General features: G+C 38.9%; 2 protein-coding genes and 1 long non-coding RNA gene across 3 annotated transcripts; all 3 read right to left on the reverse strand.

The window, feature by feature from the left end:
• Positions 1-22,320: 22,320 nt before the first annotated feature.
• Positions 22,321-24,549, reverse strand: LOC140598710 (rho GTPase-activating protein 20-like). The gene is made up of 3 exons (XM_072757236.1): positions 24,445-24,549; positions 23,734-23,923; positions 22,321-22,506 (listed from the first exon to the last, which is right to left on the reverse strand). Exons 1-3 carry the CDS (start codon positions 24,477-24,479, stop codon positions 22,321-22,323), a joined length of 411 nt encoding a protein of 136 aa, XP_072613337.1. The 5' UTR covers positions 24,480-24,549.
• Positions 24,550-41,187: 16,638 nt separating this feature from the next.
• LOC140598711 (rho GTPase-activating protein 20-like) lies at positions 41,188-78,235 on the reverse strand. Its single transcript, XM_072757237.1, has 14 exons — positions 77,721-78,235; positions 77,526-77,640; positions 66,596-66,905; positions 65,491-65,658; positions 58,356-58,505; positions 56,552-56,593; positions 55,833-55,917; positions 52,102-52,179; positions 49,894-49,954; positions 47,069-47,257; positions 45,290-45,462; positions 43,813-43,974; positions 41,931-42,040; positions 41,188-41,416 (listed from the first exon to the last, which is right to left on the reverse strand). The coding sequence occupies exons 3-14, from the start codon at positions 66,658-66,660 to the stop codon at positions 41,188-41,190; spliced, it is 1,512 nt and encodes a 503-aa protein (XP_072613338.1). The 5' UTR covers positions 66,661-66,905; positions 77,526-77,640; positions 77,721-78,235.
• A 4,974-nt stretch (positions 78,236-83,209) lies between these two features.
• On the reverse strand, positions 83,210-94,364 carry LOC140598515 (uncharacterized). Its single transcript, XR_012000952.1, has 3 exons — positions 93,577-94,364; positions 90,439-90,559; positions 83,210-83,238 (listed from the first exon to the last, which is right to left on the reverse strand). It is a non-coding gene; the product is annotated as an uncharacterized lncRNA (long non-coding RNA).
• Positions 94,365-106,227: the final 11,863 nt, after the last annotated feature.

The raw sequence follows: 106,227 nt of genomic DNA on the forward strand, positions 1-106,227 counted from the left end.
TCTGATTAAATAAGAAACCAATCAATATACATTAGAAAAAAAAATAGCTGACAGAGGGTGATTTTAATATGGCAATTAGTCCCTGACCAAATGGACAATAAAAAAATTGTGTTCTGTGAATTTCCCTGTATGTAAATTTCACATGATTTTTCGAGGAAAAGTTTTTTTTAAGATTTATTTATTTATTCATGAGAGACAGAGAGAGAGAGAGAGAGAGAGAGAGAGAGAGAGAGAGAAGCAGAGACACAGGCAGAGGGAGAAGCAGGCTCCATGCAGGGAGCCCGACATGGGACTCCATCCCAGGTCTCCAGGATCATGCCCTGGGCAGAAGGCAGGCGCTAAGTGCCTAAGTTTACAGTGTTTGAATGAAACACTCACATCATCTACAAAGGAAGTAAGAAAGGCTGCTCTGGAAAAAACAGAAGAAATAAATGAGCAGATTAGAAAAGAGAAAGAGGAAGGTGAGGCTCGAATGCGACAAGCATCCAAGAATGCAGAGAAATGAACTGGTGGAAGTGGAAATGGCAGTAAAAACTGGTCAGAAGATGATTTGCAATTACTAATTAAAGCTGTGAACCTCTTCCTTGCTGGAACAAATTCAAGATGGGAAGTTATCGCTAATGATAAGACTATACACTCTTCTTCTGGAGTCAAGAGAACTGCCAAAGATGTTATTGGCAAAGCAAAGAGTCTTCAAAAACTTGACCCTCTTCAAAAAGATGACATAAACAAAAGGGCTTTTGATAAATTTAAAAAAGAGCATGGAGTGGTGCCTCAAGCCAACAATGCGACACCTTCAGAACGATTTGAAGGCCCGTGCACAGATTTCACCCCTTGGACAACAGAAGAACAGAAGCTTTTGGAACAGGATTTAAAAACGTACCCAGTAAATACACCTGAAAGGTGGGAAAAAATAGCAGAAGCAGTGCCTGGCAGGACAAAGAAGGACTGCATGAAGCGATATAAGGAACTTGTCGAGATGGGAAAAGCAAAGAAAGCTGCTCAAGAGCAAGTGCTGAATGCAAGTAGAGCCAAGAAATGACTTATGACAATCTTTGTTGTGTGGGCATTTTTATAATAAAACTGAAAATTTTGTACAAAAAAAAACCACCCAGGGATCCCCCAGGAAAATGTTTTTAAAAGATTTTATTTACTTATTTGACACAGAGACAGCGCACAAATTGGTGGAGTGGTAAGCAGGGAGACTGAGAAATAGGTTCCCCACTGAGCAGAGAGCCTGATGGGCTCCATCCCACGGTCTTGGGATCATGACCTGAGCCAAAGGCAGATGCTTAACCAACTGAGCCACCCAAGGAAAAGTTTTTGATCTATACCACAAATCAAGCATTGGACAGCAGACACATCAGTTGTGGACCTCACATTTCTGAACAATTTAGAAAGCCCACAAATCCATAGTTATTAATATTGTTATTTTTTGCCATTATCGTTGTTATTGCTTAGTTGAAATTCCATTATAACTGCACCTTCTGTAGTCAAGTAATTTATTTGTCTGGAACAATGCCAGTCTAGTGAAGCATATGATGCACATTAAGATCTACTTCTCTGATTATCCCTAGTCCTCATACAGTGAGAGCAGGTGTTGGGAAGAGTAGCAGTTTTACTCGCTCTAGAGTCTCTATCTTCACCAAGATTCAAGAGAGCTGTTAAGAGAAATGCATTTGTCTAGACAGAGAGGGAAAACTATTCTCTATCATTTCCATTTCTAACTTCTTTTGAATAAAAAAAACAAAAACAAAAACAAAACCTCCACCATTGTAGGAAAATTTTACTGATAGGTAAAAGAAGCCCCAGAAGATCCTCACAAATCTGAAATGGGGCCTTTTCATTTAAGTATAATGGACTTGGATGAAGATATGAATGCGAAGGGTGAAGCTTGAATATTCTTCTGTCTCACAACATTTATATCTGCTATCCACAGCATCTTCTTGTCTAGGTATATGATACAGGTTAAGAGCAAGGACTTTGGGAAAAGGTCTGCATTTGAATCAAAACCCAGGGCCAGATGGCTTCACAGGCAAATTCTATCAAACATTTAAAGAGTTAATACCTGTTCTTCTCAAACTGTTCCAAAAAAGAGAGGAAGAAAAGCTTCCAAGTTCATTTTATGAGGCCAGTATTACCCTACTACCAAAACCAGATGAAGACACTACCAAAAAGAAAAAAAGAAAGAAAGAAAGAAAGAAGAAAGAAAGAAAGAAAGAAAGAAAGAAAGAAAGAAAGAAAGAAAAGAAAGAGAAAGAAAAAGAAAGAGAACTACAGGCAATTCATTGTTTCTGATGAATATAGATGCAAAAATCCTTAACAAAATATTAGCAAACAGAATCCAACAGTACATTAAAAAATCATTCACCATAATCAAGTAAGATATTATTCCAGGGAGGCTGGTGGTTTAATATTCACATATCAATCAATATCATACATCACATCAATAAAAGAAAGGATGAAACCCATGTAAAAATTTCAGTAGAGGGCAGCCTGGGTGGCTCAGCAGTTTAGCGCTGCCTTCAGCCCAGGGCATGATCCTGGAGACCTGGGGTCGAGTCCCATGTCAGGCTCCTTGCATAGAGCCCGCTTCTTCCTCTGCCTGTGCCTCTGCCTCTATCTGTGTGCGTGTGTCTCTCATGAATAAATAAATAAATAATCTTTAAAAAATAATAATAGGGCAGCCCAGGTGCTCAGCGGTTCAGCGCCGCCTTCAGTCTAGGGTGTGGTCCTGAAGACCCGGGATCAAGTCCCATGTTGGGCTCCCTACATGGAGCCCGCTTCTCCCGCTGCCTATCTCTCTGCCTCTCTCTTTCTCTCTGTGTCTCTCATGAATAAATAAATAAAAATCTTTAAAAAATAATAATAACACTAATTTCAGTAGATGTAATGTGTTCGACAGAGTACAACATACACTCATGATAAAAACCTTCAACAAAGTAGGGACATTAGAGAACATACCTCTTATCTCTCACAGTTTGCTGATTTCTTTAGTGGATTACTTGGATTCATTTCTCTTTCTTTTTTGCATATGTGTTGCCAGTTTTTGATTTGTGGTTACCATCAGGTTTACGTATAACATCTTATGCATAAAGCAGCCTATTTTAAGTTGATGGTCCCCTTAAGTTTGAATCCATTCTAAAAGCACTTAATTTTTACTCTCTCCAAAACATTTTATGTGTATGGTGACATACTTTACATCTTTTTAATTCATGAATCCCTTGACTAGTTTTTGTAGACTCACTGCTTTTTGCTTCTTATTCTTCTTACTCCTGCTTATGGTCTTTCTTTTTCACTCAAAGCCTCCCCTCTAACATTCCTTGTAAAGTTAGTTTAGGTGTGATGAATTCCCTTAACTTTGGTTTGGGAAACTAATTCTCTCCTTTTATTCTGAATGATAGCCTTGTTGGTTAGAATATTCGTGGTTGCAGATGTTTTTTTCAGCACTTTATATATATCATGTCACTCCCTTCTGGCCCACAAAATTTTTGCTAAAATCAGCTTATAATGAAACGCCAGGACACCTTCACACTGATGTTTATAGCAGCAATGTCCACAATAGCCAAACTGTGGAAGGAGCCTAGGTGTCCATCGAAAGATGAATGGATAAAGATGTGGTTTATGTATACAATGGCATATTAGTCAGCCATTAGAAATGACAAATACCCACCATTTGCTTCAACGTGGATGGAACTGGAGGGTATTATGCTGAGTGCAGTAAGTCAATTGGAGAAGGACAAACATTATATGGTCTCATTCATTTGGGGAATATAAATAATAGTGAAAGGGAATATAAGGGAAGGGAGAAGAAATGTGGGGGATATATCAGAAAGGGAGACAGAGCATAAAGACTCCTAACTCTGGGAAACGAAGTAGGGGTGGTGGAAGGGGAGGAGGGCGGGGGGTGGGGGTGAATGGGTGACGGGCACTGAGGGGGGCACTTGACGGGATGAGCACTGGGTGTTTTTCTGTATGTTGGCAAATTGAACACCAATAAAAAATAAATTTATTATAAAAAAAGAATTTTAACTATAGGAGAATTTCATTTTGGATAGGCCTTTTACTACATTTTTGTTTGAATACATGGTTTATCTTTATTGCAATAAAGAATAAGAACATATTACAAAAAATAAATAAAATCAGCTTATAGTGTTATGGGGTTTCCCTTGTTTGTGACTATTTTCTTTTCTCTTGCTGCTTTTAAAATTCTTTTTCCCACTACTTTTTGCTGTTTTTAATTGCTGTGTGTCTGGTGTGGACCTCCATGGGTTGATTTTGTTGGGGGCTCTCTGTACCTCTTAAATCTGGATTTCTGTTTCCTTCTTCAGATTTGGGAAGCGTTCAGCTACTATATCTTCAAATACATTTTCAACCCCCTCTTCTCTTTCTTCTGGGATTCCTAGTATGCAAATGTTACTATGCTTGATGTTGTTGTTGAGTTCCCTAAATCTATTTTCATTTATTATTATTATTTTTTTCTCCTACTTATTCAGCTCGATTGCTTACTGTAGCTCTGCCTTCCAGGTCACTGACCTCATTCTTCTGCCTCCTTGAGTTCTGCTTCCTCTCTTCTATCCAGTGTGTTTTTAATTTCAGTTACTGAGTTCTTCATCTCTGACTGGTTCTTTTTTATGTTCTCTATCTCCTTGTTGAGTGTCCCATTGAGGTTTTCCACTCTTTACTCAAATTTAGTGAGTATCTCTATGACTATTTCTTTAAATTCTCTATCAGGCATATTATCTGCATTTCATTTAGCTCTCTTGTTTTGATACTGTACTGTTCTTTTATTTGGGACATATTCCTCTATCTCCTTATTTTGTCTAATTCTCTGTGTCTGATTCTGTGTGCTTGGAATGTCAGCTACATATCCTGCCCTTAACGATAGTGACCTTTTGAAAAAGAGGTCCTGTTGTGCCTTGCAATGCAATGTCCCCTGTTCCCCAGAACTTGATGCTTCTCAAGTGTCTCCTATGTGGGTTGTCTGTGCCCTACTATTGAGGCTCACTCGTGTTTGTCTTTAGTCCAGTAGTCTGCAATGGTTCTCTTTGCCTGTTGTGGCTAGGGCTTGGTCTCTGTGTTGTTAAGAGGTCAGTCTGGGGCCCACCTTGGGCTTGAGTTTACTCAGACCAGCAGTTTTCCAGAGCTTCAGTCTCACTGAACTACAGGGCAGGCTCCCTACATTGTGCCCTGTGAAGCTTTGGTTGGTTGGTGGAGCCTATAGTCAGAACAGATGTCTGGCCCTAGCCCACTGCTGCGGCTGCAGTCAAACTGGTATGTGTGGTTGCTTTCCCTCTCCCCAGGGCAGGAGTCATTATGAAGTGGTGCTGGTCCCTGTTAGGGCTGCCTGCACACTGCCACTCTTGTGACACAGCTTTGGATTGACTCCTGCTGAGGGTTTGTTGAAGTGGACAGGTCCACAGGAGAATACTGGGGTAAGGCATGGAGTGTTAGCAAGCTAAATGGAGAGTACTCATGCTGAATCCTGCAGTTGTCCAGATATACAGGCTGAGGGGTAGGGGAGTGCCGTTGCATCCATCATTTCTTTTGTTCTTGGAGAAGGCTCCTGAAGATCCCTACACCCCCAGCACAAGTTGCGATATCAGGAAATCAATCTCCTCTGTGTGTTTCATTTTTTTCTTTTTTTTTATAATAATAAATATATTTTTTATTGGTGTTCAATTTGCCAACATACATAATAACACCCAGTGCTCATCCCGTCAATGCCCCCCTCAGTGCCTGCCACCCATTTACCCCCACCCTCCACCCTCCTGCCGTTCCACCACCGCTAGTTCGTTTCCCAGAGTTAGGAGTCTTCCATTTTCTGTCTCCCTTTTTGATATTTCCTACTCATTTCTTCTCCCTTCCCTTCTATTCCCTTTCACTATTATTTATATTCCTCAAATGAATGAGAACATATAATGTTTGTCCTCGGTGTGTTTCAAACTGCTGCTCCATGGGATGCCTGGGTGGTTCAGTGGTTGAGCATCTGCATTTGACTCAGGGAGTGATCCCAGAGTCCTGGACCGGGCCCCACATGGGGTTCCCCACAGGGAGCCTGCTTCTTCTTCTGCCTATGTCTCTGCCTCTCTATGTGTGTCTCTCATGAATAAATAAATTAAATCTTAAAAAATAAAAGCTGCTGCTTTTGTGCTATATTTTGAGTCCATTTCTTGAGGCATTATTAGAGTTCCTGGTACAGTCCTTTTCATGGGGCTGTGAAACTGCCCTGCCTTATTATAAAAAACAGTGTTTGGCCTCTGCCTCATGTCCGAGCTTTTGGGCAATCAGGAAAGGAAATCAGTATTACCAGTTGAGGATGAACTACTATGGTTAATTATATCAGTAACCGACAACATCAGAATGGAAGAAAGTAAAACCCTAATTTGGATATGATATACAAATGTTATATAAGGATTATATCAGTTTTCCTTTAGGGTAGTAACATGTTGTGTGTGATATATGAGTACTTTTCTATAAAGTATATGGTCTCAGAAATATATTTAGATTAATAACATTTTTTACCAGAATGTAACAACCAATAACGTTGAAACTTGTCTGATTTCTTAATTCTTCTCTCGTAGCTTTTGTGATAGTACTGAGCTAATAATGAAATAGAATACACACATGAAAAAGATTATTTCTAGTAGTATTTCCTACTGTTACTGTTTGTAAGATAAGAAAAAAAAGAAAACAAAATAGTTTAAAAAGCAATGTGTGTGTGTGTATATAAATATATAAATATAATCTGAAAACCCTCAGTGTTGGTAAGATATGGAACAACTGGAACTCTCATACACTGTTGCTTGGAATAGAAATTGATAAAACTACTTTGAAACACTTTTAAAACTTTAATAGAATCATAAATGAAAAAAAAAATACATCTAAACCACAAAAAGCCTTAATATTGTACTTAAGAACCTTTTAATAATTCTCAAAACCATTACTCTAGGATCACCTGAAATTTTCATCACATTTTTCTGAGCTGAAATTTCTTTGTTTACAACAACAAACGTGTACTAAACAATCAGAAATTGTCTAGTGTGCTAGAAAGACACAATTATGAAGAAGACCTGTTTTTTGCCATAAAGGGACTTCTAGATAACTTTGGATGACAGACCTGAAATTACTAATAGAGCAGATCATAAAAATACTAGATGGTTTTACAGAGTGATATGATGAAAGATAAACGGAAAGTAAAAAATTGCTTCTACTCCAAGAGGTAGAGATAGAAAGTAAATAGGGAATGCTTGTCAGAGGTGGTGGTATTTAAATCAGGTTCTGCAAGATAAATAGAAGTTTTCCTTGCAAACTTACTTGAGGGGAGAGATAGCATCAAAAAAACATGAAGCCATAGGAAAGTGTGTGGTATGTTGGAAGGATAATTGTAATAGAGAAGAATTTCAGGAAGTATAGAGGTACTAAATTTCTCAAGATATACATTACAAAAAGAAGTAAAACAGCTATTGTGACTTCCCAGTACAAATTCCTGAAAATCTGGCTAATATGTTACTGCCGAAAATCCTAGAGTTAACATTATATATATATATATATATATATATATATATATATATATATATATTAATATATATTTTATGTTATCTATTACTAATAGTAATATATTACTAATATATATTACTAATTATTATATATATTATATATATATATATTACTAATATCAGAAGAATATTGAATATTTTAAGAAACTCCTGTTCTTTTAATTCAAAAGATTTAGGTCATTTTAATGAGAACATAATTTTGGTGAAGGTAAAATGAAATCTGAAATGCTATGTATGTGCATGTTTTATATGCCCCATTACATTGATAAATTCACTGAATAAGAGTGTTTTTCTTTACTGATACTTTTTAGAGGCAGTTAACCCTACCTGTTAGCTCTTGAAATGAGTAGATGAGTTTTTTATAGTGAAAAAAAAATGTACTAAGACATACAGATGCCTAATATATTAGTGACCAGTTTAATGTCCTTAAAAGTTTTAAAATTTCAGTTTTAAAGTTGGATTCTTTCGTATATATGTAACAGACACCCACTTATGATTGCTTAAGCCCCAAGAGGGAATTTACAATAAGGGGACTCTGGAATGTTGAGAATCTAAGGAGATTTGAACAATCCAGCCTCAGGCTTTTACCACTAAAAACCAAGTTAAAGGGGAACCCTGGGTGGCGCAGCGGTTTGGCGCCTGTCTTTGGCTCAGGGCGCGATTCTGGAGACCCGGGATCGAATCCCACGTCGGGCTCCAGGTGCATGGAGCCTGCTTCTCCCTCTGCCTGTCTCTGCCTCTCTCTCTCTCTCTCTCTCTCTCTCTCTCTGTGACGATCGTAAATAAATAATAATAAAAAAATTAAAAAAAAAAAAAACAAGTTAAAGAAAAGAGTTCTGTGGTTTCTCAGGTCCAGTTGATTCTCCAAAAGCCAGATGGCTACAGCCACTAGGGGCCTGCTTCACACTCAGCACACAACTGAAACTATAACATTTCAGGAATGATTCTTCCTCCAGATAGATATTCTGAAGGATTAAACATTTTGTTCTGTACACAGGCCAATAAGTCTGGGGGTCTTACATGCTCTATCTCCCTAAACTTACACGTTGTCTTTATTGTAGCACTTGTCTATAAAGTAAAAGTATGCAAAAATAGCACAGGCTGAGTTCAAACACTTTCTTTATGTTTTGTTTGGGCAAATGTCTAACATGTGGTTTATCAGAAACAAAATGTGGAAGCTTCCAGGGAGCCGCAGTTAGTGGCTATAAAAAGATTAGGGCAAGCATTGTATTAAATGTTAACTCCTAGCCAGCTAAAGAAGAGAGTGGCAAATGAGAAGAACATTCCAGACCGATTCAACAGAGGGTATGTGAAAGTTGCCTCTCTGGAGAAATTACAAAATCCCTGTTTGAATTTTAAAGATTTATTTATTTATTTATTTATGAGAGAGAGAGAGGCAGAGACACAGGCAGAGGGAGAAGCAGGCTCCATGCAGGGAGCCCAATGTGGGACTTGATCCTGTGTCTTCAGGACCACAACCTGGGCCAAAGCCGGCGCTAAACCGCTGAGCCACCAGGGCTGCCCACCTGTACTCTTATCTAATTAATACTTTCCTTAAGTAAATTTAAGGCTTTTATCTAAAATTTTATTGATGATGGAACTCTGTTACTAGTGCAAATCAGAAACCAGAACTAATTGCCTTAAGTAAGTTGTAGAAGATTTCTACACTGCAAACAAAATCTGGGTTTATATTCTTCCCTGCCCTTAAGTGAAATAAGGAGACAGAGAGAGAGAAGAAGAGAGTAGCAATTACTGCGGGAGCAATACATACAAACTGGCACCAGTTTGAGACTTTGTCCTTGATGTAATAAAGTTAATTACAAAGAAGTTTTAAAGGGAATAATTTTTTTATGGTCTGATGCTGTTGTTACTTAAGGCCACTTTGTTTAGTCCCCATATCATCTTGTTTATAGCCATGGCCTACTTTGGGAACATTTCTTGTAACATGGTCCCCAAACAGAACACACAGCACACCTAAATTCCTAATTGTTTGATTTTTCAGAAGTTACTTAATTCCTTTAAGCCTTGGTTCCTCATTGTGAAAAAGGGCTAATATATTTACATTTCAAGATCACTTTGAGAATTAAATGAGGTAATGTCCACAATGTGTCTAGTCCTGTGCCTGGAGTTTATTAAAATACATGAATACCTTGGGGCAGCCAGGTGGGCTAAGTGTCAATTGGTTAAGTGTCCTACTCTTGATTTTGGCTCAGGTCATAATCTCAGGGTCATGAGATGGAGCCCCATATTGGCTCCATGCTGAGCGTGGATTTTCTTTCTCCCTCTCTCTGCCCCCCCCCGCCCCACCCCCATGCATAAGCTTTCTCTCTCTCTCTAAAACAACAAAAACAAAACAAAACTATGTGCCAAGCACACCTCTTTGGGGCTCAGGCTCTAGAAGAACACGTGACAGAAAATGGCTCTGCTTTCATGGAACTTACAGTCTGTTGAGATACAAATCAACCATAAACTCAACAAAAGAGCAAGTCACTCCAGGCAATATCGATAAAATCTCTATAGTAAATAAAGTGAAGCACCATGAAAGAAAGTGACTGGTGTTTACAGAATGCTAATTTTCCTCCTGATTTTCAACTGTATGTGATTAGTGTTCCATATATGGAGAAAGAGATACCGGCTATTGAGAATATGCTTGTCCAATGAGATAAGCAAATGGCAAAAGTTAGAGAATGAGTAAGAACTGCAGTTTAAAACATAAATACGTGGCCCAAATTTTAAATGTCTGTACTGCTCTAAGATGTGCCTTCTTAAATGATGTTCTTTTTTTATTAAATTACTTTCTATAGAACATATGATCCTCTCAGAAACAGAGAACATTTCATTGTTCATTGTCATTGGAAAGAAAATACAGTTGGGGCTTTATCACTTTTGTTGTGGTTGTGCTTAAAGAAAAAAAAAAAAACAATATAACCAACTTCAGAACTTACTGTAATATGTGTGATGAGTTTGATTTTAGTAAAACTAAGAACATTTTGTCACATTATTCGGGCCCCTAACTACACTGAAGTCCACAAATTCTGAGTTGGGCTGGGCTTGGAAGTCAGCATGCTGATGAGGACAGAATGGGAAAAATTAGGATTTGTTTCTAAAACAAAGGATGGATTTATATAGAGAGAACCAGTTCTGAGATTTCTGAGACCTATTATCTGGCCCATGAATGATAAATGAACTCATTTGAGGCACTGCAGATTAACTTTAGAGGGCCAGGAAAAAAGTTTCCTGTTTTCCAATCCATTTATCTCTTTGCCACTCTAGTCATTTGCAGTGACTTTGAATCCTGTTGCTCTTACTGGACTCTGTTTAACATCCTTCCAATGTCTAAATGGCTTAATTACTGGAATTAAGATTTTGAAGAATCCATTAAGAGTATCTTCTGGAGATAGGATACCCAATTAGGAAGCACTGAGAAGGCAGCTACTCTGCTCCCAGCATCCTTCATCTCAGTCCTAATGGAATTCTGCTTTTCCCTCCCAAATAAGAGTAAGTCTTTTGATCTCTGTGAAAGAAGCAAAGATCAAGCTGATCCTCTGAATGAATATCCTCCTTCCTCTACTTCTTCAAAGATGTAGTTAAGTGTGAGTTGTACTTATTTTTTAAAAATGTTTTCCAATGCAATTACCAGACACAAAAGAAAATTACTTCATTATCATAACACAAAACACCATTTCTTTTTTCTTCTAGTTTTTTTATGTTACATTTTAAATCAATGAGAGTCTTGTAAATTTAATTTTTTTCTCTGACAGTTCACAGTAAGAGACTTTCATGGTAATGCCACAAATAGTTGCTTTTTTTTTTTCTTGTGTAAGAACTGTTACCTCTAACACAAGTCGTTCGGAGCTGTTGGTTCATAATTTACTTTGGAAACATAATGATTTTTATTTCCCAGAACAGCAATTGAGAATGTTTAACAGACGAGATGATATAGTGGATAAAGCTGTGATCTACTTCTGACCCAGTATTTGCTATTTGTTTTCCGCAAGTGAAATCTGAATTCTGAGCCCCCAGTTTCATATCTGTCGAACAATATTTGTCCATGGTGCTATTTGGAGGAAGAATCAAATGTGGAAATACATATGTGCTGTTTTTAAACTGCCAAGGCTGCTACGATTAAGTTTTATTATTACCACGGTGCTAGAAGAAAAACGTGAAAGGGCTCATGAAGCATAGCAATAGTTAATCTCACGTTTTAGTGCTTACTTTATGCAGCTACTTGCATTCATTTGAATGCTTTCAAATGTCATTTTGAGAGTTTGAAATGCCCCTGATGCTGTATCAGTTCTGCTCTAAAAAAAATCCAGGAGATGACTGCTGAGATTCCAAATACAGAATGAAAGAGCAGCTCAGATCCACCCTTACCTAGCGACTCTCCATCAGTCTTGACATATGTATCAGGGTACAGGTTTAAAGACTTCAAGAAAATTTACTTCGAGCAATAATGACACAAATGATACACCATCCATGATGTGAATTCAGTGGCAAATGTGTATTAACATTTTGAGATCAGCCTGCCTCATAGACATTTGCTTTTTTCACTCATTGTCTCTTCCACCAAACCTACCATGCAGGAAAACCTCTGATACACAAAGCTGTTGGGAATTTGGTCTTTGTGGCTGTGTCATCTAGAGAGCTCTTTGAACTCCTGATTAGTTCAGAGGTTTTAGGTCTGTAGCAGATTGGAGACCCTTACAAAGCTGAAATCATATTGCATTTTATTTGGTGGAGTAAGGTGAAATGAAGTAGAGCTGAGTGAGGAAAAGAGGTAGAAAACAGAGCCTAATAGATAATGACACACCGTGATGGTTAATTTTATGTGTTATTGTGGTTATGCTATGGTGCCCAATAGTTTGGTCAAGAACTAGTGTAGACATTACTGTGAATATATTAGATGTGAATAAGATTTAAATTAGTAGGCTTTGAGTAAAGCAGATTACATTCCGTAGTGTGTGTGTGTGGGGGGGGGCATCATCCAAACAGTTGAAGGCCTTAAGAGCAAAGACCAGTTTCCAATAGAAGAAGGAATTCAGCCTCAAGACTGTGCCATAGAAACCTTGCCTGAATGTCTCATTTGCCTGTGCAATTTGGGCTCAAGACTATAACATCAATTCTTACCTGAATTTCTAGCCTGCAAGCTTGCCCTATAGATTTGAGACTTGCCAGACTCCACAATTGTGTGAGCCCATTTCCTCTTTTGAAATAAAGATTTTATTGAATGATTGATTGATTGATTGATTGAGAGCATGCAGGAGAAGGGGCAGAGGGAGAAGATAAAAAGTTTCTAGATAAAAATTGTGGTTGTTTTTCCCTCCAAATTCTAATCTTCTCTTAAGGATAATACTTTCTTCTTAAATTATAGCCATTTACAGATTTTCTTAACACCCATTAATGTGCTTTGGAAAGAAATCTAAAATTTGCTGTCTGCAAAGAACCATTAATGCTATAAAATTTGTGTTCATTCTGGGAGGCCTGAGGCACCATTTTTTAAAGAAAATGTTAGAAGGGAACTAACATTTAGGAGATTGGCACAGAGATGTTTGAAAGATTAAGAGGAGTGATGACTATGGATGTAGTCTGCATGTTTGCACACAAACCAATCAAGAATAAGCTGACCCAATTATCTAGACATAACTGTGCCAGTCTCTTTGGGAGCAGAAGCCTGTGTTCTCCTAAGAGAGACAAAGCTAAAACATACTACACATTTATACCAATATTTTTGGGTTCACAAAACTTTTTGCTCAGATCCAAAAATGAAGTAATAAAGCAAAAAGTATAAAAAAAGAGTTGAGCTGCTTGTTCAAGGCTGTGGAGTGACCAGAGCAAGGCTCCACTGGTTTGCTTAAATTTCCCACTGCTCTAGCCCTGCTCTTGTACGTGCCATGTAGAACCACCTGAGAACCATTCAGCAGTCACATTTTCTATTTCCTCATATTCTAGAACCCGTGGATTACATATGTGTTATCCATAAAAAGCATTTGATGGGTAAACAGAGAATTGCTGAAAAAGATATAGATATACACACAGACAAGAGAGTAAAATTGAAATTTCAATTTCAGAAAATGTAAAATTACAAAATGAAACGTGCCTTAAAGACTACATGTCAGAAAAATCACAGGAAAATGATTATAAGGTTACAGAAATTCACAAGAGAAAATGCCAACATGACTGAACAAATCAAGACAGACTTTGTTGGGAAGCTGACTCTATAGGTCGGACATGGATGGGAAGAGGACAAGAAGGGAACTGTCTAGGGATAGCAAGAGCATGAGCACAAGTGCTAGAGCAGAAATGACAAACTGAGAAATTAGGAAACTTGAGAATTTTCCACATCTTTGAGTCCTGACTTCTTTTTGCTTAATACCTTCTTCAACTCATTTCTCTCTTCTTGCATTTTAGTATAAGCAGTCAGGAAGAAACAAGCTCCTTTAAAACTTTCCTGAGCAATCTACTCAGATAAATATCTGATTTTATTGCTTCCAAGTTCAAACTTCCACAAAATACTAGAACACTCGTTAAGCCAAGTTTCTGCCATTTCATGACAAGGTTCTCCTTGTTTATGGTTTCCAATAACACGTTCCTTATTTCCATCTGAGATCTCACAGAAAGATCTTCAACATCCATGTTTCGAACAATCTGTTTCTGATTAGTTATGTATTCTCTAAAAGATACAATCTATCTCTGAAGCTCTTGCTTTTATTTCTGAACTCTTACCAGAATCGCCTTCAACATCTATTATTTCTACCAATAGTTCCTTCACAGCAATGGAGCTTTTCCCAGTGTGGCCCTCCAAACTTCTACAGCCTTCCCCCTTACCCAGTTCTAAAGCTACCTTGGCATTTTTAGGTATTTGTCACAGTAAGACCTACTTCTTGGTACCAAAATCAGAGGGGAAAATGAATGAAATGAACTTTTTAAAGATTTTCATTTAATTAAGAGAGAGCACATGAGCAAGAGAGAGCAGGGAAGGAGAGAAGAAGAGAAGGTATCTCAAGCAGACTCCCCGCCCAGTGAGGAGCCCCATGTGGGGGCTCCATCTCATGACCTGAGCCAAAATCAAGAATTGTATACTCAACCGACTGAGCTACTCACATGCCCCTGAAATGATCTTTACTGAAAAAATATAAAATTGTATGAATAGGAAAAAGATCTGATTAGTAATCCCAGAAAACATATAGGTGTGGAGAAAAGAAAAAATAGGAAAGTAAAAGAATAAACTCTAGAATGACCAAGGTTAAGGAATTAATAAACTGGAAAAAAGAACTGAGAATTTTACCCAGGATGCAGTACAAAGAGAAAAAGTGAAAAGGTTGTTCGTATCGAGTGTTCTTTGAGAATCATTGTTTCAGAAAATTTTAATGGATTCTTGTAAAAGATAATAGAGGAATATTGGAACAAAGTGGTCAAAGACATAATAGCTGAGAAATTCTAATATAAATAAAAATTGACACAGAGGATACAAAAATATGATTTATGAATCTAACAAAACTTAGGAAAGAAGAAAAAAAGAACCAGGAGGAATCTTCAATGAAAAAGAAACACAAAATACGGTTTGTCAGTATAACTCGAAATACACTATAATGACAATAAATGTAATAGATTAAATCGCTTTAATAAACATCAGAAATTATCAGTGTGGGGATCCCTGGGTGGCGAAGTGGCTTGGCGCCTGCCTTTGGCCCAGGGCGCGGTCCTGGAGACCTGGGATCGAATCCCACATCGGGTTCCCGGTGCATGGAGGCTGCTTCTCTCTCTGCCTGTGTCTCTGCCTCTCTCTCTCTCTGTGACTATCATAAAAAAAAAAAATTAATTATCAGTGTGGATATAAAAAAATCAGTTATATGCTGCTTACAGGGGACACTGCTACACACACAACCTAAAACAGAAAATATAAAAAGGGAAAAAAAGAAATAGACTAAGCATATATGAACCAAAAAAAAAAAAAAAACGCTAGTGCAACAATATCTGTCAAAGTCGAATATGAAGTTGAAGCATTAATGTGAATAAACCAAATAAGCTATAATATATAATTCATGAAAAGGCTATAGAAATTATAAATTTGTATGTGCCTAATAATATAGACTTAAACCATAAAACACCAAAAGCCAGCAACTACGAAAACTCAGAATTACAAAATAAAAGTGAAAAGCTCAGAGAAGCATAGTGGCAAAATTTAACACCTCTCTCAGAAACTGCACATTCGGAGAATATATAGAGAATTTGAGTAACACGTATGACATAATTGTGAGTTTACATATCCCTGCACTCAAAAGAGGATACAACAGAGAATAGACATTCTCCTAAAGCATGCATGCAACATTGTAAATATTTATAAAATCAACTGTACACTCTCAGTCACAAAGAGTCATAGTTATTCAAACCATATTATCTGATTACAGTGCAGTTTAATTAGAAATGAACTATTACAACTAGTAATTAAAATCCTACAGGTTAGAAAATCTGAAAAAAAAAAAAACCCAAATGCTTAAATAATGACTAGGTTAAAAAAGACTTCACAAGGAAAATCATAAACTGTAATGGCTTTATCAACAAACTAAAATATGAAAAATAAATTTGTGAGGTATAGCTAAAGCAATACTTAGAAGTTATGAATAGTCTTAAATATATTTACTACAATCAGCTAGCATTTAATCCAAGAAGCTAGATGAAGAAATCAAAAGAGTAAGAAAGTTGAAGCAACAGAATTATAAAAACAAAACACAAAGAGCCTAGGAAAAACATTTATGGAGATGATTTAAAAAATCAATTTCTTTGAAAGCTAATAAACTAGGTAAGCCTCTAGAAAGTTTGACTAGATGTGCCCACACATAAATGTATCATCATATAATGGAATACTACTGTTCAGCCACTTGGACTGAGTGAACCAGATCATCAATACAGAGGAATCACAGACAAAATTGCTGAATGATCAGAAATTCTGTTTTTTAGGGACCTCTGGGTGACTCAGCGATTGAGCATCTGCCTGCCTTTGGCTCAGGGTGTGATCCTGGTCTGGGGATCGAGTCCCGCATCTGGCTGCCTGTGAGGAGCCTGCTTCTCCCTCTGTCTGTGTCTCTGCCTCTCTATCGGTCTCTTATGAATAAATACAAAATCTTAAAATTTCTGTCGTTTATTTACTTATTCATTAAACAGTATTTTGTATGTTTACATATACAATTCAATGTGTGCGTTTGTGTGTGCATGGGTATGTGGTAGATATTTATATGATCAAGTTACCTACAACATGTTCTTCATTAGTATGAAGCACATGGTGAAGTGTAAGCATTTTGAATTCTTCCAAGAATTTAAATTGATGTATGTGTGCTTGGAGTTTCTTTCTTTCTCCTTTCTCCTAATCCTGGTCTTTCCTTGCCCAGAGATAATTATTATCCTGAGGATGATGTTGCTTTGTTATGTTTTTTTTTTCCCCAACTAGTTTTACACTTTTACATTTTGGAAAACCTCCCATTCTTATAAAGCAGTTTCTCTTTATCCACTTTAAGAAATTACAATTTTCCTTTGGCAATTTGGTTTTTCTACTTGTTTCTTTTATTTGACAAAGGAATGACTTCATTCTTTAAAAGAGCAAGCCAACTAAATTAATACTGACATTGAGGCCCAAGACTACGAAGAAACCAATTTGTTCGTAGCACCCGTTATGCTATGGGTAAGTAAAACAAAACAAAACTGGAAAAGACTCACCATCCACTATAAATCTTCAGAGTATTTATTGGCCCATTTGACTAGCATAGAAAGAATTACAGAAAAATATAAAAGGCTCTCTGAAAAGTTCAGTGCTCTCTGAAAAAAAAGCTGGTTTCTTGTACTGATATATATTCCATTCACCAAATTCTTACATGTTCCTCGTATGAATAAAAACTGAGTCTTATTAGAGAGAGAGAGAGAGAGAGAGAGAGAGAGAGAGAGAGATTCATCATGGTAATTGATCCACCAATTATGAGAATTAGCTTTCTTATACTGGTAGCCTGTGAGTAACTTTCTTTCTGGAATAAAGTCAGATAGTCATTCTAAGTACCTTTGTTTTACTTTTAGACATGTTAAACCTTAACTGTATCACTAAGTGCATATTAACTAATGATTACACACACCTTACTCCCAGGTATGGTAAAGGCCAATGGGGAACACCTAATTGCCTGTCATTCATTCTAGATTATGCAATTATCCTTTTACAGTTTATCAGTATTCTCAGGATCTTCTCTTCAAAATTAAGAAATGAATTGCTCAGTCCAAGTTAACTCTGTCCCCAGAATTTAGTTTCTGCTTTAGGATTCTGCATGATTTTATATTGGCTGATTTTTTGAAGATGCCTCTGTGACTGTCATTTAACAAATTCTGTTAGGATTCATGGATTCATATTTGGCACAGGATGTGTCTTTAGTCTTAGGTAAGATGTTTTCAGTTGTTAGATTAGGTAGACTCAGTTGAAAGAGACTGGAGACTACTGTGAGTTCAGAAGGCAATGGGAAAATGTGAAGATGATTCATGCACAGAGTCCATTTTGACTGATCTGAACAGGCCTACGTGGGTCTCTGGAAAAAAGTGGAATGGACAAAAAGTTGTCCTGCTGTATTGGCCTCATGACTCTGCAATAGATAAATCAAATGACACTACCAAAGCTTCTCAGCCACAGCCAGGGGCTGTCTATAGATTTCCCCATTTGGGGTAAGTTTGCATGAGAACACTTGGCCTCTCCGAGGTCCCCCTCCTCAGGAAGGCAATAAAAGACCAAACTGAGACCTACCAGAATTGGGAAGGGCAAGTTGTCATTACTACAGATATCCACGAGAGGGAACTCCAAAGCGCTGTCTGGGATCTGCAGAAGGCTCAGGTGTGCACTTGTTGTTGCAGCAAGTAGCACCGCAGCACCAAGAGGCTAACCTTCTGAAAAGACTTCTTTTAATGGTCTTCTGGCCTGAATCTAAGGAAGAAGGGAGGTTAGTGTATTTTCATTCACTTAGCCTTATTTTCACCATTGCCATTCTAGAGCGTGTTCATTGTAGTGGCTAGAGGAGGGAAACGGAGTCATTTGTTGGGTACAACTCTCCACGTTGTGCTGTTGGCTAATACCATCGTTATGGTGTTGAAGAGTTCTTCCTCATATCCTTCAGACTGATGGTTAAACCTAGAGACTCGATCAGATTGAAGGTCAGTATTTCCTGTGCCATCAGTTACTGTCTTTGCAATGCAACAGGAGACACTGAACCTGGAGATGTTTGTTTTCTACTGGAGTGATCAGTGGGTTCAGGTGTCAGATCTGATTTTAAAGGCTAGAAGGATTTGGTACGAAGTCAAACTGAGTGTGGTGATCCTCTGCTTTCACAGCCAGTCTCCCCTCAGCCTCAGATTTCCTCTTTGGCTTTCTGAGTGCTCAAGTTCTACCATCCAAAGGATCTGCCTCTCTGGAAACAAACAAACTTGCTGACCCTACTTCTCTGTTCCTCTGCTCTAGACCATCTTCAAGGATGACTTTCTGCAGTCAGGGTCCTTGGGAAGTAGTCATTACATGCTGGCTATGTGGTGGCTGTGTTCCCTTGTGATACCACTCCAACCCACCCAGAGATGATGTTTTCAGTTAAATAGGTTTAACATTTACTGAAAAGAGCCTAAACCACAATGAAGTGTGGAAACCCTTCCTCACACACACACTCAAACATACATGTATATATACACCTACACACAAGCACAAGGCTTGAAAGAGAACATAGAATAAGGAAAATAAGGTATCCTGAGTTTATGAATGCATTTATTGACCAACAGCTTCCAGAGATGATTTTTAATTACTCAACATTCCCTATTGAAGGAAGAACTTTCCAAAGAAAAGGTGATCAGCTGTGAGAAGCTGAGTTCAAAGTTTCTACTGCTCAGCTGTGAATGTTTCACTTTGAAGATACCTTAACATTGCTTAAATAACTGAATTCTTTAAGAGTCAGCAGATGAGCCAAGGTGTCGAAGGATAAACAGATGAGGAACATTTCACCAAATAACCATAAACACCTGGCCACTACTATGCACAAGGTAATAAATGTTCCCAGGATGATTAATTAAAGGGGTCACTTCAAAAGGGTGGAATAATGTCAAATATATGTGGAAGAAAACTGGGGAATTTGACTTCCAAAAGGAAAGTAAGAATTTCCTAGACCTGTTTAACAAGGGAACCGTTCCTGGGAAAGGGAAAACAACGCATGGATCATATATTCTATATGCACTGATGGCAATATCCGTCTATACACTGGCATGACTCAGAAATGTACAGTTCTGTAGCTCTAAATAGCTCACTTGATGTCTAGTTTGATTCTCTGTTCCAAGACTGGTAGTGATTTAGGTTTTCTTAATTGCCCCCATGAGTGTGTCTATGTTCCGGAGTCTTCTGGTGCAGGACAGGTTGTAAAATGGTGAGGTGCCACTTATCTGGTTGCTCTGTGTCATTGATGTACACTAATAGCCGCTGAGGTGTCCAAACAGCTCTCTGGTCCTGGGAAATTGGTGTGTACTCCTGTTGCTGAGGCATGTCTCTCACACCCAGTGGCTTTCGATTTCTTCCAAGTATTCTGGGACTGATGGAGATACTTTTACTAACTGATCTGTTCCATGTTGAGGTATAAGAAACTGCATGGACATAGAGTGCCCCATCTTTCTTAGACATGTCAGCTTGCTATTCTGTGAGGAATTTCTGCTTCCTTTTGGTATCTATCCAGGGAAAGATGCAGATATCCCATATACCAACCTTGTGGTTTTGGCTTCTCCCATGAGATTGCCACCTAAATCTTCTACTCTATGCCACAAATCATTTTTGTTTCCTAGAAAGCTAAATCTGTAAATCTCATAAGCAACATGGGGATCCCTTTTCCCCATATTCTCCTCTTGCCTGTATGCCCTGAGGAGGTGATTCAGTTGCCTCTTAAGTCAGCTTAAGACAAGAAGAAGGATGAGGGAAGGAATACCTGAGGTAAAAAAATTAGTTAGTATTTCAAAGGTTCTTCTGACCCTATTTGGAATACCCCTTAGGAAATGCTGGTGCACAGAACTGAGAATGAGAAGCCAGTGAAGAAAAGGATATGTGTGGTAGTGGTGATGCCATGAGTTTTATGATGTGTGGTCTCAAGAAATAATGACCTCTCGACTTGTAAACCAACACCTTTGGCGTGGTCCTTTGCACAGTCCTCTCGCACATTAACTCTTGAAAAGTCCCTCTTGCTTCTGGGAACACTTCCTCCACCATATGAAAGGAGGAGAAGCTACCTTATGGAAGACATGGGGACCAATTGAGAGCCAGCGCCAATACACAGACACCTAGGTTAGGTCGACAGGAGCTGCAGGCTACCTGCAAGTGCACAGGTGACCACACCTGAAACCAGAACTGTTCAAAAGAGCTTCCACTGAAGTGTTATGTGAATCATAAACAAAGAAATGGTTGTCTAACCTACTGAGCTATGGAATGATTTTTATTATCCATATAAAAGTATACAACACAACACAGTACACTACAATTCAAAAAGTAGGTCATAGGATATGGTCGGCATTGAAGATAGAGGAGATAAATTGTGGGAAGATTTCTCCAATATGAATATATGGGACCAAGGAAAAAACTTTAAATGGAAATAGCTGGGTCTTGGAAGGGGTTCATTCTCATTCATTGGAAAAACAGATAAAGAGGAAGTGTCAAGGGTCATTATGGAGTCCAGTCTTCAGTGCCTTACTAAACTGTAGACATGTAGGTGGATGGACCACATGGGGACTTGGTAGCATTCTGCAGTTTTGCTCTTCTGGAAATCACTATCACTCTCACTGGCTTGGATTCAACAGTTTGATTTTCTGTCACTGACGACATGAAAAACAAACACTTGTCTTGCACCAGCATATTCTCAGACATGGTACTAGACTCATCTTAATTCCTGATGACACGGATTATCCAAAAGCTTCCCTCAACACAATGAGGTATATGTCGTAAAACGAAGACATGTCAAAAGTATGGAGGGATTGATGATATGTGTTTCCAGGTTCTGAATCTAAACTTCATTTTATAAAAAATGGGGTGTTACCAGTGAGCTGTGATTTGCTAGGCGCCAATAATACTCGCACTAGTCTCAGGGGAACTTCTCCTAGTTCTATTAATTACGTTTTAGAAATGTGTTTTACACCCTTTATCTTATTGAAACTTGACAACATTTCTAAGATTTAGACATTATTTTTATCCACATTTTAGGCATGAATAAAGTGATACGGAGCTAGAGTAATTGGCCAAAGGTCCTATAGCTGATAAATGGGGGCACTGGAATTTGTACCGTGGGGAGGTTGTTTGACATCAAGTCAAGTCCTTTTCTCTCAATGATGCTGGTTCTTTTCAACTTATTTTAAAGAGCACTGGAATCCTGTGGTGCCTCAAGAGCCACTGATCATAAAGAGGATGGAGCAGGAATAAAAGTCCCGTGCTATGGTTTCAACTAGAGCACATTTATATATTATTACTAGAAATAAAGAATGATGCATTATATGCTTACCTACATATATAATACAATATAGATGTGGGATCCATTTAAAATTGTGTTTTAAAAAATCCCCAAACACTGTATCATACCATGCTATCTCCTAATACTGCCAAAAACGTCTTGGAGTTTCTATGCTTTCGTGGGTCTCCAGTGTGTGAAACCTCCCTTGACCTGCTAGCCAGCCTTCAGAAGAAGGAGCAGCTGGGAATCATTGCCCTGGGGATGCTCTGGGCTCCAGAACAGGGTTAAGTATCTGCCATGACCCCTGGCAACCTTGCTGTCTGTGTCTCCCTAAAGCTTATTAAATTATCCACAGTACCTGCAGCCTTCTCATTGTAATGACAACTCTTTGAATTATCTCCCATGAGAGAAGTGATGTCTTCACCCAATATCTTCAGACAATTTTCATACAAAAATTGTATCAGAGAAGCCTGTAATGCAAAAAGAACACAATGGGGTGCTCTTTTTCATATGGAAGAGTTATAAGTCACATTTTGTTTATAAACCTTGGATCTAACCAAAACTGTGAAAGACTTCTATGAAAAATTCAGAGTTGATAAAAATATATAGAAAACCAATTTCTCTAATAAAATAACATAGAGTGATACTTTCCATTGTACTTTGAGTACAGATTTTAAAATACTACTAGTCAGTGGGCTAAAGTCCTAATTTGTGGCATAATTTAATAGCTAATATTGTGATACCAATGGTTACACCTTAAAACTAGGATAGCTTTCAAAGTAATCTACCTTCTGAAAGTTTACTTATTTTGTAAATATTTGCTTCCAGAAAATATTGGGATGTAACTTAGTATAATATATGATTAAAATGTATAGGGCAGAGACAAATTCCTATGAAATCAATTTCTTAAATAGGGCAGAATATTTTTTGGAAAGTGCATAGTCCTGTGGATTTTTTTTCTATGTTTTCTTTTGTTTTGTTTTTGAGTAAAACCTCACAGGGCTGGGGAGAAAACATGTCTGTCTCTCTAACCGAAGTCCCTTCTCATGTCTCGCTTTGCCTAAAGCTGGCTCTTGGCATGAGCTTGGGGAAAAGCTGTCATCTTATTAGGCATGTGTGGCTTCATTAGGATGTTCTGGAATATCTCTCTAGTTTCTGTCTGATGTAGCGGAGGCAAAACAGTAGCCAAGTATTTTTCTAAATGAGCCAAGACTTGCAGAGCAAAGCCAATGTGTTTGGAGCCATAGGTGCTCATAGTGCCCGAGGCACCTAGGATGTGCCAGTAAGGACCACGGAAGCCGGGGGTTGTTATCATTGTGTCATGAAGAAACCATGGCTTTGCCCAAGGTTCCAAGCTCCCGCCTCAAGGATAAGGCTGAGATCTGACCTTGGCTTGTCAAACTCTGGAGCCCAGGTCTTTTCTACCATATTACATCATTCTTCTCTCTCTTTTGTTTAGTCAGTCTAGTATTGAATCTCCTGGATGGGAAAGAAGCAACTCAACTGCCCTGCGTTTCCCACTTTAACAACACCCCTTCCCAGATTCCACCAGAGAAGGATAACAAACTCTGCAATTCCAAGGAAGCCTATGAAGATGTGCACTTTTCAGAACTGATCCATCCAATTGACTACTACACATTTCAGGTTCAAAGCATGGATTCTAAACGTCAGGGGACACATATGAGAGCTCTCCCTACCTTTTTTATGAAGTTCTCTTCCAATTCCAAGCTGCCACAATTAGGTGGACAAAGAATGCTTGGGGCTATACACACTGATAAATCATAAGCTGATATCTGGTTGGGTGAGGATTCTTGCTCAATGTTGCGTAGCACTCCGAAAAGGTATCGCAAGACAACAACATTCACATTTGGCAGCTGAGCTAGAAGCCTAAAGTCAGAAAGATGTACTTTTGAATAAGGCAAGTCATTGCACTTAGCAGCTGGAAGTATAGAGATGGAGAGCACAGAACATCTTTCTAGATCTAGTACACAGCCTGCTGTAGCAGAGTTCCAGGCATGAACGTATACAAAAATGTTTTACCGAATTCAATTTCTGAGATAACCCACTCTGTTTAAATCATTGACAAACTGAAGGTTATACCACAGACTGTTGATGCTCTGGCATCTCTTTTAGGCCACTGACTTTTGTTTACCAGTTTCATATATACAGAAGTTGTATAATGGCTAAGGAGTCCACCACGTTAATAAGGTCTGGAAAAGAGCAATAATAGCCATAAGGCATGCCTGTATTCTGAAACTGGCCTCCATGGGTGTGAAGAATTGAAACTATTTGGCATTGAATATTGTTTTAGTGGTCAAAGAGGCAAGAAGGAAGCCAGTATTTTCCTAATAGTATATTGGCTGTATTTCTGAGCCATGACCAGAGTAGAGTACTTATTGCATCATTACCTCTGGGCTGCATTTATTTTCTCCTCCTCGGTCATTTCGTCAAGAACACCAAGCCATTTTTCGTAGAGTTCCGATGAAAGTAAACTTCCTTCGATATTTTCAAGAAAATCCTTATGTGGATAGAAAAATAAATCAATACATGCAAACAGACACACTCACACAGACGCAGACACACACACACACACACAAATATATAGGTATATATGATACAAAATATATATTGGAAATATCACAGAGAAAACACTTAGTTCAAAACTTCAGTTCAGTCCCTAATTTCTTCCTAGATACCCGAACTGTGACCCACACGGAGTTCACCTCATACTCTCCATTGACTTGCACATGCAAAAGCAGGTTGTGGATTTTCTCCAACAAAAACGAAAGCATCAAAGCAGAGCCTACGCTTCAGTGGAAAGGAAGACAAAGCTCCCTTCTATCATATGGCACTTACTCTCTTGTGTGCTTTTTTGCAAACTACTACAAAAGCTACTCTCATAATTGCTTCATTCTTCCTTTCCTTAACTATACAAAAGTAGATGGTCTAATGGCAAACTCATGATGTTCCTGTGGATGTATTCATTTCTAGTGTAGACCAATTCTCCAGATAGTTTGACATCATACTATTCAGGCCAAGGTTGCAGAGTCTGTTCCTCCACAAAGATTAGTCAACTTTAAGTAGGGAAAGCTTCAGAAATGTCTAAGAACTCTATGCACACATGGTCACCATCCTCCTAGGCTGTGCCTATAACACGGAAATAGAAAAGACCCTACTAAACCTTGCTAGAAACATCAATTGCAGGTGTGCACCTTCAAGAGGGCAGCACTTATCATGCTATTCGAGTACCTAATGTATCATCATTCTTTCTCCTGTGTCTTGATGCCTATATATATATATATATATATATATATATATATATATATATATTTACTGGTGTGTTTTACTGTAGCCCGGTGTGTAGTGGTCAGGGACTTTTGCTATTTATCATATAGTTGGACAGTAATGGGGGACAAGGAAAGACCACTTGTGACAAGGAAGGACCACATATGACCTTGGTTCTAAGAGTGCCATCATTACTGCCTTCACGTAGTTTTGTTCAGAGCTGTTAGCAAGTGCCAAGCTAGATGGATTAAATTCTTTGTTCTAGTTCTCACTTCTTTTTCCATTACCATTTTAGCAATAGAATGGGATATCTGTGATGTAGCTGTATAATTTCCAAATTAATCTAGTTCTTGAGGCATTCTACTGAATTTTCAGAATACCAAAGTACTTTTGTCTCCTGCACCTACTTCAAAAGTTAGATTTATCAAAAGAGGCATGTAGCTAGAGCTGGTTACCATGTCATTATAACCTTGGATGGTGGGCTAGACATCACAAATATTAACAAAAGGATACCTAAGATCTGGTGAAAGGAGACACAAATGGCGAAATCCTTCCTCCATGACTTATAAAGTAAAAGGCACTAAGAAACAGGAGACAATGATGGCTAAGAATGATTTGGTCGCCTCACTGAGGCTTTTTGTATTCCTCATAAAGTAAACTTTTGCTTACTATTGTGAACTTCTAGATCTATTCTCAAATTTTTCATGTGATTTTTCTTTTGGAAACTGCCTTCATTAGGAGTGTGGTGAGGTAATCATCAGGAACAGGATGTTTTCTTTGGTAAACGTTATGTGTCAATGTATATTTTGAAATTTCTTATTATTATAGTAGTCACATTAGTACTAGTATTTTGCATGGAGTCACCCGGTGGGAGGTGTGTGGTGAAAACAGAAAGTATCTCTAATGAAAGGGGCTTTTTCCTTCTACAGTATCTTCCTTAAATTTTTATTTCATGAAGTGTTTTCCATCTGACCAGTTCTTAATCAGTTATGCCTATGTTGGTTCTTGGGCAATCATAATGAAAGACACCATCACAGCTTGAGTAACTCATATGTGGATAAAGCTAGAACTTTCCCCACCTTTAAAACACATGCTACCAGAAGATCAGATTCACTGTTCAAGTTCACTCTGTGCCTAGAATTTAGTTTCTCTTTTAGGATTCTGCATGATTTTATACTGGCTGATTGTCTGAAGATGCCTTCCATGAGTGGTCCTTTTTGATTGATAAAGGAAAGCATATAATGTAGGAAAAAAAGAAGAGTATATGGCATTTCATATCTCAAGCCCAGAGCAAAAGCTTGCTTCCTTTTTGAAAGAGCTAGGCTATTGGATGGTATACAGTTTTAGAGCTGCAGAAGTAAAGTCAATTTAGATTCTTTAGTCAATGTGTCTCTATAGTTTCTACCCAAAATCCACGTTGCAGTCATACACTGAAACTTTTTAATCACTTATTTAAATCAGATTTTTTCATTGAATTTACTTTTAAATCAAGCTTCCGTGATTCAAGGTCTTGTGGAATCCTCACCGGTCTCCTACTTTATCAGTCTTTTTTCATTATTCCCTTCCATAGACGCACTTCCCCATATATGGAAATCTTTTCTATACTCATTTCCCATTAGTTGATTCATCTTTAAGTGATTGTATCCTCCAATCCTACTATCTCTATTTCCCTTCCTCTTTAAAAGAAAAGCTCAAATGCTCTCTTATTCTCTGATTACATTCCCTTCATGAGTCTTTCAACCGTCCTTTGCTCTATCTTCATGCCCTCTCCCTGCAGTGTAGAAAGATAATAAGGGCTGGAGTCAGATGGACCAAGGGTTCAGAAACCTACTCTGCTTCTGATCTATTGTGTGACCTGGGGCACATGCGAACTGTACTGAAAACTTTCTAATCCATTTATAATGTGTGGAGGATGACAGTTATAGCTACCCCCTAAAATTGCTGTGATGCAAGGACTGGGGTAGTAGCAAGCATGGAACTAACGTGGTTAATTTCTTCACACCTAGGATAACATTCCCAAATCTAGTGCAGGGTTGCAGAGGTCCTGGATACTCCGCAGTTTCCATACCGACAATTCAGTATACCGATTTCAGATAACACAGGCCAAACTCTGTGGCTGTCATTTAACATGCTCTTTTAGAATTAGCAGATTAATATATGCCTCAGGGTGAGTCTTTATGCTTAGGTAAGATGTTTTCAGTTGTTAGATTAAATAGACTCCATTGAAGGAGACCTGAGACTAAGGTGAGTTCAGGAAGACAAGAGCAGAATGTGAAGATGATTCATGCACACAGAGTCCATTTTGACTGATCTGAACAGGCCTACATGGGTCTCTGTGGAAAGAAGTGGAATGGACAAAACGTCGTTCTGTGTATTGGCCTCATGACTCTGTAGGAGGTAAATCAAATGACACTAGCAAAGGTTCTCAGCCAAAGCCAGGTGCTGTCTAATGATTTCTCCATTTGTGGGTAGGTTTGCATGAGGACACTTGGCCTCTCCGAGGTCTCTCTCCTCAGGAAGGCAATAAAAGACCATACTGAGACCTACCAGTATTGGGAAGGGGAAGTTGTCCTTATGAAAGATATCCGTGAGGGAAACTCCAAAGAGCTGTCCTGGTTTTTCAGACAGTGCAGCTCTGCACTGGTTGTTCTGGCAAGTGCCAGCACAGTGGCAAAATGCCGAGTTCGTGAAAGCACTGCTTTCCTTGGTGTTCTGGTCTGAATCTAAGGAAGAAGGGAGATTAGTGTTTTTTTAATTCACTTAGACATATTTTCACCATTGCCATTATACAGCATGTTCATTGTATAGGCTAGAAGAGGGAAACTGAGTCATTTCTTGTGCAGAGCTCTCCACGTTCTGATATTGGCTAACAGCATCCTCATGGCATTGGTGAGTTCTTGCCAATAACATTCAGACTGATGGGTAAACCTGGGACTTGATCAGACTCAGGGTGATTATTTCCTTGGCCATCAGTTACTGCCATTACACTGATCTGGAGGCACTGAAACTGTAGATGTTTGCTTTCTACTGGTGTGATCAGTGGGTTCAGGTATCAGACCTGATTTTATTTTTTTATTTTTTATTTTTTTCTGATTTTAAAAGCTATAAGTTTTTGGTATGCAAATCAAGCTGAGTTTGGTAATCCTGTGCTTTCACAGCCAGGCTCCCCTCAGCCTCAGATTCTCTCCTTGGCTTTCTGAGTGCTCAAGTTTCTACCAACCAAAGGAATTGCCTCTCAGGACACAATCTGCCTGACCCCTACTTCTCTGGTTCCTCTGCTCTGGGCCATCTTCAAGGACGACTTTCTGCAGTCAGGGTCCTTGGGAAGTAGTCATCACATGCTGGCTATGTGGTGGCTGTGTTCTCTTGTCATACCCCACCAACCCACCCATAGATGATGTTTTTGGTTAAATAGGTTTAACATTTACTGAAAAGAGCCTAAGCCACAATGAAGTGTGGAAACACACTTCCTCACACACACACTCAAACATACATGTATATATACACCTACACACAAGTACAAGGCTTGAAAGAAAACATAGAAAATGCAAAACAATAAGAGGTTAGGAATGCATTTATAGACCACCAGTTTCCAGAGATGATTTTCAACTACTCAACATTCCCTATTGAAGGAAGAACTTTCCAAAGAAAAGGAGATCAGCAGTGAAAAGCTGAGTTCAAATTTCTACTGCTCAGCAGTGAATGTTTCCCTTTGAAGATACCTTAACATTGCTTAAATAACTGATTGCTTTAAGAGTCAAGAGGTGAGCCAAGCTGTCGAAGGATAAAAAGATGAGGAACATTTCAACAAATAACCTTAAACACCGGGCAACTTGGCTTTTCTGGGATGTAGTACGTGCATCAGCACCTCCACCCATGTGGGGCCAGCACTGCACCAGAAGCATCCTGGTTCTGCCACTTAGCAAGCTCAGCATTTTAAAGCTTTGGTTTGCTCAACTTTAACGTAAATGATGCTGTCTACACCAAGTTAAACTAAATATATAAGATACTATTCGGCACAAGGCAATAAATGTTCCCAGGATCATTAATGAATGGGGTCGCTTCAAAAGGGTCGAATAATGTGAAATATATGTGGAAGAAAACTGGGGCATTTGACTTCCAAAAGGAAAGTAAGAATTTCCTAGACCTATTTCACAAGGGAACCCTTCCTGGGAAAGGGAAAACAATGCATGGATCCTATATTCTATATGCACTGATAGCAATCTCCATCTACACGCTGGCATGATTCAGAAATGTACAGTTCTGTAGTTCTAAATAGCTCACTTGATGCCTAGTTTGATTCTCTGTTCTGAGACTGGTAGTGATTTAGGTTTTCTTAATTGCCCCCATGAGTGTGTCTATGTTCCGGAGTCTTCTGGTGCAGGACAAGTTGTAAAATGATGAAGTGCCACTTATCTAATTGCTCTGTGTCATTGATGTATATAAATAGGTGCTGAGGTGTCCAAACTGCTCTCTGGTCCTGGGAAATTGGCCTGTACTCCTATTGCTGAGGCATGTCTTTCACACCCAGTGGCTTTTTATTTCTTCCATACTATTCTGGGACTGATGGAGATACATGTTCCATGTTGAGGTATTAGAAACTCTGCATGGACATAGAGGGCCCCATAGTTCTTAGACATGTCAGCTCACTATTCTGTGAGGATTTTCTGCTTCCATTTGGTTTCCATGCAGGAAATGGTGCAGATATCCTATGTACCTACCAAAGGTTTTGGGCTTTTTTCCCGTGAGATTGCCACCCAAATCTTCTACTCTATGCTATGAATCATTTCTGTTTCCTTGAAAGGCAACACTGTAAAACTCATAAGCAACATGGAGATCCCTTTTCCTCATATTCTCCTCTTGCTTCTATGCCTGGAGGAGGTGATTTAATTGTCTCTAAAGGCAGCTTAAGGTAGGAAGAAGGTTGAGGGAAGGAATATCTCAGGCAAAAAAAAAATTAGTATTTCAAAGATTCTTCCTACCCTACTTGGAATACCCCTTAGGAAATGCTGGTGTACAGAACTGAGGATGAAAAGCCAGTGAAGGAAAGGATATGTGTGGTAGTGGTGCTGCTGTGAGTTTTATGATGTGTGGTCTCAAGAAATAATGCCTCCTCGTCTTGAAAACCACCACCTTTGGCGTGGTGCTTTGCACAGTCCTCTCCCACATTAACTCTTGAAAAGTCCCTCTTGCCTCTGGGTACTCTTCCTCCACCATATGAAAGGAGGAGAAGCTACCTTATGGAAGACATGGGGACCAATTGAGAGCCAGCGCCAATACACAGAAACCTAGGTTAGCTCGACAGGAGCTGCAGGCTAACTGTAAGTGCACAGGTGACCTCAGCTGAAAACAGAACTGATCAAATGAGCTTCCACTGAAGGGTTATGTGAATCATAAACAAAGAAATGGTTGTCTAACCTACTGAGCTATGGAATGATTTTTATTATCCATATAAAATTATACAACACAACACAGTACAATAGAATTCAAAAAGTAGGTCATAGGATATGGTCGGCATTGAAGATAGAGGAGATAATATGTGGGAAGATATCCTCAATATGAATATATGGGACCATGGAAAATCTTTTGAATGCAAATAGCTGGGTCATGGAAGGGGTTCATTTCTCATTCATTGGAAAAATAAAGAGGAGGTGTCAAGTGTCATTATGGAGATTCCAGTCTTCAGTGCCTTACTAAACTGTAGACATGTAGGTGGATGGACCACATGGGGACTTGGTAGCATTCTGCAGTTGTGCTCTTTTGGAAATCACTATCACTCTCAGTGGCTTGGATTCAACAGTTTTTTTTTTCTCTCACTGAGGACATGAAAAACAAACACTTGTCTTGCACCAGCATATTCTCTGACATGGCACTAGACTCATCTTAATTCCTGATGACATGGATTACCCTAAAGATTTCCTCAACACAATGAAGTATATGTTGTAAAACGAAGACATCAAAATTATGGAGGGATTGATGATATGTGTCTCCAGGTTCTGAATCTAAACTTTATTTACAAAATGGGGTGTTGCCAGTGAGCTGTGATTAGCTAGGCTCCAATAATACTCACACTAGTCTCAGGGGAAATTCTCCTAGTTTTATTATTTGCATTTTAGAAATGTTTTTACATCCTTTATGTTATTGAATCTTGACAATACTTCTAAGATTTAGGCATTATTTTCATCCACATTTTAGGCATGAATAAAGTGATACGGAGCTAGAGTAATTGGCCAAAGGTCCTATAGCTAATAAATGGGGGCACTGGAGTTTGTATTCGGGAGAGGTTGTTTGACATCAAGTCAAGTCCTTTTCTCTCAATGATGCTGGTTCTTTTCAACTCATTTTAAAGAGCACTGGAATCCTATGGTGCCTCAAGAGCCACTGATCAAAAAGAGGATGGAGGAGGAATAAAAGTCCCGTGCTCTGGTTTCAACCAGAGTAGAAATAAATAATTATGCATTATATGCTTATCTACATATATAATACAATATAGATGTGGGATCCATTTATAATTGTGTTTAAAAAATTCCCCAAACACTGTATCATACCATGCTATCTCCTAATCCTGCCAAAACGTCTTGAAATTTCTAAGCTTTCCTGGGTCTCCAACAGTGTGAAACCTCCCTTGACCTGCTAGCCAGCCTTCAGAAGAAGGAGCAGCTGGGAATCATTGCCCTGGGCATGCTCTGGGCTCCAGAACAGGGCTAAGTATCTGCCATGACCCCTGGCAACCTTGCTGCCTGTGTCTCCCTAAAGCCTATTAAATTATCCACAGTACCTGCAGCCTTCTCATTGTAATGACAATTCTTTGAATTCTCTCCCAAGAGAGAAGTGATGTCTTCGCCAAATATCTTCAGACAATTTTCAATCAAAAACTGTATGAGAGAAGCCTGTAATGCAAAAAGAACACAGTGGGGTGCTCTTTTTCATATGGAAGAGTTATAGGTCACATTTTGATTATAAACCTTGGATCTAACCAAAACTGTGAAAGACTTCTATGAAAAATTCAGAGTTGATAAAAATATATAGAAACCCAAGTTCTCTAGTAAGATAACTTAGAGTGATACTTTCCATTGTACTTTGGGTACAGATTTTAAAATACTAGTAGTCAGTGGACTAAACTCCTACTTTGTGGCCTAGTTTAATACCTAACATTGTGATACCAATGGTTTCATCGTTAAAACTAGGACAGCTTTCAAAGTAACCTGCCTTCTTAAACTTTACTTATTGTGTAAAATTTTGCTTCTAGAAAATATTGGGTTGTAACTTAGGATAATATCTCATTAAAATGTGTAAAACATACATGAAATCCTATGAAATCCATTTCTAAAATAGGGAAGAATGTTTTTTGGAAAGTGGATATTCCTGTGGATTTTTCTTTTTTGATGTTTTCTTTTGCTTGGTTTTTGAGTAAAAATCACAGGTCTGGAGAGAAACATGTCTGTCTGTCTAACCACAGTCCCTACTCATGTCTTGCTTTGCCGAATGCTAGCTCTCAGCATGAGCTTGGGGAAAAGCTGTCATCTTATTAGGTATGTGTGGCTTCATTAGGATGTTTTGGAATATCTCACTAGTTTCTGTCGGATGTAGCAGAGGCAAAACTGTAGCCAAGTATTTTTCTAAAAGAGCCACAACTTGCAGAGCAAGGCCAATGTGTTTGGAGCCATGGGCACTCATAGTGCCCAAGTCACCTAGGATGTGCCAGTAAGAACCACAGGAGCTGGGGTTTGTTACCATGGTGTCATGAGGAAGCCATGGCTTTGCCCAAAGTTCCAATCTCTCTCCTCAAGGATCAGGCTGAGAGTTGAACCTTGGCTTGTCAAACTCCGGAGCCCAGGTCTTTTCTATCATATTATGCCACTCTTCTCTCTCTTTTGTTTAGTCAGTCTAGTATTGAATCTCTTGGATGGGAAAGAAGCAACTCAACTGCTCTGCATTTCGCAATTTAACAACACCCCTTCCCATATTCCACCAGAGTAGGATAAAGAAGTCTGCCATTCCAAGGAAGGCAATGAAGATGTGCACTTTTCAGAACTGTTCCTTCGAATTTACTACTACATATTTCAGACTCAAAGCATGGATTCTAAACCACAGGGGACACATATGAGAGATCTCTCTACCTTCTTAATCAAGTTGTCTTCCAATTCCAAGCTGCAGGAAACGGGTGGACAAAGCAGACTTGGAGCTATACACATTGATAAATCATAAGGTGTCATCTGATTGGATGAGGATTGTTGCTCAATGTTGTAGAGCACGCCGAAAAGGTATCGCAAGAGGACAACATTCGCTTTTGGCAGGTGTGTTAGAAGCCTAAATCAGAAAGATGCACTTTTGAATAAGGCAAGTCATTGCACTTAGCAGCTTGAAGTATAGAGACGGAGAGCAGAGAACATCTCTCTAGATCCAGTATACAACCTGCTGTAGCAGAGTTCCAGGCATTAACGTATAGAAATATGTTTTACCGAATTCAATTTCTGAGCTAACTCTCTCTGGTTAAATGTTTGACAAACTGAAGGTTATACCACAGGCTGTTGATGCTCTGGCATCTCTCTTAGGCCACTGACTTTTGTCTACCAGTTTCATATATAAGAGAAGTTGTACAATGGCTAAGGAGTCTACTTAATAAGGTCAGGAGAAGTACAATAATAGCCATAAGGCATGCCTGTATTCTGAAACTGGCCTCCATGGGTGAGAAGAATTGAAACCATTTGGCATTGTATGTTCTCATTGATTTGGGGAATATAAATAATAGTGAAAGGGAATATAAGGGAAGGTAGAAGAAATATGTGGGAAATATCAGAAAGGGAGATAGAACATAAAGACTCTTAACTCTGGGAAATGAACTAGGGGTGATGGAAGGGGAGGAGGGTGGGGGGTAGGGGTGAATGGGTGACGGGCACTGAGGGGGGCACTTGATGGGATGAGCACTGGGTGTTATTCTGTATGTTGGCAAATTGAACACAAATAAATAACAATTAAATATATTATTAAAAAAAGAAACCATTTGGCATTGAATGTTATTTTAGTGGTCAAAGTGGCAAGAAGGAAGCCAATATTTTCCTAATAGTATATTGGCTGTATTTCTGAGCCATGACCAGAGTAGAGTAATTATTGCATCATTACCTCCGGGCTGCATTTAGTTTTTCCTTCTCAGTGACTTCGTCAAGAACACAAAGCCATTTTTCGTAGAGGTCCGATGAAAGTAAACTTCCTTCGATATTTTCAAGAAAATCCTTATGTGGATAAAAAAAAACACACACACACACACAAATATACACAGAAACACACACACACACATATGTATATTTAATACAAAATATATATTGGAAATATCACAGAGAAAACACTTAGCTGAAAACTTCAGTTGATTCCTACTTCCTTCATAGATACCCAAACTGTGACCCACATGGGGCTCAGCTCTGACTCTCCATTGACTTGCACGTGCAAAAGCAGGTGTGTGGCTTTTCTCTGACAAAAATGAAAGCATCAAAGCAGAGCTTAGCCTTCAGTGGAAAGGAAGACAAAGCTCCCTTCTATCATAGGGCACTTGCTCTTTTGTGTGCTTTTCTGCAAACTACTACAAAAGCTACTCTCATAATTGCATCATTCTTCCTTTCCTGAACTATACAAAAGTAGAGAATCTAATGGCAAACTCATGATGTATTCATTTCTAGTGTAGGATGTATCCATTTCTAGTGTAGGTCAATTCTCCAGATAGTTTGACATGATACTATTCAGGCCAAGGTTGCAGATTCTGTTCCTCCACAAAGATTAGTCAACTTTAGGTAGGGAAAGCTTCAGAAATGTCTAAGAACTCTATGCACACGTGGTCACCATCTTCCTAGCCTGTGCCTATAACACGGGAATAGAAAAGACCCTACTAAGTTTTGCTAGAAACATCAATTCCATGTGTGCACCTTCAAGAGGGCAACACTTACCATGGTATTCAAGTACCTAATGGATTATCATTCTTTTCCTTGTGTCTTGAAGCCTATATATATATTTGCTGTGTGTTTTACTCTAGCCCAGTGTAGTAGTGGTCAGAGACTATTGGTATCTTTTGTGTAGTTAAACAGTAATGGGGGACAAGGAAAGACCAAATGTGGCAAGGAAGGACCACATATGACCTTGATTCTAAGAGTGTCATCATTACTGCCTTCACATAGTTTTGTTCAGAGCTGTTAGCAAGTGCCAAGCTAGATGGATTAAATTCTTTGTTCTAGTTCTCACTTCTTTCTCCATTCCCATTTTAGCAATAGAATGGGATATCTGTGATGTAGCTGTATAATTTCCAACTTAATCTAGTTCTTGAGTCCTTCTACTGAATTTTCAGAATACAAAAGTACTTTTGTCTCTTGCACCTACTCCAAAAGTTAGATTTATCAAAACAGGCATGTATCTAGAGCTGGTTACCATGTCGTTATAACCTTGGATGGTGGGATAGACATCTCAAACATTAACTAAAGGATGCCTAGGATGTGGTGAAAGGAGACACAAATGGCGAAATCCTTCCTCCATGACTTATAAAGTAAAAGGCACTAAGAAACAGGAGACAATGCGACAATGATAGTTAAGAATGATTGGTTGCCTCACTGAGCCTTTTTTAGATTCCTCATAAAATAAACATTTGCTTACTATTGTGAACTTCCATACCTATCTTCAAATGTTTAATATGATTTTTCTTTTGGAAACTGCCTTCATTAGGAGTGTGGTGAAGAAGCCATCAAAAGCAGGATGTTTGCTTTGGTAAACATTATGTATGTATCAGTGTATATTTTGAAATTTCTTATTATTACTAGTAATCATATTAGTATTAGTATTTTGCATGGAGTCTTCAGGGGCGTGGTGTGTGGTGAAAACAGAAAGTATTTCTAATGTATTGGGCTTTTAACTCCTACAGTAGATTCCTTAAATTTTGAATTCATGAAGTGTTTTCCGAATTGAGAAGTTCTCAATCAGTTCTGCCCATGTCGCTCCTTGGGCAATCATAATGAAAGACACCAATCACAGCTTGACTTACTCATGTGCGGATAAAGTTAGAACTTTCCCCACCTTTAAAACAAATGCTACCACATGAACAGATTTGCTGTAATGCCTCACTCTGTCTCCAGAATTTAGTTTCTTCCTTAGGATTCTGCATGCCTTTATACTACCTGGTTTTCTGAATATGCCTTCCGTGAGTGGTCCTTTCTCATTGATAAAGGACAGCATATCCTGAGAGAAAAAAAGAAGAGTATATGGCATTTCATATCCCAAGCCCAGAGTAAAAGCTTGCTACCTTTTTGAAAGAGCTAGGCGATGTGATGGTATACGGTGTTAGAGCTGGAAGGACTAAAGTCAATTTAGATTCTTTAATCAATGTCTCCCTATAGTTTCTACCCAAAATCCACCTGACAGTCATACGCTGAAACATTGTAATCACTTATTTTAATCAGATTTTTTTCCCATTGAATTTACCCTTTTAAATCGAACTCCCGTGTTTCAAGGCCTTGTGGAATCCTCGCCTGATTCCTTGTGGATTCAGTCTTGATTCCTTATTCCCTTACATAGATGCACTTCCCCAAGTATGGAAATCTTTTTGCCATACTCATTTCCCATTTGTTGATTCTTCTTTAAGTGATTGTATCCTCCATTGCAACTATCTCTATTTCCCTTCTTCCTTAAAAAAAAAAAGCTCAAATGCTCTCTTCTTATTAACTGATTACATTTCCTTCATGAGTCTTTCACTGTCCTTTGCTCTATCTTCATGTCCTCTCCCTGCAGTGTAGAAAGATAATAAGGGCTAGAGTCTGATAGACCAAGGGATTGGAAACCTATTATGCTTCTGATCATTTGTGTGACCTGGGGCAAATGTGAACTGTACTGAAAGCTTTCAAATTCATTTGTAAAGTGTGGAGGATGATAGTTCTAGCTACCCCCTAAAATTGATGTGATGCAAGGACTGGGGTAGTAGCAAGCATGGAACTAACGTGGTCAATTTCTTCACACCTTGGATAACATTCCCAAATCTAGTGCAGGGTTGCAGAGGTCCTGGGTACTCAGGAAATTTCCACACTGACAATTCAGTACACCGATTTGAGATAACAAGGGCAAACTCTGTGGCTGTCATTTAACATCCTCTTTTAGAATTAGCAGATTCTTATATGCCTCAGGATGAGTCTTTATGCTTAGGTAAGATGTTTTCAGTTGTTAGATTAAGTAGACTCCGTTGAAGGAGACCTGAGACTACTGTGAGTTCAGGAAGACAACAGCAGAATGTGAAGATGATTCATGCACACAGAGTCCATTTTGACTGATCTGAACAGGCCTACATGGGTCTCAGTGGAAACAAGTGGAAGGGACAAAACGTTGTTCTGCTGTATTGGCCAAATGACTCTGCAGTAGGTAAATCAAATGACACTAGCAAAGCTTCTCAGCCAAAGCGAAGGACTGTCTAATGATTTATCCATTTGAGGGTTGGTTTGCATGAGAACACTTGGCCCCTCCGAGGTCCTTCTCCTCAGGAAGGTAAAAAAAAAAAAAAAAGACCAAACTGAGACCTACCAGTATGGGTAAGGGCAAGATGTCCTTATCAAAGATATCCGTAAGGGAAACTCCAAAGAGCTCTCCTGGTTCTTCAGACAGCACAGCTGTGCACTGGTTGTTCTGGGACGGGCCAATGCGCTGGCAAGCGGCCGAGTCTCTGAAAGCAGTGCTTTTCATCGTCTTCCGGTCTGAATCTAAGGAAGAAGGGAGATTAGTGTGTTTTAATTCACTTAGCCTTATTTTCACCATTGCCATTATACAGCATGTTCATTGTAGGGGCTAGAAGAGGGAAACTGAGTCATTTATTGTGTAAAACTCTCCATGTTCTAATGTGGCTAAGAGGGTCCTCATGGCATTGATGAGTTCTTGCTCCTATCGTTCAGACTGATGGTTAAACCTTGGGACTTGATCAGATTGAAGGTCAGAATTTCCTGCCATCAGTTACTGTCTTTGCAATGCAACAGGAGACACTGAACCTGTAGACGTTTGTTTTCTACTGGAGTGATCAGTGGGTTCAGCTGTCAGATATGATTTTAAAAGCCAGAAGGATTTGTATGCAAATCAGGCTGAGATTAGTAATCCTCTGGTTTCAAATCCAGTCTGAGACCAGAACTGCTCAGATGAGTCTCCACTGAAGTGTTATGTGAATCGTAACCAAAGAAATGGTTGTCTAACGTACTGAGCTATGGAATGATTTTTATTATCCATATAAAAGTATACAACACAACACAGTACAATACAATTCAAAAAGTAGTTCATAGGATATGGTAGGCAGTGAAAAGGGGAGATAATTTGTGGAAGATTCCTCAATATGAATATATGGGACCAAAGAAAAAACTTTAAATGGAAATAGCTGGGTCTTGGAAGGGGTTCATTCCTCATTCATTGGAAAAACAGAAAAAGAAGTGTCAAGGGTCATTATGGAGATTCCAGTCTTCAGTGCCTTACTAAACTGTAGACATGTAGGTGGATGGACCACATGGGGACTTGGTAGCATTCTGCAGTTGTGCTCTTCTGGAAATCACTATCACTCTCACTGGCTTGGATTCAACAGTTTGATTTTCTGTCACTGACGACATGAAAAACAAACACTTGTCTTGCACCAGCATATTCTCAGACATGGTACTAGACTCATCTTAATTCCTGATGACACGGATTATCCAAAAGCTTCCCTCAACACAATGAGGTATATGTCGTAAAACGAAGATATGTCAAAAGTATGGAGGGATTGATGATATGTGTCTCCAGGTTCTGGATCTAAACTCCAATTTACAAAAAATGGGGTGTTGCCAGGGAGCTGTGATTTGCTAGGCTCCAATAATACTTGCACTAGGCTCAGAGGAACTTCTCCTAGTTCTATTAATTGTGTTTTAGAAACGTTTTTACATCCTTTATGTTATTGAATCTTGACAACACTTCTAAGATTTAGGCATTATTTTTATCCACATTTTAGGCATGAATAAAGTGATACCGAGCTAGAGTAATTGGTCAAAGGTCATGTAGATGATAAACGGGGGCACTGGAGTTTGTACTCTGGAGAGGTTGTTTGACATCAAGTCAAGTCCTTTTCTCTCAATGATGCTGGTTATTTTCAACTCATTTTAAAGAGCACTGGAATCCTGTGGTGCCTCAAGAGCCATTGATCAAAAAGAGAATGGAGCAGGAATTAAAGCCCCGTGCTATGGTTTCAACCAGAGCACATTTATATATTATAAGTAGAAATAAATAATTATGCATTATATGCTTACCCACATATAAAATATAATATAGATGCGGGATCCATTTAAAATTGTGTTTAAAAATATCCCCAAACACTGTATCATACCATGCTATCTCCTAATACTGCCAAAACGTCTTGAAGTTTCTATGCTTTCCTGGGTCTCCAACAGTGTGAAACCTCCCTTGACCTGCTAGCCAGCCTTCAGAAGAAGGAGCAGCTGGGAATCATTGCCCTGGGCATGCTCTGGGCTCCAGAACAGGGCTAAGTATCTGCCATGACCCCTGGCAACCTTGCTGCCTGTGTCTCCCTAAAGCCTATTAAATTATCCACAGTACCTGCAGCCTTCCCATTGTTATGACAACTCTTTGAATTCTCTCCCAAGAGAGAAGTGATGTCTTCGCCAAATATCTTCAGGCAATTTTCGATCAAAAACTGTATGAGAGAAGCCTGTAATGCAAAAAGAACACAGTGGGGTGCTCTTTTTCATATGGAAGAGTTATAGGTCACATTTTGTTTATAAACCTTGGATCTAACCAAAACTGTGAAAGACTTCTATGAAAAATTCAGAGTTGATAAAAATAAATAGAAACCCAAGTTCTCTAATAAATAACATAGAGTGATGCTTTCCATTGTACTTTGAGTACAGATTTTAAAATACTACTAGACAGAGGGCTAAACTCCTACTTTGTGGCCTAATTTAATACCTAACATTGTGATACCAAAGGTTACATCTTTAAAACTAGGATAGTTTTCAAAGTAACCCACTTTCTAAAAGTTTACTTATTTTCTAAAATTTTGCTTCCAGAAAATATTGGGTTGTAACTTAGGAAAATATCTGATTTAGATGTATAAAGCAGTGACAAAATCCTATGATATCCATTTCTTAAATATGGACAAATATTTTTTGGAAAGTGGATATTCCTGTGGATTTTTTTTGAAGTTTTCTTTTGTTTTGTTTTTGAGTAAAAACTCACAGGGCTGGGGAGAAAACATGTTTGTCTAGCCGCAGTCCCTTCTCATGTCTTACTTTGAATAATGCTGGCTCTTGGCATGAGCTTGGGGAAGCTGTCATCTTATTAGGTATGTGTGGCTTCATCAGGATGTTTTGGAATATCTCACTAGTTTCTGTCTGATGTAGCGGAGGCAAAAGAGTAGTCAAGTGTTTTTCTAAATGAGCCACAACTTGCAGAGCAAAGCTATGTGTTTGGAGCCATGGGTGCTCTTAGTGCCCAAGCCACCTAGGATGTGCCAGTAACGACCACAGGAACTGGGGGTTGTTACCATTGTGTCATGAGGAAACCATGTCTTTGCGCAAGGTTACAAGCTCTCCCTCAAGGATCAGGCTGAGATTTGAACCTTGGCTTGTCAAACTCTGGAGCCCAGGTCTTTTCTACCATATTACATCACTCCTCTCTCTTTTGTTTAGTCAGTCTAGTATTGAATCTCCTGGATGGGAAAGAAGTGACTCAACTGCTCTGCGTTTCCCACGTTAAGACCCCTTCCCATATTCCACCAGAGAAGCATAACAAACCTGCCATTCCAAGAAAGCCTAGGAAGATGTGCACTTTTCAGAACTGATCCATCCAATTTACTACTACACATTTCAGATTCAAAGCCTGGATTATAAACCCGAGGGGACACATATGAGAGCTCTCCCTACCTTTTTTTTGAAGTTCTCTTCCAATTCCAACCTGCAGGAATTAGGTGGACAAAGAAGGCTTGGGGCTATACACACTGATAATTCATAAGCTGTCATCTGATTGGATGAGGATTGTTGCTCAATGTTGTAGAGCACTCCAAAAAGGTATCGCAAGAGAACAACGTTCACTTTTGGCAGCTGGGCTAGAAGCCTGAAGTCAGAAAGATGCACTTTTAAATAAGGCAAGTCACTGCACTTAGCAGCTGGAAGTATAGAGATGGAGAGCAGAGAACATCTTTCTAGATCTAGTATACAGCCTGCTGTAGCAGAGTTCCAGGCATGAACATATACAAAAATGTTTTACCGAATTCAATTTCTGAGCTAACCCACTCCGTTTAAATGTTTGACAAACTTTAGGTTATGCCACTGGCTGTTGATGCACTGGCATCTCTTTGGCCACTGACTTTTGTCTACCAGTTTCATATATTCAGAAGTTATACAATGACTAATGAGTCAATGTTAATAAGGTCAGGAGAAGTACAATAATAGCCATAAGGCATGTCTGTATTCTGAAACTGCCCTCCATGGGTGACAAGAATTGAAACTATGTGGCATTGAATGTTATTTTAGTGGTCAAAGTGGCAAGAAGTAAACCAATATATTCCTAATAGTATATTGGCTGTATCTGAGCCATGACCAGAGTAGAGTAATTATTGCATCATTACCTCTGGGCTGCATTTATTTTTTTCTTCTCTGTCACTTCGTCAAGAACACGAAGCCATTTTTCATAGAGGTCCGATGAAAGTAAACTGCCTTCAATATTTTCAAGAAAATCCTTATGTGGATAAAAGAAAAATACACACAGACACACTCACATATACAAAATATATATTGGAAATATTACAGAGAAAACACTTAGTTGCAAACTTCAGTTCAGTCTTACTTCCGTCATAGATACCCAAACTGTGACCCACATGGAACTCTGCTCTGATTCTCCATTGACTTGTACGTGCAAAAGCAGGTGTGTGGATTTTCTCCAACAAACATGAAAGCATCAAAGCAGAGCCTAGGCTTCAGTGTAAATGAGGACAAAGCTCCCTTGTATCATATAGCACTTACTCTTTTGTGTGCTTTTCTGCAAACTACTACATAAGCTACTCTCATAATTGTATCATTCTTCCTTTCCTGAACTATACAAAAGTAGAGAGTCTAATGGCAAACTCGTGATGGTCCTGAGGATGTATTCATTTCTAGTGTAGGCCAATTCTCCAGATAGTTTGGCATGATACTATTCAGGCCAAGGTTGCAGAGTCTGATTCTCCACAAAGATTAGTCAACTTTAAGTAGGGAAAGCTTCAGGAATGTCTAAGAACTCTATGCACACGTGGTCACCATCTTCCTAGTCTGTGCCTATAACACGGGAATAGAAAAGACCCTATTAAACCTTGCTAGAAACATCAATTCCATGTGTGCACCTTCAAGAGGACAACACTTATCATGCTATTCGAGTACCTAATGTATCATCATTCTTTCCCCTGTCTCTTGATGCCTATATATATATTTAGTGGTGTGTTTTACTGGACCTCAGTGTAGTAGTGGTCAGGGACTATTGGTATCTTTCATATAGTTGAACAGAAATGAGGGACAAGAAAAGACCAAATGTGACAAGGAAGGACCACATATGACCTTGATTGTAAGAGTGTCATCATTACTGCCTTAACTTAGTTTTGTTGAGAGCTGATAGCAAGTGCCAAGGTAGATGGATTAAATTCTCTATTCTAGTTCTCACTTCTTTCTCCATTCCCATTTTAGCAATAGAATGGGATATCTGTGATGTAGCTGTATAATTTCCAAATTAATATAGTTCTTGAGTTGATCTATTGAATTTTCAGAATTCCAATCTACTTTTGTCTGTTGCACCTACTCCAAAAGTTAGGTTTATCAAAACTGGCATGTAGCAAGAGCTGGCTAACATGTCGTTATAACCTTGGATGGTGGGCTAGACATCACAAATATTAACTAAAGGATGCCTAGGATGTGGTGAAAGGAGACACAAATGGCAAAATCATTCCTCCATGACTTATAAAGTAAAAGGCATCAAGAAACAGGAGACAATGCGACAATGATGGTTAAGAATGATTTGGTCACCTCACTGAGCCTTTTTGGATTCCTCATAAAGTAAACATTTGCTTACTATTGTGAAATTCCCTACCTATTCTCAAATTTTTCGTATGATTTTTCTTTTGGAAACTGCCTTCATTAGGATCGTGGTGAGGATGTCATCCAAAGCAGGATGTTTGCTTTGGTAAATATTATGTATGTGTGAGTGTATATTTTGAAATTTCTTAGTATTAATAGTATCATATTAGTATTAGTATTTTGCATGGAGTCCTCAGGTAGGCTGTTTGTGGTGAAAACAGAAAGTATTTCTAATGTATGGGGCTTTTAACTCCTACAGTAGCTTCCTTAAATTTGATTTCATGAAGTGTTTTCCAGTTTGACAAGTTCTTAATCAGTTATGCCTATGTTGGTTCCTGGGCAATCATAATGAAAGACACCATCACAGCTTCAGTTACCCATGTGTGGTAAAGCTAGAACTTTCCCCACCTTTAAAACACATGCTACCACATGAACAGATTTGCTGTAACAGTTAACTCTGTCCCCAGAATTTAGTTTCTCTTTTAGGATTCTGCAGGATTTTATACAGGCTGATTTTCTGAAGATGCCTTCCAGGAGTGGTCCTTTCCGATTGATCACGGAAAGCATATCCTGTAGGAAAAAAAGAAGAGCATATACATTTTGTATCCCAAGCCCAGAGCAGAAGCTTGTTTCCTTTTAGAAAGAGCTAGGCTATTGGATGGTGTATGGTTTTAGAGCTGGAAGAACTAAAGTCAATTTAGATTCTTTAGTCAATGTCTCTCTATAGTTTCTACCCAAAAATCCACCGTACAGTCATACACTGAAACATTGTAATCACTTATTTTAATCAGCTTTTTCATTGAATTTGCCCTTTTAAATCAAACTTCTGTGTTTCAAGGCCTTTGTGGAATCCTCGCCTGTCTCCTACTTTACCAGTCTTGGCTCCTTATTCTCTTACATAGATGCTCTTCCCCCAGTATGGAAATCTTTTTGCCATACTCATTTCCCATTTGTTGATTCCTCTTTAAGTGATTGTATCCTCCATTCCAACTGTCTCTATTTCCCTTCTTCCTTAAAAAAAAAAAAAAGCTCAAAAGCTCTCTTCTTATTATCTGATTACATTTCCTTCATGAGTCTTTCACTGTCCTTTGCTCTATCTTCATGTCCCCTCCCTGCAGTCTAGAAAGATAATAAGGGCTGGAGTCTGATAGACCAAGGGATCGGAAACCTATTATGCTTCTGATCATTTGTGTGACCTGGGGCAAATGTGAACTATACTGAAAGCTAATTCATTTGTAAAGTATGGAGGATAATAGTTCTAGCTACCCCCTAAAATTGATGTGATGCAAGGACGGGGTAGTAGCAAGCATGGAACTAACGTGGTTAATTTCTTCACACCTAGGATAACATTCCCAAATGTAGTGTAGGGTTGCAGAGGTCCTGGGTACTCAGGAAATTTCCACACTGACAATTCAGTACACCGATTTGAGATAACAAGGGCAAACTCTGTGGCTGTCATTTAACATCCTCTTTTAGAATTAGCAGATTCATATATGCCTCAGGATGAGTCTTTATGCTTAGGTAAGATGTTTTCAGTTGTTAGATTAAGTAGACTCCGTTGAAGGAGACCTGAGACTACTGTGAGTTCAGGAAGACAACAGCAGAATGTGAAGATGATTCATGCACACAGAGTCCATTTTGACTGATCTGAACAGGCCTACATGGGTCTCGGTGGAAACAAGTGGAATAGGCAAAACGTTGTTCTGCTGTATTGGCCAAATGACTCTTCAGTAGGTAAATCAAATGACACTAGCAAAGCTTCTCAGCCAAAGCCAGGGACTGTCTAATGATTTCTCCATTTGAGGGTAGGTTTGCATGAGAACACTTTGCCTCTCCAAGGTCCCTCTCCTCAGGAAGGTAAAAAAAAGACCAAACTGAGACCTACCAGTATTGGGAAGGGCAAGTTGTCCTTATCACATATATTTGTGAGTGAAACCCCAAAGAGCTGTTGTGGTATTGCCGATGGTGCAACTCTGCACTGGTTTTTCTGGCAAGTGCCAGAGCGCCGCCAAAAGGCCCAGTCTCTGAAAGCAGTGCTTTTCATGGTCTGGCCTGAATCTAAGGAAGAAGGGAGATTAGTGTATTTTAATTCACTTAGCATTATTTTCACCATTGCCATTTTGCAGCGTGTTCGTTGTAGTGGCTAGAAGAGTGAAACTGAGTCATTTGTTGTGTAGAACTCTCCACGTCCTGATGTTGGCTAACAGCATCCTCATGGCATTGATAAGTTCTTGGTCATATCCTTCAGACTGATGGTTAAACCTAGAGACTCGATCAGACTCAAGGTGAGTACTCCCTGTGTCATCAGTTACTGCCAGTTACAAGGCATCAGGAGGCACTGAACCTGTAGATGTGTTTTCTACTGGAGTGATCAGTGGGTTCAGGTGTCAGATCTGATTTTAAAAGCTAGAAGGATTTGGTATGCAAATCAGGCTGAGTTTGGTAATCCTCTGCTTTCACAGCCAGTCTCCCCTCAGCCCCAGATTTCCTCTTTGGTTTCTGAGTGCTCAAGTTTCTACCATCCAAAGGATCTGCTTCTCAGGACACAATCTGCCTGAGCCCTACTTCTATGTTCCTCTGCTCTGGGCCATCTTCAAGGATGACTTGCTGCAGTCAGGGTCCTTGGGATGTTGTCATTACATGCTGGCTATGTGGTGGCTGTGTTTTCTTGTCATATCCACTAACCCACCCAGAGATGATGTTTTTGGTTAAATAGGTTTAACATTTACTGAAAGGAGCCTAAACCACAATGAAGTGTGGAAACCTACTTCCTCACACACACACTCAAACATATATGTAAATATACATCTACACACAAGTCCCAGGCTTGAAAGAAATCATAGAAGCGAAAAAAACAGTGAGAGGTTATGAATGCACTTATAGAGGTTATGAATGCATATATATATTATATATATATACGAAGGCACCAGTTTCCAGAGATGATTTTTAATTACTCAACATTCCCTATGAAGGAAGAGCTTTCCAAAGAAAAGGTGACCAGCAGTGAAAAGCTGAGTTCAAAGTTTCTAGTGCTCAGCTGTGAATGTTTTCCTTTGAAGATTCCTTAACATTGCTTAAATAACTGATTTTTGAAGAGTCCAGAGATGAGCCAAGGTTTCGAAGGATAAGCACATGAGGAACATTTCACCAAATAACCTTGAACACCCGGCCACTTGGCTTTTCTGGGATGTAGTGAGTGCATCACCACCTCCACTCATGTGGGTGCCAGCACTGCACCAGAAGCATCCTGGTCCTGCCACTTATGAAGCTCAGCATTTTAAAGCTTCGGTTTGCTCAACTTTAACATAAATGATGCTACCTACAACTCGTTAAACTAAATATATGATATACTACTCAGCACAAGGCATGGCTCAGGGCAGGCTTGAAAGTGCTCTGAGGGTATAGAGAAAGACAGGAGTTAAAGGTCTTCCCAAAAGATTTAAAACAAGGAAACAACCTTCATAGAAATGAGTTGGGTCTTGATGTCAGACTTTTGAATTTTTCTAAGCTTGATTTTGGGTAGTTTTTGCATTCTTTCCTATACTGTTCCTCCTCATTGATGACAATAAGCTCACCCAGAAAGAATAAACTGTGTGTCTGAATTGTGTTTAAGCATGGAGACATGAGCCAAGGGAAGGCACTTGAAGAAAAGCAAGCGGCTCACCTCTCCCTTGCTTGTTCTGGGCTGGGTGCCTGGGCTTCAGTATGAAATGGATTTGCATCTCTGTGATCTTCTGCTCCAGAAGGAGGGACTCCTGAGTTGGGGAAGGAGAGATGGAGTCCTCTGCTTCCTTTGGCAGTGCTTTAGTAGATGGAAGATGGCTCATTTTAATTCCATAGGGATGTTCATGTCCTGTATGGAAAGAAACCTGAATATTTAGGATGATGGTGATGGCTGTCATCAAACTACCTGAGTGTAAGCATCACCCTATTTGTATATGTTGGTATTCTTGTCATCAAGAAAAAATTTGTATATGTTGGTATTTTTGTCATCAAACCAAACCTGAGTGTAAGCATCACCCTATTTGTATATGTTGGTATTTTTCTGGGACTTCTAGATAAAGAAGGCTGTGCCTCCTCAGTGAGCATCATATGCACCCTTGTGGGAACACCTTACAGAAAGCGTGTGCCCAAGGGAAAGATTTTAAGAAGAGAAAACAATTTAAAGCATGTTACTTTGCTTGAAATACATATATTCATGAGTGCAATAAACAATGCTGACTTTTGCTGGGTAACTATCTGAGAATGTTGAAGGTTTTCTAGTTTGTGCCTTGACACTAACTACATCTATACATCTTAGGCAAATTACTTGACCCCGTCGAGCCTTACACTAATTCTTTGAAATGCTTGTCCACACACAAACTTATCAGAGTGAATATATTAATAAGCATTGGTGGTTAATATTCTTATTTTTTATTTTTATTTTTTGGTTAATAAATTTTTAAATATTTGGAGTATATATATATATAGAATTGCTATCTTCACTATTCTCTCCAACAGAATGTCAGTCGAACAGATTTTTTGTTCATTTCCTTTTGTCAATTCTCCAGCCAGAGCTACTCTAGAGTAGTGGGATGGGTTGCCCTTATGCTTTATGGTTCCCTTCCACTGCTGCCCTCCCTCTATGGGGTGTCCTGCCAGGCAATGATCAGAAGGAAGGGTGTGCAGAGTGGGAAACCCAGAAGCAAACTGTAAAACGATGGTTAGAGAATAGAAAACCACACCCAGAGCTATCCAGAATTGCCTGCCAAGTGATTTGTTTTGCTCTTTTATGCTTTAAATTGTTTTTCCTCTCTAGAGAATTCTCAAAGACCCTATGAAATGATATGGATTTCATTTTTTAAGAATAGAATGAAAATTCTCATTCTGTCATTCCAGATTTATTACTGAATGTACCTAAAGGAGCTTTTGCTGTTCTTTTCATCCGTCATGAATGCAATGTTCACAAGAATCACAGGGACTTCGCTCCATTAAGGAAAAAGAAGCTTCTATGACAGCAATACAACCAAACCAAGATAACCAGGAGTTAATCCACAATTGAGAATTGAGAGTATGTTTTAAAAAATGCATTTTTGAATGCTCTAATGGATCATCATGAACGACAGGCTCTTCAGATTCCTTAGAGCTGCGTTCGTGTGTGAAGCTATTCAAAGTCTCAAAAGTTACCATCTACATCATTTTATCTAAATTAATGCACTTTATTAAAACATATATAAGTATTTAACTTTTTTCCTTTTTACTGCTAAGCAACTATTTTTTTAGATTTTATTTATTTATTCATGAGAAACAGAGAGAGAGAAAGAGGCAGAGACACAGGCAGAGGAAGAAGCAGGCTCCATGCAGGGAGCCCAACGTGGGAGTCGATCCCAGCTCTCCAGGATCACACCCTGGGCTGAAGGCAGCGCTGAACCACTGAGCCGCCAGGGCTGCCCCTGTCCAACTTTTACAAAGATGTCAACATTAATTCAAAACAGGAAGTGGTACTGAGGGGTTTTGTTCTCAGTGATGAGCTTTGTGACTCTATAGTCTAAGACTGGGAATATATATTTTGCAGAAAGAAATTGGTTGTTTTTTAAAAAAAGGAAATTGGTTGTTTAGATTTCCAGATTATTTGAAAAAGAGTTATAGCTTCACAGGTTTATTAAAAGGATAAAAAATTTCATGTAAGAAGGAATGCTTTAAGATTTCTAGAAGAGATTATTGTCACCATTACCATCCATTACTATACTTCAAGGCCTGCTACCAATCCTGTCTTCTTTTTCTTTTTCTTTAAACCCTTCCATTACTGGAAACACTAAACAATTTTGCTAATCCAAAGATTTTTTTTTTCAGAGAACTTGTGCTAATAACTATTTTAGAAGAGGTGCAATCTGTTTATCAATAACCTTAAGAACAGTGATGGAAAAAACCTGAGAAACAGCAAAGTGCAGGCGATTTCATCAGTGAAGATGAGAGGAGTTTAAATGTGATTATCTCATTTTCCTTATGATGCAGAGAAAACTGGGCACAGGGCAGGGGTGTTAAATACATATCTGTACCTGGATTCAGAGACATAACTGGATTTTAGAGAATTCTCACAAATAGAGGCTTCTTAGCAGTTAGGAACTAGAATTCAAAATTGACATATGAAAAATAAATGTATGGGAAAAATTCCAATCCATTTTGCTTTCATACCTAATGAGTAAATAAGTAAGTAAATAGTAAATAATCACACTTTTTCAAGACAGGTCTGTTTGTCAGGTAAAAAGAAGTAGAAACAAAAATTTACATTTCTCTCCCTCACTAAATCATAGCTGCTGAATGAAGAGATGTTATCAATGCCTGGGCAACAGTACCTGGTAATTCTTTATTAAACATGTGAGTGAATATTGCATGTGATTTTCACTTTTAAGGATTTTGAAGCTTAAGAAAGAACAACCATTACTTTGAAACTTAGAGTTACAATTTTGAACCTAATCAATCCCATCTTAGATTTTCCCTGACACTTACCAATTAGTGGAAGTTTTTCCTTGCCAGAACTCGCCCACAGCTGGAAGTCGTTCTCAGAGCCCTTGGAAACAAAAAGAACTAGGTGTCAAAACATATCTTTCACAGTACTTGAAGAACACATTTCCTTAGCATATCTGTGTTTCCAAAAAGAAAGAATTGGGGCCAGGATAAATGGTATTTGGTCCATGGAGGTAGCTATAGTACTTGTTAACTAGTTCCCCTCACAGCTTCCAATAGACTGTCCCAGATTCTTGCAATTTTTGATAAAGACCGGGAAACCACAGTACAGCCAGCCCCTCACTTTGTGGGTGGCCCATGGTGTAAGAAATGAGATTTGTGTCCCTTTACTATGGAGTAAAAGTCTCATCTCAGAGTCCTCTCTTCTGCTGTCTCTAGACTCCTTGGATAGCGTTGGCCTTTGTCTCCAAATGTCCCTGCCCAGAGATGCATGTTGTCCAGAGAGCCATATACTCTTCTATGACTAATCCTGAGCAAAGTAACTTGAGAGGCATCAATAGCTCAGCAGCCCTGAGCGAAAGGAGACAAATGCCCAAGAGACATTGAGGAGATAGTGGACGGAAGTCTGCCACTGGCTTTGGGGCAGGCAAACTCCACTTTAGGGAGAGAAAGGATGAGGACTCTAGGCAGCATGTCAGATGCAGAAAATGATTACTCCCAGCACAATTATTGCCCAGTAATACTGAAAATCCCAATTGTTTGAAACAAACAATTCTAAATTATAAAGATTGCTGAACTATTTTAAAGAGTCTTCCTGGAGACTAAAGCAAAAAAATGTTTGAAATGGAATTATTGGTAATAGTTATCATGTGCCCTTGACTCCTGATTAAAAATCATGGCCTTCACCTTATGAAGGAATGTCATAGGTATGGGCACAGACACAGATACACACACACACACACACACAGCTAAATCTGCTCAAGATTGTGTTGCAAATAAGAAGTAAGAGCTAATAAGGTAGGGTAGGGTTTGGAAATGCCATGCTGGAATCCTTTAAATCAGGTATACATAAAGCCAAATAAGCCCAGTTCTTCATTAAAATAGAAATTCTTTGCCTAGTGACATTGATCGCTTTAAGTAAAGAAAATCACAAACATGAAATAAAATGAGTTAAATCATTAGTCAATCTCCCCACCTTCATCCCTCAAACCACTCACTCTCTTTTCCAGGATTTAATTCTTACTTAGGGTTTCTATATCATACAGGTTAGAAACGTATGTAAAGATGTGCTTTAGTCAGTACATATAAATTCAATTTTATTTTGGATGTATTATTAAATGTTGTTTGTACAGAAATCATTGATTTCTTCTGCCAAATTCTCGTTGCTCTGAAATTTTAAAGGCCTTTATTATACCATTGGCTCAGATAGAATTTACAAACAATCTTATGATTATGTCACATCACATTTACAGAGGATTTTGGATAAGAAGCTGTGCTTTCCAAGTGCTCCCTTTGGTTCTCTCCATCTATCACTGTCCCTCTTTTTTCCCTTATAAAACCTCATCCTCAAATATCTTTCTCTTTCATAAAAAGAGATCAGCCCCAGATCCATGGTCTTATTCAGAACTTGTCTTTGTCTTGACCAGTTGCTAAAGGGTATGAGCTGCTTCATCCTCAGGATCTGCATCAAAAGGAGGTAGCTTGTAGCCATGTAGTCTTTATGTCAAAATGTACAACAGAACATGTAATTTAGGATTCATTAAACGGATTGAGTCCTTCCTTGTGTGATAACTAGGGTCAATAGGGATGGAGACGTATCAGAATTGAAAACACAGAAAGAAGAGTCCAATAGAGGAGGAAATATTTAGAAATTTAGAAACAACAATAAAAAAGAAACTTAGAAACATCTTTATTGTCTGTATTTAAAATATATACAGTAAACTGCATATTGTTATTAGCACTCTAAAATTATAGTCCAATTTTAGGCTATAACTTTGAATTTGCAGAAAATTTCAAATGGGAATATAAGAATAGCACTCATGTATAAGCTAATACTATAGCTTCGCTGCCTTCAATTTCTAAAGTTGGAAGGAAAAATATGAGTATGTTATCCACAATAATCAGCTGTCTTATGATGGGAGGTGCACAACACCTACACACACACACACACACACACACACACACACACACTCACAAAACTCAAAAGTCAAAGTTGGTTCGTAAACTAAAAATAGATAGTAGGCAACTTACGGTTATTCCCAGCATTGTTAGTAACATGTTGATAGTGTCATTTGCTGTGTCGGAATTTGTCACTGTTACAGTTACGGACTGTAAAAAATAAATAAGAAAAATTGCTACAATTTTTTAAAAATTTAAAGCATGTGACCAAATAATTGTCAAATTATTATCCATACTCCAAAAGTAAAGCTTGTTTCCAGGTAATGACAAAGTAAAGCACGTGTAGAACACGAACCCTTAATTATATTTTCATTTTTTTATATAACATGAAGCTAGTAGGAAACATGTCAGTAAAACATATATTTCCCTCCAAGAATTTGTGGCATACAAAATACAGCAGCTGAAGCAAGGAAGAGAAAAATTGAGAATTCTAAGAGGGCACATGGGGTGACCCTCAGCTCCATAAGGCTATTTCCAAAATGGTGGGAGGGGGACAGTATTAAAGGAAGGCACTAGATACTTTCCTCTCTTACTGAGTTGTGTTTGTATAGTATGGCTTAGTTCCTTTGTTTGTTTGTTTCTGGGTTTTTTTTTTTTTTTGGCTTAGTTCCTTTGTAATTACATAGTCGGTTTCAGTAAAATCAGATAAGAACTGGCTATGAAAGACACTTTTTAAAAACTACTATTTAGTCCATATTTTCTTTGTCAGGCATCATGGTTAACTAAGACTTCCATTGTTGCAATCTCTTAAGACTGATGAATCTAGGAAATGAGACTGGAAATGTTAGAAGTTGATGTTCCATTCACAACTCTGCCAGCAAGTAGGTACTTCTAATACCTCTCTATCAGACCATACATTGAGAAACTGCTCCATACAACTAGGAAAAGTTTAAAGAAAATTTTCTGAAAGGGGTTAATAGCAATCTGAGATGGATCTATAAGACTATCTGAATTACAAACTATCTGAATTACAAAAATTACGAAAGTCATATAAGAGAATATGTAACCAGAACATTTACTATGCATACAGTTTTTATAACATGTTTAGGCAATGGGGCCTGTGTCCTTCGGGAAACAGTGCATAAAGAAGAAACAGCACAAGTGGACACCCACAGGCCTTGAAAATATTAAAAGCAAAGTTAAAAGAAACTCTTTCATAAATCACTCCTTGTCCTTTCATTGTATTTTTCTTCTTATGAATTGAATGCAATTGCTTGATATCACAGATGGTCCCAAAGTAATTCAATAATCATTCAAATAGCAATTCAAATAGTAATTTAAGGGATGTATGTATATTTTCCTGCATGTTGTAGGTTCTCCCAACAGACAAATTCCATTAGATAGAACTCTCTCTAAACAAATAACTTCAGAAAAATAAACTATTTTTTGAAATAATTCAAAAGAAAAAGAAAACTTAGGTTATGTTCATGAGTCAAAACTGTTACTTAATATATGAAGAACCAGGAAAATGAGATCAATTTTCAAGAGCTGAAGCCACACCTGAGATGATCTCGATGCTTAGACTATTAGCCAAACACAGCTATTACAATAATGCTCAATGATACAAATGAAAATATGTTCACATTAAACAAAAATAGAGGCATCATAGTATAGAAAAAAGAAGTATTAATGACTTTTCCTTATTTGAGAGGAAAAATATTTAACATAGAAATTTTTATCGGAAAAATATTTTTATTTATTTATTTTTTTGAAAAATATTTTTAAAAAATTTATTGACTAGGCTACATTGCATAATGGAGATGATGAAAAGAAGTCAGTGATTTGAAAATAGATACTAGAAATTATCCAGTGTGAAGAAGAAAAGGGGGGAAAAGATTGAAAAAAAATTACAGAGCCTGAGGGATCTCTGAACAATGTGAAAGTGTCTGATATGGAAAGAATGGAACTGTCAGGAGGAGAGAAAGAGAAATAATGAGGAAGGAAATATTTGATGAAATAATGATTAAAATTTCCCAAATTTGGTGAAGACATAAATTTACAAATTCAAGAAATTCAGAATATGTCAAATAGGACAGATTCAAAGACAACCATGCTTAGGAACTTCATAGCCACTCTGCTAAAAACCAAAAATAAAGAGAAAACTTGAAAGCAGCTAGAGAAAAAATGACAAATCACCTACTGAGGATTAATGTTTAATCACAGACTACTCATCAGAAAGCATCAAGACCAAAAGACTGGAACATCTCTAAAGGACTAAAAGGAAAAAAATTTGCAAACAAAATTCTACACCCCCAAAAATATCCTTCAAGAGTCAGTGTGAAATAAAGCCATATTCAGATAAAAGAAATTAAGTAAATCTGTTTGCAGCAGTTCTGCACAAGGAATGCTAAGAATCATCTTTCTAGGATGAAGTGAAACAGTGCAGTGGGAAACTTGGATCTTTAAGAATGGGTGAAGAACATCAGAAATGTTTATTTCACCAAAACTATACCTCAATAAAGTTGATTTTTAAAAATCTCAAGGTAATTTTCCAAGGAAAGTTCTGAATGTAAACCACTGCCACAATTGATATCAAAGGCAGAGACAAGAATGTGCTCTGCTGCTAGAGAATTCTCTCTCCTTCATGCAGTGCATCTAGCTGGCACTTAACAACAGATCAAACTATTTGCATGGCTTTTGCTTTAGCCAGGAATACCTTTTTTGTTCCACCTTCAAATGCTGTTTTGTGTGATCTAGAGCTACTTCGAACTATAACAACAACCACAAAAAATACCATTTAAAGATACCCAAAGTATCTTGTTCATCACTGTAAATGTCTTGGTTACTGTACTACAATTTCAGAAATCAAATTTTACACACAAAACTGGGCCAATTGGTTTGATTTTTTCCTCCCCACAGTATAAAGAAATTGAAATAGAAATATGCTGATCCCTTAAAAGTGTCATCCCTCTTAGTTCAATTCAATCCTGATATTCCTTGGAACAAAAGACTTTTTGAAACTCCTCTGCATTTGACATAACTACTCAATAAAACACCTGATCCTTAAGTGGATCCTGTACTAGAAAGGAGACATTATTGAGGTCAACTGACAAAATGAGAATGGGAATGGCAGAGTAAAGTATTACGCCAAGGTTAAATTCACTAAAGGTGATAACTGTAGAATATCTTTATTCTTAAGAAATGCTTAGGCTTAAGGAAAAAGGGCTATAGTATATGTATGACCCTCAAACGTATGTATACACATACATGTAATAGACACAGAGAAAGAAAATAAATGATAAAGCAAATGGAATAAAGTGTTACCAATAGATGAATCTGGATAAAGAGTATACGGGGTGTTTTTTGTATTACTTTTATATTTACAACTTTTCTCTGAGTTTATAGTTATACTAAATAAAATATCTGGAGGGGAAAAAGGACTGTGGAGACAATCCAGACCATTCTGTATGTAAGTGGTGGCCCTTGGAAAAAATGATGGTTCCTTCTAAATCACTGTATTACAAGCCACTATAAGCAATTAGAAGGATCCAGAGAAATGTCATAGACACATAACATCCAATACTCTTTCCTTGCTTAAGCACTGTAGTATGTATTCCTCTTGCTTCATGTTACCTAGGACACAGTTTTTAGGTCTATAAAGAAGTACATGGAGAGGGGGAAAATACATTTTTCCTCATGGCACTTTTCTAAATATTCTCTCTCTCTTCCTACCTTTTGCTCTCTCCTTCCTCTCTCCCCAACTCACTGCTTCCTCCCTCTCTGTGTCTCCACCTCTATCCCATTTTTTCATTCAGTCAGAATTAGGAACTCAGAATTTAATTGTTGGTCTTAAAAATACTTACACAGGCACAGTTCTTGATGTTCTCAGTGAAGATTTTGAGGGGAATGCTTTTTGGCTGCTCCTTCTCTTTGGCTAGCATGATGTACCTAATCCAATTCGATAGTAACCCAAAAGAGACTAGGATAAATTACCTTACTTTCAAATCAATTTATGTTGATCATATTTTCAACATACTTCGTTATTTTTAAATGCATATAAATAAGCTCAGCAAAAAAAAATTGGGGGTTGGAAGGAAACATGCAAAAATATTTCAGGAAAATAAGCTGTGACTAGGAAAACAATAGATCACTCTCGTCATGTGAGATTTGACCAGCAGATCCAGGCACCAAAGCTTTCCTGCCTAGACCGGAGGTCATACTAGCACCTTCAAATGTAGGAATGAGAAGTTGCTTTGAGCATTACTTGGTAGGGTAAACTGCACTTATGGAAATTTAATATATGTTTTGAGAATAATGTTAGCTATAATCATGAGGTTGGAAAGTGGGGGAAGATGAGAGTAATAACCAGAATTTCATAAAAAAAAATAAGCAATATATGGATGTAAAGGAGAGCAGGTTATTTGTAGTAATGGGCAGGGTACAATTAAATAAGAAATCATTGGAGGATAGTGTAACAATTCGTACTAAGGGGAGGGAACATAGTTTGGGGGCACTGCTTTGAAGAGATCTACATTTTTTTCATCATGGGTTAAAGACTTATAATATTACACTGACAAAATACCTTTGAAGGTAAGAACGCCATTTTTCCTTTTGTTCTGAAGAGCTGCAATTTAAAAAATGAGAAGAAAAAAATTGAGGAACGTACGATACTCCTACTAACATATTAAGATCACCACTCCAGACTAAAAATATGAGCAGCCCGTTGTTAAGGGATGTGGATGTGTAAATTGTACTCCCCTTAGAGTGGTTTTGATGGACTCCACTCTTCTGTGAGTGGTATTAAAGCAATGGGAAGTAGATCCTAAAGAGGGAGAAAAGTTGATTTCAAATCTGAAAACTTAATTGTGACTATGTGATGCAAGCTATGAGATCACGGGCACGTTGTTAACCACTCTGATATTTAGTTTCCAGAACTGGAAAGGGGTTAAATTATAGCTCAGAGTGTTCCTGCAGCTGCAAGGGCTATTCAGATATAAAGAATATTACCATTCAAATTAAATCACATTTAAGAAATTTAGCAATTTGATGGAACTGTCTTGGCTCAGAAACAAGAATATCTTTTTTGGAAAAAAACACCTGTAATAGTTTTATTTCCTTATGCATATGGCAGATTGTAATATGTTAAATTAGTTCCTAAAAACCTTATTCTTCATCACTGTGATCTTCTGAGAAAGATCAATCCCCTGATGCAAAATTACTAAAGATTAATATTTTCTCTGCTAAAATTTTCACAGCATTTAATATCCAAAGTTGCAAATGTCTTAAGGCTCATTCACACGTGGACTTATCACTTACCAGCATTCTTTTTTATTGTGGTAAATTACACATAAAAGAAAATTGACCATTAGTGACCTTTACTATATTCATCGTTCTGTGCAACGATCGTGACTGAACATGTTTATCACCCCAAAGCAAACATGTGTCTATTAAGCAGTCACTCTCCCTTCCCTCCTGTCCCTAGCTCCTGTACCACATTTTGTATATTGTTGATAAAAACTTGGTTTCTTCTTTCTTTCTTTCTTTCTTTCTTTCTTTCTTTCTTTCTTTCTTTCTTTCTTTCTTTCGGGACAACTACAACAGAGTGAGGTTCAAGGTCTCCTCTCCAAGATCCTGCCCTCTGATTCCCAGGAGGTATCTGCATGTTTAAATCACCGGAATAGATTTCTTGAGCAAGTACTATTAAAGGGTCCCATTAAATTTGAGAAATTGCTTTTACACTCCCAAGTTAATTCCCTTAACAACAGTATGTAATTATACAAATAAATTGATCATGCCATTGAATACTAGGTTGCCTGAATTGCTGTGTACAGATTATCTTAGTTGGTAACGATCTGAAACAAAATATGATTCCATTGAGGCACTAAACTCAGATTATTCATTTGATTCCATTGAGTAGAGTTTAGTTGTGTAAGACACATTCTTAGGCTGACATGAGGATGGGAATGTGGCTCTCGACCCTGGATATCCTGAGCAGACACCTCTGAGTTTACAGGGATCATGCCACACTTGCATCTCTGTTTGAAACATCCACACCCCAAGCCTCATTCCTGTTTTACGCAGTTGCACTTAACACACTGCTTTCTTCTCCTCACCCCACTCCACCAAAATCTCGCAGGTCATCATAAAGGTAAGACAACAAAATTTGAAAAACCATTGATCAAAACCGAAGGAAATTACTCCAGTAGTTCCCACTATACATTATCTACTTGTTTCCTTGTGGATATAAGCACCTTCTTACGCAGAGTACAAGGCAAAACAAGTGTCATGGGAGGTCAAGAAGTGAGTCACCAGCTTGGTAGACAATAGATTACAATGTTATCCTTTTCAAGCCATGTAGATACAGGACACCAAGGCATCGGTCTTACCTGAAGGTGGCCACGAAGTTCACCGTGGGCCAGCCCAACACAAAGGACCTCCCAGAACGGATGTTGGCATCTCCCACTGTATCCATGCAGTTGGCAATCCACATGGTGTTCAGTGGTATTTTCTTTTTTATCTTAAAGTTTTTCTTATACCTAGAAAGATCCCAAACAAGACCTCTGTTAGTTCATTTCAAAAATGTTATGGGAGCAGCTGTGCTCTTTAGAGACCAGTTCTCACTGCTCCAGGGCAAATCATGTCTCCCGCATCTCTATTACCCTCTGTGCACACACAGAAAATGGTTAGATGGGCCTTTGCAATGTGCGTGTTGAGCAAACTCTGGCTTGGAAACCTGAAAACACTTCCTCTAAAGGCAGCAAATAGCCATATTTTTGAATGGTGAGTATTGAGTAACCACTGTATATTTTAGAGCTTTGTAGGAAAACCATTCATTCATTTTCTATTGCTGGATTTGTTACTTATTACAGATAATTTTTATGGCTAATATTGCAGTTAATTATTCATTTATGACTTGCATACTTCAAAAAGTGTTTGAGGGGCTGAAGAAAGGTACCTGATACATGACTTATAAAAACAGTTATATGCTTTTTTTTTTTCTTAAGAGAGACAAACCAGGGGCACCTGGGTGGCTCTGTCAGTTAAGCATCCAACTCTTGGTTTTGGCTTGGGCCACGACCTCAGGCTCTTGAGATCATGCAACTGTGTAGGGCTCCCCATTCAATGAGTCGGATTCCTCGCTCCCTCTGCCCTGCCCCCCACTCATGTTTACTCTCTCTCTAAAATAAATAAATTAATAAATAAATAGATAAATAAATAAATAATCTTTTCAAGAGTGTGAGGAAGACAGATGAAATCGAAACAAAAACATAAGCTTGGATCAGAAAGATTTAAAAGTTACTTTCAACGTTAATTTACAAAATATTTTCTAGCCTTTGAAGCATAGGTTATTTTCAATTTCCCTTCTTAAAATTTTGTCCATACCATTTTCCCTTAGATTCTGGCTAAAACAAAAAAATTGTTAGCCTACAGACTGAGCCCAACTGAAAAATCATCCATCCATCCATCCATCCATCCATCTGTCCATCAATCAATCCAAGATCAGTGGTCCGGAGGTCTTATATGTAAGTCATGGATACTTCCCGTTTCTCTGAGGAGTAAGAAGGGGTGAAATGGGTTTTTGATAATTTCTGCCTAATCCTCTTTGACCTCAAAGATGAAAACCACCATTGATTTATTTTGGTTGATTAATTGATTAATTTGGTTAATTCATAACTTTGACTCGCAGGTGGGCTTGAGATTTAAATAGTTACAAGTCCTATAAGGAATGCCTGGGGAACGTGGATCCTCCACTCTGGAACTCCTTACTATTCAGAAACACATGTGGAAAACACTGAACTAAACTGAGATGAAAGCCACCTCATGTGCAAAAATCCCTATGGCTCCACTGATTCATGGAACAATTAGAGCTAAACTCTTCAGTGGGATTTATAAAATAAAAAAAATCTTTTAGGAAGCCCACTTGAAGGATAATCTAGATTCAAACTTAGGACACAATGAATATAAATATGATGGATACCAACATCTTTCCACATTTTTTTTATTTCAACATTACACCCAAGTGCCTGTATCTCTGTGCTTGGAGATTTTTATGGAACATAGTCAATTAACAGATAAAATCATTTTTCTAGATAGTAATTCCAAAGGCATTGTCACGTCAAAAATATATGGCCAAGGGGAATGATAGACAGGTATCTGCTTGTTCTTACACATTTTTTTCTTTCTAATATAGGTATCTGTGTATATACAGACCCCTAAGATCCTGTGTGGAAACTTCCAAATACATTGACCTGGAAAAATCCATCCAATAACTTTAGTTCAATAAGGCACCAGGATTAGTTGAACCAAGGAATTTTCCTAGAGCCCAGTGTGTGGTTTCTACTCTCCTACAACGTTTTGAACACTTATCATATGCCAAGCTCTGTTCTAAATATTTTAAAAATATAAATATAAAAAATTTAATCCTCAAGCAACTACACTAGATGGTCTCTATTAGCTCCATTTTACAAATAAGGAAACTCACAGAAAGTTTAAATAAATTGTCAAATGCAGGAGACAGGGTTTGAACCCAGACAGCCTAACTCCTAAGCCCATGTTTGTAACCACTTGACCGTGAAGTAACCTTTTCATCTTTCCTACCCTCATCCTCATTTCTGTCCCCAGAGCCATCAGGTTTTCTCGTGGGATTTACACTGGGAGTGAGAGGATAAATCTCAAGGCATTATATCAATAAAACCAGTTGCTAGCTTGGAAATATTTACAACGTGTACAACTAAGCTTTATACTTCAATAGATTCTTCTAAGGTCTTACTGTGTTTCTTTACTCTCAATCACTGACCCAATTGGATTATCTCAGCAGAAATTAGAAAGTGTTAATCTACTGTAAACTGACTCAAGAAGAAGAGGAGGAGAACTGCAGTTTTTATTTCTAAAAATAGTCATTTATTATAGTTGTATTAACATGATGTCCTTCTTGCTTTCCACTACCTTAATCTTTATGCCAGAAGGTAAGCCCCAGTGAACTGTGGAGTTTTGCAGTATTCTAGGGAGATTTCCTCTGTTCTAAGATAGAGGCATTCTCTTACAAATGTTGGGAGAAGGGGTCATAGTCTATTCTGTAACTATTCGTCATTTCACCGACAGTGAGTTAATAGTCATCTTCATCTTTTGACCAAATTAAATTCATTTTTTATTTCATTTCTACATTCCTTAATAACTAATGATGAGGAATGTGATGTATAAAAAGGGTGTGATCTAAGTTCAGTCCCTTTTTCTAAATTATTCACGGGTCTCTACTAGTACAAATATCTTAATATTTTATCAAATAGATACTATTCTCTCTTTCTTAAAGATTTCATTTATTTATTCATGAGAGACACACACAGAGAGAGAAGGCAAAGACATAGGCAGTGGGAAAAGCAGGCTCCCTCTGGGGAGCCTGGTGGGGGACTTGATCCCAGGACCCCGGGATCATGACCTAAGCCAAAGGCAGACACTCAACCACTGAGTCACCCAAGGGCCCCAAGTAGATACTGTTCTTTTTTTTTTTTTTGATACTGTTCTTAAAAATAAAATAATTTTTATTTCAATTTTTAAAGTACTTTAAAGTACTTTAATTTTTAAAGTAATTTTTATTTGAAAAATAACTTATTTAGCATTCTAATGAATATCAAAAGTGATAAGGAAGGTTCCATTTGACTTCAATTCTTGCAAACACAACTTTCTAGTGTATGAAAGAAGTGACAAAAATCCCCAAACAATTTTCACTATTATTAACATCTTGTACAACTAGAGAAATAGAATTTCTTTGTGAAGAAACAAACATTTAATTCCCCTCATTGTTACACACAAGCCAAAATTCACTAATTCTGACCGAAAAATTGGTAGAAATTAATCAAGTATTTATTCAATTTCTGTTAAATTCTGTAGTGTCAACCTAAAGATGAGAGAGTCTCCAGCTGAAGCCTGAGGGTGAGCTGAGGTAAAATGGAACCTGGGTCACCCTACCCCCTTTTTATTGCTAATTGGAAAAATTAGGCACTAAACTCAGATTATTCATTTGAATAGATTGATTGAGGGTATTGATTTCTCCATGTAAGACCAAGGCATGACAGGGATTAAATATGTTGGTTATTTCAGGGGCTATTTCTTTTTAGTTTTTCCTTCTAGAAAAAAAGGTAAATGTTTTCATATTAACAGTGATCATAAATATACCCAAATATTTACTATGGGAATGATCTCATAGTAGTTTTCTAAAGATTGTGGCAGGCATTAAGTGCTGCCTGCTACTGCTATGGATGAAATGGTGTCTCCCTCCCACTGCTTTCCTGCCTTCTTACCATAAAGCCCTCTCTGCCAATATCATCATGTTTGGAGATAGAGCTTTTGAAGGTAATTAAGTTTAAATGGGATCATCAAGGTAAGGTCCTAATCCAGTAAGATGGATGGTCTTGTGAGAAGTGGGAGAGATCTGTATGTGTGTACATACATGCATTGAGGTAATGCCGTGGGGCACACAGTGAGAAGGCAGCCACGTGCAAGCAGAAAAAGAGCTCTCACCAGAACCTGACCATGATGATATCTCGAACTCGGAATTCTAAAATCTGTGTTCTCTCTATATCAAAGACCTTGGCTTAAATATGAAACTCAAATGCCTGTGATCACTTACATTTTCTAATATTACCAATGTATAATATAAAGTATATAAGATAAACTTTTGGGAACCGAGTCCCTTTCAAAGAACATTAACAAATAAATTGATAAAGATTTTGTCATATAAAAACCCTTGAGTAGACATAAGGACATATCTCAAAAGCAATATGTGAAAGATGAAAAATGTTCAACTTGTTTTGTCTTAATGAACTATTCGAAATAAAAATTCAGCCCTTCAATAGAGGCAACTCTCTAGTGGAAAAACAACACTATCTTTATATAAAAATCTTTTTAGCAGAATATCGTAGGCTCTGTAAAACCCGCTGAGAGGTAGGCAGCACCCAGGAGAAGAAATAGCTCTGGTAAGAAAAGGAAAGTCTTCTCCTCTCCCTAAAGGCTATAATACTTACAAAGATGAAAAAAAAAAGAACATATTCCCCTTACAAATTGAATATGAGTGGTCTGCAAGGTCCTAACAACCAGGAAATGAGTTTGCTATTTGTTAGCATGTCTCTTGGGCTAAGGATGGAAGGGTACAACATGGTATGTGAGGAAGAACATGGCCTTGTGATGAAGGCAGGCCTGGGTAGGAATCTCTTGCATGGTTTCCCTATGTATGACTGGACCATTTCTGAGACTTCCTCTGTCCCCATTTTCATCTCTGCAGCCTGTTGATGATAAAAAATATGGGCCTTGGAGTGCTGTGAGAAAAATTTTCTTTATGCATGAGAGATACACAGAGAAAGGCAGAGACATAGGCAGAGGGTGAAGCAGGCTCCCTGTGGGGAACCTGATGTGGGACACGATCCCAGGACCCAGGGATCACGACCTGAGCCAAAGGCAGATGCTCAATCACTGAGAAACCCAGGTGGGTGAGGCATCTGTGATGTTCCTAGTGTGGTTCCCAGCATGCATCCCGCATATTTTGGTCTCCCATACTCACTTTGGTTAAATAAAGAGAATGGTAACTAGTCTGCATTTTTAAAATAATGACATGGGCCTCTATCAAGAGGAAGAGAGTCTTTCATATGGACCTCATGCCAAGGCCTGGACATTCTTTTTCTCTTTGGCCTCCTTATGACATCACCACCCTCGAAGTTACATCTATGGGCAATTTCCCTAGTCTCAAATATATTTTACTACTATCTTTGCCTCTGATTTTTTGATAGCTATATTTCCTTCATTTTTCAATTCGCTAAGCGTTCTGATCTATTTGTTACCAAGCAGACTGGAGTTAGTTGTTCACTCAATGTAAAGGAAGGGTTGCTTTCAATAGTGAAAGAATCTAGGTGTTCATGGAATGTTGTATGAAATTCAGGAAAAAAGAGAGAATAGAAATGGTAGCACCACATAGTGAATAAAAGCCTGTGCTTTGAAATAAATAGACCTGATTTCAAATGTAGACTCTGTCCATTACTAATATGGTAACCTGGGCAGATCCATTAGACCTCTGAGCATCAAGGTTCTCCAATATAAAAATACTCCCATCTCACAGGGTCGTTGTAAGGTTGGACAAAATTAGGTACATAAAGTTTTTTAGCATAGTATCTGACATGTAGTAAGCCCCTGATAAATTACTATTAATGTAACTCAGATGAGTATAGCATTTTGCCAAATTATTACTAGCATGTCTTACCTATGACATGGCATAACTGGGATCTAGGGTGAAAGCAGTAAAAAAAAGAGGGAGTTAGTTTTTTCGCAAGACCATAGCTTCTTGATATTTTGTTTGTGGGAGTGTTCTTTGTCTTCCATGTTTTGTGAATAATGCAAACAGAGATGGAGTAAGTAAACAGGTGACCTTCCATGAACTGCTCCCAGACGTTTATTGAGCAATCATCATGTTCTAGACTGGATATTCGATGCATTCGTGTTCAGGGTTGAGAGGAAAGTGCACACAGTCGATTCTTTCTCCTAGATTCCATCTATCTGCTCCATCTTTTTTTTTTTTAAAGATTTATGTATTTATTCATGAGAAACACAGAGAGGAGAGAGAGAAGTAGAGACACAGGCAGAGAGAGAAGCAGGCTCCCTGCAGAGAGCCTGATGTGGGACTCAATCCTGGGTCTCCAGGATCACGCCCTGAGCTAAAGGCAAAGATAAACCCCTGAGCCACCCGGGTTAACCTGCTCCATCTTTCCTTTTTACTAAACTGCTAAGATAGAGCCCTGATACCATCCATCAGGACTATGGCCTCCCCTAACTACTCTCCCTGCTTCCACTCTTGCTTACCCATCCATCTATTATCTAGCAACAGTCAGAAAAATTTGCTAGAAATATAAATCAGATTTGGTCAATCCCCTAGTTAAAAATCCTTTGGCAAAATATTTCCACTTTTTTACCATGGCCTGTGAAGACCCTGTGTGACTAGACCCCTGAGCATAGTATCATATCTGATAGCATGGCCTATGCTCTGGGCTCTAGTCAAATCAGGCTTCCCTGAGCCCCTCTCTCTGAGGGGTCAGATTGTACCCACGTAGGCCTGCAAGTCCCTCAGCCTCGACGGCTCAGGCACATTGTCTGGGAATGTGGCTGCTTCTCTTCTCATAGATTTGGTTTTAATGCTCCACCTCAGAGAAACCCTCCTAGACTATTCCTCTCTAACACGTTCCCACCCTCTCCGCACAGCCCCCTATCCACCTTCTATCAGCAGCACTAATCATTATCATTCCCCCTCTTATTTTGCCATTTGTAAGTCCCAGGCAGGAGAGACATTGGCCTGTCACATTGGCAATTGTATTTGCTGCAGGGACATGACACAAAACAAGACCTCCAGAAGTACTCATGGAATGAAGGATTCAAGCATTGGCAAACACAAAAGGGAAAAAATGTAATGTTTTCGTATAGTAAGGGTTAATGGGAATGCAAGTTTTTGGAGAATCACAAGAGCACCAAACATGGTACACCTACTTGGTATTAGACATCAGTAATAAATCGCTGTACAAGAAAAGCTGCCACTTCTTCCTCCTCCAGCCTTTCTTGAGCTCAACGGGACCATGGATGAGCAGGGTACGAGTGGCACCCTCAGATGATGTAGTGCTTTCGCTGTGGGTGTCCACCTCCACAGACGAGCTCTTCCTACAACACATCAAACACAGAGCAGCTAGTTACTGGTCAAATACACAATATAGTTTAATGCCAAGTTTCAAGGTTCACACAACACTAAAATGTAGTCTCAACCCCCAAAGCAGAGCTCCAGAGCTCAGAATCAGGGATTCCTGAGTTACCGAAAGCTATAGAAAGTGGTGAGGTCACTTGGGAAACTGATGCAGAGGGAGGACAGTTTCAAGGACAAAGCCCTTGGGCCTGCCAATACTTAGAGGTGTGGTGGAGAAAGAAGCAAAGCTCATTGTGAGCCATTAGGTAGGCAAAAGCCAAGAAGCCAAAGGTAGAGCACATTACAAGAAGGTGAATGAACAACAACAATAAACAGGACAACTTGTGGCCTAATATAAAATAAAACAACGTGTGAAGAATCAATTACAAATTGCTTTTATGTTAAGATAAAATGAAGATAACTGAAGATCCTGGAAGTTGACCCCCATCTTATCTAATTCAATATTCAAAATTGGGGTAAAAATTCTCAAAGATCAGCAAAAATATTGGAAACCTCAGAAAGTTTCTGAACACAAGAGTTTAGCTATTCCTTGGCTGAGCTCTGACAGGAATTCCTGGTCAAAATAGGTACTAAAACAACACAATTGAACAGAATGTAAAAATTCTTTCATAACTAGGACAGGTATTTTCATAGACCCACTGAAAATTCTGTCTCATGGAGAGAGAGAGTTGGCTCTCTCGTGGAGCCAAGAAAGTGTCTCCGCCTCCCCCAAGGATGTATAAAGCCTGCTCCCTTCTGCTCAGCAGCACTGAATCTTAAGAACAGGAGCAGCTTTTCAGGAAGCTGGTGCTGAAGTGACTACTTAGTTTCTATGTATTAGAGGAAACAAAAGAAAACAACAGTTCCTGTTATTGCCAGTCTGTTTGGATGATCAGAAATAGTGTATCAGAAGACTACCTCATGCGCTGAAGCCTTGAATGACCACCTGTAAGCTCAGCATGCTTTCTGATTGACGGGAACATCCTTTTCTCTTCAATTCGTGGGACGGGAAATCAAGGGAGTCTACAGCACTTGGCAGAGTACTGTCAACTGCTTGAAGCCTCAAGATTCCGCAGCGGTCCGCGGTCACTGCCATTATGATGTCACAGATTCAAAGCTCATGCTGTAACTGCCAAACTGACATACTGGTTTCCTTTTCTTGGCCTCCAAGTTTTGATTTTTTAAAAGTAATCATTTTATTTTGAGATAACTGTAGATTCGTTTGCAGCTATAAGAAATAACACAGGGAGATGACATCAGTTTTTTTTACAGATGGAGTCTTCCAGAGACACTTCCATCACCACAAGGGTCCTTCCTATTCCCCATTTACAACCACACAAATTTCTTTCCCCCTCCACCACCTCCTTAATCCCGGGCAATCACAAAATCTGTTCTCCATGTGTAAAAGGTTGCCATGTCAAGAATGTTATACAGATGGGATCACATAGTTTATGACATTTGGGGATTTGCTTTTTCCCATTTGGTGTAACTGGAGATTCATCTAGATGGCTGCAAGGATTCACAGTTCATTTCTTGGTGTCCCTTAGTAGTACATTATGATATGGATGTATCACAGTTTGTGTAACTACCTGTTGAAGGAGTTCGAAGTGTCTGCAGGTTTTGGCTGTCACTAATAAAGCTACTATAAACATCTGTGTACAGGTTTTTGTGTCAGTGTGAAGTCTTCACTTCTCTGGGCTAAATGCCCAGGACGGGAAGAGCCAGGTCATATGCTAGCTATTTTGTTGTTGTTGTTGTTGTTGTTGTTTTTATATTTTTTCTTAGGAACTGTCTAACTGGTTTCCAGAATGGCTGTGCCATTTCACATTCTCCCCAGTACTGTATGAGTCGTTCAGTTTCCCCCCATCCACACGAGCATTTGGTGTTGTCATTTTTTATTTTAGCTATTCTGATAGCTGTGTAGTGTGATATCTCACTGTGGATTTCACTTGCATTTCCCAAATGGTTAGTACTAACCATTGATTTGCCACCTGGACATCTCCTTCAGTGTCCAAGCACCTACAGGAGCCTGTTAAAAACATGTTACATGAAGACAGTGTTCCCTTTCCACTAGGAAACTGATGATTTTACAGATGATGAGGCTCCTGCGCATACAGGTTGGGCTCTGAATCCAAGCAGCCGTGACGTAACATGAAGGATTCAAATCCAGCTGACTCAGGAGGTCACGCAGCTTCCTGTGAGGACCCCCCACCCCCACTCTTCCCACATGGACAGTGTCTTTCTTTGACAACTGTGGAGGACTGAAATTTGATCCTACAGACAAAGTTTGTGGTTTCTCTTACAGGCTCCTGTAACAGGCATGTGAAAACCTATCTTTTATGCCCCACTAGACTCTAGGGACCTCAAGGAAGGAGTCTATGTCTGCTTTATCATTAAATTCTCACAAACATTGACGCATCAGAGGAATCAAAAAATTCTGTATTGAACAAGTGAATGAAATAGTTTTCTGGCAGGGATGGACAGGGGAAAAGGCATGACATAAAATAGTCTTTGTCTTATTTACTTTATTCATTCAACGGATAGTGTTTGAACCTGTACTAGGAGAAAGGCACTTGATAGGTCTGGGCAACAGGGAGCCAGGCCCAAGTCTCACAAAACCAGGATTTAAGTGAGGAGGGGGGAAGACAGATATTAAACAGAGAATGCCATCAAGAACTGCCTAACACAGCCTCTGGAAAGTACTGCAGAGGAAAATTAAAGAGTGAGATGAGAAATTTAGAGAGGGACTTGACACCTGATTTCAATTATGGAGAGGAAGACTTCTTTGACGAGCTCATTTGAAATGACCTTTAAAGAATGACTTGGGACTACACAGAAGAGAGAAAGAGGAAGAAAGGGGCAAGGGAGGGAAGATACATTTGTCAGTTGAAGGGACAGAATGTGACTAACTGATGTTTCAGAAACATGGAAGACTTTGCTGGATTGGAGACACAGGCAGAAGGTACAGGAGAGTGAAATCGGCCTGTAAATTAGGTAGAGGTGAGAGCACAAGTCCTGGTAGTCCTTTTAGACTTTATTAAGGCTTCTCATCTTAAAACCAAACTAACACAGAAGTGGCATGTAGATAGTGGCCTCCAGGCTTCAAACCACTTTTATTAAATTTTTATTATTTATTTTTTAAAATAAGTTGATTTTTTATTGGTGTTCAATTTACCAACATACAGAATAACTATTTTATGTATTTGAGAGAGAGAGAGAGAGAAAGAGACAGTGCATGGGCACAAGAGGGGGAGCAGAGAAAGAAAGAGAGAGAGAGAGAGAGAGAGAGAGAGAGAGAGAGAGAGAAGCACAAATGGTGCTGAGTATGGAGTCTGACCTGGGGCTCTCTCTCATGATCCTGAGATCATAAACCTGAGCGGAAATCAAGAGTCAGAAACTTAACCAAGTAAGCCACCAGGCGCCCCTTCTCACCACTTTTAAAGGACAAGTGCTAGTCTGGCCATGCTTGACTGTATTCAGAACCATGGAGGCTCATTGGGCAACACTTTCTGGCCTCCCATCAAGCACCTGTCAAAATCTATTTCAGGTAAAAAATAATCTATTTCAGGTAAAAAAATATAGGCAGATTTCTCTCTGCACCTTCCCCAATTCTCAGAATATGTCCCATTCTCTGCGTCTCCCTTCAGAGAGGTTAGAGATTTAGAGGCCAGGAAAACTTCTCTCCTTTTAGAATCTCGTCCTGTTGATCAATTCTGATATGCATCAGACTCACTTGGGAGGCTTTTCAGGCACTCATTCTGAAACTGCCTCCCCCAGAGCTTCTGATTCATCAGATATGGAAAAAGCTCTTTGAGTGATTCTTACATGTAACCAGGATGGTGAGTCACTGGTTTTAAGGAATTAATTGAGAAAGATACAGTTTTTGATAGCATCTTCTCCTTGTAGTAAAGCAAAGGAGAGAAAAGTTTGCCTGAGAAAGCTAAAGGGAGCTTTCTTTTACCATGTCACAGTTACCTTTGCAGTAATAAAGCTTAATTTCTTCCATAATACCATTGTGATTTATTTTAATTTGATGAATGAGCTCTAAAGAGAATAATAATGATGGGGTCTGTTTTCTTTTTTCAAGACTTTATTTATGTATTCATTCATGAGAGACACAGAATGAGAGAGAGAGAGAGAGAGGCAGAGACACAGGCAGAGGGAGAAGCAGGCTCCATGCAGGGAGCCTGACGTGGGACTCCATCCTGGGTCTCCAGGATCATGCCCTGGGCTGAAGGCAGCGCTAAACCACTGAGCCACCTGGGCTGCCCGGGTCTGTTTTCATCTATTTCACCGAACACCTATGTTTTCACCCTAAATATCAAATAGAAGAGATACTGTAAGGTGATCTTTATGCCCATAATACCGTATTATTGATCTATTGTCCATTTTTGTCAATACCATACTGTTTTGATTATTACAGCTTTGTAATATATCTTGTAATCTGGGACTGTGATACCTCCAGTTTTTTTCTTTTTCAAGATTGCTTTGGCTATTTGGGGTCTTTTGTGGTTCCATACATCCTTACGAATTACTTGTTTTAGTTCTGCGAAAAATACTATTAGTACTTTGATAGGGATTCCATCAAATCTGTAGATCATTTTGAGTATGGAACATTTTATTAATACTTGTTCTCTCATCAATAAGCATGGAATATTTTTCCATTTGTGTTGTCTTCAATTTTTTTCACCAATGTTTTATAGTTTTTCAGTGTGTATATATATATATAGGTCTTTCACTTCCTTGTTTAAGCTTATTTCTAGGTATCTTATTATTTTTGGTACAATTGTTAATGGGACTGTTTCTTAATTTCTTTTTTTGCTCTTCATTATTAGTGTATAGAAATGCAGTGGATTTCTGTATATTGGTTTGTATCCTGTGACTTTCCTGAACTCATTTATCAGTTCTAGTCCGTTTCTGGTAGAATCCTGAGGGTTTTCTACATATAGTATCATGGCACTTGCAAATAGTGAAAGTTTTACATCTTCCTTACCCATTTGGATGCCATTTATTGCTTTTTCTTGTCTGATTGCTGGGGCTAGGACTTCCAGTACTATGCTAAATAAAAGTAGTGAGAGTGGAAATCCTTGTTTTGTTCTTGACCTTGGGGAAAAGCTCTCACTTTTTCACCATTGAGTATGACATTAGCTGTAGTTTTTTCACATATGGTCTTCATTCTGTTGAGGTATGTTCCCTCTAAACCTACTTTGTTGAGTTTGTATCATGAATGGATGTTGTACTTTTAAATGCTTTTCTGCACCTATTAAAATGATCATCGTTTTTACCCTTCTCTTGTTGATGAGATGTATTATGTTAATGGATTTGTGAATATTGAATCACATTTGCATACTAAGAATAAATCCCACTTGATCATGGTAAATGACTTTTTTAATGTATTGGTGGATTTGGTTGGCTAATACTTTGTTGAGGATTTTTGCATGTATGTTAATCAGAGATATTGGCCTGTAGTTCTCTCTCTCTCTCTCTCTCTTTCTCTCTCTCTCTCTCTCTGTAGTGTCTTCATCTGGTTTTGATATCAGGGTAATGCTGCCTTCACAGAATACATAGAAGCTTTCATTCTTTGTTTTTTGAAGTAGTTTGAGAAAAGTAGGTGTTAACTCTTCTTTATATGTTTGGTAAAAAAAAATTTTAAGTATTTTATTTATTTATCCATGACAGAAAAAGACAGAGGCAGAGACAGAGGCAGAAGGAGAAGCAAGATCTACTCAAGGAGCCCGATGTAGGCCTCAATCCCAGGACTCTAGGATCACAACCTAAAGGCAGATGATCAACTGTTGAACCACCCAGGCGTCCCTACATGTTTGCTGAAATTTACCTATGAAGCCATCTGGTCCTGTACTTTTGTTTTCTTGGGAGTTTTTTTATTACTGATTTGATTTCACTGCTGATAATCAGTCTTTCAAATTTTGTATTTTTTCCCAACTCAGCATTGAGACGTTATATGTTTCTAGGAATTTATCCATTTCTTCTAGGTTGCCCAATGACTTTGCATATAATTTTTTCATAATATTCTCTTAAAATCCTTTATATTTTTGTGGTATTGTTTGTTATTTCTCCTCTTTCATTTCTTTTTTTAAATAAATTTATTTTTATTGGTGTTCAATTTGCCAACATACAGAATAACACCCAGTGCTCATCCTGTCAAGTGCCCCCCTCAGTGCCCACCACCGAGTCACCCCCACCCCCCGACCACCTCCCCTTCCACCACCCCTATTCATTTCCCAGGGTTAGGAGTCTTCATGTTCTGCCTCCCTTTCTGATATTTCCTACCCATTTCTACTCCGTTCCATCCTAGTCCCTTTCACTGTTATTTATATTCCCCAAATGAATGAGACCATACAATGTTTGTCCTTCTCCAATTGACTTATTTCACTCAGCATAATACCCTCCAGTTCCATCCACGTCGAAGCAAATGGTGGGTATCTGTCATTTCTAATGGCTGAGTAGTATTCCATTGTATATATAAACCACATCTTCTTTATCCATTCATCTTTCGATGGACACCGAGGCTCCTTCCACAGTTTGGCTATTGTGGACATTGCTGCTAGAAACATCGGGGTGCAGGTGTCCCGGCATTTCATTCCATCTGCATCTTTGAGGTAAATCCCAGCAGCGCAATTGCTGGGTCGTAGGGCAGGTCTATTTTTAACTCTTTGAGGAACCTCCACACAGTTTTCCAGAGTGGCTTCACCATTTCACATTCCCACCAACAGTGTAAGAGGGTTCCCCTTTCTCCTCATCCTCTCCAACATTTGTGGTTTCCTGCCTTGTTAATTTTCCCCATTCTCACTGGTGTGAGGTGGTATCTCACTGTGGTTTTGATTGTATTTCCCTGATGGCGAGTGATGCAGAGCATTTTCTCATGTGCTTGTTGGCCATGTCTATCTCTTCCTCTGTGAGAATTCTCAGGTTGTACTACAAAGCTGTGGTCATCAAGACAGTGTGGTACTGGCACAAAAACAGACACATAGATCAATGGAACAGAATAGAGAATCTAGAAGTGGACCCTCAACTTTATGTTCAACTAATATTCGATAAAGGAGGAAAGACTATCCACTGGAAGAAAGACAGTCTCTTCAATTAATGGTGCTGGGAAAATTGGACATCCACAAGCAGAAGAATGAAACTAGACCAATCTCTTGTACCATACACAAAGATAAACTCAAAATGAATGAAAGATCTAAATGTGAGACAAGATTCCATCAAAATCCTAGAGGAGAACACAGGCAACACCCTTTTTGAACTCGGCCACAGTGGCTTCTTGCAAGATACATCCACGAAGGCAAAAGAAACAAAAGCAGAAATGAACTGTTGGGACTTCATCAAGATAAGAAGCTTTTGCACAGCAAAGGATACAGTCAACAAAACTAAAAGACAACCTACAGAGTGGGAAAAGATATTTGCAAATGACGTATCAGATAATGACAGGAAATTTGCATCAGCTCTCAATGTGGGTAGGAGACTCCTGATACTTTACAGAACCAGATCTTAGGTTTTAGACAGGCTGGGAGTAAGAGTCAGGACTGTGAAAGTCTAATGATTCCCCTCCTAATGTCCAGTAGTTCACATCTCTTTGATAGATACCAGGCTATGAATTTGTGGCTAAACATTTCCACTGCCTTCTAAGCTTGATACCCATCCTGGATCAGTATTATGAGTAATTTCTATCCTGATTCTGGCACTCTGGATTTTCTACTACCACTAATTGATCTCTATAAAGAGGGAAAAAAGGGAAGCCCAGGCCTTGGCAGTTGAGTGTTCACGCCACTACCCTTTGCTGCCCTCTACTGACCATATCTGGAAATTACTTTTAACCTTCCAGGTCCTTGTCCCAAAGCAGATAGAGATACTGCAGTGAGTGAAACCAGGCACACAAAATTTGAGATGCACCAAAAAACTAAGTAAAGAAGATATGATATTTTAATGTAATATTTTTAGAAGTCAATTTTCAAAAAATACATGATGAACAAAATACCGAAATGTACCCTAAAACAGTACTACTAGCTTATATGTACAAAGACCCTGCCATCCATTTTTCATTCAAGAAAAAGGTCTAATACCACAGTGGAAAATCATGCTACCAGCGCTGATGAACCTTTTTCATCACTCGCATATTTGGGAAAAAGACCCAGAAAATTTAGAATAAACCAAAAAAAAAAAAAAAAAGGTGCAAGTGGAACAGATATTATAACAGTAGACTCCTGAGAAAAACAAGAGAACGGAAAAAAAAATTAAGAAAACAAAACCAACAAACATCTTTAGAGTCAAGAAGCCAAAAAAGAGGTGGCTACAAAATAAGAACAAAGGCAGATAAATATTTCTTGTATATTAAAGGTATCATCGACCAAATTGAATAGAAAGTCTTGAAGATTGAGTTCAAGGAATCCTATTTGACCTTGACACTTGGAACATTCATCTTTCAGTTTGCCTGACCTAAGGTTACCCTTTTTTTTCCTCAATAACTAGACCTATTTAGTCCTTCAGTAAGGAGAAAATTAATCATTGGAATAACAGAAAAGCTATTTTAATTGGTAGAATCAACATACAAACAAAGCTTGGAAGACAACAAGTGTAAAAGAGAATCTGACTAATATTAACACTGATAATATGAAATACTGGAAGTCTGAATATTAAAGCAGCAGAGAGATATGGAAGATAATGTCACAGATTTTTCTCACCTATTTATTTATATAGCAAGAAATCAATTATATACCGTGTAAAATTGATGTAACAAAATAGAGTTTAAATATACTCTTTAAAATGATAATCACCAGAAATATCAAAGCAATGTAACTGGAAAAATGTAGACATGGATGGATCAAAGAAATAAGTTTCTCATCTTCCAATAGATGCTATCTAAGGTTGATAAACAAGATAAAAGGAGAAATCAAGTATTAACACATATTTCAGAGGTACTGTGATAACCACCAGGAGAACAGAAAATACTTAAAAACAGGGAGCTGGAAATAAGTCGGGGAACAAGTTCAGGCTGAGAATTTACTTTTCTCTTGGTATCATTCTCTACTGCTTGATTTTTAAAACATGTGTATGTATTAAATTTAAGTTTAAAAGTTAGAAGAAACAAAACCAACTCGACTTTTTGCAGCTGCAGCTCTTGGCACCACTTCCTTCCCATCTGCAATCTCTCTCCTCACACCAGTAGTCCAATCCTATGGAGGCAGGAAGGAATAAGAGACTAGAAAAGTTCCTGTCCTGGGGATCCCTGGGTGGTGCAGCGGTTTAGCGCCTGCCATTGGCCCTGGGCATGATCCTGGAGACCTGGGATCGAGTCCCACGTCGGGCTCCCAGTGCACGGAGCCTGCTTCTCCCTCTGCCTGTGTCTGCCTCTCTTTCTCTCTCTCTCTCTCTCTCTCTCATAAATAAATAAAAATTTTTAAAAAGCTTCTAAAAAAAAGTTTCTGTCCTGAATTTAAGTTTTTTGGAATATTTTTGTTTTGTGCTTGGGTTCTATCTTTTCAATGTGCAACTCTTTGGAATACTAACTTTTGACTACTTTAATCTGTGATATCTAGATCCTCTTTAAAGTTTTGCTAAACTTTGTTATCCTTCTTTTACTTCTTGACAAAAGACTAATCTTGACTCATTGCCTCTTACTGTGATCACAGTATTTTATTTTCTTAGAATCTTGATTCTGTCCAACTACTGCTTTGCCTGGCCCAACTCAACCTGCCTAGGTAGGAATGAAACATCTATGGAAGAGAGATGACAATTATCATTTTCAGAAAAAATAAAACTTCATATACTAGTAAAACATAGCACTAAGGGAGTAGGATGATGTTCATTATCCCATTCCTCATGCATTTTAAGAGGAGAGTGTACTTCCCTGTCCTAGAGAGAACAGACTTGGGAGAATGTGGGAGGAGAAATTCTCTCTAGACTTGTGGTCTCACAATCTTGTACCAAAGTAGCCAAAACATGAGACACAAGACACAAGGAAATGAAGAAACCAGAATACCTATCTACATTTTTGAAGAAGGCAATAATGTCTCAAATGTCACTCTCTGAGAGAAAGTAGGTAATATATATGGGAGACCACTGCACACATCACCAAAACAAAACAACAGCAAAAGCAAAGGAATACCTATATTAAACATGGGGAAGCACAACTATTGATGGGCACTTTCTGCTCAGTCATACAGATTCACAGGCCATGGATTCAGTGCTGGTGCAGCTGGCTGGCTTGCCACCGGACCTAGACCAGGTCCTCGCTGTCTCCAGCATAGGTGCTACTAAGTTATCTGCTGTGCTCCGATAGCAGTATCAGATGACATTACATAGTCACTTAATTGGGGTACCACAGTTTTGTTTGTGACAACTTCTATAGTGGACAGTTTCTTTTGGGACTGCTGACCCCTTGGAGACTAGAACTAATTAGAGATTTGAAGCAACTTTGAAGAGGCTGAAGAAGCTATACTCATTCCTGTGAAATCCCAGGACACAGCTGCAGCTATAGGAACCTCGGCTCTAAGTAAAAGCCTCTGGCTTACACTGAGCCAATTGTATAAAATGGAGAGTGAGAGCATTTGGACTTTAAATAAAAGCTCCATGAGCTTTTCCTTGCAAGGGGATTTAGTTTGTGGGGAAGTTGAGTAACAAAAATCAGTTTCATATTGTTCAAATTTGGGACATTTTCATATTGATATAGTTCTCTGTATTCATTTCATAAAATCTGGTGAGCTATTTTGGACAACATGACTGGGCATAATTAGTGATAAGAAATAGAATTAGAGAGTGAACTTTCAGCTTAGTACTATCTGACTCATGGTGCTAGTCTTTTATGGGCAAAAAGCAAAATGCCCTTCAAGAAGTCCCAGAAGGACTCTGTGTAGGGAGAAGCAGACATGGGGTCTGTGTGAGCACAGCAGCACTGTGAGCATGCACCACTCGGCTGAGAGGGACAGCTGCCTGGTCCCCTTCTGATGCCTGAGTACAAAGGGTTATGACATTGTTTCTCAGCCTTCCATCATGCGTACACCGCCTTCATGACTTTTCTACAAATACATGTTTTTAAGTATTCAGCATGGACTTTACAATCTTTGCTCAGGGTAATATGTGTTAAAACATGTTAGGAAAAAAAAAACAGGTATCTTTCTGACTACAGATGAAAATGCATACATAATTAATAAAACTGAAAAAAAAAATGCCTGGGAGTATGCCTACTTAAAACAACTCACATGATGCCAGTGGAATCCACAATGTAATATATTTAAAAAATTAAAAAGCTGGCAAGCATTAGGAGGGATGCGTGTTATTCCCCTCTTCAGGATTCGACTCCAATCCTGATGACACAACATGGTGTTGGAGAAGAGATTTGGGGTCGCTGTCTTCACTTTCTCACACCATCCCAAGCAACGTAGAGCAGACCTTTTTAAGACCTATAGAAGCTGTGTAGAGCTTTTGTACTTAAAGAGTTTCTTGGTCCCCTATTGGAGTGGGCTTGAGTGAGGACAACTGCAGTTGTCTGGCCATCCCATGGCTTGTTTATGGAGATGCAGTAGCAAACCCTGTTTTTGCATGACGTCTAAGCCTCTACCCAGCTTTACTAGGGAACCCTATAATTTGGATGATAACATACATTTCAATTGCCTGCTGTGTCCCCTTTCTCGAACTGGTTCCAACCCGTAAAGAAGCCCAAATTCCAACACAGCATGTAGTTACATAAACAAGTGAAAGAATGAGAGAAGAAAACATTGATGGAAGAAAATGCATGCTGCTATTATACAGCAAAAATACTATGTATATATAAACATTTAATGATAGCTTATTTTGAAAAAGTGTTTTTTAAAAAATGAATGCAACTCAATACTCAAATAGTGTTGAGTTCTCCTTCCCCAACTTGCAGGTACAGTCATGTAGTATTCCAGTCTTTCTGGCTGAGTCCCTGCAGCTGGAGCAGGGCACCTTCCGCTGTTGCCGAGTTTCTGAAAAACAATGAGAAAGAATATTGGTTTAGGGTCAGGCCTGGGGCTAGATCCTGGATGTCTGAAGTTCAGCAAATTACCTGGCCTTCCTGAGTCTCAGGTTTTATACGTGTAAAATGGGAATAACCCCTCTAGATTTGCTGTGAGGATTAAGTAATAATGCATGTGAGTCAGTGACACTGCCGTTCAGAAAGAAATTCAGATCCATGTCTAGGTATCCACTGGGTATGTCCATAACTAGATAGTTTTGGAAGAGGTTTGAGATCTTTCCCTTGCATGGATAGTGGAGTATGTGTGGTCGTGCCTATAATCAGAGGCTTTTGTTAGCACAGATAAAATGCCAAAACAATAAAGATTTTGATGTCATGTGTTCCTTTGTGCAAACAAGCTTGCCTAGCAAAATGGTGCAGATAAACACAGATGAATGGAATTTATACAAATAAATGAAAATTATGTTTCTCTAGTATAAAAATAGATCAAATGGTAAGAGCACAAAAATAGGTGAAATGGTAACATAAACTGACTTTTGTAATCAGAGGGTCAACTCTTGACATTTTCCTCTCTAAGCTTTTTCTGATAGTTTTGTTGCTAAGGCTACCATGTTTTTGCCAGATTGGAAGAGGACTGTCAACTCTAATGAAGATTAAGTAGATTTCCCAACGAGATTTTTTAAAAATAAACATCAGTTAATGCTGCTGGCTTTCAAAGCCATATTCATGAAGAATGGAAAGATCTTTAAAGAGTTGCTCTTAGAGACTCCTAAATCTGGGAAATGAACAAGGGGTAGTGGAAGGGGAGGTGGGTGGGGGGATGGGGTGACTAGGTGACGGGCACTGAGGGGGACACTTGAAGGCATGAGGACTGGGTGTTATGCTCTATGTTGGCAAATTGAACTCCAGTAAAAAATAAATAAAAAATAAATAAAAAACAAAGATCTGCTCTAAGAAGGTGTAACTAATAAAATTTGAAATTTAGCAGCATTTCTATTCCATAGTTATTCCAACACACAAGTTTTTATCATGGTTACATTGTACAAAAATAACTTAAAACAGAGCTTTACATATTTAATAAAAAGATGAAGATATTATTATTTACAACTTTAGCCAAAAATTAATTCCCTAAAGAGTAAAAGGTTATTTAATGAACAATTCTTTTGACTGGTTGGGAAAGTGTTGCACAACGGTTCACAAATTCACACTTGATTTATTCTTTGAACGATATAGATAACTTACAGGATTCAGTCCTCTGTCTTTTGGTTCCTGCCATTAATTGGTTAAAGTCATCCGAGGACAGTGTAATTACAACGCTCCCAAAGAAACCTGGAGTTTTGTAAATACAGTAAATGGAAAGTAATGTGTTATGGACATTCAATTGCTAAAAGGATGTAAAAGGGTAGGAGCCATTAGGAAAGGTGAATACACACTTCTCTTGATGTGCTTGCTGAGGAGCCAAATGAGCTTCTTGATCATGGACAGAAGAGACCACCTAAAGTTTAAAAAATGTAGAGCTGTTTGTGTGTCCATTGATCCTGCAATTCTACTTGTGCACTAAAGCAGGAAAATTAAATGAAAAATTACCTAGCCAATACACGTGCTGTGTTTTCTTCCTCTGATGTCTTTATATCTTTGTAGCCAGAAATCCCAATGTTAATTTCGAATAGGAAAGGCTGAATACTAAAGTTAAAAGTTCACCTTAATTTGAATATTGTAGCATTAGTGACATCTGATGGAAAACGAGTTACAGGGTAGCATTATTTAGGTATCCTGATCTTTCTATCACTTTCATCAGATTTTCGCACAGCCCTCTCCCCACGTCCATGGGAAGAGTGTACTTTCTGGCCCCATTGAAGTTTGGCTTAGCCTTAAGACTTACCTGCATCAGTGGAATATGAGCAAAAATGTCAGTGTGAAAGTTCTGAAGATAAGCTTTAGGAGTCCTGGTGAGCCATTGCCCCTTCAATAATAGAAGGAGACACGTGCCCTGCAGATTTGCAGGGGCAAAGAAGAAGACAAGCACTCCAGATAACCCACAGACTACACGGGAAAAAATTGTTATTCTATGGTTGTTTGTGCAAAAGCCAATTAATACATGAGACTATTACACACCTCTGTGTGAATTCCCATGGAAGCTTGACTCCTCTCTCCAATTGATGACACTGGGAGAAGATTCCTGGAGACGTGTGGTTCAGTCCCTTCTGGGGCTCTATTTCAGACCCGGATAGGCCCAGTCGGAACATGTTTCCATTCCTCTACCTATGGTAAGCAAAACTGAGTCAAGAGTCCAGGGCAGGCCCATTAGGTTCTCTTAGAATCTTGGGTTCACTGTATAACATGGTGTGGAAGTCATGTAGGGCTTTTTTTTTTCTTCCAAACATTTATTTAAATTTTAATTAACATATAGTGTAATATTGGTTTCAGGAGTATAATTTAGTGATTCATCACTTACATATAATACCCACTGTTCATAGGTCATTTGCAATTCTTACATCTGTTGATTTAAATATCTTCCTCTTAAGGTGGACTTCAAGGTATAGGAAAAGAGGGCAGGACAAGTTTAGATGGAGCCATAGGCTAAAGCTTTTCCGGTTGAGCTTTGCCAATAAAGCTTGTAGCTTGGCTCCCACTCAACTCTAATATATGTACTAGTAGGAGTCAGTAGTGGTATAAGCCACGAAGTATAAGTGGTAATATTAGGACTTTTTAATTTGGCGAATAAAAACAACTGACAGAAATTTAAGTATTGTCCGTGATCTATTAAGAAAGTTGCTACTGGTGAATATTTTTCAGGGAATGACCACATTATTTCTGGTTATTTAGCAGAGGCATTTAGTGTTTCCTAAAGCAGTTACTGCTTTCTAAAAAGAATTTCAAACTTTTGTCCCAAAAGTAGGACCAGATTTTTTAACTCTTCATATTTTTACTGAACTTCCAGTTCTGCTTTCCGTCTCAACCTAATGTTTCATGTTTAGAGGTTACAAACAGCACAGAATTTAAATGCTTTAATCTTACTAGTGTCCACTTTGTAACATACCTCATGTTTGGAAAACCAGACTCTTGACCACACCTTAATTCAACATCATTTTCCTTTCTGCAGAACTGCTTTTCTTATTCAGGAAAAGGACATATGTGGGTGGACCTCAATTAGATAGCTTCAACAATTCTCCAGGCAATGGGCTTTCACAATAGCATTCACTATACCTGTCATCAAATACTGGCACTTATTTGTCTTGCAATGAGAGAATTGCCTTTTATTCTTAACAAGCAGGCAACTGGATCAAAGAGATTAGATTACTCAGGTGAAAAAACAAATACATAATGAGATAAACCTGTGTAGTAACTGCCTGGAAGCTTGCCATCTATTTTCCTCTCCATATCTCAAGCTTCAGAAAGACCAAGACTTTGTTTCATTCATCCTAATACTTGGAACTTTAACAGGTGCTCACTTTGTCATTTCTGAATGAGTGATACAGGCTATGTGTTTTTACTTTATAGTGAAGGTTAATGAGTTAATTCATATAAAAAGCTTAGAACGGTGTCTGATACTAAGCACTTAATTACAAAACAAGGTAACATTTAGAATAGAGATTAGAAAAGATGTCAGAAGTTTGCCTTAAACTGACCCTTAAAAAATAAGGAAAACTAGGCTGGCAATAAAGCTAAGAGGATAGAAAAGTTCTCCAGTCCACTATATGCTAAAATGAATTAATTCCAAATGACATGTATTATTTTATACAGAGAATGATGCTTATTTTAAGTCTAAGGTTATAAGATTAAAGGGATATAATCAAAGCTTGTTCGTTAAATTGAAAGTACCTCCAGATTTATTCAAGTTGGTATCCTTAGGCCTCAGTAGGCACAAGATATTATTTGCTATACTGAATCCATTCTATTATATGTGTTAATACCACACCAATATAAACATATTTAAGACAAATTTTAAACATACATATTTAACTTTATTTCATCATCATTTAAAGCTTGATTTTATAAAACAAAAAAATTAAGAGTTCTGTATCACAGGAATTTAAACAGTGGCAATACACATAGCTTTGTAGGTTCGAGTTCTACAACAAATCAAAATCAAATAATTGGAAGTGTTTTCAATATGGAAAATATACAAATGAAATAAATGGCAGAGACCTATTATGAGCAATGTTTCATTACTTGCAGGTTGTCATTAGATAATTTCAGAATCTAAACAAAGACTCTCAATATTCATACTTCTGTTGCTGTATTTTACATTTAATATCTCCCTACCTATAATCCAGAGGCAAAGTCCTTGACCAAAAGGTCTGATTTAAGAAGGCATTTAGTTTTATGGCAAAAGTTATCCATCTACAGTTACCACTTTCAAGGAATTGACAACAATGCTGATGTGATCTGCTAGTTCCCTTTTGAACAATGTGCAATAATTTATTCCAACCCTGTATCAAGTCATACAGGTAACAAAAAATGGGACAATTATGCACAGTTCAATAGATGTATAATGTTAAGTTTCCCCAGTCTAAAAATTAACCAGTGATACAAAATTTATCAACTATAGTTGACTTGGTTTCAGGAAAACCGCATCTGAGAACTACAAGTACATCACTGTCCTAATCTCATCCTCAGTCACTGGTCGGAATTTTATAGGCCACCATGCTATTTACTTTGTGGATAGTAGTAGTAAATGAATGAAGACAGACTTCCTCAGAATTGGTAATAAACTGTGGTCCCGACTCTTCCCATTTTTCAAGGACAACCAAATCTTTGTATAAATCAGTAGGTCAAATGAACCTAAATTGGGGATAAGATCATTAAAGTACAATTAGTTTTTGAAAGGTACAAGTATCCTTCCTCTCTCCCTCACATGTGAGCCACCTATCATGTCAGAAAAGCTAGTTTGGCTTGATCTCTAATCAGTTATATTAGCTAATTGCTTTTCTTCAATGGAAATTTTAGTACAGAAAATACTGTACTCCTTTTTACTTAATGAAAAACTCGATTGTTTTTTTTTCTTCAAAGAGAAAAGCCATTAAAGATATTTGCAGAAAGTATATAATTGATCACGAGACAGCATGAATCTAAGCCAGAGAAAAAGAACATCTTGGTTTTGTGACCGCTGTATCCCAATGCCCAGAACCATGGAAGGCATACAGTAGGCATTTAGGGTATATCTGATGAATGAAGGAGTAACTAAGCCAGAAAAGAAAGACACAGTTATACCTGTCTAAGTCTTAATTATATACAAGGAAATGTGTATAAAATAAAAGTAATGGAAGAAATTACGTCAAAATATTCAGGAGTACTGAATGAAAACTTTCATTATTTCCCTATTCGGCACTTGTAAATAAAACACAACCAGCATCGCTTTAGATTCATGACGTTTTTCTCACTTATATACCATGACATGGATAATTAAGAAAAAACTCAACAAAACTGTTAATTCTTAAAGTAATAGCTTAATCTTTCCACAACAAATCTGAACCATCATGAAGTCATATAATACTTACAAGAGACTTCCAACAGCGGCAGAAACGTCACGGTAGCTGTGATCTGTCGGATTACGGAGAGGATCTCATCCTGGATGACCTTCTGAGACTTTCCTCTGGGTGTGCTACTGAAGAAACCAAATGAGTTGATTCATTTTAAGTTTTAACAAGTTATTTAAAACACTGGTAAGATTATTTGTTTGATTAAATGCTTCAAAACTCAAATTAAGGAATGCATTCAAAAGGAGTTTTTAAAAAACAATTATAATTTCACTTATTATTCCAGTGATTAAGGCTGATCTTAGTATCAGGTCATTAAATAACAGATGACCAGAAAACCTGCCAAGTGCTTCAAGTCAGGAAACATTCAGCATATTGTAAAATAAAGATAACAATTAGTATCTAAGATCTTTAATTGGCATAATCATTTTGGCATTTTTAGGAATACATAAATGTCTAATTCTGTAGTGCTTCAAAGAAGATGTTATATCAAGTTGTTTTTATTATTAAACATTTTCCAGGGGAGGGGCAAGATGGCGGAAGAGTAGGGTCCCCAAATCACCTGTCCCCACCAATTACCTAGATAATCTTGAAATCATCCTGAAAATCTATGAATTCGGCCTGAGATTTAAAGAGAGAACAGCTGGAATGCTACAGTGAGAAGAGTTCGCACTTCTATCAAGGTAGGAAGACTGCGAAAAAAGAAATAAAGAAACAAAAGGCATCCAAGGGGGAGGGGCCATGCAAGGAGCCAGGCGAAGGCCAGGGCGAGTGTCCCCAGGACAGGAGAGCCCAGGCCCAGAGAAGCAGGAGCTTCACCAATCTTCCTGGGCAGAAAGGCCTCGCAGGGAGTTGGAGCAGGACCCCAGAAAGGCGGGGATGCCCGCAGGCTCCATGGGACACTAACAGAGCAACTTCGCCCCGGGGAGAGTGTGCTGAGCTCCCTAAAGGGCTGCAGCGCAGACACGGCTGGACCCGGGAGCAGCTCACAGGGTCTAGGGCCACAGTTCTGCAGAGAGGCGGCTGTGTGGTGGGAGCACAAATCCAACAGCACAGGCCCAGGAGCACAGGGCGCCAGGGACACAGCCCAGGATCCGGCCTCCTCCCGGGACAGGCAGAGGCCAGGCGGGTCCAGGATGGGAAGGACGCTCCTGCCCCAAGCTGAGCAGATCAGCGGCCCCGACCCCGGAGCATCCAGGCCCCAGCAGATGGAGAGCTCCGTAGTAACTGCAGGAGCTGACTCCAGAGCTCCAGAGCAGGCCGCTGCCACTGCAGGTGTTTCTTCTGGGGCCTCAAGGGGTAAACGAGCCCCTCTGAGCCCTGCACCAGGCAGGGGGTAGAGCACCTCCCCCAAGCGCTAACACCTGAAAATCAGCACAACAAGCCCGTCCCCTAGAGACCAACTAGATGGACAAGTTCCAGGGGAAGTCAAGGGACTTAAAGTATACAGAATCAGAAGATACTCCCCTGTGTTTTTTGTTTGTTTGTTTGTTTTTGTTTTTTGTTTTTTGTTTTTTTTTTGTTTTTGTTTTTGTTTTTTGTTTTTTGTTTTTTGTTTTTTTTTGCTTTTTGAATTTTATTTGTTTCCCTTGGCCTTTTTTTCCCTTCTTTTTCTTTCTCTTTTTCCTCTTTTTTTCTTCCTTTTTTCGTTTTTCTTTTTCTCTTTTCTTTCCTCCTTTCTCTCTTCTCAATTTCTCCTTTTCCCAATTCACCTTGTTTTTGGCCACTCTGCACTGAGCAAAATGACTAGAAGGAAAACCTCACCTCAAAAGAAAGAATCAGAAACAGTCCTCTCTCCCAAAGAGTTACAAAATCTGGATTAGAATTCAATGTCAGAAAGCCAATTCAGAAGCACTATTATACAGCTACTGGTGGCTCTAGAAAAAAGCATAAATGACTCAAGAGACTTCATGACTGCAGAATTTAGAACTAATCAGGGAGAAATTAAAAATCAATTGAATGAGATGCAATCCAAACTAGAAGTCCTCACAACGAGGGTTCATGAGCTGGAAGAATGAGTGGGTGACATAGAAGACAACAAAGAGGGAAACAGAGGAAAAAAGAGACAAACAATTAAAAGACCATGAAGATAGATAAAAGGAAATAAACGACAGCCTGAGGAAGAAAAACCTACGTATAATTGGGGTTCCCGAGGGCGCCGAAAGGGACAGAGGGTCAGAATACGTATTTTAACCAATCATAGCTGAAAACTTTCCTAATCTGGGAAGGGAAACAGGCATTCAAATCCAGGAGATAGAGAGATAGAGAGATCTCCCCCTAAAATCAATAAAAACAGTTCAACACCTCGACACTTAATAGTTAAGCTTGGAAATTCTAAAGATAAAGAGAAGATCCTTAAAGCATCAAGAGACAAGAAATCCCTGACTATTATGGGGAAGAGTATTAGGGTTACAGCAGACCTCTCTACAGACACCTGGAAGGCCAGAAACGGCTGGCAGGATATATTCAGGGTCCTAAATGAGAAGAACATGCAACCAAGAATACTTTATCCGGCAAGGATCTCATTCAGAATAGAAGGAGAGATAAAGAGCTTCCAAGACAGGCAGGCGCTGAGAGAATATGTGACTTCCAAACCAGCTCTGCAAGAAATTTTAAGGGGGACTCTTAAAATTCCCCTTTAAGGAGAAGTTCAGTGGAACAATCCACAAAACAAGGACTGAATAGATATCATGATGACACTAAACTCCTATCTTTCAATAGTAACTCTGAACGTGAATGGGCTTAATGACCCCATCAAAAGGCACAGGGTTTCAGACTGGATAAAAAAGCAGGACCCATCTATTGGCTGTCTACAAGAGACTCAGACAGAAAGACACCTACAACCTGAAAATATAAGGTTGGAGAACCATGTACTACTCAAAGGGTCCTCAAAAGAAAGCAGGGGTAGCCATCCTTATATCAGAAAAACTAAAGTTTTTCCCAAAGACGGTAGTGAGAGTTGAAGAGGGACACTATATCATACTTAAAGGATCTATCCAAGAAGAGGACTTAACAATCCTCAATATATATGCCCCGAATGTGGGAGCTGACAAAACTATCAATCAATTAATAACATAAATTAAGACATATTTAGATAATAATATACTTGGTGACTTCGATTTAAGGCTTTCTCCACTGGATAGGTCATCTAAGCACAACATCTCCAAAGAAACAAGAGCTTTAAATGATACACTGGACCAGATGGATTTCACAGATATCTACAGAACTTTACATCCAAACTCAACTGAATACACATTCTTCTCAAGTGCACATGGAACTTTCTCCAGAATAGACCACATACTGGGTCACAAATCGGGTCTGAACCGATACCAAAAGATTGGGATCATCCCCTGTATATTCTCAGACCATAATGCCTTGAAATTAGAACTAAATCACAACAAGAAGTTTGGAAGGACCTCAAACACGTGGAGGTTAAGGACTATCCTGCTAAAAGATGAAAAGGTCAACCAGGAAATTAAGGAAGAATTAAAAAGATTCATGGAACCTAATGAGAATAAAGATACAATCGTTCAAAATCTTTGGGATGCAGCAAAAGCAGTCCTGAGGGGGAAATACATCACAATACAAGCATCCATTCAAAAACTGGAAGGAATTCAAATACAAAAGCTAACCTTACACATAAAGGAGCTAGAGAAAAAACAGCGAATAGATCCTACACCCAGCAGAAGAGAGTTAATAAAGATTCGAGCAGAACTCAATGAAATTGAGAACAAAAGAACTGTGGAACAGATCAACAAAACCAGGAGTTGGTTCTATGAAAGAATTAATTAAGATAGATAAACTATTAGCCAGACCTATTAAAAAGAAGAGAGAGAAGACTCAAATTAATAAAATCATGAATGAGAAAGGAGAGATCACTACCAACACCAAGGAATTAGAAACGATTTTAAAAACATATTATGAACAGCTATACGCCAATAAATTAGGCAAACTGGAACAAATGGACGCATTCCTGAAAGCCACAAACTACCAAAACCGAAACAGGAAGAAATAGAAAACCTAAACAGGCCAATAACCAGGGAGGAAATTGAAGCAGTCATCAAAAACCTCCAAAGACACAAAAGTCCAGGGCCAGATGGCTTCCCAGGGGAATTCTATCAAACGTTTAAAGAAGAAACCATACCTATTCTACTAAAGCTGTTTGATAGAAAGAGATGGAGTACTTCCAAATTCGTTCTATGTGGCCAGCATCACCTTAATTCCAAAAGCAGACAAAGATCCCACCAAAAAGGAGAGTTCCAGACCAATATCCGTGATGAACATGGAAGCAAAAATTCTCAACAAGATACTAGCCAATAGGATCCAACAACACATTAAGAAAATTATTCGCCATGACCAAGTAGGATTTTTCCCCGGGACAGAAGGCTGATTCAACACTCATAAAACAATCAATGTGATTCATCATATCAGCAAGAGAAAAACCAAGAACCGTATGATCCTCTCATTAGATGCAGAGAAAGCATTTGACAAAATACAGCGTCTATTCCTGATCAAAACTCTTCAGAGTGTAGGAATAGAGGAAACAGTCCTCAACATCTTAAAAGCCATCTACGAAAAGCCCACAGCAAATATAATTCTCAATGGGGAAGCACCGGGAGCCTTTCGCCTAAGATCAGGAACAAGACAGGGATGTCCACTCTCACCACTGCTATTCAACATAGTACTGGAAGTCCTAGCCTCAGCAGTCAGACAACAAAAAGGCATTAAAGACATTCAAATTGGCAAAGAAGAAGTGAAACTCTCCCTCTTTGCCGATGACATGATACTCTACGTAGAAACACCAAAAGCCTCCACCCAAAGATTGCTAGAACGCATACAGCAATTTGGCAGTGTGGCAGGATACAAAATCAATGCCCAGAATTCAGTGGCATTTCTATACACTAACAATGAGACTGAATAAAGAGAAATTAAGGAGTCAAACCCATTTACAATTGCACCCAAAAGCATAAGATACCTAGGAAGAAACCTAACCAAAGAGGTAAAAGATCTATACCCTAACAACTATAGAACACTTCTGAAAGAAATTGAGGAAGACACAAAGGGATGGAAAAATAGTCCATGCTCATGGATTGGCAGAATTAATATTGTGAAAATGTCAATGGTACCCAGGGCAATTTACACGTTTAATGCAATCCCTATCAAAATACCATGGACATTCTTCAGAGAGTTAGAATAAATTATATTAAGATTTGTGTGGAATCAGAAAAGACCTCATATAGCCAGGGGAATTTTAAAAAAGAAAACCATAGCGGGGGGCATCACAATGCCAGATTTCAGTTTGTACTACAAAGCTGTGGTCATCAGGACAGTGTGGTACCAGCACAAAAACAGACACATAGATCAATGGAACAGAATAGAGAACCCAGAAGTGGACCCTGAACTTTTTGGTCAACTAATATTCAATAAAGGAGGAAAGACTATCCATTGGAAGAAAGCCAGTCTCTTCAGTAAATGGTGTTGGGAAAATTGGACATCCACATGCAGAAGAATGAAACTAGACCACTCTCTTGCACCACACACAAAGATAAACTCAAAATGGATGAAAGATCTAAATGTGAGACAAGACTCCATCAAAATCCTAGAGGAGAACACAGGCAACACCCTTTTTGAACTCGGCCACAGTAACACCTTGCAAGATACATCCAGGAAGGCAAAAGAAACAAAAGCAAAAATAAACTATTGGGACTTCATCAAGATAAGAAGCTTTTGCACAGCAAAGGATACAGTCAACAAAACTAAAAGACAAGCTACAGATGGGAGAAAATATTTGCAAATGACGTATCAGATAAAGGGCTAGCATCCAAGATCTGCAAAGTACTTCTTAAACTCAACACCAAAGAAACAAACAATCCAATCATGAAATGGGCAAAAGACATGAACAGAAATCTCACAGAGGAAGACCTGGACATGGCCAACATGAACATGAGAAAATGCTCTGCATCACTTGCCATCAGGGAAGTACAAATCAAAACCACCATGAGATACCACCTCACACCAGTGAGAATGGGGAAATTTAACAAGGCAGGAAACCACAAATATTGGAGAGGATGTGGAGAAAAGGGAACCCTCTTACACTGTTGGTGGGAATGTGAACTGGTGCATCCACTCTGGAAAAGTGTGTGGAGGTTCCTCAAAGAGTTAAATATAGAGCTGCCCTATGACCCAGCAATTGCACTGCTGGGATTTACCCCTAAATTCAGATGCAATGAAATGCCGGGACACCTGCACCCCAATGTTTCTAGCAGCGATATCCACAATAGCTAAACTGTGGAAGGAGCCTTGGTGTCCATCGAAAGATGAATGGATAAAGATGTGGTTTATGTATCCAATGGAATATTACTCCGCCAATAGAAATGACAAACACCCACCATTTGCTTCAACGTGGATTGAAGTGGAGGGTATTATGCTGAGTGAAGGTAAGTCAATCGGAGAAGGACAAACATTATATGTTCTCATTCATTTGGGGAATATAGATAAGAGTGAAAGGGAATATAAGGGTAGGGTCAATAAATGTGTGGGAAATATCAGAAAGGGAGACAGAACTTACTTACTCCTAACTCTGGGAAACGAACTAGGGGCGGTGGAATGGGAGGAGGGCGGGGTGGGCGTGACTGGATGGTGGGCACTGAGGGGGGCACTTGACGGTATGAGCACTGGGTGTTATTCTGTATGTTGGTAAATTGAACACCAATAAAAATAAATTATTTAAAATAATCAAATAAACATTTTCTAAAATAGACCAAAGGCTTCAGGAACAAAGTACATTTCATTATGAGAGAGAGTTCTGAGTTTACAGGTAAGCATGCCTTGGACAATGCTAAGAATTAGCATATAATGAGGGGGCATTTCCCATCCAGAGGATCTAAGAACTTCAGTTCAGAGTGTCTTAGGAAGTTCATAGCATTAAATGAAATACAGTAGAGCTGCATATCAAGCTAGGAGAACGTCTAGGATAATACTTCATGGTTAAAAGTACCTTGACACAATCCATTAAATGGGCCACCTAATACATCCTAATACACCTAATACATAGCTTACATATAGCACCATAAATACTAACGGTTGAAATTCATGGATTTTAGACTAAGGGCAGTTATGTTAAAAGTACACTATACAAGTCCATAATAGGCATGACTCTTTTGTGAGCACAGTTTGTGAGTCTTATTCTTCTCCACAGGAGATCTAACATAATTACAAACAAACTACCTTATACGAAACTAGTTCAATTTGGTTAGAACTCATTTAGTCAAGAAAACAAGTTTTGGGAAAAAAATCATGAAAATGGAAGCAGTTTAATTCATACTTACCTGTCATCTTTTGCAGTCTTGTCGCACTCAATGTCAACCTGCCACCTTTCAAGGACTTCACTGCTTTCATTATTTGAGATGAATACCACCAGCTTCTGAACTGAACACTTGTATAACCAATCTGCAATATAGAACAAGGCATCTGTTTTGGTTCACTGCATTACAAAGTAACTCTTCCCAGGTCTCACTTTCTACCCTTAGCAAATCCTACCACTGGTATTTTGGAACTCCTCCAACCTGTACAGAAAACTTGCCTCACGATAACCTAGCTCCCGTTTTCCAATTCTCAGTATCCATAGCAGATGTAGTTAGTACTGAATGCTAAGCACAGAGTAGTGAACATGCAGTATACTGTAATCCAAGGTAAATTGCAGAAGATGAGCATTAATCTAATCACTGCAGCAATGAATGTAAATTTTTAATTGTAATAAGTGCCAAGAAGGTGCAGTATGTGATCCAATGAGAGAATATAGGAAAATTTGACTCAGGGAATTCTCACTGGACTTCAGTTCTACAAGTAAATACAATTAAATATGCAAAAGGTTACAGAAAAGGGTACAGGTCTAAAATACTGGAAAGCAAAAAGTATCTGACCAGAGGATTGAAAGGGTAATACAGATACAGTTAAGAAAGGGAGAATGAACAAGGTCGGTTTGTGCAAGATACATAGGGGTCAGACCACACAAGGTCACATGGGCTAAATTAAAGAACTTATACTTCAAGTACCAGGGAAGTCATTACTGTGTCTGAAGCAGGGTGTGATGTGATTAAACTTATATTTCAGAACTATCCTTTTGGCTGTGATGTGTGGAAAGTAGAGTGGAAGTAAAGAGAGGATCTAGGGATGCTAATTGATTAGTAATTCAAGCAAGAGGTACTGAAGGCTTATAGAAGGATAAATTGGGAGAGATGGATCAGTATAGGTAGAGTGAAGAGATTTCGTGGTTAAAATTGTTAAGATTTATTGGATACTTATGAGACTAAGGAAGAGGAAATACTCAGGGATAGTTCCCAACTTTCTGGTTTATACCACTGGTTGGAAGGTTGATCCATTCATTGAGAGAAAGAGAATGGGAATGAGACATGATGCTTACAATTTTATAAGGTTTTATTTTTCTTCTTTTTTAAAGATTTTATTTATTTATTCATGACAGAGAGAGAGAGAGGCATAGAGAGAGAGGCAGAGACACAGGCAAAGGGAGAAGCAGGCTCCATGCAGGGAGCCTGATGTGGGACTCGATCCCAGGTCTCCAGGATCATGCCCTGGGCTGAAGGCAGTGCTAAACTGCTGAGCCACCCGGGCTGCCCTAAGGTTTTATTTCTAAGTAATCTCCACACCCAATGTGGGGCTGGAACTTACAACCCAAGATCAAGAGTTGCATGCTCTACTGACTGAGCCAGCCAGGACCCCCTTAAATTTAGTTTTCAAGTATCACTAGGATAGCCACATGTGGATATCAAGGGAGCCACTTACTATATGAGCAAAGAGAAGACTTGGGTTGGATGTATGTTTGTGAGTCAACTACACAAAGATTGTTAGTAAAGTTATGTATGTGTCAGAAGTCATCTTAGAGATTATAATAAGGGGACCTCATAATGAGCCCTGAATTAATCTTGGAACTGGGGATAATATACTCAAGAATACACAGTTGTTGTTTTCTTTCAAGAGACAAAAACAATCTTGTAATATTTAGGACTTGTGGGCCCCCTAGGTCTCTTGCGTAGTCTTTTAAAAACTAGCCTTTCAAAATCTGAAAACACTCAGTTTGCAGGTAGTACAAAAATAGGCCACTTGTTGGATATGTGCCCTCAGGCTTGCCGACCCCTCGACAAAAAACAACCTTTTCTCAATTTTGGTCTGAAAAGGAAGAGATTGGGTAGTCACTTAAAGATCTGGGGTGGGTGGAAATCTTTTTCTTTTAAAACTGAAGACAAATGAAACCAATGAAAATATCTCAAAAGAAAGAAGTCAGAAATACCAGAGAAGAACTAGGGTAGAGTCCTTAAGAAGGCTAGAGGGATGGGGATTCAAAGAGATTGAACAATTTGCCTCTAAGAAGAGCAATTCCCCCATTCTAACTAAAATAAAAGGGACAAATTAAATAGGAAGGTGTACATACAACCGAGGTGAAATGTCATCAGTGTAGTCTTAAAGGAGACAACCTAAAAACCAGTAACTTAGGCAGGGTTTGCTTCTTCATCAAATTAAGGTGACATAGATTCTTAGTTACTTCTATGTTGCAGGCTAAGTAATCTGAGTATCGCCCTGGGTGATTTAGCCCTGAAGATGATAAAAATATAATTAATAGAATTCTAAAAATAAAGCCTCTTGAAACAATATATATATATATATATATATATGACTTAGGAATAAAAAAAAAATACTATAATGTTTTTTTTGGTTTTTTTTGGAACTAGCTTTGGAAGGTCAAATGAGGAGCCAGGGAGAAACATCCTATAACACAGAAAAATTAGAAGTGAGAATCCTAAGTAGAGAAAAACATGGGGGAAAAAGAGACAGAATAGATGGAGAACAAGTATTCAGGAATTTCTTGAGCTACGGAAAAACAAGGAGTGTTCAGATAGAAACGGCTAACTTACAGGCAGGATTTTAACAAAGACAAATGAAGAAAGTAAGACATTAAAAAACTTTATTGGGTACTCTATTAGTAGTATTTTTTTAAGTTTAGTTCCCAGGCTGGATCCAATTTCATTTTCTTTTATCTTAAAATAATGACGGTTTTAAACTCCAGGCAGCTATAGAAAATATGTCATGTAAAAATATATAGTGGATTTCTCTCCAACAATAAACATCATCATAGTTATGTAAAATTCCAACTTGTTCCACCTGGCTACACGAACTGCAAAAATCACTTCAAAAAGAGTTGATAGAGATTGTTTTGTGAAGCCAGATCAGATTCCTAACATCAACGTATTTAACCCACTCAAAATGTGGTAGGGAAGAGTGGAGTTTCTTTCACTTTATTATTTGCTTCCTTCCGATGGAGAATCGCTTTATTTGAGATTGCAGTGTTTTACACCTCTTTGTATAGAGCTGAAAAATGAACACCAAGATGCCAGAAAGTACGGGTCCAAGAAGGCCTGCGAAACTCAAATTGGTTTTCAACAATTAAATACCTTTCACTTGTTCCACTACATTACTGAGTTACTTTATGAGCTCAGGATCTGTTGTTATAAGCAAGGTGAATGCGTATTTCTGCACTCTGGTAGAGGTTTCAGGTGGATATATGCCACGCTGATATAAAATGCTGTTGACGCCAAATGCTGAAAACAAAAGGAATGTTAAAGTTATTTCCACTTTGTAACTCTGGAAAATAAAACCTATTTAGATGTGGCTGCGGTTTCATTCATGGCATCAAACTGAAAAAGCCTAATGTGCGTTTGTGGGTGTCTCGCTGAAAGCAGAGTAGGTGAAAAGTGCCACTGAAAATCCTTAAAAATGTTGCTTCTAAATCAAAAGAACACGATACGTGCTTTTATGCGGAAATAAAAATGCCAAACTGCATTAACCTAGCGTCAAAGTAGAACTACAAGCTCACGGTAATGCAAGCCCCAATTCAGGTTATGTGATCACAGGGTGTCCAAATAGGCTTTTGCGTCTGGATTAGCAATTGACTGATTAACCGGTCCAATGCTCCAGAGCAAGCCTCTCCCTCACTTTTCCCTCCTCTTCTCCTGCCAGAGTCTATCAGAGGGTGCAAACATGGCCTGGTCCAGGACAGAGTTTCCTAAATCCAGTCCATCGCCCTCAGTGCCGGAATCAAAGCTTGGTGGATGGGCTGTGCAAAATGTACTGGGGCTCCACCCGCTCGGGGCGGTGCCGGCCGGCCGGGCTGGGAAGCCTGTGGGATCCGCAGTTTAAAGCAAGGCTGCTGGGGAGGGGCCGGCGCGAGGCAGGCCTGGGCAGCACCTGGGCTTCCCGCTGCCCCAGGAGCAAGGCGCCTAGATTAGATTCTCCAGCCAGGCGGGCGCTGGAGCAGAGCCGCCCCCACCCCCGCCCCCGCCCCCGCCTCCGTGGCCCAGGGCCTCCAGGGCCGCCAGGCCTCAGCTCTCCCCGCCCTCTGGCCTGCGGGAGCGGGACTTGCAGAAGAACTCGGCCACGATGTCCGCGCTCCCGCGCAGGGCGATGCCTTGCTCGCGGGACAGCTGCAGCGCCATGACCAGGCCTAGGGACGAGGGAGCGCGCTGCTACCCGGCAGGCGGCGACCACACGGGCTCCAACGGTTCCCGCCACTCGTTTGGAAAGTAACGACGCTGCTCCCCGGGGCCTTCCGCGCAGGCGCGACGAGCCTCTCAGCCCGCCCAGCGCCAGTCTCCCTGCTCGCCGGAGGGGGGGCGCCTCGCGCAGGCGCAGTGGGTAGGCGTGGTCAGGCACTTCCGGGTTGTCGGGCTCCAAAGGGTCCTGGCAGGCCCCTGTAATTGTGGTCGCGGGCAGCAGCTGAGGCGAGAGGACTGCAAAACCTGCTTTGACGCCCGCTCCCGAGGCCTGCGGACTGAGCGGCCCAGGATCCCAGCTCATCAGTGCCAAAGCGATTGTTTCTTTTTTTTTTTTTTCAAAGCCATTTTCAAAGTGATGTGAACCGCGCGGGTTGCCTCTTAACGTGGCCCCAGGGACCCCCGCCACCTCCCCAAAGTTCTGCTTAGATGCTTCCGGAGTCAGTGAAGAACCCGCCTGCGTGGCTGCCCAGCTGCAGCTTGAGAGGGCCTGGTGACTGGATCCGGGCGCAGCTTTTAAGAAATTGGGTGCGGCCGGGGTGGCCCAGCGGTTGAGGCGCCTTCAGCCTGGGCCTGACCCTGGAGCCCTGGGGTGGGGTCCCGCGTGGGGCTCCCTGCATGGAGCCTGCTTCTGCATCCGCCTGGGTCTCTGCCTCGCTCTCTTTCTCTGTGTGTCTATCATGAATAAATAAATTCTTCAAAAACAAGGGAATTGGGTTGGGGTTAAAGGGGTGAGCCGCAGCTCCTGTCCTGTGCTGTCAGCGGGGAGCCGCAGGGGCTGCCTCTGCGCGCGGGAATAAGTTCCTCGGGAATAAGTTCCCCCCCAATCAGGCCCAGACACGCGGAAGAAGTTGTCAGGGAATTCTGACCCACGAATTCACTATGTTATGTTAGGATGAGAAGTTTGAAAGAGAGCGCACAATCCGTGTCAATTGCAAAAACACTGTAGTCCTTGAAGCAGCTAGAAACATTATTTGTAAAAATCAAGTCTCAAAAACTACGCACCAGACATGCTATCCTACTTGATTATATGAGAAATGCCTTAGTGTCTTACTGTCTATGATTGCATGACAAATTACCGCAAATTGATGGCTGAAGATAACACGCATTTATTATCGCCATCTGGTACATCAGGGGTTGCTGTGACACAGCTGGATGCTCTACTCAAGAGTCTCACGCAGTTGAAATACAGGTGTCTCTGCAAGTGCAATCTCATCCATTTGCATCCATCAACCCAGAAGACCCAGGGTTCTCTTCCAAGCCCCTTGGCTGTTGGCAGAATTAATAACCTTGGACTGGGGTTACTGTTGTTTTGCTCCTTGGCCAGAGGGGAGTCTTGTGCCTTTGCCAGATGGCTCTTCCATAGACTTTCTCATACTGCGAGTCTGACTTCATGGAGATCCCTTTTAAGGATTCATCTAACTGGGTTAGACCTAGTCAGTTAATTTACCCTTAGCTAAATTTTTTTTTTTTTTTTTACCTTTGATGAATTTAATCCGGGAAGTGAATCCTATCATATTCACAGGCTCTGGCCACACTCAAAATGAGGAGAGTATCTAAAATGTGCTCCTTGGGGGATCCCTGGGTGGCGCAGCGGTTTGGCGCCTGCCTTTGGCCCAGGGCGTGATCCTGGAGACCCGGGATCGAATCCCACATCGGGCTCCCGGTGCATGGAGCCTGCTTCTCCCTCTGCCTGTATCTCTGCCTTGTCCCTCTCTCTCTCTCTGTATGACTATCATAAAAAAATAATAATAAATTGAAAAGATTCCTTTAAAAAAATAAAAAATACATAAAATGTGCTCCTTAGAAGATTTTTCTGCCATCTTAGAATGCTGCCTATGACAGTGTTATCAGATTTTGATCAGTTTGAAACATACCTAATAGGCCAAGTAGCCCTAAAATATTTTCCGTACACCCTTCAATCTTTTGTACCTGTGTATACACACAGGTGTGTTTAAATCACCATCTTTTCACTACTTCCACCAGGATTTTAGAGGCAGAACTCGGGCATTATACTGGTAGAGCCACATGCTCAGCTTACTACAAATAAAAATTGTTTCTCTTTCTGAGGAATTTTATATTGATACTGAGCACGTAACGAAATATTTTCTTCGGTTTCATTTTTCTGAATATGTAAATAATTGTTGGTATAATTTTGGAGATTCTAGAATTTACTTTTTTAATTTTTTTATTTAATAAATTTATTTTTTATTGGTGTTCAATTTACCAACATACAGAATAATACCCAGTGCTCATCCCGTCAAGTGCCCCCCTCAGTGCCCATCACCCAGTCACCCCCACCCCCCGCCCTCCTCCCCTTCCACCACACCTAGTTCGTTTCCCAGAGTTAGGAGTCTTTATGTTCTGTCTCCCTTTCTGATATTTCCCACACATTTCTTCTCCTTTCCCCTTTATTCCCTTTCACTATTATTTATTTTTCCAAAATGAATGTGAACATACACTGTTTGTCCTTCTACGATTGACTCACTTCACTCAGCATAATACCCTCCAGTTCCATCCACATCGAAGCAAATGGTGGGTATTTGTCGTTTCTAATGGCTGAGTAATATTCCATTTTATACATAAACCACATCTCCTTTATCCATTCATCTTTCGATGGACACCAAGGCTCCTTCCATAGTTTGGTATTGTGGACATTGCTGCTATAAACATTGGGGTGCAGGTGTCCCGGCGTTTCATTGCATCTGAATCTTTGGGGTAAATCCCCACAGTGCAATTGCTGGGTCGTAGGGCAGATCTATTTTTAATTCTTTGAGGAACCTCCACACAGTTTTCCAGAGTGGCTGCGCCAGTTCACATTCCCACCAACAGTGTAAGAGGGTTCCCTTTTCTCCGCATCCTCTCCAATATTTGTGGTTTCCTGCCTTATTAATTTTCCCCTCTCTCACTGGTGTGAGGTGGTATCTCATTGTGGTTTTGATTTGTATTTCCCTAATGGCAAGTGATGCAGAGCACTTTCTCATGTGCATGTTGGCCATGTCTATGTCTTCCTCTGTGAGATTCCTCTTCATGTCTTTTGCCCATTTCATGATTGGATTGTTTGTTTCTTTGGTGTTGAGTGTAATAAGTTCTTTATAGATCTTGGAAACTAGCCCTTTATCTGATACATCATTTGCAAATATTTTCTCCCATTCTGTAGGTTGTCTTCGAGTTTTGTTAACTGTATCCTTTGCTGTGCAAAAGCTTCTTATCTTGATGAAGTCCCAATAGTTCATTTTTGCTTTTGTTTCTTTTGTCTTTGTGGATGTATCTTGCAAGAAGTTACTGTGGCCGAGTTCAAAAAGGGTGTTGCCTGTGTTCCCCTCTAGGATTTTGATGGAGTCTTGTCTCACATTTAGATCTTTCATCAATTTTGAGTTTATCTTTGTGTGTGGTGAAAGAGAGTGGTCTAGTTTCATTCTTCTGCATGTGGATGTCCAATTTTCCTAGCACCATTTATTGAAGAGACTGTCTTTCTTCCAGTGGATAGTCTTTCCTCCTTTATCGAATATAAGTTGACCATAAAGTTGAGGGTCTACTTCTGGGTTCTCTATTCTGTTCCATTGATCTATGTGTCTGTTTTTGTGCCAGTACCACACTGTCTTGATGACCACAGCTTTGTAGTACAACCTGAAATCTGGCATTGTGATGGCCCCAGCTATGGTTTCCTTTTTTAAACTTCCCCTGGCTCTTCGGGATCTTTTCTGATTCCACACAAATCTTAAAATAATTTGTTCTAACTCTCTGAAGAAAGTCCATGGTATTTTGATAGGGAATACATTAAACGTGTAAATTGCCCTGGGTAACATTGACATTTTCACAATATTAATTCTGCCAATCCATGAGCATGGAATATTTTTCCATCTCTTTGTGTCTTCCTCAATTTCTTTCAGAAGTGTTCTATAGTTTTTAGGGTATAGATCCTTTACCTCTTTGGTTAGGTTTATTCCTAGACATCTTATGCTTTTGGGTGCAATTGTAAATGGGATGGACTCCTTAATTTCTCTTTCTTCAGTCACATTGTTAGTGTATAGAAATGCCATTGATTTCTGGGCATTGATTTTGTATCCTGCCACGCTACCAAATTGCTCTATGAGTTCTAGCAATCTTGGGGTGTAAGCTTTTGGGTTTTCTATGTAGAGTATCTTGTCATCGGCGAAGAGGGAGGGTTTGACTTCTTCTTTGCCAATTTGAATGCCTTTAATGTCTTTTTGTTAACACTGATTTTCTAAGCACAGAGTGGGTATAAGACTGTCTACACGTCCATCACACGAAGAAGGCAAGCTGCCCAAGCACCCCACAGGATGGCTTCACTGTACACTATTGAAGGTGGATGCCTAATGATCTAGGGCAAAATGCAACAGCCACACACCAGTGACCTCTTCAGTTTCCAAAAATGCTTAGGAGCAATTCTAACTAAAAAAAACAAACAAAACAAAACAAACAAAAAAAAAACAACAACAACAACTGTGGATAAATAACCTCAAGAACAAACAATTTTACATCTTAGAAGAAGGTCAAAGCAATGCATGTGTAAGTCCGGGTGACCCTCTGTTGATATTCTCAAATTAAAAAGAACTTTCAAGGTGTTACCCTCAGCCTCCTGTGCTCCTCCCTTACTTTCCCTCTAAGAGGCTTAATACTTCAGCACTTTGGACCACGAGGAGTTGAAGAGGGCACCACTCCTAGAATATGTTCTAGCTAGACAAAGGAAAGCTGGGAAGAGGTGATAAAAGAAGTTGTAAAATTGTCATCCTGGTTCTGTGACTTCTAGTGAGTGCAACCTTATAATTTCAATTTACTACTCTGACTTGTAACCAGATCACGTGACTAGGTGAGAAAAGGGTCTCTTGTTGTTATACATTCTGAGAGAAAACAAAATTTAGGGCACCAGAGAACAGGGAGTCTTTACTCTTGGTTATCGTCTGGTATGCAACATATGTTTATTGAGCGCACACCAGATGCCGAGTGCTGTGCTTGGCCCTGCTGAAGAATAGATAAAGATAGGTTAGGTCCCTTCCCCCAAGCTTGCACTCAATTCAAGAGAAAAGATGAAAATACATCACTTTGATCATACCTAGCAAACAAAGTGAGGGTTAGTGGACCAGCGGCACTGGGTCACCTGAGATTTATTAGAAATGTGAATCATCAGGCTTTACCCCAGCCCTCCTGAGTCAGAAGCTATATTTTACCAAGATCCCCAGGTAATTTTGTATGCAATCCAAAGTACTTTGAGAAGTACTAACAAATAGAACACTATTTTCTCCTCCCATGGGTCTATTATGCTGCAACGTTAAAAATGGCCACTGGCCCAGCTACATGCCAAGACCAAATGTGTATGTTCATGAAAGACAAGGAATAATTTAAATGAAATATGCCTACGAGGCTGGAGATAACAGTAGACAAGCTTAGCAGAGATGCTTTTGTTCATTTTTAGTGCTATCAGAGTATAAAAAAAGAAGACATTCTTTTATTTAGCTTGCTATTTGTAGACCACTAAAAGGTACAAGTGACCTCATTAAAGGGAAGAAAAATCTACAGTTTGAAATATGTTTCCATTAGTTTACAAGGCTAAAAAGGATAGCATCTGGAGGTTATTCAATTTTACAAAAGATTTTGTGATTTAGTGATTAAAATTCTTGTCTCCTTATCCTCTTTCTGGAATTATCATATCTCTAGGATATGTCAACAAAAGGAGACCTATCAGCTAATGAGGATTTTTTTCAAAGGACGTTTCAGTTTGCATGTAAGAAAACCAAAAGTATCAGGGTGAGTTGTGGAAGGCTACAGCATGTAATTTAAGTACAACATATGTAATATAGTATCAAAATATTTTCATATTTAAAATGTATTCGAAATTAAAAAACAGCCAATTTTTGTACTCAGTAAAGATAAACAAAACCAATTTTAAAGTGATGGCTGATATCGGCAGAAAATGTACAACAATTGCTTTGTATCACTGGACTATGAGGGAAACACCTGAGAATTATTAATGATTACTAAATTGCTCTTCACAGTGTGGAGGCCAAGAAAAATCAAAGCCTTTCCACCTCAAGTTTAGCGTTAGCACAAGTACAGCCATTTTAGGCCCCTGTGAATAAGAGCTGAACTTTATGGGAAAACTGCAGAATGTCCTCAGTGTCCTCGGCAGGTAATCCCATATCAGAAAGACAACAGAGCCCACGCCCATGGTAGAAAGTCCCATATTAGAACAAGAACAGACCCCAAGCCAAGGGCAGGAAGCCCCTATTAGAATAAGAACAGAGCTCAATGCCCTTGAAAGCCCCATATCAGAATGTAAACAGAACTTGAGAAATTCCTCCATCCCTTCTGAAAATCCCCTAGACCAGCCCATAAAAACCCAGCTGTAACCCACTTCGGGGTCCAAGTCCTTGTTCCGCTGTGTCGGGTATACTTGGACCCAAGCTCGAGCTTGCTAATAAACCCTCGTGTGCTTGCATCGTTGTCAGCTCCTCGGTGGTTTCTCGGATTCGCTATCTTGGGCACAACAACAGTACTGATTACACTTTGCACTATATTCTGCAATTAGGTAGATGTATAATTATTACACATTACCATCATATTACTATTCTTATACATTCATTCTTTATTCTTTTAGGTCCCTTAAAGAATCAATGGCATTCCTGGAAGCTAAAGTAGATTTCATTTACATTAATGCAGGTTCTGATTAGTTCATGGAAAATAATTCTATGCAAGTTCCTGTATTGAATTATCCTTTATAGGTTTTTCACATGACTCTCTACTCTTTGTGTATTAGTATTTGTGGAGTGAAATGTAGTTCAAAAGAAGGAAGATGTTCTTCCTTTTATCATTTCTGACTCCTTTTTAAATGCAAGATTAATCATGTTACTCACTAAACATGACTTCTGAAAATCACATTTGGTCATTGAAGAACTATTTTTTCTCTTTTGTGGACTTCAATTCCCAATAGTGATGATATCTTACCATTTGCTGTGAGAAGGAAAACATAGCTGTGGTCCTAAAAGAAATTAAAAATATACTCTATTCTTGGTATATCACCATTAATGGGAATATAAATTTGTAAGAACATCACAAAGGCATTTGTTCTATCCAAAGTATTTGTCTTGTTTACCATGATGCTGTGGGATCCATGTTAAGAGATCCATGTTAAGGTCACATAAATGGCCTGCACCACTATAGAGTCTAACAATTGTGCTGTTGTCCCATTTACTTGGTTTGGGTGTTTAATGAGTTAACCATCACTATCTCTAAAGTATGAGGTAGGTCAAAAAATATAAATACCTTAGAAATGAAATATAAATATGTAAGCATATGTATAGGGGGAAATGTGAAAATATTTATATTTCTAGAAATGTCTATATTTATATAAAATGTATAAATGAACATAAAAATGTCAAACAGTAAGACTTTTAGTTCTAGAATATAAAAGTTCAGGTCTGTCATATTCTTTAGTTAGACACAAAGATATTTCTTCTCAAAGTAACACATTTATTGTAAAAATGCACTTTGGGTGTCATGTTCATCATGAGCGTTTCAGAATTTGAGACATATAAAAACTTTTTTTAGGTAATCTCTAGACCCAACGTGGGACTCAAACTTATAAACAACCCCAAGGTCAAAAGTCACATGCTCCACTGACTGAACCAGCCAGGCACCCTTAAAAATTATTTTTAATAGGGTGAGTAGTTTCTTTTTTCTCAACCAGATTTTCCAATGTTTATTTCATAATCATATCCTTATAGATACAGTTACTTTTAATTACAAGACACTATTCTAACATTTTGCTATATGCATGAAATAGTCAATATCTCATCTTCTCACAATGAGGTAAGTCGTCTTCTGGGGCAGTCTCATACAGATTCATGGAGATGTTGGTAATCAATACAAAGAAAATTTAGAGATCAGTGATTTTTCATGTCTCAAAACAGAAATTAATAAATCAGACAAATTCAGTTTTTACAAGAATGGCATAAAATAAAAAATCACAAAGGAAATATAACTATTACTCCAACAGCCTCCTGTAATCAAGCCAGTATCAGAGTAAGAAGAAAATTCTTCAAGGGAAATGTTTCACACTAAGGTTTTTTCTGTTCATTTTCTTGATGTTTATTTAGGAATCACAGCTGGGGTTTTTCCACATGCAATTTTCCATAAGTGGAAATCTGAATTTTCATGTTAACTTACATATTCTCTAAAATTGTGCCCTATGATTAGAGCTTCTATAATGATGGAATAAAGAAAGGGGCATTCTGGAGACATAATAAATGCCTATTTGGAGCCACAGGACTGAATTATCTGCTTTAGAGAACTCAGAGTAAATTCTCTGCAAAACTCTTATTATGTAACTGACAGCATTTTGCTAATATTTTTGTCCCTTCGCTTATTTATGTAAGAACTCATTAATGTATGTGATAAAGAACTGTGTGATGCTACTTTGTCCTACAATGCAGTATATGAAAGGGTCTTTTCTGGAATACAAACTCAATGGTATTTTCTTTACAATTCAGTTCATTTCATAACATATTACATATTATATACATATTATATACGAAGTACCTACTATGTGAGAAGTATAAGACCCTGTGTTTGACCCTACAAGGGATGGGATATAACAAGATAAATACGACTTAATCCAGCAAAATTACAATCTCTTTTTTTTAAGATTTTATTTATTTATTCATGTGAGACACACACAGAGAGAGAGGCAGAGACACAGGCAGAGGGAGAAGCAGGCTCCACGCAGGGAGCCCGACATGGGACTCGATCCTGGGTCTCCAGGATCAGGCCCTGGGCCGAAGGCGGCGCTAAACCGCTAAGCCACCTGGGCTGCCCAAATTACAATCTCATAAAGAAAACAGGACATGTAGCATTAGTTACTCTACTATAATCTCCCCCACAAAGGTGTCACGGGAATGATTTAAACATGGAGTAGACATATAGAGGACAGAGATAATTTCTTAATAGAGAAGGCTGAGGGAAAAAATATTTGATCCCATGACTTAGGTAGCACTCACAATGTTTTCAATCCAAATATCAGGCATACATTAAAAAAAATTGGTACAGGCTTGGTTTCATAGTTTTTGGGCAATGGCATCATAACTCATTAGCATCTACTAAGACGTCAGAAATTCCCCCATGGTCTCCCTCAGCAGTCCTTCATTTATTGTCCTCTTCATCCCTACTCCTGGACCTCTTCCACACTGCTTCCATGGTACAGATGACTCTGGGATCATCCCAACCCTCTCTGCTTAGACACACTCAACTACCTCCTAGGAGTCCCAGTGGGAACAGGGACAGTCCTTTTTTGACTTCTCTATTCTTTAGAGTCCTCTAAATTTTTCTGCAGCTGTGATCACCTCTTACCTTTAGGGGACACTACCTTGAGGTAAAAAGATTTTGTGGCAAAGATCCACAGTGGTGTGCACAAATGTATAACATATTGAAAAATGGCTAAGATGTTGCCATGCTGATGGGTGCCTGGGTGGCTCGGTGTTTGAGCATCTGCCTTTGGCTCAGGGCATGATCCCAGGGCCCTGGGATCAAGTCCTGCATCAGGCTCCCTGTGAGGAGCCTGCTTCTCCCTTGGCCTCTGTCTCTGCCTCTCTCTCTATGTGTGTCTTATGAATAAATATATAAAATCTTTTTTTTTTAAAAGGATTTTGCCAGGATCCCTGGGTGGCGCAGCAGTTTGGCACCTGCCTTTGGCCCAGGGCACGATCCTGGAGACCCCGGATCGAATCCCACGTCGGGCTCCCGGTGCATGGAGCCTGCTTCTCCCTCTGCCTATGTCTCTGCCTCTCTCTCTGTGTGTGTGTGACTATCATAAATAAATAAAAAAAAAAATTAAAAAAAAAAACTTCGTCATTCTTTAAAAAAAAAAAAAAGGATTTTGCCATGACATGACAGAATGAACTACTCTTTACATATTGCAAATAGGAAAGTTTAGAGGTCAGTTTCAACGTGCCACCTCAAAAAATGGGCTGGGGGTAGTGGTACTTTGGTTCCAAGTCGCAATTGAGAGTTTGCCACTTAACTGACTGAATCACCCAGGCACCCCATGATGGTAGTTTTAAATGTATCTTAGGAAAAATATCAGAAATCCAATGGATATTTTCTTCGATAGATAATTAAAAAAACATAAATAAGTAAATACAATTAAGTACATTAATCACTCTGAACTTTAACTCATCTTGAGTCCCCTGTTTCTTCACTCTGATCTCCCTAATTTACTTTTACTTTCTGAATACCACACTAACAAATACAAGGTTTTATCTGGAAGGCAAATGGGAAAATTCTAGTTTTTTCAAGCAGAAGAAATGTATGGTATCCATGTGTTTCAGAGAAAAATAACCTATAGGTGTAATAAGAATTAAGTGCATTAACTGTTAACATAATTTATGGACCAGAGTTGTCAAAAAGAAGGCACTGGGACTAAAATAAGAACATAGAATCTTAGTTATGAACATTGATTTTTTTAATCGCACAGCCCTGAATTTCAGTCCTATTCTAGATTATTTACCATGTGAATTTGGAAAAGTTTTAAAATATTTTTAAGGGACACCTGGGTGGCTCAGCTGTTGAACGTCTGCCTTGGCTCAGGGCATGATCCCCGAGTTCCTGGATCGAGTCCCACATCAGGCTCTTTGCCTGGAGCCTGCTTCTCCCTCTGCCTATGTCTCTGCCCCTCTCTGTGTTTTTCATGAATGAATGAATGAATGAATAAATCTTGTTGCTTATGAGCCTTCAAGATTTAGCTTTCTAGGAAACAAAAAAGATTCATGGCATAGAGTCAAAGATTTCGGTGGCAATCCCATGGGAAAAGCCCCAAACCACTGGGTAGGTACATGAGATATCTGCACCATTTCCTGGATGGAAACCAAAAGGAAGCAGAAATTCCTCACAGAATAATGAGCTGACAAGTCTAAGAAAGAAGGGGCCTTCTATGTCCATGCAGAGTTGCTTATACCTCAACATGGAACAGATCAGTTAGTAAATGTCTTTCGATCAGTACCAGAATAGTATGGAAGAAATAGAGAGCCACTGCGATTGAAAGACGTGCCTCAGCAACAGGCGTACAGACCAATTTCCCATGGTCAGATAGCAGTTTGGACACCTCAGTGGCTATTAGTATACATCAATGACACAGAGCAACCAGATAAGTGCCACTTCACCATTTTACAGCCTCTACAGCACCAAAAGACTCTAGAACATAGACACACTCATGAGGGCAATTAAGAAATCCTAAATCTCTGGCAGTCTTGGAACAGAGAATCAAACTAGACATCAAGTGAGCTATTTAGAACTACAGAATTGGGATCCCTGGGTGGCGCAGCGGTTTGGCGCCTGTCTTTGGCCCAGGGCGCGATCCTGGAGACCCGGGATCGAATCCCACATCGGGCTCCCGGTGCATGGAGCCTGCTTCTCCCTCTGCCTGTGTCTCTGCCTCTCTCTCTCTCTCTCTGTGACTATCATAAATTTAAAAAAAATTAAAAAAAATAGAACTACAGAATTGTACATTTCTTACATATGCCAGTGTATAGACAGAGATTG

The sequence above is a fragment of the Vulpes vulpes genome, chromosome 4, assembly GCF_048418805.1.
Source record: "Vulpes vulpes isolate BD-2025 chromosome 4, VulVul3, whole genome shotgun sequence".
NCBI lineage: Eukaryota > Metazoa > Chordata > Mammalia > Carnivora > Canidae > Vulpes > Vulpes vulpes.

Bases quoted from the DNA above. Each gene is read 5' to 3' on its own strand.
- LOC140598710 (XM_072757236.1), bottom strand. From the start codon at position 24,479: ATGACCGAGGAGGAGAAAATAAATGCAGCCCAGAG. The intron at 23,924-24,444 runs GTAATGATGCAA...TTCTGACTTTAG, and splicing joins AAAATAAATGCAGCCCAGAG to GCTTCTAGCTCAGCTGCCAA. The intron at 22,507-23,733 runs GTAGGGAGAGCT...TTTGCATTACAG, and splicing joins AAGAGAACTTCATAAAAAAG to GCTTCTCTGATACAATTTTT.
- LOC140598711 (XM_072757237.1), bottom strand. From the start codon at position 66,660: ATGTTCCCGTCAATCAGAAAGCATGCTGAGCTTACAGGTGGTCATTCA. The intron at 55,918-56,551 runs GTATTTTGTCAG...GAATTGGATTAG, and splicing joins TGGCGTTCTTACCTTCAAAG to GTACATCATGCTAGCCAAAG. The intron at 49,955-52,101 runs GTAAGTTGCCTA...TTTGTTTCCAAG, and splicing joins TAACAATGCTGGGAATAACC to GGCTCTGAGAACGACTTCCA.